Source organism: Echiichthys vipera (assembly GCF_963691815.1).
Source record: "Echiichthys vipera genome assembly, chromosome: 19".
NCBI lineage: Eukaryota > Metazoa > Chordata > Actinopteri > Perciformes > Trachinidae > Echiichthys > Echiichthys vipera.
Window position 1 is genome coordinate 6,921,662 of NC_139844.1, and position 144,179 is coordinate 7,065,840.

The 144,179-nt window shown below is 40.5% G+C and overlaps 5 protein-coding genes across 5 annotated transcripts; 3 read left to right on the forward strand and 2 right to left on the reverse strand.

Annotated features, from left to right (window-relative positions):
• Window positions 1-3,522: 3,522 nt before the first annotated feature.
• cd109 (CD109 molecule) lies at window positions 3,523-29,211 on the reverse strand (the record flags this gene model as incomplete). The annotated part of the gene is made up of 30 exons (XM_083934536.1): window positions 3,523-3,722; window positions 4,985-5,087; window positions 5,165-5,321; window positions 6,564-6,700; window positions 7,792-7,857; window positions 8,152-8,307; window positions 10,645-10,838; window positions 11,222-11,393; window positions 11,478-11,706; window positions 11,785-11,866; window positions 12,566-12,742; window positions 14,320-14,461; window positions 15,740-15,958; window positions 16,660-16,773; window positions 16,965-17,082; window positions 18,942-19,059; window positions 19,145-19,214; window positions 19,840-19,929; window positions 21,267-21,419; window positions 22,798-22,971; window positions 23,343-23,405; window positions 23,502-23,615; window positions 24,438-24,704; window positions 25,096-25,205; window positions 25,413-25,560; window positions 27,032-27,157; window positions 27,927-28,163; window positions 28,371-28,399; window positions 28,486-28,652; window positions 29,138-29,211. 30 exons carry the CDS (start codon window positions 29,209-29,211, stop codon window positions 3,523-3,525), a joined length of 4,206 nt encoding a protein of 1,401 aa, XP_083790662.1.
• A 1,660-nt stretch (window positions 29,212-30,871) lies between these two features.
• On the forward strand, window positions 30,872-35,608 carry naa20 (N-alpha-acetyltransferase 20, NatB catalytic subunit). The gene is made up of 6 exons (XM_083934379.1): window positions 30,872-30,976; window positions 31,512-31,536; window positions 31,674-31,764; window positions 32,810-32,945; window positions 33,855-34,000; window positions 35,299-35,608. The coding sequence occupies exons 1-6, from the start codon at window positions 30,924-30,926 to the stop codon at window positions 35,382-35,384; spliced, it is 537 nt and encodes a 178-aa protein (XP_083790505.1). The 5' UTR covers window positions 30,872-30,923; the 3' UTR covers window positions 35,385-35,608.
• Window positions 35,472-44,933, reverse strand: crnkl1 (crooked neck pre-mRNA splicing factor 1). The gene is made up of 14 exons (XM_083934378.1): window positions 44,801-44,933; window positions 42,276-42,428; window positions 42,088-42,179; window positions 41,825-41,983; window positions 41,344-41,510; window positions 40,708-40,886; window positions 40,432-40,602; window positions 40,104-40,295; window positions 39,321-39,380; window positions 39,086-39,166; window positions 38,478-38,717; window positions 36,612-36,713; window positions 36,272-36,520; window positions 35,472-36,158 (listed from the first exon to the last, which is right to left on the reverse strand). Exons 1-14 carry the CDS (start codon window positions 44,846-44,848, stop codon window positions 35,694-35,696), a joined length of 2,358 nt encoding a protein of 785 aa, XP_083790504.1. The 5' UTR covers window positions 44,849-44,933; the 3' UTR covers window positions 35,472-35,693.
• A 206-nt stretch (window positions 44,934-45,139) lies between these two features.
• On the forward strand, window positions 45,140-81,057 carry cfap61 (cilia and flagella associated protein 61; the record flags this gene model as incomplete). Its single annotated transcript, XM_083934537.1, has 24 exons — window positions 45,140-45,282; window positions 46,008-46,158; window positions 46,353-46,429; window positions 47,237-47,304; window positions 47,397-47,517; window positions 49,429-49,561; window positions 50,977-51,174; window positions 51,779-51,876; window positions 52,715-52,754; window positions 53,074-53,210; window positions 53,947-54,073; window positions 55,497-55,574; window positions 55,937-56,143; window positions 58,898-59,026; window positions 63,550-63,677; window positions 69,149-69,241; window positions 69,356-69,524; window positions 69,748-69,916; window positions 71,913-72,205; window positions 72,860-73,187; window positions 74,208-74,290; window positions 75,343-75,554; window positions 78,450-78,537; window positions 80,914-81,057. The coding sequence occupies 24 exons, from the start codon at window positions 45,140-45,142 to the stop codon at window positions 81,055-81,057; spliced, it is 3,414 nt and encodes a 1,137-aa protein (XP_083790663.1).
• Window positions 81,058-85,539: 4,482 nt separating this feature from the next.
• Window positions 85,540-86,892, forward strand: insm1a (insulinoma-associated 1a; the record flags this gene model as incomplete). Its single annotated transcript, XM_083934387.1, has 1 exon — window positions 85,540-86,892. The coding sequence occupies one exon, from the start codon at window positions 85,540-85,542 to the stop codon at window positions 86,890-86,892; it is 1,353 nt and encodes a 450-aa protein (XP_083790513.1).
• Window positions 86,893-144,179: the final 57,287 nt, after the last annotated feature.

Sequence of the window (144,179 nt, forward strand, 5' to 3'; positions counted from 1 at the left end):
TTTAGACTTTCAAATGTTATCAGACAGAATGGAACAAATTCTGATATTATCTGATATTTTGCCCTGTAGGTCAATGAGAAAAAAGTATTTTCGGGGCCAGAAGGCATCACGTGATTGACATGGAAGTTGCAACCCCACTGCTTGGCAAAGTCCGGCGCACTTCTTGGGGGCGTGGCGCTACCACTTTGTACAACGTGGCTGACAGTCAACAAAAAAACCCATCTGCTGACCTTAAATGAACCTGCTTTCTTCACAAACTGTTCTACCTACACTACTGTACTTAAACACCGGTCTTAGTGGTGGTACTTGGAGAGCGTAACGCGGTGGAAAAAGTTAAAGAACCACTGGACTAGAGGGTCATTTTGAAAGATTGGAAGGTCTAATTACTTAGTCCTTTCTCTCATGCAATCAGTAAGAAATCAGATCACACATTTCTTTTCCTCGTTCTGATTGGGGACTAAAGGTCCTCAGAGGAGGATGTGAGTTTCTTTTACTTCTTGTCAGATTTGTATCCAATAGAAACAACCTCTCTGGGTTGATTGAACCCAGATGCCGGCAGCTGCACGTTCCAGTGACTCATCTCTCTTGAAATATGGTAGCGCTGGCGTTGTGTAATTGTGACATTCTTGCATTGTTTGATGTCCATGAGAATGAGCGGAGCAATCTGTAGTGCATGTCTTGACTGAGTGTACAGTACATGTGGCTGCTGACAGATGATGCACTGAAGGGCCAGTGTTTAGAGTTGAAGTTGGGAGCTCTGCTGAGGAAATATTTTGCCTCTGCCATCGTGTTTATGTTCTGACAGGATCTGATACACTCTCGGGGATGAGCGATGATGAGGGCGCTGGTTCACTCATGGTGGTTTGGATCTGTGTTTCTTACGGTGAAAGGGGGGGTTTCTTTTGTTTTTTTTGCAGCTTGGCGTGTAGGCAGTAATGTTGGTCTGATGATTGGTCCATCACTTTGGTCCAGACAAATACTGGACACATCAAAGTGAAAGTTTTGTTTCGTTCACGTTCCAGAGAGGATGACGTCTACTGACTTTGGTGAACCCCTCACTTTTCTTCCAGCACCATCATTAGCTCCACATTTGTGTTTTTAGTTGCATGTCTCGCTAACTATTTGATGGATTGCCATACAATTTGTGATGTCATACATTTTAATTTATGCAGTTCCTTAGTTTCTCACAAAATACTTGGAAAAATTCCATTCCCATTCAACAAATAAGCCTAATTAGCAATATTAGCATGTAAACACACTTAACTAAACGGTGATCATGGTAAACAACTGCTGTGCCATTGGGACCCAACTACCCGTCCTCCCTACACAGAGATCAGCAGTCTTATACTACAGCACCTCTTTTTGATATGTGGAATAAAAACATTTTGGGCATGTTAGTATGGGGATATTAGCATTCAGCTCAAAAAATTGTTGTGTCTAAGAACAGCCTGACAGAGAAAGACACAAGTCTGTAGACAGTTTTTAATCAGTAAATCATTTAGTCAAATCAAATCTCCAAAAGTTAACCTCCCAATTGTGCAAGTCCGTCACAACAAGTTTCCTGAGCCCAAGATGTTACTTGGTCAATTATTGGTCAATTGTCAATTACTTTGAAAATCCAAATATATTATTTTATTTGGATTATAAAAGAGAGAAAATAGGCTTGAACCCGCCAATGACTTCAATTGCTGTGGTCAAAAATAACTTTTTGCAGCTTTTCAAACCACAAACTGGAGGCACCATAATACAGCAGAACAGAGTGAACTGATGCAACTTGGGCAGGTGGACCCAAATATGAAAAACAACAGGAACTTAAAGAGAACTCTTTAATTATTGTGCAGGTGAGGTAAAACTGATCACAACAAAACGCAACAGAGACTGAACTGAAAACCAACACTTAAATCCAAAGAAAGTGATGTGACGAGGAGATGGAGTGAAGCTGGAGAAGCTCAGGTGAAAGGAATGAGCTGATTAATGAAGAACAGGAAGTGAGCTGGATGAATGGGAAAGACTCAGAGCGGGGAAGTCTAACGAGGCTGACTCAGCTGTGCAAAAGAGCAGAGCAGGGGTAACCCATGTCCATTTGTCACGCTACAGAAAAATGTTTTATTAACTTCTAATCCTCATCACTGGACACAAGAGTCTGAGGGCACTTGAGCCCCACTGTGACCACTTTAAAGGCACACACACCATTTCCAGCTAAATTTAAGCTTAGCTAGTCTACTGTACAGTTTAACGACTTTCACACTCTAAGAGAGAGGCGTCCTGCAGGTCAGCCGTAATGAGGCAAAACGTCTGAGGCCGCAAAGAGCTGGAGGGTAGATCAACACTGGCGGCATCGGTCCCACCTGCTCCTGTAGTCCGCATGCGGGTTAAATATTCTCACTCTTTCTCTCAACTGGAAAGTTCAAGCTGTCCACCATTGCAGGATCTTTGAAGTTATCGTTAAACGTTTTATGCCACCATCACTTTGATTGTTGCAGGGATTTACTGTGCCTCTGCACCACCAGGCAGCATACCTGCTTTAGTGCGCAGGTTTATGAGGTCCTCGAGTCGTGCTCCTGCTTGTGTTTGGTCGTTCATTTGTCTGATTAGAACGACTCTGAGGTGAATTTACACAGAGTAAATCCTTCATTCTGATTGTTTTGTGATGTTTTACACGGTAAGCTAACAGCTGGTTTTCCACGACTCCAGGGGCCACAGATAGACCTACAGTGGGTCACAGAATTCACATGAACTGTGGGTCTCATATTGGATAACAAAGACCTTGTTTTTATTCCAGGAGGTCAGGTTTTGTTTCCATGTGTTGCTGGGTTTGTTTTTTTCATGAGCAGGATATCTGAGAAACCTGAGACCTCAGATCAGAGGAGTAAAGTTGGAGCAGATCGGTAACAACCACCACAGATGATTGTGATAAGGATCCTTGTTCAACAGGAACTCCACTGATCCGATGCAAAACGACCATGAAGTGAAAAAATATCATGACAAATGACTAAAAATAGATGCAAAACAATTACGAAGATGAAAAATGACTAAAACAGATGCAAAACCACCACAAAAAGATGCAAAATAACTAGAAATAGATGCAAAACCACCACAAAAAGATGCAGAATAACTTAATATAGATGCAGAACAATTACAAAGACATACAAAACAACTATAAATGGACATAAAATAATCACATAAACAAAATGACTAAAAGTCGACTCTTTGAATTTGTGTGTCTTGTTCTTACGTAGACAGAGTGGGAGGCCTCTTACAGGTCTGTGCCCAGGGGCCCTTTGGCTCTGAATACGTCCATGGTTCTCTACTTACATTATTCACTTTGCATACGTCTTCATCGGCGTCAAAGAAACAATGATTTTTTAACATTAAACTTCTTTATTCAATTTTTTTAACACCAAGAATATAAAAGCGTCTGTTTACAAATGTTAAGCAGCATTAAAATAATGTTTTGACAGGAGATTATATACAAAATAAAACCTGTCACACAACATAGGCAAAAAGTTTGTTATACTTTGTTTACACGCCGAAGATGACGACGAAGAGGAGGAGGAGAGCAGGTGATAAGCTGGTCATCAGGACGTTTTGGCTGCTGTTTGTCATGTAGCTGGAGTCGTAAGGCCCGACTTGTCTGCACTGACTGCAGTCGACACCGCAGAATGAGCAGCTGGACATGTCGCCCCTCCTCTTGGATTGATAGGCCCAGGCCGTCCTCCGTCCTGAGAGGGATAAGAGGTTCAACATGAGTCCATCTACGTTTGAAGAGTTATTACAACATGTACAAACAGTCCAATATGATTTTTTCTGCAAAAAAAGTATAATTTCCACGTTAAAATCCTTAAAACTGCAGCTCAAAATTCGTTTTTTATTGAGCACAGACAGAAGATAAACGTGGAAACGTGGTTCTTGTGTCAGACGCTGCACATGCATCGTTCTGCAGAGTGAAGCTCAAACATTCGACTGCAGGAACAACGAGAAATACGAGTTTATAAATGCCTGAGGGCTTTACTTTTTTTTTATAATTTGTATTTCTGTTTAGTGAAAAAATAAACTTAGGTCTGAATTTTCCCTTAAAGTAGCAAAAGATTTACTTCGCACGAGTTCACGCGAAAATGCTTAGATGCTAAAATACCATTTGTTTTAACGGAACTGGAGAGTTTTTCTTCATTGAGATATGTGCGTTTGATTATCAGGTGGTTCATCCAATCACGTGCCAGGTATGTTTTGAAAGTGCCTGCTCCATTTCCCGATCAGGTAATACCAAGCCCCGATCACAGCGACTTCCTGGATAATCCAATACAAAAGTGTCAACAACTGCATTTCTCTGAGTGTCCACTAGGGGCAGTCTGCATAATAGAGCCATTTCTCATTGACCCCCATATTAAACAGGCCGTTTCCACAGCATAATCTGTCTAGTCTAGTCTGTATGTTTAGGTCATATCTCCATGACAACACTGAAGGGGGTGATTTTTTTTTGTACCAGGCTAGTTTTTATTTTATTGGAGGTTAAAGTTTATGAATCATTAGGGGCGTGGCCTCTTGAGTGACATTTAGCAGCTAGCCCTCACTTCTCCTCAGAAGTAAATGTCAAACAGATGGACGTAACTCCCCCCCCCCAACGTCACATACATGCCCTTTTTTGGTAAGAGGAAATGAGGCAGAGTCAAAGTCTGACAGGATTTCTGATTCTGAACTCCCGTAGGCAATTACGATTGGATCAAGTTGAGAGAATGTACCTCGACGTAGATGCTACGTTTTTATACAGTCTATGCTTATAACCATCTGACGAGGTTAGAAATAACGAACAACGGAAGCTGCAACATGAAGAATAAAGCTAAAATGCTCAGCTTTGTTTATAATCTTTTAGAATTAAGAGAATTTATTGCACAAACCTGCAAGTAAATAATGTAAACTTGAACGTAATGTCGCGGCTCTGCAGAAAACAAGCTGCACAAACCTGCATAAATAAATGTCTCCTTACCTGGTTCATAATAATCATAGAGGAGTCCGTTTGCCTCCTTGACTTTGCCGACTTTATACTCCATGACCAGAGGGATCAGGAGACACTTCTCCTCCGTCGTCACCTGCAAATACAGTTCATGTTTTCATTCCTGCACCTCAGTGCGTCCGTGGTGTGTTTTTACGTGTCAGCGAAGCTCACAGAGTCCAGGTACAGGATCACTTTCCCCGGCTCCATCTCCACTTTCTTTATGACCTCGTCTGTCAGGGTGGCGTCCGGCGGCAGGCTGAAGCCGCTTAGCAGACCCACCTCCATGATGGCCATGCCCGTGGCATTCAGACCCAGACCCGGGGACAGGCTGCAGGACATCGAGACGACGTTAGAAAACTACTATTCATGAGTTAATTTTATGGATCAGGTACAATGAATTAACAAAAATGTATCTTTAAGAAATCCCCTGAAAAATAGGATAAGATAAAAAGAAATACAAAACTACTAAGTTATAACGATTGAAATATATATGATTTAATAAGTTATATATATATATACACGTACAAACTTTTTGTTTTCGATTTGTATAAAAACTTCATTTCAAGAGTTGTTCATATAGCTGCTAACCATTTAATATACATATATATATATATATATATATATATATATATATATATATATATATATATATATATATATACATATATATATTTAACAGATAGTTGTTTTTTTTATATATTTTATTTACCATTTGTTGACACTTAATTGTCAATCTGTTTAAACATTAAGTATATTTAACTACATTAAAATGTACAGTTATTTATTATATTAACAATTCTTATTATTCATTAAATAAATATACATTGGTAAATACTAAATCAAGATTTATGATTTCCTATGATCAAAGATTTTACTTAAATACATTTGTTTAATATTTTGTTGATGATAAATTGCTCATTAATTTAAAATAAAGTATATTTAATTATATAAAAATGAACAGTTATTATTAAATGAACAGTTATTATTATTACTTATTAATAAAATAAATATGTTATAGTTAATACTACGTTTCGATTTGTTTTCTATGACTATTCTTTGATTTAAAGCTTCACTTAAATACATTTATTTTATTTAATATTTAGTTGATAAAGTGTGGTCTTTACCTAGTCTGTAAAGTGTCCTGAGATAACTTTTGTAATGATTTGGCACTATAAATAAAATTGAATTCAATTGAATTGATAATAAATTGCTCATAAATTAAAAATAAAGTGTATTTAACAATGTTAAAAGTAAATATAAAGTTGTATGTATTATTAGTCATTGTAAATAAATAATGATACAATTAATAGAAGTAATTAATGTAATTACATTTTTTTAAACAAAGCAGCTTCATTTACAATTTTTATATATAAAAAGGTGATTTGAAGTGAATTCTTTCATATCAACATATTGCTTTAATTAACTTTTTCCGTCTATCTTCTGATGATGTTTTATGTCAGTAAACGGACATGTCTAGAGTTTGACACTTATCAAACGTCTGCAGCTTATTGTTGTGTTTCTGCGTCTGTTGCATCATGCTGTCGTTCTGCAAAGAGATCAACCTGCTGACCTGCTGCAGATGTGCAGATGTGCCGAGTTCATTTCTGAGTCAAACAGCTCCACAGACACATGAAACGCTTCATGTTTGCCTGCATCTCGCCGCCTCCTCATCAGACCCTCGTTCCTCATGTTGTAAAACACGTTCAGCTGCAGGAGAAGAATAGGTGGCTTTCAGGCAATTTATTGATTTATTTAAAATAAATTAATTACAGGTGGAGATTGTTTTCAACAAGCAGACTACAAGACTTTGACTCTTTAGATTATCATTTTGTTATCATTACTGATTATCAGAAAATTATTTTCTTGATTAATCGTTTAGTCTGAAAGTGACAGAAAACAGTGTCATCCCAGTTTTTCAAAGGTGATGTCTTTAAATGTCTCGTGTCATCCAAAGCCAAAATATATTCAGTTTAATATGATGTAAAACAGGAAATCCCCACATTTTCAGCATTTTCTGCCATTTTTGCGACAAGAAAACACTTAATATTTATCAAAATAGATTATTTAGATTCATTAGCCATGAAATAATTGGAGCTCTGAAGAAGACATTCAAAATATACAAATAAAGTGTGATAAAGTAAAAACACACTGAGAGGGTCAAAGTCCTGAGGCTTTAACACAGACAACACCAAAAAAAAATCAAGTTCACTGGTCATTTTTTAATGTCCCCAGTTGCCGTAGATACACATTACTAAACCTCTATCCTGACTGCCAGGTGGCCGTGTAGCCCTGCCCAAAAGCATCCCCTGCTTTACGGTCTATTTGAGTCTAAATGGGACCATCACTGACTAAATGAACATCATGCTGAATTGAAGAAGACTTGAAACTAGAGACTGAGACATAAACTCATTAGGAAAATGTTTACTGAGGGAATAAATCAAGTGAGAAGTTCAAGCTCATTTTCTCATTGACTTCTATACAATCACACTTCTTTATGGTGCCAGTGGAGTCTCCCCCTGCTGGACATTAGAGAGAATGCAGCATTAAGTTGAGTCTCCCCCTGCTGGACATTAGAGAGAATGCAGCTTTAAGTGGAGTCTCCCCCCTGCTGGACATTAGAGAGAATGCAGCTTTAAGTGGAGTCTCCCCCTGCTGGACATTAGAGAGAATGCAGCTTTAAGTGGAGTCTCCCCCTGCTGGACATTAGAGAGAATGCAGCTTTAAGTGGAGTCACCCCCTGCTGCACATTAGAGAGAATGCAGCTTGAAGGCATTGGTCACGTCCGTTATTGGTGGTACCTGAAACAGGGCGAGTCCTCGACCTTCTGCAGTCACCAACAGGTTCATGTCCTTTTTTGTTTCAATCTGAAACACATCAAAATATCACAGATTTCACTTAAAGACCCAATAAGTCTCTCTGTGATGTAATCTGTTAAGCCAATAAAATCCTCAAACTTTTTGCTACACATGTTTGGCAACCTCCATTTTAAAAAGTACGTCGTAGTTGTGTAGTCTAAACGTAAACGTAAACTTTAACAGTGCTGTCTGATGACAAGGAAAAGCTGTGAAAATATTCTAAATACAGCGTACACTTAAACAGATTAATTCATTTTGCTGAACGTTCCCGATATGTTCCCAACATGACTTGACTCGGCATACCTTCTGTCTCTGGTGGAGCAGAACGTTGTCGTGGTCGATGTGGAAAGAGGCGACAGTGGTCATCGCGTCAGTGTTCACTCTGATGTCCAGTTCGGAGTCGTGAGACCTGATGAGAGCTGCGAACACGGCAGAGGCCTGCAGAGCCACAATGGTGTCCTGAGGCAGGAAACAATGAGTCAAACATCTGCTCCAGAATATTTTGATGGACTTTGATTTTCCCTGCTGACTTCTTTGTTTGTGTTCATGTGTACATGTGTGCATCTGTTTCTGTAGATAAATAGAGTCATATTCGTCTAACCAAGCTTTGGAAAAAGCTTTATTCAGCCTACTGTATTTGGAACCTCTTGCTCAGTTTTTACATCTTTCTTGTTCCCTTGCAGCATCTGTCACGCATATTTGTCAGTGTGTGTATAAGGGGTTGATTGTCCTTTTAGTCATTACATGCCCAGACAGCCACAGTCTGCTTCTGATGTGAGACAAACCACAGTTTCCCCCACTTTGGTGGAAATTTTAGCTTTTACATGCACTTTAGAACTACAGTATGCGACCTTAGTCTTTTAGTTCCACCATTTGTTTTCATTAAAAGGATGCACATGTGAGCAGCTGTTGGGCTTTAAATGGTAAAGGTAAGGACATATTCTGTGTTTCTTATTGTCCACAAATCCCATAAAAACCAACACTGTGTTCGTCTCAGCAGTCTACTGTATGACTTCCTGTCTCTGGCTCCAAACCCATTGGTTCACACCATAGACTGTATAAAAAATGGTTGTAGAATCACTACTTCCTCATAGTGTGGTCCACAGAGCAGCAGCACGAGAGACTTCTCCCAGCTAAGCCAGCTACTTCCTGTTAGGCGTTTCAGCTAACTTGAATGAGGATTAAATGATGTAACCGGCGCTTCTTGACTCTCAAAATGTTATGGGACCGAATCATAGACTGTATAAAAAATGGACGTAGCCTCTCCTTCGAGGCCCATTCTCTCAACTTGATCCAATCACCCTCTCCTACGGGAGTCTCCATCTTGTCAGACTTTGACTCTGCCTCATTTCCTCTTACCAAAAAAGGGCATGTATGTGACGCTGGGGGGAGGGAGATACGTCCATCTGGCTGACGTATACCTCCGCGGAGAAGTCACTGTCACTCAAGAGGCCACGCCCCGAATTATTCATAAAGTTTAAACTCCAATAAAATAAAAAATTAGCCTTGTACAAAAAAATTCACCCACCTCAGTGTTGTCATGCAGATATGACCTAAACATACAGACTAAAATGTTTTTTTGTACCAGGCCTTAAACAGGTTTAATGATGCTGTGAAAACAGCCTGTTTAACATGGGGGTCAATGAGAAACTGCTCTATTATGAAACCGGCCCCTACTGGACACTCGGAGAGCTGCCATTTTTGTTACTTCCTGATTGGATCAACCAGAAAGTCGCTGTAGTGGAGGCTTGGTTCATACTGATGATGTAAATCTTTAGACACACAAATATACAGTTTCACGTTTAAAAAAAGATGCAGTAATCTCCTGAAACATCTTTTATCAAACAAAGTGCATTTGTTCCGATTCTTTGCGGTGGACATTTGGTGCTCCAGTGCAGTGGGTTAGACTTCTATCATTGAAGAAAATTGATTGGGTGCATATTTTTGTAAATATTTCACATTATATTGAATGCATTACAATAAAATGCAGAACAACTGATCAACAATATAATAAATTACACAATAACTGCATGAAGTGTGCATAAACAAAGTAATTTGGATGAATTTTGAATAGATTATTTCCCGTGAATATTTTCGCAGGTAGAGCTGCAACTAATGATTATTTTCATTTTGGATTACTAATTAATTCTGCTGATTCATTTCTTGATTAATTGATTAGTTCTTCGGTCTGTAAAATGTCAGAAAAGGTTATAAAAAGGTGGATCAAGATGACGTCCTTAAAAGTCTCAAATATATTCAGTTTACTGTCATAGAGGAGGAAAGAAACCAGAGAATATTCACATTTAAGAAGCTGGAATCAAAGAAATTAGACTTTTAATTGAATAAATCAATCAATAAATCATGCAAATAGTTGGCCATTAATTCAATAGTTCACAACAAATAAATGAATCGATGACTCTTTGCAGCTCTGCCTTTCCAGATGAGGATGATTTGAATGCACTTCTCTGTATTATTATTTCTGTTTTAGTTGTAACAATCATACAAACTTAATTGGCTTCTTCTGTTGACAGATTCAGTGTTTTCTTGCTCTTTGTTCTTTCAGCTCTTTCGGTTGGGCTCTGTGAACATTTCTTCTGTTTAAGTTTATAATCCTAAATAATTAAAAACAACAATTAGGCAACTTTAGTTTTCTTCAAAAGACTGATTTAAATGAGATAAAGGTCCACTGTATATTTTATTATAATTATTATTATTGTTATTATTATTATTATTATTATTATTATTATTTATTATAAGTTTTAGAAGCATTCATTGTTGGTTTTGGTCGTCTCACACCTGAGTGCTCCCAAATCCTCCGTTTTCATTGCGCTGTTGGACGAGCCACTTTACAAGGCGGATACCATCCGTGATGAGATCCAGTTTGTGTAGAGTGAGCAGCAGGTAGGACGCCATCTCGATGTCTGCAGAGCGAGGCTGCCACGACGACGACGACGACAGGTCATCTGGGGAGGACCACATCGGCACGCCGTCTACTCCCAGAGGAGAGGCATCGTTAATGATTAAAGCCAAGATCCATGTGCTGTGGCAACGGAGGGAAGCCACACAACATTCATCTACACACACTGCCACGACACAGAGCTGGTTAAAAATCATGAAAATATCCCTTAAATTTAACTTGTTTAGTGGTTGGCTATTTAGCTTAGTAGCAAGAATGACTTGAGTCAGGTCACATGGTACTACTCACTACTGCACATATTTGTTATGCAATTACTTCCCACACACACGCGCACACACACATACTTACTTATGTCCACACACACACACACACACACACACACACACACACACACACACACACACACACACACACACACACACACACACACACACACACACTAAGTCGTCATTGCACCTCTCATCTCAGCTCGTCCAATAAGCTTGCTGAGAGCTACTTCAGCACTGGAGCTGCCAGACAGAGCCAGAGCATAGGTGAGCAGGCTGAGGCTGTAGTTACTGGTGACACCGAGAGCCAGCCGGGTCTCCAGGAACACCAGGGCTGCAGACACCTGGCTGCTGTACTGAGCCTGACAGACAGAGAACAGGGCGGCAGAGTGTCAGAGAGACGCCAGCGTGATGACACGTGAATTTACAAAGTCATTGACTCTTACACTGATGTCGCTGTCTTCCAGCAGGGCGATGAGGACGTAGGCTGTGAGGGCAACAGGGCCATCCAGGCCTCCTTGGAGCTCGCTGTGGATGACACGCCCAAACTCATCTAATCTCCCATCAGGCCCCTGCTGGTCTGCTAACCAGGCCGCCACTCTTTCCAGCACGTGGTTGTCGATACTGATGAACGGCCGCGCTTGCAAGAAACACCTCAGCACGAAGGCAGAGAGCCTGCAAAGAGTTCTTTCATCAGTGTTTTGTGAGGAGTGCAATGTTCCCGTTACATGTACGAACCACTTTAAAACACACCAGGTGCTTCCAGACGAGTCCCGATTTCCGAAGGCACTGAAGGAGCCGTCTCCTCGTTGATAGGACAGCTCTCGCTCGTAGCCTGGTGAGAAGATCAGAGGTTACACAGCGGTCAGGGCATCGTCTGAATGTGCTCAGCTGTTTTTTGTCTTTTACATTGAAGTAAATAACCAAAAAATAACCCAATATATCTCGTAAATCTGATGATTTGACTCTACCTTTTAAAATGAATTCATTCATTTCATACATTTATTCATTTTAAGCTCCTTAGAGAGTTTATGCACGCCACTGCAGCGCTCAGTAAACGTTTCCATGAGTGCAGGAAGGTCTCTGCCACAAACATAGAACAAGATTTAAACAGCAAAACTAAAAACTGTAGTTAGAAACTTGAGCAAACAGAAAAAAACTTTAAGATTCTGAAATAATCAATGAAATTACACTGCTGTGTTCCTCGTGTGTAAATGTACAACGAGCTGCAGGTTTTCTCTGTTTTTACATTTTAGAGAATGTAATACATATTTTACGCATGTCCCGCAGCCACAAACAATCCGCAGATTAACGCGCATCACTATGCAAAAAGGCAAAAATGTTTCTTTTGACATTTTGCTTTTTCTACTTTACTTCAAGTGCAATTTTAAATCCAGGGCTTTAACCTCTAACAATAAGCAACCGATAGCTGATAAATCACATGAACGGAAATCTGTGAATAAGTGCCACTGGTCTTCTCAGAGCTGTTTGGAAGTTATGAACGTGTTAATGTGCCGTGATGTCATCAGGTTACCCTTCATCATGTAGTCCGTGGCTTTGTCCATGGTCTCCTGATCCGCCTGCCCCACGGCGCTCAGATACTGCAGGACGTAGATGTTTGGTGCAAAGTTGATCATGTTCTGTTCCCCGCAGCCGTAAGGCATCTTGATCAGAGAGCCCAGACCGCTGATGGACGGACCGAGGATGTCACCTTCGTCACCGTGGAAACCAGACAAATCAGACACGATAAGAGAGAGGAGTTAATGTTTACTGAGCCGACCTAAACATCACGTCATGCACCAGGGCTTTGAATGAGATGTTTCACCGTCGCAGCAGATTAGTGACACAAATGTTTGGATTCACATGCTCTGGAGGCAGAAATACTGTAATCTCATTGGTTGGGTCAAACCTCGGTGGGCGGAGTCAGTGATACTAGATGAGTAATAAGATGTTTCACCGTCACAGCAGATTAGTGACATAAATATTTGGATTCACATGTTCTGGAGGCAGAAATACTGTTTCTGATGTTTGTCATGATGACCTCAGATTTAGCCTGAGATACTGTTTCATTTGTCAAGATCTCATCAAGATGTTTCTGTTCCCTCAGGAGTTGCATTTGTTTAGCAAATGAACGATCATACACAGGGTTGAGAGGGTTACTTTAAAGATATATTCTGACGAAAATTACAACCAGCCTGTTTTAACTAAGAGCATCATAAATAACATTTATATCACCACAACAACAACAAATATATTTCAGCCTGAACACCTCTAGGAAGTAACTTGAGTTGTTTGACTTAGTATGAATAGAAACTTATTTTTCATTTGAAAACCATAATATAGGCTTTGAATGTCAAAAATGACCTGCCATACTTGCCAACTATTACACCTGAACAATTGATGATTTTCAAACCAAAGCTGGGGGTAAAAAATAGAGTTTCAGAGACTTTGTTTTAATGTCAAATACTTTACATCTTACTATTAATTCTCAGGAGAGAACACAGAATAATTCACCCTCTGGTGTGAACTAACTAAGAACAGTACAATCATGTATTTTTAGCATCTTAGAGAATTTGTGCACGCCACTGCTGCGTTTAGTAAACATTTCCATGAGTCTAGTAATGTCTCTGCAGCAAATATGGTGGAACCTTTAAGCAGCAAAACTAAAAACTGTAGTTATGAACTTGAGCAAACAGAGATAAACTTAAAGCTTCTCAAATGACGCTGCTGTGTTCCGCATGTGTATAAAATTATATATAAATATATATACACCATTTTACCACCTGTCAAGTATCAGCTTACATCAAAACTTACTATATGTAGTGAAGACTTTGAATGAATTTAATAAAAAGGTATTAAGTGTAGTTTTTGGTGAAATGTGGACACTTCACACACATCTTCAGATCTAATCAATCATCACAGTTTCGAGATTAGTGTCAATTCAGTATCTGACCAAATGTCTCCCCTACTGTTCCCATTTTATCCTCTTTTTTAGATTTAATCTAATCAGTTCATCCTTGAGTCCAAGTGGACATTTGTGCCAAATTGAAGAAACCTCCTCAGGGGTTCCAGAGATATGGTGCTCACATGGGCCTGTAGTCTCATGACCCAGTGGAAAAATAAAATGAACATTTAATTATTTGACTCTGTCTTGTGTTTAATACTAATGTGAGTGAGAAATCGACTGTCGTGTTGTTTTACAGGAATCAGACCTCAGGTGACATGAGGCCAAATGTGTTTGTTTCCCAGCAAGTCGTGACTCTGGGTTTTTACGGTGTGTTTACATACCGACAGCAGTCACTGAAGCTCTCTCACTGCCCTCCACAACATCTGGCGGGAAGGTGAACGTGACTTCTCTGGAAAGGCTCGACTGCGATGCAGAAAGCTCCATCAGCACCGAGGTGGAGAACGACTGCTCCAGTCCTTCAGGCTGCAGAATCAACAACCGTGGAAAATGAACATACAAACAAACGCGGTGAGTAATATTTCTGGGAAAAGGCAGAGCTGTAAAAACACAGCATTTGTTTTGCAAATGAAAGATCATACACGGGGTTGAGAGGGTCTGCTACAGTGCTCCCATCTGCTACAGTGGAGCAGCAGATGAGGAAAGTTGGTTTTGGAGCTGCGGCAGGTTGAGAGACGCTTTGATAAACACGATCTGACAGCTTCAACTTTCACCGCTGATGGTGTTGAGCAAGAAGCTCCACTTTTGACTCCTTGCTTCACTGGTTCTTTCAAAGCCTCAGACTGAAGGACTTCTGCTCATATATTAATATGAAAAACTAGTCCAGTGGTTTTTAATCTGGGGCTCAAATACACTTAAAGGATGCTCTAGATCTGGAGACTTACAGTCATTTTTCTGCTGAATTAGTTTAATTGCATAGTTTCACTCAATGCCTGGATGCTCATGATCATGGTTATGTAACTTGATCCCACAGAAACTCAACAATTGAGCCAATATTTCTCTAATATTGCTGTTAGACTTCAGACTGCACAAAATACATAAAAAAAGAAGGACTGCCTTTGATTAAATAAATTCATAGTCGACTATCATTGATATGATTCTGTCGACTAATCGATAAGTTGATCTAAATAAGGACTGGAAAAATAAGCTAATGCGCTAGCCAGATATCAGAGAGAACTGTCAACTAGTTGTTCTCCGTTTACATCTTCATTCAATTGTCCCTAACCAATCACAAGAGACTTTTGGTCCTTACATACAGTTTAGTGCTATGCTAACTTGAAAGGGGGTAAAATAGTTTAATTCTTATACCCTTTCCAAAGTGTTATTGGACCATTTGATTAATCAGATTCTGATAATGAAACAACACATCCACCTACACCCTGTTTTACCCCCGCGAGAGTAGACTCTCTATGGTGGTGACAGAGTCGACTACCAAGACTAACTAGCGTTAGTTCCGCCCCCGGGCTGTTTTTAACAGAGAACCGTAATTTCATTGCAATGATACCAGATGAATCAGACAAATTGTTTGATTCCAGATAAAAATCAAATAAGAAATAACAAATCTGATCTCATGTCAAAGCACCACTTTAACTAAGTTCTTTGAAATAAGTCTTTCAGCATGAAAAATTACCAACTGACTAAAGAAATCTTAGTCGCCTAAGATCAAAACACCTAAATTGCTCTAAATCATTTCTTTAACTCCCCATTACCACATTATCTAAACCTTCTAACTGTTATTGTCACCTTGACGAGCACCATCCTGATGACCGAGTCAGCAGTCACAGGCGACATGGCTTTCACTGAGACGGGCATCTCCCCGAGTACCAGCGGCCTGATGGGAAAGAGGACGGACGCTCCGCTCTGACTTCCCACAGACACCTGACGAACACCAGACATGAGCGGCTCCTCATTGTCCGGGAAGACAAACTCAAAGGTGTCACTCTCTGCGACGATCACCGTGACCTAACAACAAAGAACAGAAGAAGAAGAGATGAATCCGCCCAGATCACGTTAAACACAAGCCTGACGACACAAAGAGTGACAAATGAAACTCCAGGAGGGAAGGAGTCGATGAGCTCCATTTCATGAAGCTTTTATTTGTCCAAAAGGGTTTCCAGATTAAAGAGAACCTGAGCGTCTTTATCGTATCACTTGGATTATATTATATTATATTATATTATATTATACTATAGCAGCCTGACACCTGAAACAACTCCATTAATGCTCCACAGTCACTCCACAAACTAATGTAATCCAACACCTGCACCTTGCTATAAAACTGCCAGAAAATGCTCAAAAAAAACATCATTCACAGTTTCCTAAAGCTGACAGATTGTCAAAAATGTATCTAGATACGTATTAGATCGTCTCATAAGGGAGAGATGCACACCGCTAATAGTTTTCATAATATTTAGAGCCTTTCACCTTAACGTTCTGATGGGAAAAAATGAATTCCTTGAGATGAAGTTTGTGACACCCTTGAACCCAAACTGACTGACAACATCTACCTTTCAAGTGTGCAGGAGGAGGAAGTGGAGAGACAGTAACTGGAGGTCAAAACAAAGACAGGCCGGCTCCTGATCGATCAATTTACAATATCAAACCCTATTTGAAAATCAAGCTTTTTATTCTGGAGACCGTCCTCTGCCATCGAACACACTGACCTCCAGGTCCTGAGGGAGGTAGTTGAACAGAACGACCTCCAGCAGCAGCTCCTCTCCTCGTATGATGGAGGCCGGCAGGTTCAAGGACAGGAAGAAATCCTGGAATACTCTGAGCTGCAGGAAAACCACATGGAAACTTTAGGAGTAAAAAACACTAACAACTACAATACAACATTAATGCTGTTAACAAATATGTCTAAACTGCATGAGATAAGTCAGTTCTACCAAAAAACCTACAACAAATATACATATTATGACAAACAAACAAAGTATTCGTTTTCATGTGAAGTTATGCAAGTAAATACCTCTGCAGGCTTCTGGACGATGCCCAGGCCCAGGTTCTCAGATATGACGAAGGCGGTGGCTACCCAGGTGGTGATGCTGTCTGGTACAGTCAGAGTTATCTCTGCTGTGTCAGAATTACTACGAAAAGAGAAACATGATATAAGATTTAAATAAAAAAAAAACTGTTTACCCTAATGAAGTATCAAGTCAAAAAAGTGCTGCATTTTGTTTTTATCTCCACAACAAGCACAGCTTTGTTTAGCTTTATTTATAGTGTATACGTTTTCAGAGTATTCAATCTTATTACCATTAACATGCATGCAATAAATGTAATTCCCTCATTATTCTGCATAATTTACTTTTTTTTTTTTCTATGGTCGCTAATACTTATTTCATGAGTCTAAAATTTTAATTGCATGCATTATTCTACAACATTTTTCCCCAACTTTCTATTTATCATAGTGAGTTAACTAAGTATTTACAAAACAAAAGTATGTGCAACAATACTAATAATGCAAACAATATTAATAACACATACACTTGAAAATATATAAAAAAAGAAACACTAAAGTAAAAAGAAACAAGAAAAATAGAGGGGGAAAAGATAAGAAAGACACCATATTTTTATTTACTATTTCACTGTAGATGTTTGCTAAACAGGTCTGACAACCCAGTCTCATTTTCCTGTCAGGGGGGATTCAACTTTATACTTTGCTTGTTGAGCTGTAAAAGAATAAAGATTGGCATCATCTGCATACAGACATAGTTCGCAGTCTTGCACTCACCGTGTTATCAAAGCAACATCATTTTTTGATTTTTTGAGTAATTGAGCAATTACTTTTACAGGACTGTCATGAATATAGACAGCTGTGTACATGATTTATTTATGATTAAAAACTAATGAGTCAACAACTTTGCTTAAGTAGCCAAACATCTACAAAAACAAAGCAAGACAGCTGATATTGTTTATTGTCCAACAGCAAGATGTCCAGCTCTGTGTCTGTCCTGCAGCCTTTTATTTCGATCTTGACTAAAAATCAGTCTCAGATTTACTCTTTCTGTTCATCAGGAAACAGTAAATCACAGATCACCCTGCTATAAGCAGCATCAGAATGATTTTAAAGAAACGTATTGCTTTAAAGTAAAAATGTATGGACTTAAAGAAGGTTTAGATTGTTTAATTGATTGTTTATATAGGTTTCTAGGCTCTTCTTCTTTACCCAAATCTATTTTTTGCTACCTAGTGCACCACGGTTACTCTCTGCTATATATACAGATTCTAATAACCAATACAAGGAACATTTTGTCATATACTTTTAAAGCAAAGGGACCAGAGAAGGGATCTTCTCGCTTACTACTTCTCTTCATGGTTTCAAAGCATCACTTCTAATCCATTTGCAAACTCCTTGTTCTTGTTTTTTTTTTTTTTTTTTTTTTATTATTTTCTTTTATGTTTATTCTGAATTTTATTCTTATTTATCATTCATTTTCTCATTCAAATCATTGTTGTATCCTATATATTTATAGTATAAACCAATATTTCTGTAGTTTTCTTTTTCTGGGCTGTCTGGGGATAAGCTGTGGTTAGGAGAGCCTTCAGTGTGTGTGTGTGTGTGTGTGTGTGTGTGTGTGTGTGTGTGTGTGTGTGTGTGTGTGTTTGTGTGTGTGTGTGTGTGTGTGTGTGTGTGTGTGTGTGCGTGCGTGCGTGTGTATGTGCGTGTGTGTGTGTGTGTGTGAGTGTGTGTGGGTGTGTGTGTGTGTGCGTGTGCATGTAGAAGTCCTCTAATGTGTTTCACCGTATTTCTTTTTTTTTTTTAACTTTGTATTGTGTATCATTTTGTGGAAGAACCCCCTCAAAAATGAGATGATTCATCTCAAGGGGCTATCTTGAATAAATCATTTCAAATAAATTCAAATTCAAATCTTTCAACCTCATCTAAAAATAAAAAGAAATTTGGTTTTAGTGATTCTACAGGTGTATGTTTCTGAGGCGTCACCCTGTGTTGGTGTCCATCCATATCCAGGTCTCTGGAAAGTCCGAGCGCTGTCGTAGCTGCTGTTGTTGCTCCTCACTGTGACTGCCTGTCTGGGTTAAGTGATGCATTCCCTCCTCTGCTGTTTAAGAGACGAGTGTCAGCCTCATCAGCATCGCCTAGTCACAATATCCAAAAGTGTGAAAAAACAACAGTGCAAAACTCACCAAACACAGGCTCCAGCCGGTGCTCCATCATGTGTAAACTGGCATCCGTCAGCACCACAAGATCACATGTCTGCACAAAAATACACATTTTACTTCACATATGGCTAGAAATAGAAACACTGAGTAGTTTATTAAAAAGCTGAAGCAGCTTCAACCACCACTGGCTACATCTAAATATATGGACTACTACGAAAGGCGATATAGTTTGTTTCTTCCTGACCTACTGGTGGTTTTCAAGGATTCAGGATCAACGCAGCCCCGTCTTCTAGAAAATTACGTTCCCATACAACAAAATTCGTCATGTTGCTGAAGATTTATCAACTTTTTATACTTTTTAAGAACCTGCAGAAACCCTGTAAACCAACGAAATCAGAAGTCGATTTGTGACGAAGACAATGACAAATGACGTTTTGTTTTGCTTTTCTGGAGGGCAACAACCTATTTTATTGTTCGATTTGGAGGAGTTGCTGGCATCATAGTTACTAAATTGTGCCTACAAAGACATAATACATGTGGTAATAATTTTAATACTAATAATGAAGTAAATAGTTAAAAGTCAAAGCATGGACAGAAGTTTAAAATGCTCTACAGAAACATGATAATGCCCAATTGGACACCGTCCTTCTTGAGTAACCAGGAAGTTAAAACAATACTGATTGAAAAAACAGATCTGATGAGTCTCTGTGGTGTCGAACCTTAAAGACGGAGTATGGATCTCCCATTCTCATCATGTAAGAGTAGGCCTCGTCCGTGGAAACACTGTACTCAGTCATCTCTTTCAGCACCTGTGAAAGCAGCACTGACATATCATCTCAGTGCTGCTACACAAAGAGCAACACAACAGCAAAGACCACTTATTGTTTAAAACCAGTTTGACTAAGCTGGGTTAAAAAGAAAACAGTTCAAGAAGACTCATTTCACAGTGACCTGATACTGGGAGGGGGCGGCAGATTCGGTTTCATAGAAATACCTGCAGGGGATGTTAGGAAAAATAAAGGTGCACATACAGCTGTTGGAAAATTTTAAACCAGAGAACACCCTGGGGAGTTATGGAAACCACAGGATGGACTTAATGACAAAGGAGATTATGTGATAGTAATAATCAGTAAACACGTGACCCAAAGCTTCAAGGTGTCTTTAGCCCAGAGTTGAAACTTGCAACTACTTGCAACATGCAGGTCTGCAACGTTCCGAAACCTGCCCGTTCAGACCAAGGAGAAGAGGCGAGATAGTTTATCGTCTCAATAGCAACGCCTCTCTGTACTTCTGTTCTAACCTCCGACTTTTCCGGCTTGTTTTCGTAGCTGGATATAATTTGTAGCATTATAAAATATAAATGAGGACAGAGATAGTGAGAGACTTGCTACCGCTGCATTTCTAGTTAAGATGAAACAGCCAAATTACCGTTTTATTTCCCTGATTCACTGCTTTGTTCTGGATTATGGCCGGCGCTCCTTATTCATTGTATTGCTTGCTCGACCCTCTCTCTCCATCTCTTTTCCATCTCTCTTTCTCACACGCTTGTTGAGCCTCCGATTGATTGATTGGCTATTGAAACAGTTGGCTTGTGTTATGTTCTCAAATCTGCTGCTGGCCATTTGACAAGTTGAATCGCTGGCGACAACATGCTGGATAGATTTGCTGACCTGAGACGGGTCAGTTCACAGCGCTGAAACTTTCACCTGCTACGTTCTAAAACTGTTTTGTTGCATTGCAAATCTTTGATCTGAACTGGGCTTTTGACTGAAGTCACAGTCAGCTACTTCACTTGTTTGCAGGATTTTTTAAAGAAATAACACACTTTAAGGTCAATTCACAAAGAATGGATTGCCGCCGCTGATAGCACCACATTGAGCTGATGATATTACAGTGCAAACATGCCCATAAAGTTTTGCAGCTGAGTGCAATTTGACCTTTTTTTCCCTCATTTGATTGCAATTATCCATGTGGTAGAGTATACATGTTGCTTGTTGCTTTCTGTTTGTCTTATGTCTCGTAAAAGCCGCACAATTATTTTGTGAATTCGCCCGTCAGTTAACAAGTAATTACTCTGATTAAGAGGGTCGTTTAGACAAAGGTATTGGACAGACTGGGAGAAAAATAGTTTGGCCGCTGCTCTCACCGTCGCCACGGTGATGTCATTGTGCGATCCCATCCACTTTGTCGCCTTATCGACCACCAGGATTCCGACCAGAGAGGCGGGCTCCGCCACTGTGACCCTCAGTGTGACATCGTCGGCGGGCTTCCTCATAGCGTTGCTCCAGCCCAGAGACACCTGCCAATCATCATCACACAGAATCGTACACCACTCAGAAAACATTACAGCAAGCATCCTAGACATCAGGTTACCTCCCAGAAAACAACTTTAAGTCCATACATTTCTATGTGGTCAAATCTGTGGTTAAATTTAAAGACAAATATGTCTAGATGGCCTTAAAGACCACTCAACCACACAAAAGCATGAACATATTCAACAAATACGTGGGAAAAACATGTGGTCCAGTTTGTTTATTTTTTTTCAATTAGCATTTGACCTCAATTCCTGAAAAAGACCTTAAGGCAAGTTTTCTAGCTCACATCCATCCGATTCTGATGCCACAACGTCTTTTACAGTCAATATAATTAATATGCGATAGATGACAGTTTATTTAATCAATCTGAAACTTTTACTGACTTTCTGACAGTCACTGCTCTCAAGTCAAGTCAAGTTACTTTATTAGCAGCCGGATTTTGTTTGCTGAGTTCACATACACACATGTGGGAAAAACACATATCACACGTCATCCAATTTAAGGGAGTGGATTAAGAAGAAATGCCAAATTAAAAAGTTCATAGAGGTCCATAAGTGTCGGGAATCAAATCACGGTAAGATATAAAAACTAATAGTAAAAATAGAATAAATTAAAACCAAATAAATCAGTAAAATCATTTAGGTTGTTAAAACGTAATTGTTTGAAAAAACATAAAATTAAATAAAATACAATAAAAATGTAAAAGACATAAATACAGTACTGAGTATATCAATTAAATCAGCAATACATAATCACCTGTGTAAAATGTCGCTATGACTTATTACTCAGTGTGATGGCTGTCCGGGTAGCAGACTGTTGTAATTGACGAAAAGTCAAACTGAAGGCCCTTCTTGACACAATGTGATCAGATTTAGCCTTCTTGTCACCATGCAAGCCATTGGAAACAATCGTTGTCAGAGTGCAGCGGTGCCATTGTTGCCTGAAATGGCTATTAACCTCTAACTTCCCCTTTTTCAAAAAATTTCACATGCTTCTGATTGACTCACGTATTAGGCAAATCTATAACTACTGTAAAGCTAATGAGCATTAGCTAACTTCTGTTCCGAGTTTTATGACGCTGATCCCAATAAATAGGAAAATGCTTGGAGCTTTTTCTGCCCCAATTTGCTGTGGAAATATGTAAACATGACTTTCTGTTTCCCTTCTAAGCAGATGATACACTATATTATATTTCAAATGAAAATGATCCCATCAAAAATAAGTGTAAATATTAATAGTAAAGTCATCCCTAGCTCATAATGTACATGGTCAGGGTCTGAAATTTACAACCTTACGCAGAATAAAATCTATAAAAATAATATATTTTACAGTTCTTAATTGGGCAAAAAAACAATTAATCACCTGGTTTTGTAAAGTTTGTGTGATGGGTAGCTGCATCACGTCAGTGACAATCTCTCCGTTGGGATGTACACAGTAGACGATGATGCACGCCAGAGGAGCCCAGGTGATTTCTGGGACCAATGTTAGAACGCCAGAGCTTTTCCCAGCGGAAACTACCTGACCTCTGGCCTTCACCTTCAAACACAGAAGACCAACATTTTCTTAATGTATTGTACATTTTATACTTAAAGCTGCACTCTGTATTTTTCAGCCAATAAACGAACAGACTTAATTGATATAGCAATAGTGTCCACAAAGTGCTACATGAGGTGTAAAACAGACGTAAAAACAGTGTGTTTAAATCGCAGTGCAAAATAAAAAATAAAAAAGAAGTGAGAATAAAGTAACAAAGAACTATTTAATCTTGGTATTATTGTGAGTAATTCAAGTTGCACTTATCGTAAGTCACTTTCACTGAATGAAAGCCTGAGACAATTAAATTAAATGTAATTCAATGTAATGCTACATATTGAATAAATTAAGCTTTGAGTGTCTTTTGTACTCACAAGGTAGTGAAACTCAGTCATTCGAAAATTACTCTGAATGTGCAGCAGGATGGGTGAACCAACCTGGAGCAAGAGAAGATTGTGATAAAACATGTTTAATGATTGAAGTAAACATCCTGTTTATAGCTACCAGATACAACCATGGGGTACAGATGTTACCTCATATTCCTCATATTTATGTCCAGAGGGTTTCTCGATCTGCAGGTAGGAGTGACTGGGGGATGTGTAGCTTCTATAGAGTTGTAGACCGTTATGGCTGCCTTCAAAATAAGCCTGAAAACAAAGAAAAAACAGATAAATGTGGCAAAAATGCTTTTTCTCCTGGAGCTGGTGGTGTTTTTTCTCCTGGTAAATAATCTTGTGGAAGATCTTTTTGGTGTATGCAGCTGATTCAAAGATCTCAAAACGCTCCAGAAATCTCCTTCTACACAGATGATATGCAACTTTACATTTCAATGAATCCCATCAAAAAACGAGAACTTTGTTCAAATTCCAGTCTCCTTCTATGCAGATGACCCCAGATGGCCAAAGAAAACAGCCCTTTCTTCATATGCTACATTAAATAGTAAAAGTAATATCTAGGTTGTATTAAATATGGTTAATAGCACAACATATTAATGTACTTTGTTTTATAAAGCCGATCCCAATCAATTGGCTCAGAAATATTCTTATATGCAGATGATACACCACTTTACATTTCAATTATTCCCGTCAAAAAATGAGCACTGTGTTCGAAATTCCACATTAAATATAAATAGCAAAGTAATCCCTAGATTGTCATGTTCATGGTGCACTATGGTAAAAGACATGAATGTACTTTGCATTCATGCATTTTGATAATGTAGTGAAACTACAGTGAACACTACACTGTTGCCAGGGAGTTTCCTGGATTGTATTTTTAGATGTGCAATGATTAAAATATCTGATGTTATGGTAGCTGTTCATCCACTGCATTAAAATCCCAAAATCTTTCATTTTTTCCAGCTGTGAGTTTCTCCTGTTTCAGTCTTTTTCAATTGTCATTTTTACTACTCACCGAGTATGCTGTTGAAGTTAAAGGGACAAATTTTCAAGGTGATAAAAAGATCGTCTTACGTCAATCGTGAGTGTTTCAGTTTCATCCATGACCTGGATGTTGAGGGCTATGACTCCGTCTGTAGGGACAGGAAACTCCATTTCTTCAGGCAGCATCTCCTCTGGACGGGGACGCACCATTCCTGAAGGGTGCGACATGTTCGATTGACGAGGCACCTCTTCTTTCCACGGACTTTGCTTTTCCTTGTGCTGCATCACTGTCACTTTGACAGTTTTCTGTTGATCCTCAAGTGACAGTGGCTTATCGTTGTATGTAGATAGTTTCAGCTGCAAAATCAAGTCAACAATTCACAACATACTTTTTAAATTGAATGCTTTATTTAGAGATATAGAGCAGTGTGTAAATATATTATGTAGGGTACAGAATGTGCAAGAGGCCATTGTCCTAGGGTATCTGCACACTTTTTGTACCTGTCGTGGTAAATGAAAGTGTCACTTATTATAGCATCTTCATCTGAAAATACCAGTTTTGATATATTTATATACATGTAAATGTTCAGAGCTTAGCTAATGTTAATGCACTTAAAATCCCAACACAACTACAGTATAAACAGACATTTTACTAGATAAAAAGAAATGGGAAAAGTATAAAATCAAACACTTAACAATGTTATAAAACATAGATTCAAACTATTAAAAAAAGATTTTCTTTCCTTACCCAGGCAGTAAAGTTTAGAGATGGCTTTAATATCTGTGGATAGCCATCAAATGAAATTTCATATCTGTTCTTTGCCAAAAACACCTTTGCTGTGCTGTTATATGTGAGACCTGAAACATGATAAGCATTAGTAATATAAGATTGATAAACAAACTCCAGGAATGATGCTAAAAACTGCTAACATAACTTATTAGCTTTGTTGCACTGATGTCTTTTATTAATGTATTTTGTTGGAGTTTCAACTTTTAAACAGATTAATAGTTTACACACTGATTTATTAATACAAAGCCTGATATATAAATGTGGCTGATTATTACCTGTGAGGTTTTCAGTAACATGAACCATGATCTTTACACACTCCTCATCCATGTATCCATCATAGTAGATCATCTCGGGAGCTCTTTTGCTCATAGTGTGGTAGTCGTAGTAGGGAATGTCAAACGTGAAGTCTGTGGAGCCGTCGATCTGAATCAGAGCAACAGTGTCATTCTCTATAAGTTAATATTTTGATTGATTGACACAAAAAAGTAAAAAAAATAATGATAAATGTCCATCTGAGTTTACCAGATTTATTGGCCTTTACATAAGGGTAGTGGACAAACGCTCGCCTGCGAATATGCATTCTCATTATGTGCACAGTTACGCAGTCTAGGGCTTTTATTGTGAAAGGTAAGAACAGAAGGTGGGACTGGTGGTGCGCAAGCTCCGACAAATCGACCTCAGTAACGTTTAGGTTATAATAAATATGGTGTAACAGCACAAGACATTAATAGACTTTGTTTTATACAGTTGATCCCAATCAATTGTCTCCGGAAATATCCTTCTACGCAGATGATACTTCCATTGACACTTAAATTAATCCTGTCAAAAAAAAAAAACAGGCACTGTGTTCAACTTCCACATTAAATATTAATTGTAAAGTAATCTCTAGGTTGTAATAAATATAGTGTAAGAACACAAGACATTTATGCATAGTTGTTATTACATAGGAAAGCTGTGCTCAGAGCTTTAAATACAATTACACACCTCTTTGTATTCTTCATAAACGTATTCATCGTGATGATATTCATGGAGGAACGTTATAGTCATGTTTCCCTGAACAGGCTTTCCGTACGAGTACCTGCGAATGAAAACGCAATAATAAATTATCCTTAAAACAAGATGATTAATACACAAACATTCAAATAAAAGTAATTAAAAGGTTCTCACTTTGCTGTGACGAAGCCCCACAGAGTGTCCTCACTATGAATCACATCCGGAGCTTCAATCGCAACTTCAAACTTTGGCAGCACTGCAAACACACACACACACACACACACACACACACACACACACACACACACACACACACACAAACAAACACGATGAATGGGTTTTAGAGCTGGGTGATACCAGTGGTGGCTAAATTTTATAAAAAGATGAGAGAAAAGGTACGTACCGTAATGAAGGACGCTGAAATGCTTCTCACTTGTGACGCTCTGAAACACAGAGGATACACTGTGTTTTCAGAAAACTTTTAATTTACATAACAAACATGATCCTAGCACTGAAAGAAAAACATTACATTTTTTTCCTACCCAATATAGTCTGCCTTTATTTAATCCATCTAATAGTTTTTTTTTCTCGTTCAGTTTTATAATGTCAGAGCAATCTTACAGCATTATGGGCTGTATATTTAATAACTAATTGATTACTTAGGTATTCAACAGATTAATCAATAATGAAAATAATCAGTAGTTGCAGCCCTGTTTGAGCTATAAAAAGACCTGACACCTTATATGTCTGGAATATTTTACATATATTAAAAAAGTGCAAAATTCGTATTATTTCATCTAAATTCAAATTTTCTTGTATTCTATAAAATAATCTGAGATTGGTCCCTACAGTCCTTATAAAAGCCTCGTAAGGATTCACAACACAGGTGTAACAGACTTACATCGACTGCAGCAACGATGGACCATTCGCCCAGAGGCGGGTTTTCAGAGAGCTGAAACTCTTTGGACACGACCCCGAGGACACCGTCCACAGCCAGCCACTGTCTGAGCAGGTTTCCCCTCAGATCCTGGATCAGGTACAAGGATACAGATAAATTAAACATGTGTCCAACAGCTCCAGAGAGAGGTCAGTCAGTTTATAGTTTAAAGAAGTGGCAGAAAGTAGCTGCTTACTGATAGAGGACAGAGCTGCAGTTAAGACACCGACACAAAGACCAAAACATGTTTTCATTATTTCAGCATTTTGAATTGGAGTGCCATGTAGGAAGACGTTCTATCAGTGTTTTTAATATTCCTGCAACACCAGTAAAGGTCAATTGAGCCAACACAACCATAAAGAGACTCAAATGACCACAAAGAGACACAAAACAACTACAAGGAGACTCAAAACATCTTGAAAGAAACACAAAACAACCACAAAGAGACACAAAAACACTACATAGTGACTCAAATGACCACAAAGAGACTCAAAACAACTACAAAGCGACACAAAATAACTACAAAAAGACACAAAACAACTTCAAGGAGACGCAAGACAACTACAAAGAGACAAAACAATGACAAAGAGACACAAAATGACCACAAAGAGACTCAAAGCAACTACAAAGATACACAAAACAACGACAAAGAGACACAAATGACCACAAAGAGACGTAAAGCCACCAGTCAGACTAGTTACTGTAAGTTGGATGAAACATGAAGACAGAGGATTCTTTGATTGATTGATAATGCAGAGTTTTGATTATTGATATGCAGATAAAGAAACCCCATATATGATCTGGATCTATATCTGGACACTTTAATAATAATAACACTAGAGATTGAATTAAGCCTCACTCTGATGAAGATGTCCACTGGGCTCACTAAAGGTTTCCCGTCAGGCTGAATGGACACCACTCTGATCTTCACCATCTGCCCCGGCTGATAGTTCTTTCTGTCTGTCTGGATGAAGACGGAGAGGCGTTTGGGGTGGAAGGGCAGATTTGTTGAGTTGGAGAAAACCTTGAGGCCGCCTGCGTATCCTTCGACCTCCAGACTGTAAGAGTGCAAGTAGCTGGAGTCGCTCACGTCCATCTGCAGGGGTTCAATATGTAGGAGTTAAACAGGTATAATATTCACCAGGTTCACAATCTTAATTAAGCGTGTTAGCATGCAAACAATTGCTAATTAGCAGTAAACACAAAGTACAGTTGAGGCTGATGGGAATGTGAGAGTTCTGGTGGCGGACTGACCAACACAGACACCCTAGTGAGGCTCAGAATAAAGGCATGTCATACTTACAGCTGGAAAAGTCAGCACCTTGGTTGAACCTTCAAAAACATAATTTGAGAGTAAGTTTTTTTAATTACACTGCAACATAATTAATTCTGTTGTTGATGATACACAAAATGTTTACCTCCTGTCACTGTGTCAGAGGTTGAAGCCATGATCTGTTCTCCATGAACGATGTGAGCAGACACGGCAACCGCAGAGCCGGTCAGGATGGTGATGGACAGTGATGTTGGGACTCCGGCGCTGAGGGCTCCAGGGACGAGCAGTAGATAGGAGGGCCGAGGGTCAGGGCTGAGAAACACAAACACACTGAGAAGCCTGAGGGGAACATATCTCTTCTGTCGACACAAACAGTTTTAATTGGGAATACTCTGGAGTAACAAGGTACACCGTGTCTGAAACACATGCTGCTTTTTTAAATGGCATGTGTCATTTCTTTGAGCATCGCAAACTTCCATGTGAGAACAATAGTTTTGCCTGATTAAGTTTAAAAAGGTATATAAGCATGGATGGATTAATATAGGGGCCTACTGGGCACAGGCCCAGGGGCCCTGACTCATAAAATGTTACTGAAAAAAACCTACTAAAGCATCATAAAGAGATGCTAAATGACCACAAGTTACACAAAATGACCACAAAGAGATGCCAAATGACTGAAAATAGACACAAAAGGACCACATAGAGAAACAACACAAGAACATAGAAACATAAAATGCAAAATGGCAACGCAAAACTACCACAAAAAGATGCAAAATGACTAAAAATAGATGCCAAACCTGTGTGTGGTGTTCTGGGCGGCGGTGAGGCCGATGAGGCCGATCAATCCCCACACCTGCAGGAGACGCTCCATTTGCATGAATGAACCTCTCTCTACGGGGCTTCACTCACAGTGCTGAGAACAGGTGTTTTTTAGCGGCGGTCTTCACACCTGCGGACAGTGACCCCACCTCTTCCACCTACTCCTCATAACATATCACCTGAGGAACTGAACCAGTGTCCGTTTACCTGAATCCCCTCGGGGGAGGCTTCATTTAAGAGACTGGGTGTTTCCACTCTGAGGTGATTTACATTGTTCTCATTGTTGTTTTTATTATTAAAGATCTTTAATGTCTCCCTGCAGCCGTAAAGACTGTTATCCCCCCGCCTCCTGAAACCCAAGGGTCCAAAGTGTCTCATTGTCAGTGTGACTGAGACTTCTCAATGAAAAACAAAGAGGAAAGAGTTCCCACAAAAACTGAATCAGAATGGAAACATTTAGATCATGTTCCCCAGAGGATTAATCCCCCATGAGGTTTTGGACGTTTATGTTTTTTAACAAAAAATATCTGAACAACTTTTGGGATCGATTGCCGTGAAATTAGATACGCACATACATTTCCACCTCAGGATGTATTGTAATAACTTTCATGATCTCTTGACTTTGTGTAGCAACATCACCATCGTCTAATGCATTGCATTATGACAAAAAAAAAATGCAAAATAGAAACCCTTTCGTGGACACATAAAGGGTAGATTCTCCCAGAGGTTAGTTAGGAAATGTCTTTTTGTAATTTGGGTGAACTGATCCTTTAATATCTCTCTTTAAATGATTATATTAGTGTTTTCTTCTTTATGTTTTGGGTAATTTTAAACCATAATATTTAATTATTGTCTACCCTTTTCAAAGCATGTCATCATCACGTCTATGTAACAGGTTTACGGTCTGTTTTGACCTCCACTGTGGTGTGAACATGTGCAGTTCATTATTCCAACAGCAGATGGTGATAATAACTGACACTTTGTTATTTTTTAGCAGTGAAGTCAAACTGAAATGAAAATGTAGAATATTTAATAACCACGTGTTTCTGTTGTGTAGCCTGCCTTTATTGGTACAAATGGAATGGACAAAATAAGAGAAACACCTGTCAGTATCATGCAATATAGTTGGAGAATAAGAAAACATTGATAGCAGGATTGCTGTATTAATTTAAATTAAATTAAATTAATTCATTCATTTTAATGAGATAGGCCCACTTAATGAAACGGTCTAATAGTATTTTACAATGTAGTAGACAAAAAAGTGGAATTGGGTAGAAATAATCGCATTATTTTGGCAAAATACTTTATACGCAAAATAATACCTATTTTTGATGTATTTATAAATGAGATGAAAATAAACCAAAAAATATATAAAATGTTGTAAAATTGCAAAAGCCCTACATCTGTATGAGTATCTTTGTACCTCATTTCCTGACTTACCTCTTGTATTTTAGACTGATCTTTATTTGATTGTAATAATACTAAATATAATTAAATCACATAAAATTATTGTATTCAATTTGATTTATTTATTATTATTTAGCTTTGTTTAGTGATGTATTTATTTTCCTTCTCTGTAATTGATGGTAGTTTATATTGTAAATAACTTGTATTCTCAATGTATACCTTTTTGATAAAAGACTTTACAGTGTAGTGTTACCTCCATGTCGACAGGGGGCGCTGTTCTGCTCATTTATGCGTTTTAAAATAAGCCAACGTGCGTTTTCCTCTGTGAGGTGAAAGGACACAGAGCAACAAACCAATATGACAACATTGAGACCGTTTACCTGCGATGATTTATTTAAATTCAACAACATGTGAGTGAAGTCTGGTCTGTTTCACTATCGAAACTGTTTACCTCTCAGTGGTCTGTGTGGAAGCGTCATCTGCGCGTGCTGTTTTTAGACGCACAGCAGCGTGAGCAGGCTGGCAGGAAGGCTGTGCCAAACTCCATTCAAAATAATAGAGGTTTTAGTATTCCTATTGTTATCGGCAATACATATCATTTATAATGTTTGACTTGTATCAAATTATAAAACGTTAATGTCCTCTGGAAAAAACGGCGCCTATTTAATCAGTGAACTAACTTTCTTTTCAGTTAAAAATGTAATATACATGTAACAGCCGCGACGTTAGCCAGTTAATGTCTTGTGAACATCATGGTGTTTGGATGGACATGTTTAGAGATAAACCCTAATGAAATGAACACATTTTTAGTCATGTTTTAGGTTAATGTTAATAAATAAGCGTGTCTGTGTCTTCAATAAAGATGTAACCATTCATTATCCCTTTAAACAGATAAATAAGAGATGAAATATCTCATTAACCTGTTTGTCTGTGTTTGTCCAACAGCAACCTGGACCCATTGACAGAAACTGTATCCTTCATTTCATGATGAATCAGCTGACCACATGGGGTTTGGTTTTGCCACGTAACCTTAATAAATGAAAAAAGACAAACTTGTTATAATATGTAACAGAAGTCTGTAGGTTTCCTTTGACCTTTGACCCCCAGTATGGGATCCCGTTTTACCTCCAGTACCTGGCTCACTGGCCCGAGTACTTCATCGTTGCTGAGGCTCCTGGAGGAGAACTGATGGGCTACAGTAAGTTTTTTTATTGTTTACATTGTCCTTTACAAGAGAATTTCACTTTCCAGCTCATGTTTTTTTTTTTTTTTGGAACATTTCAGCCCTTTCTCATTGAAGACTATCTGACATATCAGAGTAGAAAGAGCCCAGGTGTAAATAATACAACTAATGTCTTCTGATTTCAGTTTATTCTCCATTTATCAGGGTCCTGGTCTAACTGAAGCCGTCGTTACTGTAGTTAGTAACACCTGGGTTTTTTTTTTTACTACTGTAAAAAATCTATTTACAGTGGTTTGAATGGACTTATTGTTCATTATATTTAATTAACTCTCCCTTGATATAAACCGTATTTCCTCAGGTAAATGTACAGGGTTTGTACAGGTGCTGAAATCCTCGGAAAAGCTTGAATTTTAATGGTGTGTTTTCAAGGTTGAATTGAATTGAATTTTGGATAAAGTACAGCATTTCTTTCACAACAAATAGCCATAGAATATAAATTTAATTTTACATAACAATTTTGTGTTGTATAGCACAATACAATCTCTTTTAATGTGATTTTAAAAAAGTAAAATAATAATTTTCAATATGTATGTATTTGTAGAAATATATATAATATATATATATATATATATATATATATATATATATATAATATATATATAATATGATGTGCATGCCAACAAAGCATAATGTATGTTTCCATCGTTATAATTTAATAATTTCAACAATGTAATAATGATATGTTCAACATATTAATGTTCTGAGTGTTTTTTTTAATTTGAAACAACTACAGGAAGTGTTGAGTTTGTATTAACAGCATGAAGCAGTAACTTTAACACATCAAAAGGAGGCTTTGTGCCAAAATATGACAAATTCTACTTAAACAGAGGTAATGAGAAATAAAGAGCCTCCTCTAGTACAGTTAGCGTGGAGGTAAATAAAGGCCCTGGTCAGAGGAAATATGGGCATGTTTCTGTTATTAATGGACTAGAAATATTGGTTTATAATCGTATATAAAGAGTCACACATGTTCACTTACTCGTGGCTGATTTGTTTGCAGTCATGGGCAAGGCGGAGGGATCTGTGGCTCGGGAGGAGTGGCACGGTCACGTCACCGCTCTGTCCGTGGCCCCCGAGTTCAGACGCCTCGGCCTCGCAGCCAAACTCATGGAGATGCTGGAGGAGATCTCAGAGAGGTTTGTACACATCTGCAGTTTTTTATCTTTATTCCTCCTTCTTATCCTTACAATTTCACATTTATATTAGGTTGCTGCGATTTCATTTCAACCATTGATGTTAGTTTATGTCTTTGACTTATGTCTTATATTTCGTCACTGTCTTGTTTTGTACATTCTAAATAAAGTTATTGAAAAGTATCTGCGCTACTGGCGTGAGAGTAATGTTAATTTGAAGGTTTAAATTTGAAGGTAAATACTGTAAAAAAATAAAAAATATTCAAATTAAGATGCATGAGGAGAAAAATGACTGTGTACTTTTTTCTAAATGTATATTATTCAGTACTAGTCCAGGGTCACTACACCTTTTCCATAGTCAAATTCAAGCACTTTCCAAGCATTTCCAGGTGCGTTTTTCAGTCTTTCCCAGCACCTTAAAGCTGTGGTAAACTCCATATTTGTATCCAGAACAACCCTCAGTATTCAGTAAACTTATTATGTCACTTTTTCATCACATTAAATTAGATGTTATTGTCCTATAAACAACCAACATGATGTTTTGAGACGACAAATGAAAAGAAAACTAACTCCACAGAAATATAATCAACTTTTCTGATCACCTGTCCATCAGCAAAAAATGTCACTACATGCTTTCTTTTCACTCAAATATGCCGATCTGCTTCTCTCTGGTTTATGTCACATATACTGTACCATCCCAGATACACTATATGTTTATTTATTTTAAAATTTTCAAACCTTGAAAACACTTTACACTTAAGTTCAATTGTTTTCAAGGATTTCCAGCACCTGTAGGAACCCTGATCTCTGCTGAGTAGTTCAGGTGCTCCGTGAACAGCTGATCACTGCCCTCCTCCTCCTCCTCATCGTCACAGAGGTTGCTGATTTTGTGACCCTTTTAACGTCTTGCAGGAAGGGCGGGTTCTTCGTGGATCTCTTCGTGCGAGTCTCCAACCAGGTGGCAGTGAACATGTACAAACGTCTGGGCTACAGCGTCTACAGGACGGTCATTGAGTATTACTCCGCCAGCAACGGAGAACCTGACGAAGACGCCTACGGTGAGAAGAGCTACAGGGTGGATGTTTCACACCATAAAATGGGCCCCTTTAAGAAAAAAGAGACCGCTCCAGCTAATTTCAGTTCACTGCTTGATTCAGTCAAAACACTGAGCTCAGTTTTATTTCAGTTAAATCCTCTTTGAGTGTCACTGTGGTGCGTTCAGGCACTTGAGTCGTCTGCAAAACAACCTGAAGTACTATTGCATCCCAGACCTGAGCCGCTGAAACTAAGAGGACCAAAAACAAATGAGAAATTATAATAACGGCATCTTTTTGCATTAAAAACATCTGCTGTAAGTCTGCAGATTGTCAGACCATATATGCTTTTATATATGCAAAAAATAAGGAAAATATGAGTGTGGGCAGAAAGAAAAAACGGAGACAGTTTTTAGATTGCGCTCCCTCCGTCATCGTCGTAAAACAAGACAAAACAGTGGACATGTCAGTCTGAGAGCACCTTAAATAAATATCTTCTGCCATCCATGTATGGTGTAAAAAGTCTCCCTTACATTAAACAAGCAAATGTTGCACTTTTCATACCACGGTTCCGCTGCAACCCATCGTCCTGCAGTTTTTATTTCCACCTCCATTGCATTTGGGCAGCAGAAGATATTATGAAATGTCTTAATCTGCATAAATACTAGAAGACGTTAGGGGGCTGGGCAATGAGTCCAATTTTGTTTTCAATTCTGATTTTGTCTTCCAGCCAAACGCACCCTTTCCTTGTAAAGCGCTAGTTACTGACTGAATATGTTAAATATATAGTTTTCAGTAAGTTATTGAAGTGCACTACAACATATTTGAGGCTTTATTAATGCTGAATATTTTAGTTTTCAGTAGCTTTTAGAAGTGCACTAATGTTAATATTTTTTTCTTATTTATATTTTACTTATTTTATTGAATCATGTAATATTTGGCAGTTATTTTTTTTATAAGTTTTTCAGTTGAATTATATTTAAAGTAAACACTGATTTTTATTTTAATAAATGCACAATGTTTCCAAAGTTAGTTATGTTAAATAATCGTGATCTCAATATTGACCAAAAAAATCGTTTAATCTGATTTCTGCCATAATCGAGCAGTTTAGCCAACAGCAGTAGCTTATTTTTTTTAAATTACATGGATTTACTGGCCCTTTTTAATGACTTTAAAATAGCACAGCAACTGGATTATTAATATTGTAAACCCATTTTCCCTGCCGTTTGCCTTTTTGACTCAACAGAAGAGGGCACTGTTCCTCCAGAACAAGCAGAAAGCAGGTTTTTAAACAATTTCTATTTGTTGTTTCCTTGTCACAGACATGAGGAAAGCTCTGTCCAGAGACACGGAGAAGAAGTCCATCATCCCGCTGCCACATCCTGTCAGACCAGAGGACATCGAATAACAGCCGGTGGCTTTCTTTACAGTAATCGCACGTGGGGTCACTGCTCACTTACGGTGTACATAGTTAAACTGATTCTCCAATTCTCAGTGAGAGCCAGACTTACATTTTTATTTGGCAGACGATCCTGTAGATTCTAAATGAACATTTTCTTAACAAATAACACAACAAGCGAGTGTGAACTGGCGTTTGTATAATGCAGAAAACATGACCACACAATAAAGACTGCTCATGAGCTCCTTTGTTGGTTTTGTTAATTAAAAAAAAAAGTAGAAAAAATGAATCCAGGATGAATGACCCTGAACGGGGAAACTACTCTTTATCTTCATCTCCACTCTTATTCTCCTTCTTTTCTTCATCTCCACTCTTACTCTCCTTCTTTTCTTCACCTTCGCTCTTACTCTCCTTATCATCATCATCACTACTGTCACTATCACTGCTGCTGCTACTACTACTACTGCTGCTGCTGCTGTCATCTCGATCATTGTGCGTCTCCTCCTGTTCTGTTTCAGTCACTGTGTTTCTGTCAGAGTCCTTTTCCAGCAGCTGCTCAGGGGGAGCTGCGGGTTCGTCGGAGGGTGGCGATGCCGTCTCTTCGGCCTCGTCAGAAGGTGGCGATGTCATCTCTTCGGGAGACTTTTCCAGACATGTCTCAATGTCTTCCTGCACCTGCTGCCTCTTCCACATCTTTGCCATGGCCAGCAGTTTGAGGTTGGGCTGGTTGGCGGCGTCCTCTGGGAAGATGTAGTCGTAGTACTCCTCCCAACCTGCGTCCGACTGAAAGAACCACGACAAGAGTTAAATAATTTGTTTTTCTCATCAATTCATCTACTTTCGAGTTTGTCACAACGAAACTCTATCCAGTGACCAATAAGTCTACTGGTTCTTACCCCGTCCTCGGCCGTCAGCTTCCTCCTCTTCTTCACTTTCTCCGGCAGCAGCTTCCTCACTCTCTCCATGGTGCTGTCGGACCCAAACTCCTTTTCAAAGTCGCTCCAGGACTCGAGCAGCATCAGCCGCTCCTCCTTCTCCTCACAGTTCCTCATGCCCTTGTTGGCCTCCTCGAAGATCTGCCGGCACTTCTGCAGCCTGTCGGGGTTGTCGATCGACAGCTCGAACTTGGCGTAGCTGATCCAAACCTGCACGAGAGGAAGTCAAGAGTTCACGGTCTCACAGTGTATGCTTGATTAAGAAAGTCAGGATCAGTCTGAATGCCAATCCTTCTCTCACCTTGACGTGCTGTGTGCGCTGCAGCAGCCTTTTGTAAAGGTTCCTGGTGTTTCCAAAGTCCTCTTGCTCAATCTCAAAGTCAATGTACGACTTCCACAGAACCTGAAAGCAAAACAGACACACATACTTTGAAATGATCACCGAAATTAGTTTTTGTGTACAAAACAAACAGCACTCTTTTAACCCATTTAAGCTGGGAAAGCATTATCGCATTTATACCATACAAACCAGGGGCGCTGTTGCTTTATTCTACCATTAAAACCGGGAAAGCAGATACATCATTTTGTAGTTATTTTCCACCTATTTCTGGTCTCTTCAGATTATACACGTGGGACTTTTCCAGAGCTTTGACATCATGGCGGAAGACGACTATAGTGGAAAGAGCTCAGAAGTTGGTGAAGGAGGCGATCTTGATGAAAATAGCATTGATGATTTTATTGCTGATCCAGAGGAATTGTTTTTTTAGACGACAAAGATGATTTTGCAGGCTTTGAAACCAGACAAATTTGTGGCTATCTAGAGGTAACAATAATAATACTGATTGTGATGATGATATAAGAAATGATAGATAAAATGTAGTATTATTATTACAGTAGGCTAATGACAACTATGTCTATTTCTTCCAATGGTGTATCATGTTTACATCTTGCTAATGGGCATGCATTAGTATAATGCATAGGATTTTTATTCAGTCATCACATACAACTGTAAACAGTAGCTTACAGTCCAATGTACAGTAACTTACAATACAGACATATTTAAAAAACTATTGACGGTTTGGACAAATAATCTCAACTTTTCATGAAAGCCACAGGTATAAACTCTTATATACTTTTTGAATTTCAATTCCGTCTGATAAAGAGCCTGAGAAATCAATAATTTAGTAGGCGATGACACTTCTGTTGAATTTTCTAGAAAAACTTCAGGTTTTAGGGAGTTGTTTTAAAATCGCCCATAGGTTTTACAGGTATTTTTACAGGCGTTTTTACAGGCGTTTTTACAGGCGTTTCAGGCCTAAATGGATTAAGCCAAACCACTCGAGCAGTTTTAGGGCGTTGTTTGTCACATTTTTGCTTGCGGCAATATAAAGTCCTGCACCTCTATTATTTTACAAAATAGGGATCAAATGAAAAAAACCTTTTCCAAGTTACAACTAGTCAGGGATTAAGCTCCACATGCTGTTGTACATAACTACTTAAGTTTTTTACAACCCCTCTTTGTCTCTGTTCCGCTTACAGAGTTTGCAAAACCCAGTTGGACTGAGGAACGCAGAATTGAATGTTTTTTTACAGGATCTGGTTCCTCCAAACGCTTTATTTTTGGCCACATTTTAAATGAGAAATGCAGAATGAAGTTATTATTTCAAGCTTAGATTTGGTTACTTTTCCTGACTGAAGCGTCCGTCACGCATGATGCATAGAAGGACTATCAGAAAGTTTACAAATTGACGATAATGTTGAACTGTTTTACAGTTTCTGGTAAACCGATAAATGGAGTCATTTTGGTGATTTACCTAACCTTGACAGGCTGAAAGAAAGGTTCAGACCCACTTAAAGCATTTCAGTCATGAAGGAGAGGAGGGATACTCTACTCTCAAAGACATCTGATAAATGTGTTTGATTAAATGTATAGTTTTGCATGGCGACTAAAACGTGCATCACAAATGTCATCACTCCGCCTGACTCATCTACTCCGCCCTGACGGTAACGTAAATGGAGAAAACGCGGTACTTTTAGATTTCACGCCAAATCTTCTGCTATTCAACACTAAACAACAGTTTATGTTTTACTAAAAAGTTTTCCATCTTCCTTCAACAAAGGAACAGAAATGCAGTAGTGATTTAAAAATAACGAAATGAATGAGTACCTCTGGCATGTCGAGTCGCGGCTGTCCGATGGCGAGTTCGAAGATGGCGCGGGCTCTCTCGACGTCTCCCAGGATGGTCTCCAGCTCTGAGAACTTGATCCAGGTGGTGCAGTTCTCCGGACTGAACTCCAGGTATTTCTCGTACAGCTTCCTGCAGCGGTCGAACTCACGCAGCTGCAGCTCCAGCTCGATGTAGCCCTTCAGCAGCTTGTTCTTCGGGCATTTACCGATCGCTGTACCCTGAGGATGAGAAACAACAAGATCACAGGTGCAGGTCGGACTGAGTTCACCCACAGCAAGGGTTCGCAAAGTGTCTATCTTTTAGTGTTAAAAAGTAACACGTTTACTTAAATTAGACAAAGCAGATTCTTTATTTAAGCTTTTAAAATTTGGCATGGAGGTCAGGTTTGTGTGAATGCATGTGGTTGCAGCTTTCTTAAATTTGCCCTTGTTTACAACTGAAATAACATTTATGTTATTAAAGAAAGAGTATAGTACAGAAAAAAGAATTCCAGGTACTGGCACCGGCTCAAATATAAACATTAACCCTGTTGTAAATCTAAATGACATGACTATATTCTGAAAGCGTCAGTGGTGGTGAATCTTACCATGACTTTTCTGGCGCCCTGCAGGTTCTTCTGCCGGATCTCAAACTGAGCGTAGAGCAGCCAGATCTTAGCAAACGTGAACTGAGAAAAAAAGATGATCAACAATCTGGTGACAACAGCACCGACACTTATCCAGACTAATCATACCAGCATTCTGCTTTAGTACAGTGACCCTACTGTTGTCTTTATAAGAAGTGAAACAACAGAGAATCATTTTAATAAAAATCTGTATTACCTTTCTATGTGGGATGAGGTCCAGACAGGCCTGGTACACCTGCCTCGTCCTCTCAGGATCCTGACAACAAAAGAATAAAAACTCAACAATATTAGTAATCAGCACAGCTAATTGTTTGTTTTTCATTGAGGTGACATTTTAATTAATTAGAAATTAAAGTGTAATTCCGGCGTAAAATCATCCTATGGTCTTTTTCGGCACTTGCATACATCAAATAAGCCATGGAGACAGTTTTTTTTCAACAACTATTAAAGAGTCGCTAACAGCCAGTCGTGGCTAACACTGATTAGCTTGGGGGGCAGTACTGTGAAAGCATTAAAACGTCCTTTTTAACCTTTTTTAACCACCAATACACTAAGTTGATTACAAAAGGAAGGAGCCCACTGGTGCTTTGTTTTCTGTGTAAGGACTCTTCTCATGCTACTGCAGAGGTCTGGTGTTATTTTGAGCAGTACTGGTGGTTAAAAAAGCAGTTTTAATTTCTTCACCGTACTGCCCCGAGCTAATCAGTGTTAGCCACGTCTGGCTGCTAGCGACTGTTAGCAACTCTACCGGATTTCTCTGTTAATAGATGTTACACGAGAAAAACTGTCTCGATGGCTTATTTGATGTATGTAAGTGCCGAAAAAGACCATGGGATGATTTTGTGTCGGAATTACACTTTTTAAGGGAACAGGTCAGTTAGTGAGGAAACTTCCTAATTCCGGTTTCATTTGAATTGTATAATATATATGATTCCTTTCTCTGTGGTCTCTTGAAGTGAGAAGAAGCGACTAAACGGACCTTGACCTCCAGCTCTTCGTACAGAGCGTAGTTGATCCACAGGTAGATGTATCGTTTCCAGTGTCTCTTCTCCTGGATGGGGGGCATGTTGGCGATGGCTCTCTCGTAAACCTCTCTCACCGTGTCGGGGTCGGCGTCGTTCTCCACCAGGCGGAGGTAATCAAACCACGCGTCGTAGTTGTGCGGGTTCGCCTGATGGTAACAGAAACACTCATTTACCTTTTTATCTGTTTTTTTAAACTTAATGGGAAAATAAGAAAAGGACTTACGGACTAAATAACAGAACCAGTGTATTCATGTTAAAACCTGATTTTTCCACGGTACATACCTTGACTTCCTCCTCATACTGGAACCGTCGCTTGTTGACGATGACGTCCTCGATTCCCCTCCGGTCTCCGAACTTCTTCTCAAACATCGTGTAGAACTTGAAGAGCTCCTGTGCCTGGTGTTTAGGGATTCTGTCCAAAGCGTACTTATAGATCACACGAACACGTTCAAACTGTAAAGGAAAGGGACATTTCACACATCAACGATTTTAATAATGACTGAGGACCTGATTTGAATTCATTAAGTCCGTTACAGGTTACTTTTGTTCTGCACAAACCTCTTTCTGCGTCTCCTCGAACTTGGCGAAGGCCACAAAGAGGTTTTCGTCCACATGTTCCTCTCCAAAGAACTCCACGGACCTCTCGTACACCTTCCTGCTGTGAGCAATGTAGCCGTGCCTCTCTTCAAAACGACCATACTTGATCCAGTTCTTCACTTCAGGGTGAACCATGACGAGTTCAGTGGAGTTAAAGACTTTCTTCACGACAAATAAACATCTTTCTGCAGTTGTTCTTTCAAGCAAAAACGTCAAACACTCACTGGTTTCAGTTTCTCTGATTTTTTTCATCATTTTAAATTAAATGTCTTTGCTTTTTGAAGATGTCACCTTGGGTCATGGGAAACAGTGATGGCCAGTTTTCCCTGATACAACATATTGTTTTAGACCAAGCAATTAACCAAATAACTGAGAAAACAACTTGTTTTTAATATAAATTGACATTTCAATTGTTAGTTGCAGCCCTAATGATGATTAACTTGAACATTATTTATGCTTCTAGCACACACATTCTTTAAGGGAAAACAATAATGTGCCTGCTTGCATATTCCTTCAGTTTGAATTCGTCACGTCACACCACCACCACCTCCTCTCAGTGGATAAACACAACACATGAAGACAACAACAAAAGGATATATCGCTCATAAATGGTACGGGCTTTATCCACTTCTTTGTAGCGCAGCTCAAAGTTGATGTAGGAGTGCCAGGCCTGCTCATCAGGCTCCCACTCCATCCAACGCTCAAACGCCTGCCTGCAGCCGGCGACGTTCCCCAGCATCTCCTCCATGTAAGTGTACTTGTACCTTCGACGGGACAAAAAGTCAAACGTAAATACAACAGGAAGAAGATACTTGGATAGCCTTGTGTAAAAAAAAAAAAAAAAAGACATACACACCAGAGCTTCTCCATTGACACTTTACAATTCAAACATACATTCTTAATAGATCCATGTGATTCTTTTCCTGCATTTTCTAATGTAAGCAACCAATCACCTGTTTCCTAGCAACGCAACACAATACAGTACAGTTACAATATAGTTTAAGAGTCTGTTCCTCCAACTTTTTCTGTCCATAAATGTGAAATGAAGCGCACACACTATTAGCTACACACTTCGTACCAGAACTGGTTGACTCGTGGGAGGATGGTGATGGCTCTGTCCCAGATGTTGCGGGCGTGGTTCACCTGCCGGCTCTTCATCTCCATCTCGGCATACTTCAGCCACAGAGTAATGTTGCGGTGGTCGACGTCCAGCGCTCGCTCGTAAATGGAACGAGCCCTGAAACCAGAGGAAGCAGCGATGAGGGCAAACTGTACAGCAGAGACACGTGTGGGACTCAAAAATGGCAGAAAAATAATAATTCATGGCTACAGGCACAATACCTCTGGATCTCTTTCAGGCTTTCCTCCCATTGTGCGTATTTGATCCAGTTACTGATGACAGTTCGATTCTTTCTGATGTTGTCCTCAAACCCCTGAAAGAAAAAAGGCGGACAAGAAGCAAACATTTAGAATGCACATTTAAATTGGAACATGACATCTGTGGTGAAAATAAGAAGGTGAGCACTTACCTTCCTCTTCCTGAGTTTGTAATCGTTCAGCTCCTCCTCATCTGTGATCTTCTGTTTCGGTGGCGGCGGCAGAAGTTCGAGCTCCCTCTCTTTGGCTTCCCTCAGCAGCTGCTCAGCGGTGATCTGAACCTCTGCGGGAGCTTTATTCTTCACCTGAAATAAAAAGGGAAACTCCAGTCGTGAGCACATCATCTTGTTGTTCTCCAAGTCTTAATGCTGACTATCCTTGCCGTGTTTGTTTTTGTTTAGCTCATTACATAATGATCTCCCTAAATTGTAATTTGGGTTCAACACAAAACAGGAATTTAAAGTATTTTTTTTGCGTAAAGTGGGAATATTTTTTCAAATGTGTAAATTGTAAGTGTTTGTTGCCATCTGCTTTAGTTAACACACATCAAGTCGGGGTGTAAATCACAAGTTTTGTTACGAAACAATATTATAACCAATTGGACAGCGGTACAATATTTGATGATATCATGAAGTCTGTCACAATACGATATCGAATGGACACCTCAACAGCAACTGTACATCCGGGAGCTTGAAGCAGGGGGGTGAGCAGCTTTAAATACCTGGGCATCTACATCAGTGAGGACCTCACATGAACATTAAACAACACACAGCTGGTTAGGAGGGCCCAACAGCAGCTGTATTTTCTGAGGAGGCTGAGGAAGTTTGGCATGTCACCTAGGACCCACAGCAACTTCTACAGCTGCATTGTGGAAAGCATCCTGACCAGCTGCATCACTGTGTGGAACTTCTGCCCGGCCGGGGGGCACAGAAGTGTTAAATGCAGGACCACTAGAGTAAAGACTTCCCTTTCCCACTTCCATCAGACTCCTAAACAGCCGATAGGAGTATCATCACCATAGCCTACATTCCATCCTGTAAATGCACAGTTTGCACATGCACAATTGCACTGTTTACATTTACACAGTGTTTTAATTGTTGTTTTATTTAATTTTTAAATAAGCTACCTTTTTAAAAAATTTGCTTTGAAAATAAACACTTTGAATCTTGATTGAATCCAGGGGCCGTACTGAGCTCTTCTTTAAAGACAAAAGAAACTTCTAATTAATAAAAAGAATAAATATGAAGGCACATCCTGAAAATGACGATATGTATCAATGTTTTCACTTTGCATCGATGATGATGGATCGATGATCATCTATATATTGACCCAGATCGATGTATACACGATACACCCCTAATGTCAAGATGCTGAATAAACAGCATGATTAACATGGTTGTGTTTTTGACTAGTCACAATAAAATGGCTAAAAATGTGCAGTCAGATTTTTGATTTCAACTCACAAAAGTGTCGCATTTATATTTTTGTTTTGTAAAGTATGCAGACAACTCAGCTTACCAGCGTTGAAATATTGTAAATATGTTCATGGATTTTTCTCCTCCTTTAACTTTATGTATTTGGTTTACCAATATTATCATAGTTGGAACTGTTTCCTAATTTCTTCCTTGCGATTTATTTTACTGACACTGGGTTTGTAAGTGCATTTCCGAAATAAATGTCTTAAGACAATATGGACTGAGGCTGATATGGACCTGAGGTGATCTTTACTTAATGAAACTATAAATCAACCCTTAACACATAGTGTGTGTTGTATTACTACCGGCGGCCTGTCTGTTCAGTTCTCCTGTGCATTAGTGTTTAATAGTTATTAACTGACAGTTAACAAATAAAAAACAGGAAAGCCAAACAGTGCAGCATGTTGGAGAAATATAACAGCTGAAACAACCCTGTGTTAGTTAGACAGCAGGGTTCCTGCACCTTTTCCAAAGTCAAATTCAACCATTTCAAAGAGAATTTGTATGTGTTCCTAGCAACTTATAGCTGTGGTAAATGCATATTTGTATACAGCACATTCAGTAAACGTACTATTGCAATTGTTCACCACATTGTATTAGATGTTATTGTCCTCTAAACAACCAACATAATGTTTGGAGACAGCTTACTACAGAAGGACGACAAATGAAAGGAAAACTACCTCAACTTGGATCGACAGAAATATAATCACCGACTTTATTAGTCTTCTGTCAATCATCCAAATAAAAAGTAGTTTTTATGCAAAAGTCAGAAAATGTTTTCTGTCTCTCATTTATGTATATCTTCTTTTCTCTGTTTTGTATCATATATGCCATCCCGTATAAAACTAAAGTTCAGGACGTTTCAAGCACTTTATTCAAACTTTGAAAGCCCCACGCTAAAATCCAAGTGTTTGCAAGGATTTCAAACACCCGTACTAACCCTGAGACACTAAAGTCAACTTAACTTTAGCTGGTGTTAGCTCGTGCGGTTTCCTTGGGGCTAACGTTACCACTCTAAACACGAATTACATATAATTTCTTAATCGAGATGGCAGATATATAACATCCGATCACAAGTGAATGCAAACCCGAGCACTAACTTATGAGGCGCTTTGCGCAGTTCAACTTTAGCGCTAACTATCAATTAGCATTAGCTTAGCTGGAGCCAGGAGCTCATGGCTGTTGTAGTTCTGTTCTCTCACCTTCGCCACCTTCGGTATCCGCTGTTTACCCGCTGCGGTGGAAGCCATGCTTGCTGGCAGGTATAATAACCCCAAACAACAACGCTAACGAACTTACTTAAAACGTTTCGATAACAACAAAACTATGAACAGGTGACGGAACGTTTTGGTCACATCAGGCGCGAGCCGCCATGACACTTTCCCAGGGTGCCCCGCGAGTTCCCATTAACCCCTTCGGTGCAGCGTTCTGTTGCTATGGTTACAAAGTTTGTGTCGAACAGACAATCAAGCTAGCTGGTTACCGTTAACTTATTTTTAATTGGATTCTGTGTTGCTCTATTTAAACCAGTCCAAGTGAAGATGAGGACCATAACTTCAGCCGGTGGTCGAGAGGAAACTGTAACCGTGAGAAGAAGCGAATCAGCGGATGCTCAGGGGATAGACAGCCTCATCGGCCCCGCAGCTCTGGAGGTTTTTGGAAGGATCAATGTAATTCATCTCCTGTAAGACCAAAAATTTATTTTCCAGTGTCTAAAGTTCACACAGTCATGAAGAAGAGAGATGTCAGTATAGTAAATTTGGTGCTTAACTAATTTGTAGTTGTAGAAAAGCGTCACATGAGTATCAGTACATGTGTAGTCACAGTGAAACATGCTTTAGGAGTTGCTAACTTGTAGATTCCCCCTCTTTCCCAAATACACAAAGCTACAGTTACACCTTCTCAAATACTTAATCACAGGTGCATAAATCCTATTCTCTGAGTCACACATGATGAAAGTCATGTGCTGATATTTTTGCATCAGTAAATATGGTGCAAAATACAATTACATACCTGTATCAAATAATGTGAAGTTATGGACAAAAGGTGCACATCTGCGCACCTGTAGAATATTTTCTCACATATATAGTTTTTTTTCTTGGATATATTTCTGGTACAAATGCAAGTCAATAAGTACATCTGCATGAATCTGCCGCTACCAGTCACAAATGCTGTTTTTGTGTCACAAAGACAAAAATGACTTTTGCACCAAATATCTCCCTACTGTGGAATTTTAGATGTTTTCGCCCCACATTGAAATCCTGCCTTGCATGTTATCACATTACCGATTACATATTTGTAGTATTCTTTTCTCTTTTTTGCAAAAATAGTCACTGAGTAAATGTTGCAGTTTTATCTCCCCACAATTCTCTGGTTCTTGTTTCCTCTCTCCTCTCCTGGACCTTCCAGAGAGAAAGCCAATCTGGCCGTGACTCTGGCCAATGAAAAAGATGACATCCTGGCGCACGCTTGCTTCTTCGATCACCCCATTGGAGACTTGGTGGATCAGGCTCACTGGGAACCATTCCTGCAGAAACACTTCAGCGGTGGAAAATGCACAGTGAGTGTGATTGATGAATTCTTAATTATTTTCAAGAGAAATACTGTTTATGTGTGCTTATAGTTATTATTTATAATCTGGCTACATGCTCATACTTTTCACTAGTTGAAGTTTTGGAGTAAAGCTTCTCCTTACATCAGGTGAAATGAAAGTGAACTGACACCTGGACTTGTTAAATCTTGTTCCCTCTGCAGCCTTTGAACACACTCTTCCTCCACCTCTTCGTGGCAGAGCCAGATTTCGCCACAGCAGGTGTAAAGGAAATAATGAGGTATAAAAATAAGGCTATATGCCCTTTTTAAAAGGAGAGTAAACATGTCAGAGTTCTGTGCTATTATTACCTGGAGTATGTACTTTCCAAACATAATTGTGTCCGTTCTAGTGTCATTCCATAAGAAATTATTTGAGAGATTATATTAAGCCATATATGTCAATATATTTGACATTTTGCTGGACAGAAAAGTTAGGAATATGATACTGTCAGGGTACATCTCCCAAATGTCATACATAGTAGGGGTCCCATATTGTCAAAAGTGAGATTACCATGATTTATTCATTATAAAGCAGGAGGATGTGCTATATAAATACTGTGAAAGTATCAAAATGTTCAATCTACAGAGAAATGCATACAGCCTGTATTCAGAATCTGTCTTTAAACCAGCCGGCAGGACATCCTGTGCAGTGGTGATGTCCCAACTATACTATATATAGGTAGAAAATGCAGCTACAGTCATTCCCTGGCTGCAGTGCGGTACAAAACACACTGAGCACACTGGGCTTTTTTCAGGAGGGGGTCTCAAAGAGACCGGCGCATAATGGAGCATTTCAGACAAGGGGTGAATACAGGTGTATTCAGAAAGACAGCATGAGAAAAATAACGTGTTTCTTAACTTTAAAGCATGTAAACCTGTTCTAGTAGAAGCCAAAAACACAAGAATGAGCCTGAAAAAATATGCAGATTAACGGGACCTTTTAAAAAGAGCAGTTAAGCTAAGGTGCTTTGTTTAGAAGCAACATACTGTAGATTCAAAGACAATGCCAAATTATAATTTCCTTGCTCCTCTGCTTCTCTTGACAGGGCTGTCTTTAACGCCATCACAGAGCTTGAATACATCTGCCTGGTCAGCCCGAACGTTGGTGACTTAGGTGAAGAGCGGTTACAAATTCATTGCTGAGTTTATTAATTATTCAGAAATGAACTTTGAAGAGACAGAGCCTCGTGTTTACTGTTTTCCCAGAGCCAGCGCTGGATGAAATGTTTGAGCCACTGCTGCACCTGACTGCTCCCGGGCCTCAGTGCTTAGCATTCATCTGCCACAGACAAGAGCACCGTCCAAAGCTTCATATCCGCCCAGCCAGGTGACTTCAGCAGATTCCTCCCCACTAACTAGCGTCTGCTCAGAAAACAGTGGAACTTATGTATAACTCAAGTACATATAGTGGATATTCATAGAGTGCGTTGAAAAGGGTGTGAAGATCAAAGTGGACATGCATGTGAACTTTGACCTCAAAACCAAACATATACTTCAACAATTAAGTATTGCCCACATTTCATTAGAAGCACTCAGCTGCAGCAGTCTGATCGACTTTTTACGGAGGCCTGTAAAGACTACTTTAAGTATTTGAGTCTATTAAAGATAGATGCATGGACACATTTTTCCTAAATCCTTCTGAGACATCCTCTAACTCATGATAGTCCTTTAACTCATGATATATTCTTGAGATCATGGTAGTCCTCCATAATTGTCTAAATGTAGCTGTTGAAATTCAGGTCTGACTCCATGACAACACCAAGATTTCTGGCTTTGACTGTGGTTTTTAACTTAAAGTGAAATTCTGGTGTAAAATCATCCCAGGCTCTTTTGAGGCAAATACACTCATCAAATAAGCCATTGAGACCTCTTTTTTGGTGTATGAACTACTAACGGAGAAATCCAGGACAGGCGCTAACAGTCACTAACCGCCAAATGCGGCTAACGCGGTTTAGCTTGGGGCAGCAAGTCGAAGGCATTAAAACGTCTTTTTTAACCACTCATACTGCTCCAAATAACACCAAACCTCTGCAGTAGCATGAGAAGAGTCCCTAAACATTAACCGAAGCAGCAACAACGTAGTTCATGAACCCGGAGTTTATTAAAAGAGTGTTTTGAAAGACTTACCTACTGAACTCCGGTGCCAGCTCCTCCTAAACATTCTTCTTCGGTGCTGATGGGCTCACAGTACCCACAGGCACACCAAAAAATGCCCGCCACCGAGACTGCTCGACCTCCTCTGCTGGCTGTTCTCCCATCCTCCGACCCCTTTCATCCTTTCCCTGCAGCTCTTCCTCTGTGTATTCTGCCTCAAATAGGCATGGGCACCCTTCGAAACCGTAGAAGTCATCTTTCTGATTGAAATCTGTTGACCCATTTTGGTTCCTATTTGTGAGTGTTCAATCTTGGCCGTCTAGTAATGCATGGACCAAATGTGAGCTAGAGCTACCTGTAGCCTGTAGCCCTTCCTGCTACACCCCCCCCCCCTCCCTCACCCCCTGAGATCTGCATAATGTTTCGGTGCTGCAGAGAAAGCTGTGTGGGACTTTTCCAAACCTTTTACCATCTATTATTAACTTATATTTCACCAAACTGCCACAAACCACAATGTTTACATGTTTCACTGGAATAAAGCATCAATGGGCTCCTTCTTTTTGTATTGACTTTGGTAATTGAATTGAATGGACTTTACTATGAGAGGAGCTGATACCGAGGCCAGTAGGTAAGTCTTTCAAAACACTCTTTTTTTGGTTAAAAAAGCTGTTTTAATGCATTCAAGCCGCCCCGAGCTTATCAGTGTTAGCCACATTTGGTTGTTAGCAGTTGTTAGCGTCTGTCATTGATTTCTTCTTTAGAAGTTCATACATGAAGAAAATTGTCTCGATGGCTTATTTAATGAGGGTATTTGCCTAAAAAGAGCCTGGGATGATTTTACATCGGAATTTGACTTGAAATGGAATTGAACTTAATTGAAACTGATCGCTGACTTTTAATGGTTCCTCTTTAGATCCAATAAATCGGTAACCTCAGTTTTAATCCTTGATTTGTTAAATGTATAATATTGGTATTTAATTACAGTTACTTATTTTGTTGTTGTACATAATCTGAGCCAGTGGAAGTTAAACAGAAGAGGTCCCAGAATGGAGTCTTGTGGAATTCCTGTGATTCCACATCATTTTTGTATAGTTGTCAGATGTGTAATTTACTTGTAAGCTACTACTCTTTCTGTACATTTCAGGGTTGAAGATCACGATGACATAATGCGCATATTTGCGGAGCAGACAAAATGTCTGTCAGTCTCCGACCAACCGTACTTCCTGGCAGAGCTCATCTACAAGCAGGACGAGAAAAATCGCACCGCTGTTTGTGAGGTATGTTCCAACTTTTAGCCCCATTCTCACTCAAACACACAGAGTTCACGTTTCTTTAAATGCCATGTTAATTTTTGATCTCAGTTTTGAAAGGTCATCCCCAGAAGCTATTAAATGGAGAAAGTAGCCCGTCACTCCTGGTTGTCTGATCATATGTGAGCTATGTGATTTGTTTCCAGTCAATTCTGAGTCCTAATGTAAGCTCACTGTTGATGCCCTCACTGATTGACAGAAACTCTGTCCACTGGGACATGGGACAACAGCTCTTCTGTCCCCTCCCCCCATGTCGGGTCGACATGTGTTCATGGCAACATATGGCAGATACAAGCTGATACTTGGCCAAAACATGCTCTCACTGAACATATTGTGTCCAGACATCTGAAGCATCTTGGGCTTTTTGTCTGCATGTGTTCAATATTCAGAAAACAAACAGTCAAACATTGCTCCAGAGGGTTGGGTTGGAGAACGATCTTAATTTAATATTTCTTTTGATGTTTTCTTTTCCTGGTAGATCATCATGATTTCAGTCCAAACTCAAACCAGCATGAGAGTTATTAGCTATTCGTAATTTCAGGTCATGAAAAAAGATAATATGATAAAAGAAACTGTGAAAGTGAAAAGACTAGTGTAACTAATTTCACTAACAGATATCACCATGAAAGTTCCCCGGTTGATTACTGACATGGAGACACATATTCTTTTGTATTGTAATGTAAGTTTTCTGAAATGTTATATTTAAATATGTCAATGAGGTAATGAAATATGGGATCATGTTCGTACATTTCCAGAAGAGAAATGTGAGAATAGGATGAAGCCAGGTTCAATATTCTTGTTTCATTCTGTTGACATGTAATACAATACTGGAAACAGCCTTAAAACATTAATTTTCTGCATGTTTTTCTGAATAAATGTTGTATTAATGAGGCTGTGAATGTAAAACCCTTCAGAATATAGAGAGGAATGAAAGTGTTAAGTTTGGTGTCTGTAAGTTCTGCAGATTTAAAAACATTTAAAAATGATTTATTGATAAATTCACTTATTTTGAGACACTACAGGTGAATAGAGACAAAATATGAACGAACAGATAAAACCATGAAACTTCCCCAGTTCATCACTGACATCGACATGATTATTTTTTATTTTGCAAATTTTCTGATATGTTTCATTTAAAGAAATCTACAGATACAAACAGCTCTGTTAAATGTTTTCCTTCCACCGGTCTGAAAAAGGCGTGTTACGGAAGCAAATTCCTAAATCTCAATATTGACCAGTGCATTAAAAAATTAGGTTTTTGCCTGCAGTGTCTCCTCCCATGACAACAAAGCAAATTCTTCCTGCTGAGAAAAGGAGCCACCTGACGGCAAGTGTTTAAAAAGAAAATGCTCATTAACTCTTTCTGCATGTTTTCTCCTCAGAGTGACGGAGTGGCCGTCGGCTTCATCAGCGTCTCCTCTGATGTTGATGTGAAACTGCTGCACGACAGCTTTCAGTTGAGTGAGTTCGACAGTTTGTACAAACGGGACGAAGCTGCCGCTCAGTCCGACTCAAGAGAAGATGAAGAAGAGCCGAGGGAAACCCAAACCTCAGATTCACAGCCGGGAAAAACTGTCACTGTGTGTAAACTTATTCATTAGATACATAAAGAAATGATGAAACTTACTTAGTGAAGACAGTATTATGATTTGAAAAGCTGTCTAGTAGGGGTGTAAATCACAAATTTCATCATGATATGATTCCGAAATGTATCGATTCTTTGGACCATGGTATTTGCTGACATCTCAAAGTGTGCCACAATTTCGATTCAATTCAGGGGCCTGCGAAGATGTTATTTGTTATTATTTTTATTTGTTAATCAGTCACATTTAAATCAACTCACTAACCAAACTAAAATACGATTAAACTACTTTATTACTGAGCTCTTTTTGGCATTGAAATTGACACATTTCTCAAACGTTTTCATCAGTTAATAGAAAAAAGAAACCCTGGATGACCCTTTAATTATTGCCATGGGAATTACAAAATAAAGGCATATCTTAAAGATGACATGCATCAATGTTGATATTGGATCGTTGATCATTGAATTGATATATCGATCCAGATCCATGCACCCCTACTTGTCTGTCAGTGCAGCGGTCATAAAGTGGATACTGTAGTTTTCAGTCATTATCTTCTATTTTGTGGTTTGTTTGTTTGTTGTTATTGTCACTTTCACCTCAGCAGGAGGAGACACAGTCGACAGGACCAGGACAGTTTACAGAGAAATCCAACGCTTTCTGCATTCACTTCTTCGCTATTGACAAGAATTATGAAATGAGGTACAGTCAGGATGAAGTCTGGGTGAGGGTATTAATGAGGATATATATATATATATATATATATATATATATATATATATATATATATATATATATATATATATATATGAATGTACATATATATATATATATAGACACACATATTTGTGGTGGCAGTTTTGTATCTATTTTATAGTCATTTTGCATCTTTTAGTGGGAAAGAGATAGTTCTTTCCCTTGTTTAAAGATTTGAGTTAAAAGTGAACGAAGATAATTAGTGTTATCTGCTGCAGGCGTTTATTTTTAGTAAAGTTACATGTACTTATCAAAGGACGACTTCAGCCAAAATAGAAATAAATTCAGAATTAAGTTTCTGTAATTCTGAGATATCCAAATTTAGAGACCATAAAAAATGTAGCTAAATATATACAGTATATACCTATATTTTTAAAGTATTCCATAATTTTAAGTTGCATATTTTCCCACTTTCATACATTTTTGTGGCGGTGCAGTGGCAGCAGCGATGGCAGCCGTCCAGAGTTACATCAGTCATATGCTGTGTTAAAGCAGGGAGAGTGACTGTTAGTTGGCCCCTGCTGAGCGCCTCTCATTGCTGCCTTACCTCCCAGCTGTTAGTGAATATGGAGTGGAGTCGCTTCCTGCTGAGAGTGAGCATGTTATTAATGAGAGCTGCGCTTAAAGTGACAGCGTGACAGAGCTGAAGGCGAGAAGTTGAGCTGGAAGCAGCGGGCAGATTGGTTGGCCAGTTGTTCCGCCACAGTGATCAGTAGCTTGGCTTCAGTTCTGAAGTCTGGCACTCGCACATATTTTCACTTAACTTCCCCTTCTTCTCTTCCAGATCGGTGGACTTTATTCCATATGTATTCACACTTTTCCCTGTGAGTATTGTCTTTGCATGTTAACTTCTAGGAAAATAGTCTGTTTACGAGATCGGTGACAGTAAATAAGTCAAAGATCATCACTGGGTCTGGGCAAGAGATAAAATAAATACTAATATGGAAAACAATCTAACTAATCTGGATTCCTTCACACATCAGGAGGGTTTTAAAGTGATCAACATTGATTTCCAGGAAAGTTTATAAAGTTTGAGATTAAGAGAATTCTTTAGAAAATCAATCTTTTTTTTAAGTAATGAATTGAACGTGTTTGCTCAGTCAGTGTGTGACAGTATCAGTTGTCCTTGTGTCCGTCTATCAGGACCTGGACTTCTGCATCATCACCGTACCGACGCTGTCCCCTGAGTTCCTGTTGCTGCAGAGTTTCCTCAGAGTGCCGCCTCGCGCCACAAGCTCACTGCCCCGGGAGCTCTATGTCCTCCACCGCACCGGGCTCAGGTGGGTCATCCTGAAAAACAAGTCTGCTCTTTTGGCTTCTTTCAGGCAGCAGCAGCACCTCACTGTCGGACCCCTGGTATGCCAGCCAGGATAGCAAGTTCAGGACTCAGATTTGAAAAGGACATATACAAACCTACATTCAAGTTTTTTAACCTTTAAGCAGACAACCAGTTAGGATTCTTTTTCTTTTGCTGTGAGACAATAGAAGTGCTCAAGGAAATGGATGACGCATTCAGTAACAGGCACATTTAAAGCTTAAACAATACATCACAAAGAGGAGTGGTATAACATGTGTGAGACACAAAGAAACGGGCTCAAGCTGTAGTCCAGGAAATCCATGATATGGAAAAATTGACATACCTGCTGAGACTCAAAGAGACCATATTTGGAAAGAACTGGGAAAATGGAACATTTACATGAGAAACAATGGAACAGTGGACTGAACAGAAGTATCTCCAGACAGTATGTTAGTGTTATTATTGTTGCTCTAACTTTTACCTCGTTTGTTGTATTGTTTTTTGCCTATATGTGAAAAAACTCAATAAAAATCTAAGTTATAAAAAACAATTCATCACAGAATCTGGCTGCTGAGGTACACGCCACTTGAAGATACATTTGTGAAATGTAACCTCCAGTGAAGGACTCAGCTCACCTGGTGTGTGTAACTGTGTTCCTGTATCTAGTGGAAGGAGAGTTAAACACAGTGTTGTGGTCATGCTGGTGGTTGTTCTTGCAGGAGTGTGGAGGTGAGGCCGGCTGTGGCTGCAGACCGGCCGGCTGTCTCTGACCTGGTGAAGGGTCTGAGACTCAGCGAGTCCCTGCTGCAGGACCTGGACTGCTTCTACGAGACTCGCAGCGACACTGTGAGTCAACACACACTAAAATGAATGTGTGAATGTTTGTGTTTCCTTCAGACTGCAGTTATGATGCTGATGCAACCCTGAAGAGATCACTTATTCATTAATCATGTATCAGACATTAAGAAACAATCCCTTCGTCTTTACTGCTTTCCCCTTCACTTTTACAGTTTCAGTTTTATTTACTTACTTTAGTTTTCTAAACTGCTTGGCAACTCAAATAAAGCATTTTGCAGCTCGAGAGGAAGCCTGCAGACACTGCTCAGGGCTGAAAAACACTGCTACCTGTTTACCAAAACATACTTATATTTTGATTCTCCTCAAAAGACACTAAAGTTGAGCATCATTCAAACACGATGGAGCACTTTTAAGTAAAGATGTAAATACTGTTCAACATCAGATGTCTTTTGAGTGTGCTAGTGCATTAATCAAACTATTTCCTCCTGTCTTCTCTTTGAATATACCTATGTATTTACTTTTTTATAGAGATGCACCGATCTGATACCCGGATCGGACATCTGCTCCGATAATGACTAATTGGATCCAGCATTCCCATCCTTTCCGTTCATTTTTCTTTTTTATTAATATCATACACAGTAATTCAGTTACAGCGATCTATTCACTTCAATTGTATGTTTGCAACAGCGGTTAGTGTTTTTTGTTACATATCTGTTTGCAGCACTTTACATGGAAGTGTTATTTATTTTTGCACACTTTATTTGTTAATAAATAATATTAAGCACATTTATAACTGTGTTCATTTGTTACCTTTTGCTTAACAAGGCTAAATGTTTATGTCAGCCCTGATGCCTTACTCACATGGACAGGTTTACGCTTCATTCATTCAACAGTAGGATCAGATCGGGATCAGGTATCGGCCGATACGCTCAGCCCAGGTATCCATATCTGATTGGATCGGGACAAAACTGGACCGGTGCATCTTTATTTTTTAAAAGTTTTTACTTGTTGCATGTGTATTCTTCATTGACTTCATTTACTCTGAAGCTTATTTAGCTACTACTGCTAAAGCATGAAAATATGTATTCAATATTAAACCAACTGGCCTGTAATTTGGTCAGTGTTTGGAAATCATTTTAATGAGCATAAACAGTAAATAGAGAAAATATGCAGGGTGACACGCTGATTGTTTTGGATGATCCAGTGTGACTGGAGCTGCTGATGATTGTCTTGGAATAAGGAGGAATATCTCACGTGCGCCAGGGAACAGATTGGTGAGAATTCAGTTGAACGGGTTTGCCTCTCTGACTGACACCCCAGCTGTCACTGCCGCAGCTCCAAAACTGATAATTACTTCTGCAGCCACTTCATGTGTATTCATGCTGCTGGACTGATACAAGAAGGTGCATAATTCAGTTCAACACACACACACATGTTCATTTACATACATTGTGTTTTGTTTCTCACACAGGATGGCTTGGCGCTGCAGGCCTTTGTGGCCCAGGCACACGCTCAGATTGTGGGGGTACTGATCATCAGGGACGAGCAGGTATATTGAACGTTTAGACTGAAGTATAAAAGACATAGAAAATAGAAGTAGACTCTTGTGGATCACTCTGAAGACATATTCCTTTATTTCAGACATATTCAACAGTGTTTTTTTCGTGTGTTCCCTTTTCCTGTACTTTCAGTTGAGACAATTTGTTCAAAACACTTGTTCAGGTTGAAAATGTGAAGAAGAAACTTTTTTTCCTTCTACAATCATTGGCATCTTTTTTTTCTTTTTGTTAATATAACAAAAACAGGGGAACTGTATTACAAAAAAGAAAATGAAAAAAGAAATATATGAAATATTTGTCCTGCAGTTTATTTCCAGAAAACTGACTTGATTATGTCATCTGTCTTTGTTAGGACGTGGAGTTCATTCGTGCTCACTACAACATCGAGAACTTCATCTACTTCAGCCACCACGGCTACGAGGAGCACGCTCAGATACGCCACTTTGTCCTCAAACCCTCCTTCCAGCACTTCGCCAAACACTTGTTCAAGGAGGTCCTTCGACTGGCTCACAAGTCCTGCCTGTTCCACAGAATCTACCCCTCAAACAGCAGCCATGAGGTGGGTGTACAGGGACCCTCAGGCCCTTACTGGCCCCTCATCACTGGGGCCCCTTCCAGCCACTGTGCATGTCTGCTCAGATAAACGCTCATCTCACACACTGCAAGAAATATCCTCCACTGCGTTCAAACCCAAATCCAGTGATGGTTTCATTTCACAGATAACATGAATATAAAATCAGCAGGTGACTCCGATTTAATAGACTTTCATTCTATTTGATAATTTTTTTAAATTTATTTTAATTTCAGATAATTTTTTTGACATACATGAATTAAATAATGTTCAAGATCAATGTCCATTGTACATTTATGCTGGACAGAATCAGTATGTAGCTCTGAATAGTAGCTAGATGTTTAAAATAGGGATTTTTTAACACACAATGTGATTTTAGAGAGTAAAAAATTACATTTTGAGCTGAAATCAAAATAGACCTTTTCTATATGCATGGTGCACCAATTCAGCACCAATATGTCCTCTGCACATGGTCCTGTTTTAGTCAGATGCATTTGTAGAATTTTAAAATGTTTCAACATTTTAACCACTGTGAGAACTGGAGAAGACCACGTTGGCACTGAGGACAGCTTCAGCCAGTTCCTTCAGGGTTGAGGCTGGGGTCATGAGTCCAAACTAAGCCCCCACCACAGCGATTTCCTGATTGATCCAATCAGGAAGTGCCAAAAACTGCAGTTCTCTGAGTGTCTACTAGGGGCAGTTTGCATAATAGATGACCCCCATGTTAAACAGGCTGTTTTCACAGCATCATTAAAGCTGTTTAAGGCCTGGTACAAAAAAACATTCTAGTCCATATGTTTAGGGCACATCTCCATGACAACACTGAGGGGGGTGAATTGTTTTGTACTAGGCTAGTTTTTATTTTATTGGAGGTTAAAGTTAATGAATAATTAGGGGCGCGGCCCTCACTACTGGGAGGTAAACGTCAGCCAGATGGACGTATCTCCCTCCCCCCAACGTCACATACATGCCCTTTTTTAGTAAGAGGAAATGAGGCGGAGTCAAAGTCTGACAAGATGGCGACTTCTGTAGGCGAGGACAATTTCATCAAGTTGAGAGAACGGGCCTCGACGGCGTGGCTACGTCAATTTTTTATACAGTCTATGGTTTGATCACAAAAAGATAAACAGCGGCTCAGTTGACCGCAGTTGCTTACTTCCGATGTTGTCTCTTTTATTTATTTGTTTGTTGTCTCTTTACTTTCTTTTTACCTTTTATCATCTGTTAATCCCAATTTTATTAATTATTTGTCATTTGTACTCTTAGTTAAAAGTGTCTTATCGTTTATCTTGCTTTGTCGACGTGTATATATTTATGTGTGTATGCATTTATGTGTGCTTTTGCTTTTGCTGTCAAGACACTTTTGTTTTTAAAGGTGCCATATAAATAAAGTTCTTATTATTATTATATAGGTAATTACATATCTCTATAACGATATACATCATGATTTAGAGTTTTTCTGGTGGTTCACTAAATAATTAGTCCGTATGAAATAACCACACGGTAAAGCCTATTTTTGTGTACTCCTGTGTGAAATAAGTTTGACTGATGAAAAGTACTTTATAGCTTGTATAGAACTTTAGTGAACCCTGCTAGTATCAGAATGTTGTAATCATAATATAGATTATAATAAGAGTATTATATGATTGTATGCAAGATTCAGATCAGAGTCACTCAGGTTTTCTAGATTGTTTGTTTGTTTGTTTATTGTCAGTTGCACTGATAAAAAAAACACAAACAGACTTAAATTTGTCAGAAAATCATGATGTTAATTATTTTGAGTTGTGATTTTGCGCTACAGTTGTTAATAAAGTGAGAAAATACACAATAATTTTAATTTTTGTTTCACACAGGACTACGCAACCATGTGGTTATTTTATGTAGACCATTTATTTATTTATTACCAGAAACATGCTATTTCATGATAAATATATAAAGTTATTGAGATACAGTATGAAATGATCTGTATTGGGATAGAAGATTTTGTCCATATCATCCACAGTCCTATTTGAAATAATTTCCCATCATTTTTTTTAATTCAACAAGCAGGTTGTTGTATTTAAGCAGTAGAAAGTTTATTTATCACAAGTATTATAGTTTTCCATGATATTCAACGATGTTCTTACATATTTTGCTCATCTTGCAGATCTTCTACAGATTGGCCATTCTTTAGTTGAGTTTATCTAAATTAACTAACATCATGTTATTTAGAAGTGAGTTTGTGAGGTAATACACCAGAATTTGATTGGGATGTAGGCAACAAATCCCGATTTTCATCTCACATATTACAAACCGTTTTCTGTGAGACAGAAGTCAAACGTTTAGAGCGGATCATTTCTTGCAGAGTGCGTCCCTCAGCAGGCTGCTGTCCCCGGGGTCGAGGCAGCAGGTGCTGACAGTGCTGCCAGCTCCACCACTCCACACCATAATGAGACATTTCCTCGACATGTAGAGGCCTCCACTTCCTCTGCTAATTACTTTCCACAAACAAGCATCAGATAGGGAGATGATGATGTGCAAATGAAATAATGGCAGAAGAATGATCTGTGTTCAGTGGGGTGAAGCACTGCGTGATGTTTTCCAGTCAGCAGCTCTTATCAGCAACCCTTGCATCATCTAACCCCTTCACCTGAGCTCATTATCACTTTACCTCCCAAGCCCCCCACACACTGATGCTGTTTAACCTCCGAGGGGATTGTCTGAGCTTGCTGACATTGGGCCTTCTTCTTCTTCTGCACCCAGAATTCCTGCGTCCACCATCTGGGTTTAGTCCTCGACTGCGCGGTTCCCGTCCGCCCGCGACGCCAGATCATCTACCCGCTGGAGGAGCTTGGCATCAACGCCCCTTCCAGGCAGATCACGGAGGAGCAGGTGGGCACTGCAGCAGCTGGCTGACAGGGAAGCATCCTGCCAGGGAATGTAGATAAGCTGAGGACTGCTGACAACAACTCAGCAGCGTGGTAACGTGACAACTAGATGGCGCTGTTTCAAAAGGGAATAGATACACACAGCGTGCTGGAGGAGAAACTCCAGTACAGAAGGGGAATAGGCCTACAGTATGATGGAATGAACGTTTAGATGTTATTTTCTATTACATTTTATCATACAGGGTATCCTCAAATAGTTGTTTTGGGTGTTTCCACACACATTTAAAGTCTGAGTTAAACAGCAAACAAATATTAAGTGTAAAAAATTTTGAAGTACAAATATACAGTGTAAAGAACATTTGGTGAGTTCCTCTGTCCTGTTGGAAGACCTCAAGTTAATACAATAGAGCAGTGGTTCTCAAACTTTGTACATGATGTACCACCTCAGAAAATATCACGCTCTCTCAAGTCCCACCACTAAGACCCATGTTCAAATACAGCAGCATAGGCCGACACTATTCAGCTACATACAGGCAGGTTTATTCCTAATCAGAAGATTATTTATTGTTTTCTTCAGCCATGACTTCAGTTTCAGAAGGACTGCTCTAAATATTCTCCTCCTGTTCTGCACTTCTCTACCTAATAGTTCCCATTTGCAGCCACGATTGCAGTGTTTTTAAACCAATCATTTTACCTCTGCTTACTTTCTTCATCACAGTTTAGCTTGTGACTCATGAACATGGTTCGGTAGCAGGCTGATATTGAAACAAAAATACTACAAAAAATGGTAAACTTATTTAAGATTACATTTCATGGATTTTCTTTCGAAATGTTGTAGTAATTTCATAGTATTACATTTATTAAGTAGTTTATGTACCACAGTTTGAGGAGCAGTGCAATAGATTGTACAGCATTGCATACAAGTTATGTAAAGGGATAGGTTGGATTTTTAAAGAGTGGTTGTATAAGGTTACCTATCCACGGTCGGTGTGTTACCTGCAGTAGATGACAGTTAGCACGCCACCAGTTTGGAGTACTGACACAGAAGCTGGTGTGGATGAGGCAGAATATTTTCTCAGCTTTACGGTACTCTCGTGCAGCTCTCTTCCATTTTCTACAGAAGTTTCCCCTCTCTCTCTTTCATCCGTTCAGGCATAATACAGTGCATGGCAGAGTTTAGAAAAATTTAGTGACAAAGGAAACATCTGAAAGCAAGGTAAAGTGTTAAAATGTCATAATATTCTAAATATAGCGTTCACTTAAACTGATAGTGTTTGTTTTTAGGTGTGTGGATTTTAAGGTGATTAAAATACATTTCACTGCAGCGTCTGTGCCAGTACTTCTGTCTGCTTCTGTGCTAACTGTCATCTACTGCAGGTAACACACTGACTATGGATGAGTAATCTCATACAGCCACACTTTAAAAAGGCCCAGCTATCACTTTAATACAGAGAAACTCCAGATCTTCCTCCTTTACAGACACAGAAATATGAAAATGTAAAAAAAAATGTACATTTAAAAATGCAGTATTTTGCAAAATCTGTAGCTTTAAACCACTGATATTTAACATACTATGATTTTGCAAATTCACTTTGAAATGAAATGAGATAGTTGTAGTTGTGTAAGATGTCAATATCTTTCAACCAAAGTACTTGAACTAGTTTGGATCATGCCCCAGCCTTTAAGGACATGTTGTTTTTAGTTCCTCAGCATATCTCTCCGCCACGGATATTTGTTTATTTTCTTCTAACTTAAGCGGTTAGTGTCACTTTGAGAATAACTTTTCTGTCTTTTTTGATAAACGCCATAATAAGCCGGTAAAAGAATGAAAGCGACAGGTGAATAATGATAATCCCGGCTCATAAGTCCTGTGTTCTGGTCTTAAATCTCCAGAGCCTGGCTGATCTTAATGTGGCTGTGATTTATTTTAATGTCCTGTACTTCAAATATTAACCACATGTCCAGCAGCAGCTCTCTTTAGAGCCGAGGCGTCGCCGTGTACACTCACATGTTCATTTCACTCCATCAAACCCAGCCCGCTCCCCCCCCTCCTTCGCCTCGGTAACACAGCAGTCATGATCTCCAGGCTACCACACAGATAAGAGCTTCGCCTCCGAGCTGCGTCTCTGCCTCATGATGTCGGCCTCGGGATGATTAATCAAATTTAAAGCACCTGTTCCCTCTCTGTCAATACAGGATCGTGTTACACAGCGCCGCGGCCCTTGTGTTTAGGGAAGGTGAGGAATCTCCAGTGAGATAAGAGCTGCTGCACCTGCTCCACCGCACATGCACATGAGACGGGAGCTTTTGTTCATCTGATTAGCTCATCTGGTTAATTCCTCCAGTATTCAGATGGATGCATGTAGGCAAATAACATAAAGGGGTTTTTACATATAAAGTGATGCTCATTCTCACTAAATGTCAAAATACAGCACATCTACATGACAGACAGCTGAAAAATCAGTGTCCATCTCATATGTTTTCTATTTTAATGGATGACTTTTATAGGAGATAATAACCAGCAACATGTTCCTATTAAGACATCTGGTCTCTGACTGCTGTTACCCATTCATCAAGGGCCTTTCACATTGCATACTCTTTGCCCAGGTTAACCTGTGCCCAGGGCTATAGACCCACAGTGTTTACAATAACTTCAGGGTAGAAATTATCCCCCACAGTTGCTGCATTCATACAAAATTGACACGACTCTTAACGAGAGCTGTTGAATGTTTACACATATACCATGTTTTATTATTTAGCTTCATCTTGTCGCAGAAAAAGCAGAATTTTAAATCCTGTGACTGGATGTTTCCTACTAAAATGCTTCAGGCAGCCTTAAAGTAAAACTTTTGATCAATAATCCTACACCTTCTGACATAGTCGTTCTTCTTTTTGTCTATCTAGTTTATCTTTTGTGATGAATCAACCAGGAGAGTTTCCTGAAATATATCCAGCGTCAAAACTCTAATGAAGCTCCCTGTTCCCATTAGGACAGGATATCATCCCAAAAATTCAATCAAAAGAATTCAAAATAAAACTAATTGGATAATTAGGTTCTGAGCTATAGGTAGGCACTAACGTATTAGCTTCCTTTTGTTTTATTGCTACAGATAAAAGTGTTTGTCAAATGACCTATTAGTCTGCTGCACACACACATTTATCATATAAAATGAAATAACCACAGGCTCCTTTATCTTCCTGCTAATCAAACCCCACACAACTCTCAGTGTGAGACAGATGTCAGGCCCACATGCCCCTCGTGGAAATTATTTGAATTTTACACAAAGGTTAATTTCACCCTCAGGTTTTCCCCCTTTTTTTCTCGCTCCATGCTGTTTTCATCCAACAAGGTGCATTGTGGGGGAAATCTGCCTAATTACAGATGATGAAGGAGCCATTAGCTGCCTCCGCGCACAGACACACTCGGCGGCAGTGGAGGAATTGGTAAATTACAACGTGATGTTGTACTAATTAACTACTAATTCCTGTAGGACTTTTTTGTAATATGTGTAAAAGTGTTCCTTAACCGTCAGGTCACATGTTTCCATCTCATTAATCTGCACTCACTGCACGTCTCATATTTTCAAACTGTTTTTTGATAAAAGTGACACTTGCTTTTAAAATAAATAACTGAAATACGTGAAGAAACTTTTAACAAGTTTCAAGTCAATTCAATTTTACTTATAGTGCCAAATCATAAACGTTATCTCAAGACCCTTTACTTAAAGAGTAAGTCCAGACCACACTCTATTTATGACTGAACAATTGCGCTTTGCAATATATCTTTATACAGTATACTACTACATCCAGCAATCTTGCACACAGTGGCAACAAAACCTTCCTTTTAACAGGCAGGATCAGATTTACCTAAACAAGGCTGTTGGCGTACCGGAGGCAGTTTCTTTCAGAGTTTCTGCTACAAAAAACTACAATTCCTGGTTGAAAACCTTTTTATGTAAACTGTAAAACCCCCAGTGTGTGTCTCCCGGGGACATTTGCTGCACATCCTCACTCATCTCTCTCCCTCTCTCTTCAGTGTAAATGTAATAAAGACGATATTAATAAAGCAAAACAAACACGTTGGTGGTATATTAATGCCAAATTCAATGTAGAACATAAAAAAGACTGAAAGTTTTGAGTGGCAGCGGAATTCTCACAAGATCGGGTGAATCCATCTTTTCAGGCTGCAAGCAGAGATGTAGAAGCAAGGCGGTGCGACTCATCGACAGATTTCAGAAGTGTAAGATTTGGCACAAACCTTTTTAAACGTCATTAAGATTGTAACGTTTTATGCCGTTTTAGTGCTGAACTGTCTCTTCAGCAGGCAGATTAAATGCTGAGATAAAAAGCTGCTTCCCACTTTATCCTCTCTTATTAAAATGGATCAAATTGGACTTTGCTGCTTTTAGTGTGTGTTATAATTAAGGGTACATGCTTTTTATTTCATTTTCAGTAAATTGCACCTGTCTTTTTCACTCAGGTAAAAACCAGTGAATGTGAGTGACGTGTCTTCTCTTTTTCTCTCAGCCACCGTTTGCTCTCAGCCTCATCAGCAGAAAGTTAACCCTGGAGCCAAAGGTCACCATTAACGCCAGGATCGTGGTGGTGGGGGCGTCGGACACAGGTTTATCTTTCCTCGAGGTGCTCTGTTTCTGGTGAGTCTGCCTCAGAACAAGTGTCATTTTTCGAACAAATGTGTAGTAGACTGTATACACACTGGCCTATTCTATTATTATATTATATTAAATTATAATTATTAGCACCGGTGACAAATAACGCCAGAGTTCTTCCTCTGTAACCACGACGGGACTAACCTTTTAAGGGGCCCTGGTAGGAAAATCAGCTGCCAGGCCCCGATTAACCCCTATTGTTTACTTCCTTTTCTTCTCTCATGCACTGACTAACTGCAGATCAGAGTGATTTCTGTCACCGACACATCTGTGATTCATTCAACATACTGAATCAGCTGAAAAACATCAGATGACGGCTGACTTGTGCCAACAGCGTGGCACTCACCGCTCACACATGGGCGATCAATGTTCACCATCGGCCTGACTTCACCTGACTGAGAGCCTGGTGTCTCCCTGCCTTAAGTGATGCATTTTCTGCATTTTATCAACATGGCTGAAATATTCAGAGTAATTGGGAAAGAACAAGTATTAAAACTTAAGTTTATTTGTGTACTGCTGCAGTAGTTCTTAAAAAGTTTTCCGTCCACACGTATGTGGCTCACCAGCTAAAACGCTGTAGTACACATGCCAGGCCGGGATGTGGCGCTGTAACTGCCACAGAAATACACCAACAACAGAGAAGAAGAAACGGGGAGCCGCTGTTATGTAGACTCAGAATACAAACACCAGAGACTTTCTTCCCAAATCTGCCGACTTCCCAAATCCTCCTCCATCCTAGAGAGAAATGTGTCACTGTTTCTGGTGTTAGTGGAGACTTTTGTGGTGTTTTGGACTCTTATGCACCAAACACTCTGCAGTTAGTGTCCTCAACGAGCAGAGGGTGCTGCTGGGAGCCCTTCACCACCCCAAGGCACTCACAGGCGGGCACTGTCTCGCTACTTTTTGCGACCTTCTTGGCAACTTTATTTATAAACAGCTACTAGCGACCAATTTAGCAACTTATTCAGACCATCAGGGAAAAGGGAGAAATATTTGGTCGGCACAATTCATTCCCATGCATGTCGCTCAGAGTACAGTTCAGTCTTTGGGTCTGTGTCTCTCTTCTCTCATGCAGCAGCAATGTTGTTGTTATGTGACGCGGCGTGGGTTAGATGTCCGAGGTGGGGCAATGACTGCATCGTTTAACAAAGTATGCAGTTTCGCTGTCCAGACGACAACGCCACATGGGCATTCTCAGATCTTCCCACTCTGGGACCTGGTTTAAAAAAAACTTGGCCAAACCGATACTAAAGTTGTGCGGTTACAGGAAAACGCGTCCTCATGGGGATGGGCCCTGGGTCTGTCAGTTAGGGCGCACTCACAGTGTCCTTCCGTACCGCGACCCGGGCTTTAGGGTACTTGTCCCCCCCTCCCTCTCCCCCCGCGCCCCAGCCCCGTTTGTACTCACACTGCCAGGGCCGGCCAATGCTTCTTGCTGTCCATACGCCATCACGCTGTAACACGTCACACGCATTGATCGCGTGTGTGTGGCTTTGTTTACAAATCTTTCCACAGATCTCGGAGTTTTTGTGCGTCTTGTCGACTGTTTTTGAATATTTTCATCCGACCAAATCTGCAGTAAACACTCCACCTCCGCATCACACCAACGTGAACCTTTCACCGCCATTGTTGTTGTTGTTAAATGTCCGCGCATGGTCCGTCCTTCTATTTACATGTCCGAACAGGCGGACACAACGCTACTGCCGTAGGGCTCCTGCCGTAGGGCTCCTGCTTGTGCTCGCACACGTGCGCACGCTCGTGCTCGTACATGTGCAAACGGCTCCGCTAAAGCCCACCTCTTTCAAGCGGGCCGTTGACGGCCCGCTGGCCGCAGTTGTGCGCGGAGCGGGTGCACTCACACTGCTTAAAGGTACTAGGCTTTAGCTGAAAAACCGGTTTTGGCCCCGGCCAGAAGGACAGTGTGAGTACGCCCTTAGTGTCAGTTTGTCCAGCAGGTAACTGAAAGACAACACTGTCCTGTGAGTGCCAGTAAACACAGACGAGTAGTAAAGTACACAGAGACTGTGCAGCAGGAATAATATTCATCTGGCAGCTGTTGTGATGAAAAGACTTCACATGATCGTGTTTATCACAGATTCTGATGTGCATCCTTAGAAAAAAAAACCTGAACCCGAGAAGAGCCATCCCTCACTGAAGCCTCTTTCATTTTTTTCAGCGTCTTTTATTCCAGGAATCCAATCTCTGGAAATGTCACTTGACTCCGGGTCGGACGTCTTACATGTTTGCCTTCGTCCTCGCTTTGTGAGATTAACTGCTCCGGCAGATAATAAGAAGCGCAGGGCTGCTGATTCAGAACCAGGCGATAGCTGCCAGGCAACCGGGGTCATTGTTTTGTGCGAGCGAGAGATCTCGTAGCTCTCAGAGCTGGCGAGGTTGGCACGCCGTTGATGCCGGGGCGGGCGCACGCAGCTGTCTGAGGCCTGGCATTCAGCAGGGCCAGCGCTGGCCCCCATTAATTAGCCACTCCACTGTTTCCCCCCGTCAGGGATCTGCTGCAGCGATCTGTGTTTGCTGTCACTAATGAGTTGACTAATGAGGCAGTTAGTGTCCTCTGAACTAATGGTGAGGCGGCGTCGCATTGAGAGGGTGAGTGATGGGTCAGTTTCGACCTGCTGGGGCCCCCCTTATCAGCCCTGCCCAAACGTCCAGCCCCCCCTACCCCCGCCCACCCCCCACCCCGACACAGCTTTCCATGTGCTCATTGAATGCAGCCCAGCAGCTCCAGGCCCCCCCTCACTTCATTACTGGCTGGGACGGGGTCAGACAGATAAAGAGCTCTGCGGCGGCTCGGCCCTCTGCTCACCGTGGTCAGGCTGCAGGGTTACCGCAGCCGTCTGTCACCGACTGATAACAGAGTAAATCCAGGGCTTCTGATTCACTCACATCCAGACACCAATAATGGGCCTTAATGCCTCGCTGCTGCAGCATAAATCCACCTTCTGGCACAGATTAACAAGGAAAGTTTGACTGCTCTCATTGTCTGATCTCTGATTATTATTATTATTGTTATTTGCATGTTCATGTCAAAATCAAAGGACAAACCACTGATGACACAAAGCTCTGAAATGATAGTCACGGTTTCTTCACTTGATCCATCTGAATGTTAATTTTCAGACATTTTGCTGCCCTCTACAGGTGCGCAGTATAATGTAATTAAAACTTCATCAACCATTTTTAATCATTTAAGTTATTTATCTAGTAAAAATGCCAAAAAAACAATAGTCACAGCTCTTTTGATTTTATACTGTTGGTCTGACAAAACGAATAGTTGGAGGTCGTCTGCTTACAGGCTCTGGCTTCGAGAAATTTGGAGTTTTCACAGTTTTTCTGATATTTATAGAATAAATGATTAATAAAAAAAATCAACAGGTAAATTGATCATGGAAAATATTGTTTAAGATGTTGATGTTTGTTTCACATTGTGCTAGAGAGAAGGTGTGGGGAAATATGGATACAATCTTTTATTAGGACATATGCTAAATCCACATACATCATGGAATCCATTTTCTGGGAATTTTATTTCCAGGACTGTCCATTTTTGACTAATCGACTCTCCCCTTCCTCTCTCAGTCAGCGTTATTACACAAATACTGTCGCCTGCTTTGTGTGCTGGCCGTCCACACCGTCTATCTATTTCCTTTTCTCACTTTAATCCTTCCCCGAAACAATGCTTTTCTTTTTTATTTGGAGCATTTAGTCCAGAAACGATACTTCTTAGGATTTTTCGCTTCCATAACATTCCCAGCTCCACGGTCTCTCTGCGGTCTTCCTGCCTGTCAACAGGTTGACAGCACTTTGTATACTGCTCATGTTATAATAGTACTGATTCTGAGTACAACCAGGCTGTATAATAGGCCAGCAGTTTATTTGACACTGCCCTATTTAGCTCCGAATGGTTGACATAAAACCAAAACTGCAGTTCCCCGAATGGCCACTTGAGTCTGGCCCCAAAAGAGCCACTCCCCATAGACTTCCATGTTTAAACGTTAGACTTTACAGCAATCTTCCTGTACGCCAGCACGGCAATGCCGGTATACTGAGAAATACAGAGCGCTTTCCCTGACATTGATAGGCTTAATCAGCATTCTGTGAACTTGTTTGGATTGAATGTAACGTGTTCATTTATCTGTAAAAGTCTGGCACTCAAGCTTTAAATACCCGACAAAATCAAGATACTTTCTAACAGTGAAAAAAATCCAATATTGCCATGAAACAGTTCCTCTCAATGATGAGCAGAATTCTAATACAACCAGAGTTTAACAAATATCAAATATCTCTCATCACACAGTGTATATCCCCAGTCATACTGCTTCTGAGTAATGTAACAGAACAGCCAGTTTACCAGCATTTTTGTGTCTGGTGTTATAGATCTGTGCCGGTGGGCATTCATTTAGCAGGAAGCAGAGATAAGAACAGAGCAGGAGGTGATTGGAGGCGTCCGTGTGATAAGGCCCAACACTGCGAGGTACACACTCCGCTATTCACTGGATGAAGGAGCGGGAGCTGTTGTTATCTGCTCTGTAATGTCCTGTAGGACACCACAAAAGGAGTCATTTGCATCACAACAGATGAGGTATGCTGTGGTGGTGACAGTAAACACACAAGAGGGAGGAGGGCAGTTCAGGACTTTTCAGGATGCTCAGGAACCACAAATGCATCAGTAGGCTGGAGAACTTCAAACTTCTGAGATCATCTCTGTGTAAAATTTTAAAATGCGTGTCTTAAAACACAGGTCAACTGTGTTTGAGTTTTACTGAAGCAACATTTTTAATACTGAATTAACAACTGAGGGGAGGATGAACTGATAAGTGTAACTCAATGTCTGAGCTCCTTTATTTTCAATACTAATAGTATTAGCAGCAGCAGCTAGTATTAAAAGTGTGGCATGGTCAAACATCACCGCCAACCTGCAGTTACCACGACATTACGCGGCCGGGCTGTATGTTTGAACGCAAATGTCCTATTCAGTCAGAGCGGGCGTCAAACAGAGTTTACCCTCGCTGCTCCCAAGTCCAAAGACCGTTTAACCTCTGAGTGAGCCCATGCGTGACTGGAGCTGCTCATTCTCTCTTGTGTGCGTTGTGTGTCGATCATGCTGCAGCCTCCGTGGAAAGAAAATAAACCTACAGCAATGAAGAAGGAGGGTGATTTACACTAAGACCCCAACAAATATGTCTAACTGGAAAGATGAAGGTTCATATGAAAAACAGCCAAACAGCCTCTGTGTTCAGACTTTCTTGTTAAATAACGCAATGTTTTTCTATTTTTTGACTGACTTTAATCATCTTTCTAAGTGGATTAAAGTGGATGAAGTCCGGTTTTTGCAGACACACAGTCCTTCCCCAGAATACATTCCTCTCAAGCCGTGTCCCATGTATTCACTCTGCTGTGTGGAAAAAAACTCACGCTGTTCAGTGTTGGTCGTTCTCTCGTAGCCCTCACCTGAGGTTCAACAACCTGACCCTCGTCTCAACGCACGGTTTCGCCAGCGACTGCAGCCACAAGGACGTCGGATTTCTGTCCACAAGGTCAGTGGGAAAACAACATAACATGCACAAAACAGGCAACTTGTGTAGTTAATTTACGTGTAATCAAGTGCCATGAATTCTTCAGAGTTTAAGAGGTTTCTTCCCTTCCTGCAGTCACGCGTACAGCAGCAGAGACTTGGCTCAGCTCCCTTTACACTCATGCATCAGTGTGGTGACGGGGAAGATGGTGGGCATCAACAGGAAGACCAAACACATCCGTTTGTCCGGTGGTGTGAAGGTGCCCTACGATCACCTGGTCCTGTGTACGGGTCTGCAGTACCAGGTGAGACGATGAGACACTTTTCATCCTCTGATCTGAATTTTACAGTCCACTGCAGGACTGTCACTATGAGCTCGGTGAGGATTTCTGCTCTAGCTGTGTGCACATTTTCACCAGTTGTTAAAGGTGCTCCACTTCTCTACTATGATTGTCTTTGTTAAGGCTCTGAGCTGATATTATAATTATATAATTAACATGATTCTATGTCTGTCATGTGACGCTGCAGGTGCCCTGTCCTACGGGCATGGATCAGAGCGAGCCCGTCACAAACAACCAGCTGCAGGCTCAGTCCAGACACACCGGGCCCGTCCCATCCAACCTCTTCACCCTCAACGACCTCCATGACTCCATGGCTGCTCGCCGCTGGCTGTGTGCCAACTTTGTGGAGCTGGAGGGTAAGTGAACACACACACACACACACTCACAGAACCTAAAATTAATCTGTGGCAGTATGTCATTACTCAGCCAGTCAGCGCTGAAGAGCCCCGGTATAATTAGCAGCTAATTAGCTGCAGAGAAATCTTTCATCTCTGTGAATCAGGTCGGCCTCTTCCATCCAATTTCCATTATCATATCACTTTCTGAGAGCCAGGCTTTTCAGAGCAGGAAAAACACAGTGTCATTAAGCAAAATGAATGTGCTCTCTGAAGGAATTGTGCAGTGATCTAGAGTGAGGCTTTTACATATACTAATTAGATGATCCCAGTCATAAAAGAGAACCATTAATAAATGCAAATTGCCACGACAGACTCCAGCAGATACCAAGTTTATTTCCGTATTCTAATCATAAGAGAAAGAAACAGAGTGAATGTAAATTTTAGCATTAGACTAAAGCAGATGTAGCTGTTCTGTTTTTTCTTAATGACAACAAATTCAGTGAAAATCCCAACTCTGCGTTCCAATACGCACACTATCATACTATTTTATATCCTTAAATGTGCATTTGGCAACATTTGTTTGATCCTATTTACTGAAACTGACGCTATGCTCCAATAGAATAACATAAATCATCTGGTTTTAGAAAAAAAGGACCCCTAAAGTCACAAAAATTGTAATATTCGTCTTGTTTGACGGATACATCACCGAAATATGTCAGTTTATGTGACCAGGGGGATGAAGACTAGCCCCGCAGACGGGGCTGGTGGCGAGATTAGCATGGCGACCATTACTAACTAAAGGTTAGAGAAGTTAAGGTTTTCACAAAAGGAATCTTTGACAGCATTCCACCAAACCTGGGACCCACTGCTGACTCTTATTAGTAATAATACTCCTGATGATGCTGAGGACAAAGCCCCCCCCCCCCCCCCCCCTTTACCTATCAACTTGTGTTATATGTTCTTCTGTTGCTGTGCGGACATTGTGTCTGACGTGTTGTTGGGAGGGATGGCGGGATTCATGTTGGGGTTTTTTTTTTCAACCTCAGATGCCTTCGACACTATATCCAGATTTAACCACATCAGGGTGCAAGGAGTCAGATGACAAAGCTGACTAAAATAAAATGTTCATTAAAGTAATTTAGCATGGCTGATTAGTCAGTCAGGATGCAAGACTCTTTGACCAAGTGGGATGACACATCACTTGGTAACATATGGCCAGATAAGATTTTTTGAAAAAGGAAAAAACAAGAGCAGTTTGTATCGACATCACAACAGTCGCCCTAAGGACCCTGATAGAGAGTTTAAGCCTTTATAAGTTTAGCACTTATATGTAGACATAAAAACATGTTTCCTTGTGGAGTTCTAGTGGCAGTAGAAGCTGTACACACGCATAGAAATATGGATTTATTGTGAGAAGCATTGTGTTCAGGAGCAGCAGAGCTCGTCTGGTTCAGCACCACGGACAGAGACACTGAACAGAAACTCTAATACTCCAACTGCAGATCGTCCCCTGAAGTAAAAGCACCAACACAATGATTATGTATACAAGATAATCAAGATAAAACGATGCCGAGTTGTCTCTTCTGGTGAAAACTGGTGAAACTGACAACTCGTAGACATCTGAAACAAAATAAAGAAACAAATAAAAACTACACACTGCGTTTTTAGAAGAGCCCACAAGCCAAAAAGATCAAGGTTGCTTTCAGTTCCTGAAGGAGAAAATTGTCTTGGATTGAAGACAATTGCTGCATAAAAATAGAGGTGCTGCCAAAGACACTTAATAAATAAAAAGGCTCACAAAAAAACAAAAAAAGTAGTTAAAAATACAAGAATGCCAAAAACATCCCCAATAAACACTGAGTTTATTGGAATTTGTCTTTGACTTGATTGACTTGTTTGATTAGACGAGTCTGTGGGTGGAAATTTAGATTCTTTAGATTCTTTAACTTCTTCTGTTGATGTTGAAAGACTATGAAAACATACTGCTAACTGTTTCTTCCCTGCGTCTCTCCAGATAATGCCGTCGTCTACGGAAACAGCATCGACGCCTTCACCACCGTGGAGACTTTGCTCAGCCTCGGCATCCAGGGACATCGTATCCATCTAGTCCTCCCACCTCTAAACCCCGGCGTCTCCTGCTTCAGCGACCCTGCTGTGGAGAAGGCTGTGGCGAGGGCTGTGGAAGAGGCTGAGGTCCAGGTCCACCATGACTGCCTGCTGGCCCAGATGAACAACGGAGAGCACCGTGATCCCCTCTCATCTGTGTCATTCACCACCGATGCAGAGCCCCTCCATCTGCAGTGCGGAGTAAGTCAAAGTTTCACATTTCACTGCTTGTTATTCAGTCCATTATTATGTTTTACCAAACAATGGTGGGTTACGGGCCAGAGTGTGTGCTGCTGGAGCTGAAAAGCTCAGAAACAAGGCTGAATTCAGCAGCTCCAGGCTGTCGGTTAGATGTTCATTTCCCTTCTGGAAAGCCCAAAATGAGTTTGGTGTATTTCCCATTTTCATTGTTTCACACAGTGGAGGATTCTGCGGTCCGGTTGTGGTTTTGTTTGTTTTTTTCATTTTAGGCTAAAAAAATATATGCCTTGTTGTGCTGAACCGTATGTGCTGTATGCCACGCAGCTTCCACAACATTCAGAAATGTGGCTTTGCAGATGTTTTTTTGAGGAAGGAAATATATTGATGATACATTTGTTCGGCCACAAGGACACACAAAGTGTTTTTGTGAGAAACATTGAACTGTTGTTTACAAACAGGAAACACCACAAGGTACTCTAACTCTTCAACTCTTTAACTGCTATTGATTTACAACAGTAGTCCACAGACTACTCCACTTCCTCTCACTGTATAAAAGTGAAGACAAAATGACCTGCATACGGGTGCCGCCATTTTGTAATTTTGCAACCAGGGTCTGCAAAGTAATAATAATGATTTCTTCGTTTCCTCTTTCAGGTGTTTATTAATGTATTCAACAAAGGAGTCGACTATGACGCCTTCAAGAGCATCAACAACTCATTCCTGGTCTTTGACAGCAGACTAGTCATAAACGCCACTTTCTACACCAGCGATCCGGCCATTTCTGGTGCCGGACCTCTCACCAAATTCTCTCGAAGCTACTACACGGACGAGTTGTCGCACGCCCACTTCAACTCCAAGGAAGTGGGCCAGGACCTGGCGGCCGCATTGCTGCACCTCTTCGACCCGACTCTGCAGCCTGCGGTTGAGCCTCCACCTGAAATGGATCGCCTCGTACCACTGTACAAACAGCCCAAGATTCAAGGTCGGATTTCAAGTCTGGAAAATCGGTTTTAGTTTAAATTAGTTTTAAGGCTTGAAGAGTTCTGCAGTTAAATCTTTGACCACTGTATTTGACTTCTGTCCTACGGGGAATACATCCAAAGTCTTTTTGAGTTTTAGATCAAAGAACAAGATATTTTCAAACATACTTGTGGCCCTGCTGTGGATGACAAAGTCATGTAGGATCTCCTAAAAAAGCTCAGGGCTGTGTGCTGCTCTTTAACGGAGCTGAGGTCCAGTCCAAATGTACCATGAACCGGTCCACTTAAAAAGTTGTGTGTAATAATATCATAAATATTTGTAGATATTGAGCAGGTGTTTCATAAACACAAAATTCCATCACATTAATCAGCAGATGTCAGGTTTCCACGTGTTCAGGGTCTGTCGGTTTACCTCCATACTCTGTGTCCTCCCTCCTGCCTGGCCGTGTTTTCGTCTGCTTTTATCTGGGAGAATTTGCACTGCCAATATTTTTTCATTATGCTTTTGTGGAACATTTTCCAATCTTTCACCCACTGCCGAGGTTATTGTGGAGGGCACTCAAACCATAGCAGGGCGTAACAATGCTGCATTGTGCTACCGCGTATTCACGGAGTAACCAAGGCCACTCCGCAGGTTACATAAACACAACAGCCACTCCGCTTCGCTCTTCTCACTGAGATGAAATACACGTGAACTTTTCAGGGAGAGCAGAGATGCCATATCGTCGCCTGCCATCTGAGTTCATTGCCTCCGCTCTGTTTTCCTCCGTGGGTGGATGTTAAACAGTGAACTATGCGTGTTGTGATGAATCTGCTGTCGCCTCCGTTCAGGTGCCTGTGCCTGTTACAGCACAAAAACGCATCTCATTTGAATATCTTTCTTCTGATGAAAACGAGGTGGCATTTACAAATGTAAAAACACTAACACCATTTTATTCGCTCATGGATGGATTCCTGTCTTCTGTTACAACCTGAATTACATGAACTATGTCCTTAACACTTCATCATGTGTTTGCTCTCAGGTGGGAAGCTGCCTGGAGGATATAACTACCTGCATGTTACCAAAGTGTGCGCCACCAACCTGACAGGTCCTCCTGTTAAACAAGTAAGGTTTTACTTTTCAAACTAATCTGTCAGTGTTAACTTTTCTACAGTTTACACAGTTTGACTTTCATCCCAATATATCATGATTAATCGCGTTTTTCTGCTTATTCAGTAAATAAATATTAAAAATAATCAAAGTGTAAAGCCTATTTTGGTATACGCCAGTAAATGTCTCAACATTAGATTTGAACAATTCTTCTTTAAGAAATTGCTGCAAGTTTAAGTAGTCTAATTGCTCATGTTCAAACACTACAGCCGTACGATCTGTGTCAGCGTGAGAGGAAATACATCTCCACACCAGCAGGCGGCGTTAGTCTCTATTCGTCATTCAAAAAGGGAAGCAGGAAAAGCGACAGGACAGATTCAAGACGCTAATTAGTGCGTCAACAACACAACTCAATGTTGAAAGAACAAATTATACTTATGCTGCACGAGTGAACAACGCAAACAGTTATGAACCTTTTCTGCTACAGAGCTCAACGGATAAAAGAATGGTGTGTCACGGCCTTTAGAGGAGAATTTGCAGAATTGTGGGTTAATCCACCACTGAAAATAGTCCCCAACAAACGCACTATTTTCTAGAGATGTTCTGATACCACTTCTTCCTTCACAATAAAGACTCTGACACTTGTGTATCGACCAATTCGAAGTACTTAACCGATACAAGTGTGCAAAATATATATATATATATATGTTGTATCGCTGTGTCTGATACATAGACTCGCTTACTCAGCGATACTAATATTTTCTCCAGGTTGTTTGATAAAAACTACAGTGACCACCTGTTTTTAGGAAATGACTCTCTTCAACATGAACCTTTAAATTTGTGACACATTTTTAAAGATGCGTCTTCAGTGAGAACCAAAGGACTTGAGGACATAAATTAACAGTTGTTGTTTTTTGGCTTTTTATGTAACTTGAGGACAAAAAGGAAACAGAGTATTGCAGCTTTATCCTGTAATCCTTCTTGAATTGGGTGTAGGCACCGACCTCGGCGGTTAATACCGGTCAAAACTAGTTCCCTCACTAACTTGTGCGTTCATCCATGTAAAGTTACAGGACAGCGGCATCGCGACTGGACGGGTGGAGACTGGGAACTACTTCTGTTTACACCTCGACGCCTACGAGCTGGTGGAGACGCTCACCTGTTTGTCCCTGAAGCCCCTCCACGTCTCCAATTACCTGAGTCTTTACGGGAAGCACCAGCAGCTGCTGGGCCAGCTGTCCAGCCGCTACCACCAGGGCCTGATCCACGACCTGTACAGGTGGGAGACAGGAGCACAGTTGGTATCCATTTACCAAAATCTACATTTATTCTTCAGTTTTTCTAGGATATAAAGTGCGCAACAAAAAGAATCCACCTGTTAAATCTTTAAAAACAAAATCTGGTTTGTTAAAAACTGGGTCTTTTTTTCATAGTTGGTCATAGTTTCCATCAGTTATAATAACACTGTACTCATTTCTACAGTTATCTAATAAGACCTGGAGTCCCTTCCACAAACAGAGACTTGTCAGTTGTGTGACGCCGTGTTCACACCAAACACAAAGCAAATTTTCACCTTTTTAAATCGTGTGTGGGTTCCTGGTTCGAATCCCGGCTGGGGCCCTTCTGTGTGGAGTTTGCATGTTCTCCCCGTGTATGTGTGGGTTTCCTCCCACAGTCGAAAGACATACAGGTGTAAGGTTAATTGATGACTAATGAGTTTGACTGGTTGATATCTTGTGCATACTTCAGTTGCAGTACATGCGTGACACAGCACATTGTAGATACGTTTCATTCTGACATCAACAGCTTTGTACCTGGTGTGAAAGTCCCAGATACGATGGAAAACCAAACGCCCCCATGTTTGGGGGAATTTGCGTCCTGATAGCTGCCTTAACAACAGCTGTATGAATCCCAAAATAAGCTGATTTTGCTGGACTTTATTGAATAAACTGATCAAAAAGAAGATGCTGCTGGAGTGAAGGTAGATGAGCAGTTTGAGCCTGATACTTGGTCAGCCGTGTTTTGTTTTTTAGTTTGAAATGAATCTGAATTTACGCAGAATTCATGGGGACATTACTGCAAAGAACTTCGGGAACACAGGTTTTAAACTAACCGGCAGTTTATACAGATGGTATAAAACAAATCAAAGTGTAAGTGGACGTATTAATCCCACATTGCACAGGAAGGTCTGTCAACTGTGATGGATGGTTACAACAGACAAATACATTGATGTTTGTTTACAACCTGTTACCAAAAGGAATGATGGAAAAAGCTATGAAAATAATGTCTTTTATTAGCTTCAATAAACAATTTATAGTACAAAGGACCTGCAGGAACGACCAGTATGTTCTGTTGTCAACACAATAACAAACAGCTTCACCTGATTGATATTCTCTGCTCTGTAATTGTGCTGTTCACTGTGTTTCTGTTGTTTGGTCCAGCACCTGTAGTAGTAGTTCAGTGTTATCTCATTTTACCAACATGTAACAGGTGGCAGGTGTTTTAAAATCAACTGTTTTCATAACCAACCTCTGCATGAAAATGCAGTCTGAGTCTGAGAGAGGAAGTGATTTCAGGAAGCTGCAGGTAGTGAAACTTCCCGTCATTCATGCGCTGACTGATGACCTCACACGTCAAAATAACACGCAAGCGTTCTGAACAGACACAGAGAGATTTGGGCCTACACTGTCTTTGGTCCTCATGCTGTCTGTGTGTCTGCTGGTGTGACTTTGCAGTGTGTGTGTGTGTGTGTGTTTGTGTGTTTGTCAAACAGTGGGTGACCTGCTTCTGAGGGTTTCAACACAAATGACCCCCAGATATGGACGTCTATTGTCCCCCGCCTCCTAATCTGTTTATGCAGCTCCACCAATCTGTCTTTGTGGCCGGCCCCGGGGACGAGACAAAGCCGGAGCCTCCCCGCTGCAGAGAGCGATTCCTCGTCACGCCGCTCACTCAGCTGACTCGTAAAGTCATTGTGTGGGCTGACGGAGCGTCGTGAGCCGTTAAAATCATTGATTGACCGTGTGGCTGCTGGGGGTCATTCAGCCACTACAGTGTGTGTGTGTGTGTGTGTGTGTGTGTGTGTGTTTGTGTGTGTGTGTGTGTGTGTGTGTGTGTGTGTGTGTGTGTGTGTGTGTGTGTGTGTGTGTGTGTGTGTGTGTGTGTGTGTGTGTGTCTGTGTCTGTGTCTGTGTGTGTGTGTGTGTGTGTGTGTGTGTGTGTGTGTGTGTGCGTGCGTGCTTACGTGTGTGTGGTTCCCTAAAGGGTTCGATGTTATTTAAAGGGTCAGTTCAACCAAATTACAGAGTTTCTCACCTCTTGTCAAGCAATGCAGATAGTCCGCGGTGGAAGAAGTACATTTACGTGTAAAAATACTTCAAGTAAAAATCCTACATTCAAAGGTAAATGTAAGTTTCAAATACAAAACACAAATTATCCTTGACTGACATGTTTTTATATAATACTCATAGAAGCGCTGCAACTAACAATTATTATTGCTGATTATTCTAACTGTTGTTTTCCCGTTTATCGATTAGGTATTTTCTCTATAAAAAGTTAAAAAATGTGGATCCGTGTTTCTGAAATGTCTCAAAGATGATCAGTTTACTGTCATAGTGGAGGAAAGAAACCAGAGAATTTTCACATTTAAGAAGCTTTTTTTTTTTTAAAGATAGCCGGTGATTAGTAGTTAAACACTAATCAATTAGTGGTCGCAGCTACATATATATCCAGTGACCCCCTCCTCAGGTCCAGAGGCTCTCCAGATTAATCTGAGGGGACAACTTCATTATGACAGTTTTATTATAATGAACTAACTACAGCATTGTACTGTATGATGATAAAGTTAATTCATTACTATAGTTATATTATAATGAACTAACTACAGCATTGTACTGTATAATGATATAGTTCCTATAGTTATATTATAATGAACTAACTACAGCATTGTACTGTATAATGATATAGTTCCTATAGTTATATTATAATGAACTAACTACAGCATTATACTGTATAATGATATAGATCCTAGAGTTATATTATAATGAACTAACTACAGCATTATACTGTATAATGATATAGTTCATTCATTACTATAGTTATATTATAATGAACTGCCTACAGCATTGTACTGTATGCAGTCACAGTTCTAATCAGTGCTGCGTGTGTTTGTGCAGTTTCTTCAGACAGAGCTCCTGTTTGGCCGTTTGTCACGACAGATTCTCCCACTTTGAGCAGGAACTTCAGCACCTCTTCTCAAACACCGTGAGTGCTTTGCTTTCTTTCTTCTCTCTTTCTTTCTTTCTTTCTTTCTTTAGTCTTTCTTTCTTTATTTATTTATTTCAGTCTCTCTTTCTTTCTTTCTTTCAGTCTTTCTTTCTTCATTTCAGTCTTTCTTTCTTTCTTCTGTCTTTCTTTCTTTTTCTTTCTTCGTGTCTTTCTTTTAGTCTCTCTTTCTTTCTTTCAGTCTCTCTTTCTTTCTTTAGTCTTTCTTTCTTTCTTTCTTTCTTCTGTCTTTCTTTCTTTCTTTCAGTCTCTCTTTCTTTCTTTCAGTCTCTCTTTCTTTCTTTAGTCTTTCTTTCTTGCTTCTGTCTTTCTTTCTTTTTCTTTCTTCAAGTCTTTCTTTATTTAGTCTTTCTTTCTTTCTTTCAGTCTCTTTCTTTCTTTCTTTAGTCTTTCTTTCTTGCTTCTGTCTTTCTTTCTTTTTCTTTCTTCAAGTCTTTCTTTATTTAGTCTTTCTTTCTTTCTTTCAGTCTCTTTCTTTCTTTCTTTAGTCTTTCTTTCTTTCTTTAGTCTCTCTTTCTTTCTTTCAGTCTCTCTTTCTTTCTTTAGTCTTTCTTTCTTTCTTCTGTCTTTCTTTCTTTTTCTTTCTTCAAGTCTTTCTTTATTTATTTCAGTCTCTCTTTGTTTTTCCTTTCTTTCTTCTATCTTTCTTCTGTCTTTCTTTCTTTCTTTCTTTCTTCTGTCTTTCTTTCTTTCTTTCAGTCTCTCTTTCTTTCTTTAGTCTTTCTTTCTTTCTTCTGTCTTTCTTTCTTTTTCTTTCTTCAAGTCTTTCTTTATTTATTTCAGTCTCTCTTTGTTTTTCCTTTCTTTCTTCTATCTTTCTTCTGTCTTTCTTTCTTTCTTTCTTTCTTTCTTTCTTCTGTCTTTCTTTCTTTCTTTAGTCTTTCTTTCTTTCTTTCAGTCTCTCTTTCTTCATTTCAGTCTTTCTTTCTTTCTTCTGTCTTTCTTTCTTTTTCTTTCTTCGTGTCTTTCTTTTAGTCTATCTTTCTTTCTTTCAGTCTCTCTTTCTTTCTTTAGTCTTTCTTTCTTTCTTTCTTCTGTCTTTCTTTCTTTCAGTCTCTCTTTCTTTCTTTCAGTCTTTCTTTCTTTCTTCTGTCTTTCTTTCTTTTTCTTTCTTCAAGTCTTTCTTTATTTAATTCAGTCTCTCTTTGTTTTTCTTTTCTTTCTTCTATCTTTCTTCTGTCTTTCTTTCTTTGTTTCAGTCTCTCTTTCTTTCTTTATTCTTTCTTTCTTTCTTCTGTCTTTCTTTCTTTCTTTCTTTCAGTCTCTCTTTCTTTCTTTCAGTCTTTCTTTCTTTCTTCTGTCTTTCTTTCTTTTTCTTTCTTCAAGTCTTTCTTTATTTATTTCAGTCTCTCTTTGTTTTTCCTTTCTTTCTTCTATCTTTCTTCTGTCTTTCTTTCTTTCTTTCTTCTGTCTTTCTTTCTTTCTTTAGTCTTTCTTTCTTTCAGTCTCTCTTTGTCTTTTTTCTTTCAGTCTTTATTTTCTCTTTCTTTCAGTCTCTCTTTCTTGCTTTCTTTCAGTCTCTTTTTTCTTTATTTCTTTCTTTCTTTCAGTCTCTCTTTCTTTCTTTTTCATTTCTTTCTTCTGTCTTTCAGTCTTTCTTTCTTTGTATTTCTTTAAGTTTGTCTTTCTTTCTTTCAGTTTTTCTTTTTTCAGTCTCTTTTTTCAGGTTTCAAAAAAGAAAGTAAGAGTCCTTTCTTTTTTCTTTCTTTCTTTTTCTTTTTTAAATCTTTCTTTCAGTTTCTCTATCTTTCTTTCTTTCAGTTTCTCTTTGTCTTTCTTTCTTTCTTACTTCTGTCTTTCTTTCTTCCAGTGTTTCTTTTTTCAGTCTCTCTTTCTTACTTCTGTCTTTCTTCCAGTGTTTCTTTTTTCAGTCTCTCTTTCTTACTTCTGTCTTTCTTTCAGTCTTTCTTTTTTTCATTTCTTTAAGTCTTTCTTTATTTCAGTCTTTCTTTGTCTGTCTTTCTTTTAGTCTTTCTTTTTTCTGTCTTTCAGTCTCTCTTTCTTTCTTTTTTCATTTCTTTCTTTCAGTCTCTCTTTCTTTCTTTTTTCCTTTCTTTCTTCTGTCTTCTGTCTGTCTTTCTTTCAGTATTTCTTTCAGTCTCTCTTTTTTCCTTTCTTTCTTTTGTCTTCTGTCTGTCTTTCTTTCCGTCTTTCTTTCTTTCAGTCTCTCTTTCTTTTTTCTGTCTTTCGGTCCTTCTGTCTTTCGGTCCTTCTGTCTTTCGGTCCTTCGGTCCTCCTGTTCTATCTGAATGTAAAACAAATGAAACAAACAGTTGTGAAGAAACCCCATGAACCCTGTCAGTGTGAAACCAGGACGTGTCCTCACTGTCACATCTTGGTTCCGTGTCCCAGCAGGACGAGGAGTCCAGGCAGCAGCTGATGGACCGGGACGTCCTCCCTCCGGGCAGATTCAAAGACTCTCTGAGGAGCTGCGCCGTCAAATACCTCACCTACAACCGAAACCTGCTGCCCATGTTCGCCTGCCCCGGACAGCTGTGACATCATCAGTGACATCCCCAAGTTAACAAAGCCTTTTCTAACCTGTTAAATGTGATGAAGCGCTGTCATTGAAGAGCACTGTGTGTGTGTGTGTGTTAGTGTGTTTGTCTACCAAACATGTTGAAATGTGTTTCACTCATAAATTTTTCGCAAAGCCAATTATTTTATTTAACGCTTTCAATCCTGCTTTGTTGCGTTTCTTTTCATGTTTCCATTTGCCGTCGATCAGCAGAATAAAACCTGGAAGTGAGTCAGCATTTTTGACACTTCCTGTTCCCTCATCCCAAAATCGAGAACAGGTTTTTGGTTTGATGCTTTCTATATATACAATAATGGTGCGTTCCACTTACCTCAGAAGTCAGAATGACATCACACCGGAGTTCACCGTTCATTATATTGAAGGATGTATTTTATGCTCACAACCTGTCCACAGATAGAAAATGGACAGTATGCGTGAGACACAAATAAGACGCAAAACAGTGTATTCTTACAGCTTTTAAGTGTAAGTCTGGCGAAAATGGACCCATGGTCTTTTTCAGCATGAAAATCCACCAAATAAGCGATGGAGACAGTTATTTTTTGGTTGATCAACCATGTTTAGAGAATGCCCAGAGAGATGCTAACAGCCCCGAAGCGCTAACACTGATTAGCTCAGGGCGGTGCGCGTAACACATCCAAAAAAGCATTTTTTAACCATTAATGTTGCTCAAAATAACCCCAAACCTCTGGGGTCAATTTTCACCAGGATTACACTTTAAACAGATGGTTGCTAACAAGCGGCGAAATGAGACGACAACACTGCAACACGCAAAATCAGTTAGAGGCTAGCGGTGGTGCAGCTGTTACCTTTTGACGTTGCATTTACGCTTCAAAACTCATAAAAGCAGAGTTAATGTGTGCAGATTATGTTGCTGAAGAAAACGTGTACGTTTGCCACAGAGATGATTTTCTGCAGAAACTCAGGGCAATGCTAACTTCTGGGTCGTCATATAACGCATTCTATAGCATAAGACAGTCTGGTCATCTCTTAAAATCATTTCTCTGTAGCTCAAAAAACCTTTTACGGGACGACTTCAGTGGTTTTCCACTTCAGAGTTTGGGGACTTCTACTGAAATGTGTAAGTAGTTTGAATGAATGAATGAAGGTATTTTGGTTATACATTATAAAGAACAAAACCGTGACAATTTGTGTGAATATGCATCAGAAAAAAACATTATCATTCGTGTTTACACCGATCCATTTCACCCAATATTATCCACACAATCAATAACCAAACAAGGAAGAGGCTCAATCCAGAACACTTTACAGAATATTACCAATACGCCTTTAGTGTCTCTCCAGAGACAGCTGCTGTTTGAAGTCTGATAAATGACCTCACATGATGTCACTCGAGTCTGAAGACTACAAGTTTGATAAGTAAAGAAATCTGGAGGTGTGGAGTTAGAAAGAAGGGAGCTCTCTGCATGATACGTAAGCTGCTTACTGTTATTGAGAAAAGTCCCTTAATTTGATGAAATTCGCATTGAATTCAAGGGACTTTGAAATAACAGACTAGGATGTTAATTTGATGGTGTATGAGTTCAGCAAGCAAAAATAAAATTAGGATTGTCTAACGTTATGTGCCCTCAGACAAACTTCAGTAACTTCAGTCACTGAAAGCTTCTGATATGTTTTGATTTGTGTCATTTGATGACATGAAGAGACTTCTCCTGGACGTAAACATTAAATGAATTGTCTTTTTAGCTCCATAATGTAATGCTTATCTTTATATAGGAACTCCACCTTAAATATGATGCACAGTAAATCATTAAGAATAAGAATATCTGACTTGTGTGCTCCGTATTTCCACAGACGTCTCCTTCACAATGTGCCAACTGTAACTGCGAGTATGACTCTGCAGCAGCGTGACCAATCGCACGGGCCTATAGCGGCTGGAGATGAAAGCTTTTGTTGGGGGGGAGGGTGAGGGTGAGGAGAGGGGAGGCAGGCAGGGTGTCACTCTACAGCTGTATGCTAATGAGGCCGAGCTGAAGCCTGTCGAGGAAAATAACCGCACACACCACAACATATGTCGGCACCTCCAAACAACCTGCAGGCTCCGAAAACACACTGGTAGAAAGTCACATATTTAAAATGCTTTAATGACATCATGCAAATCCCCAGATTAGCCTGAATTCTTCATGTATAGGGATGTTTTCAGCATCAGATAACATATAAAGATATGCAATAATGTTGATACTTTCCAATGATGTGCTGCATAAAGTGACTTTAATGGTAACTTTACTGCACTTTATGAAGCTCTAATATTTAATAGGCTTGCTATGATGTTCTTCACATGAGCGGAGAACTTGTAATATTTGATTATACTTAAAAACAGTGCTGCTTTTAAGAGTGCATTGGTAATAAAGTTACAGTTTGTAGTGTTTTTATGGTGTTTAATGATGTTTTTAATCTCCTGTGTTTATTTATGACATAATACTCTACAAAGGGAGTTTTCAGTTGTTAGTCACATTATGTTACTTTATAGTGTATTTTATATGTGGTTTCAAAAACAGTTATCAGGTATTGAGCATTGGCCAAAGTCCTCTATCCTGATATAATGAGATTCCCTCAGGTATTTCAGAGAACATTTTCTGAGATTAAGCAAAAGTCCTCAATGAACAATAACTCCTTTATGTTTTTGAGACCTAAAAGGTGTGTTTTCTTAAAACAGCTGAAACAATTTGTCAACGAATAAAGAATTGAATTGTATGTAAATTTGAATTTTAATCTTTAAAAACAACTGCACTGGAATCAAGAAAGGAGACATGTTGTCCAGGACCATTCTTGAAACAAGTTGCTTTACATTGAAAACAAACTTTTAAAACTTTTTTAGGAAAATGAGTCAAAATTGAGCCGTTTTTATTTCGGACAAACCAATTTTAAAAGCACAAACTATGAAGGGAAATAAGTTATAATGAAATAATAGGTGGTGATCGGTCGTGTCTCTGCTCTAAGTTTGGACCCAATAACAACACCAACTGAAACCTGCTACTTCAACATCAACACACACAAATCTTATCTTTGCTTCACTTTACAACATTGTGACTTCCCATCATCCCTCACGGTGGATGACAGACTCATATCCGGCTGACCTGGTCAGATCTGACCTGCAGGAATTGGGTTTGCTGTGTTCTAACTCGCAGATAATCTCGGTTTGTCCCATTTGGTGACACAGAAAGAGCGCACTGATTACGCACAGCACGCGCCAGCGGTATCTGAGGGCCAGATTGCTTTTTTGGGGCCCCCACTTCTTCTTCTCCTCCTTTTTCCCCCCCTCAACTGTGCAATTTCCTTTTCAATCACGGCGGGTCTACAGCTTGCACAAGCGCAGCCATTGTGATGCAAAGCAGGAAACCCTCCTCACGCTATTAATTATGTATGCGTAAAATGACGGATTCATATGTCCGGAGTTAACTGTCACGCCAGCGCACATGCTGCAGGGCCACACTGCTACGAAATGTTTGTTTGTGATCGTAGTTGGAAGAATTTATTATTATTAACCCGATCGTTCAGTGAGTAAAAGCGCGTTTTCAAATATGCTTTTGCTTTATTCAGTCAGTACCTTGAATTCTTGAGATCCTGAAAACAGTTCATTATTATGTATTATTTCTTTATTATAAGTTACGTTTGGCGCTGCAGTTGCTTCTAAAACACGAGCTCATTTTCACTTTTATTTCATTTCTAAAATGACTCTTAAATGCCTTCAGTTGTGCTGCGGGTTCTCTCTCCCTGGGGCTGAACTTCCAGCTTCTAATTCTACATTTTCCACTTTTCCTTGTTATTTTCTTCCTTCGCTTCTTCTTGACATCGTTATGTGGACGGATGTCTCCTTCTTTGGACAAATCAGAATCCCCCCACCACCCAAAGAAGACACATAAAGCCGAGGCACGTGTAGATTTCTATACAAACTCATCAGACCGTAAAAGCAGGAGGCTCCTGGCGTGTGCCCGGGTCGAGAGGAGTGTGTGTGTGTGTGTGTGTGTGTGTGTGTGTGTGTGTGTGTGTGTGTGTGTGTGTGTGTGTGTGTGTGTGTGTGTGTGGTGTGTGTGTGTGTGTGTGTGTGTGTGTGTAGGGGGGGGGCTGAAATACAATAAAACCCTCAGGTACATCTGCTTTGCAATCTGCAAATCCTCCCTCCACCACCCCCCTCCATCAGCCTCTCCACCCACTCCCCAAATCCACAGGGGACCTCGGCTCCTTCTGATTGGTCGGAGATGAGTCAACCAGGGGGACGGGAACAATGTCATCATGTCGCCTTAAAAAGAGTGCAGCTATGTTGTGGTGAAAGAGCACTTCGAGAGGAGAACAGAGGATCAATAGCAGCAGGAAGCAACAACAAAAAGACGCATCAGATGTTTGTGTCCGCGAGCGGTTGAAAGTGGATTTCTTCTCCCGCAGCAGCGTCCGAAAGTGCCTTCAGCTCTCCGTCCAGCGCGAACATGCCGAGAGGATTTTTGGTGAAAAGGAACAAGAAAACCAACCCGGTCTCTTACCGGGTCCGCTCCGATGAGCAGGAAGCGGAGCCGAAAGCAGCTGATGCTCCGCCGCTGCCGCCCTCATCCTGCGCTCCTCTCGCCTGCTTCCCTGTGCGCGCACAGACGCCGACGCCCACCTGCGGGGCGGCGGCCACGGCTCCGGAGCAGGTCGCCAGACCGGTGCAATTCGGGAACCCAGAGACGGTGTACCAGGCGCTCTACAGCCCCACCCGCCCCGTCAGCCAGGACCACGACCGCTCCTACTTCGAGAAACGCTTCAACCTAGGATCCCCGGTTTCCGCGGAGGCTTTCCCCACACCAGCAGCGCTCCCCGCGTTAGACCACCTCTACGCCCCAGTGGACCTGAAAATCGGCTCCAGCAACAGCAACCGCGGCCGCACCGACACCGGCGCCTCATCCACAGCATCGCTCCCCACAGCCGCGACCAAACGGCCGTCCGGCGACACCGAGCGCAAAGGCAAGCCGCCCTCCAAGAAAACCAAAGCCATCCGGAAACTGCACTTTGAGGATGATGTCACCACATCTCCGGTTCTCGGACTCAAGATTAAAGAGGCTCCGGTGGACCTGAAGCCTCTCCGAACGCAGCTGCCCGGTGGTGACAATATCCCGATGGGAGAGTTCGTGTGCCAGCTGTGCCGGGAGGCGTACGCGGACCCGTTCTCTCTGGCGCAGCACAAGTGCTCCAGGATAGTCCGGGTTGAGTACAGGTGTCCTGAGTGTGACAAGGTGTTCAGCTGCCCGGCTAACCTCGCCTCGCACCGGCGGTGGCACAAACCGAAGCCGCAGAGCGGAGCTCCCGGTGTGCAGCATTTGGAGAACGACAAGGCTACCGCGTCCGGTAAGACAGCGGCGGATGAAGCGAAGGATTCTAGTGACAGGGACACACCCAGCCCCGGGCCGTCCGAGTCCGGCTCAGAGGAAGGGCTGTATGATTGCAATCACTGTGGGAAAAAGTTTAAGCGCCAGGCGTACCTGCGGAAGCACCTGGCGTCTCAGCACGGCTCCCCGAAGCCTGCGGAGGACGAGGACGCGCCGGTCTGCGAGCAGAGCGCGACCCCGCTGAACCTGAGCTCCTCCACCTGCCACCTGTGTCCGGTCTGCGGGGAGAACTTTTCCAACAGAGGCAGCCAGGAGCGGCACATCCGCCTGCTGCACTCCTCACAGGTGTACCCGTGCAAATACTGCTCCGCCGTCTTCTACAGCTCCCCGGGTCTCACCAGACACATCAACAAATGTCACCCGTCCGAGAACCGGCAGGTGATCCTGCTGCAGATGCCGCTCCGCCCCGCCTGCTGATCCGGGACTTTTAGGCTGCTTTCACACTGACACAAAACGAGAGCACACGTCCAGCTTTGTTTCTGACACGATGTCAAAGTTACACCGCGAAAATATCCTACATTTCTCACTTTTTTTTTAATCAAAACATGGCACTTTGGTGAGAAGCTTGACTTCACTGAACCTGAGGAGGTTTCTTTCTTCTCTTGTTTTCAAGCATTTGGTTCCAATCAATCACATTTTATAATTCTAATTTTAAGATTTCCACTCTAAATTTCAGTTTTACTCTTATTATGGAATCCAACAAAATGCACATAAGGATGAAGAAGAACAACTGCTGAAGAAGAAATCAAAGTGATGTTTTTTTGCAGTGTAACTCTCATGCACCAGTGTGTGGAGGTCAGAGGTCAGCCGCTCACCTGCAGCAGCTGGCAGGGATTCAGTGCCTTGCTCAAGGACACTTCAGCAGGTTCTGGGTGTGTGTTTGAACCCTGGCCTTATAATCCCCCTCCCCCTTGCCCCCCCAAATCCTTCTCTGACGTCATACTTTTCAAACACTTAAAGTTAGACTGTTCATTTATTTTTCTAGCATCTCTGCACAAGTGCTATTAGCTTCTAGACCTAAGAGAGGGGACGACCTACATGTAGCCGGCCGGAGGAGGCCTCATCTCATCACTCTGATTAGCTTTAACTTGTAGCTTGTGGATCTGTGGATCAGTAGCTGTTGCCTGGAAACAAAAAGAAACACTAGTGTAGCCGGTAAATGCCTTTGGATTAGAAACTCCTGCTGTAAAACTGCCTTAAACTCATCTGATTGTCTTTTCATCACTTATTTATCACTGGCTGGGTCTCATCATCATTATTATTATTATTATTATTATTATTGTTATTATTATTCACAAAGCCTTCTGTATTACCATGGTACAGTATATCTCTTTTTTGTTCTATTTATTTATGTATTTATTAAATTATTTGTGTAAATTATTGCTCTGCGTGCTCTGTGATCTGTCGCTGTGTTTTTATCACCATGTAGCCAAATTTATTTTTATTTCTTTAACTTATATGAGGAGGAGAGCGGTGTGTTCATGTGACATTATTATAGCAATCAATGTGTTTTATTAATAAATAATAATAAGAATCAAATGCAATCATTGATTTTTTTTATTTATTTCTTTGTATTTTTTAATTTATTTTTTTTTGTAGCTCTTTTACTGCTTTGGATGTTTTTGCAGTATTCTTTGCTAAATGTCCAAAAATTAATAAAAACCAAACTGAGAAATGGTTTTGCCTCGTGTGTCTTCTGGAGGGTTTTTAACGCAAACAAACATATTTTCAGAGGTCGTCTGACAACTGGATTTAAAGAACATTTTAAGAACATAATATATTTGATCTCCATACACCATGAAACAAAACTCCTGAACGTTATCTTTAGATGCATTTTCTGGGTTAAAAACTGTCAGCATGTTCAGATACTTAGTCTGAAAATATCAGAATTAGTAGAAACTTTTGTGTTGCAACTGGAGAAATGTAAAGTATTTTACTTCAGTATTTACATTCATTTCAGAGGGAAATATACTTTTAGACCACAAGATTGATGGTTATAACTTGAGTTTACTCAAAGATAATCAACAATTTACATATGAAACGTTTCACTTGAATGCATCATTAATATTTGCACTCACATTATCATTTAGTACATTTTACTCAAGTTTACAGGACTTTAACTTGCAACAGAGTGTCTTTACAGTGTTGGTGGTGTTGCATATCACTTCCTCCACCTCTGCATGTTGGATGCTAAAGACCTCAGGGTCATTAAATTAAATTCCCAGAGATTTCATGTGGACGCGACAGAGTTTGAACACATGATGTTAAACGCTTTCTTCTCTTATATCGGTGGAAATTTTTTTTATTTGTTGTCTAAAACAAGTTAAAATAAGTACAATATGACATTTGACATGATATACATACAGATATATACATATGTACATATATCTCAAACTCTATAGCTGCTGTTGCTGTAGATTTCAAAGATGGAGAATAAAACGCGTTGTTCATGATTAAGGTAGAAACTAAGAACCAGGGTTCATACAGGTGCTGGAAATCCTTGAAAACACTTGAATTTTAGTGTGAAGTGTTTTCAAGGTTTGAAAGGTGCTTGAATTTGAAATAAAGTGCTTGAAACTGCTTGAAATGTTATGTTATGTTATGTTATTTTATGTTATAAACCATAGCGAAAAAGAAGATCTGCATATTTGAGAGACTAACGGTTAACACATCTATTAAATGACCAATTGTTGCAGCTCTAAAGGCAAATCTGTTAGACATGAAACATTGCTTTCATTTCATTTGTCGACCCTCTAGAAAGCTGTGGGGAAACAGGGTTCTGGTTGTCAACATCTAATTTAATGTGATGAACAAGTGCAATCATCAGTCTGCTGAATATACTGAATGGGCTGCACACAAATATGGAGTTTACCACAGCTGTACGGTGCTGGGAAAACATGAAAATGCACCTTGAAATGCTTGGAAAGTGCTTGAATTTGACTTTGGAAAAGACGTAGGAACCCTGAAGAACGTTGATTTATATAATGAAAAAAGAATCTGAACTTTATGATATTAATAAACTTTTCTGCTGCAGAATGTAAATTCCCCACACAAACAAAACAATACCACACGTTTAAGATAATAATGGTAATCACAAGACAGCTTTAAGATCACACAATCTCCCGTCTGTTGAATAACTGTATTAACCTGGGGAATTATATTAAGAGTTAAGTATAAATAATAATATAATGTAGTCTTTAATGAACACCTTTTTTGGTGACCCACGTTCTTTTTTTAAATGACAAAACATTGAAACATAAGTCACAATAAATCCTTTAAAAAAAAGTTCCTGCCGTTGAGTTAACAGGCTCACCTCATCAGTAAAACCAAATAGGTTCGTTCTCCCTTTTTATTCCTCTCATCGTTGGAAAACACATCAAGAATGAGACAATAATCATTTTTTATCATGGATTGTGTTAAAAATAAACCACTCACAATAAGTTCATCGTGGTGAATTTCCATTTTCAGGATAATGGGGAATATCCTCAGGAGTTACTCTTTTCCTTTAACCATACTTTAATATGGTCACAGCCAAAAAGTCACTGTTGTCATGGAATTTATTTTACTTGACGGAAAACCATCTTCTCATGGGTTGTAGCCGATTAAAAGAAGGAGAAAGTAGCTATTTCACACTGAAACGTAGTCTGTGACAAGTAAAAGTCTGTTACTTGAGTCAAAAGGCATTCTGGGAAACTGAGACAAGATGAGGGACGTGTTTTTATACAGCAGAGTAAATCCAATCCCCGTGACGGCGTGTCTGCCTCTCAGCTCCTCGGCTGACCCCAGGGTCGTGGCCTGGGGCAGCCTGTACCGATCACCAGTAATGTATCGTCCAAACCTAATACATTGTTGGGATCACCCAAGAGTCTTTCAACAAACATAGTTCGTCTTTCACCACCAGGCGTACGTCTTGGATTCCTTTGCTGTGCTACGTGTAACAGAAGAGCTGCCATCTCGCTGATTTGTAACAGTAAATAATGACAGAGCAGAGAGCTTATAGTTCGTCCAAAAGTTTGGAGCTATTATTTAGGATTTTGGTAACTTAGGACATTTCTGTTCCTATCTGGAGTCAAAGAACACTGGCTTTACTTTCACGTGCTGAGTTTTTATGCTATGGATTTGTCTGTTAACTTACTGTGACTTTATTGCCATCTGCTTAGCTTTTTTTGTACTTTGATTTTGGTATTTTCTACCTTATTTACTGGTTTTACAGCATTGTAACAGGAACATTGCACCCTTTATGTGGTTTCAATAAAGATATTCTGAAAACAGCAACACTTGAATAATAATATGATGACAGATTATTATGGGACCTTATTTGACACAAAGCAAAACTCCAAAGTCAATAATGAACTTTAAACTTCACAGACTTCCTCTTTTTTAATCACTTGTTGATTTATATTGAAAACAGCTTCTGAGGTTGTTAAATGTGCCAATTAATAATTCCATTCCATCATTTTGTCCTAAATAAATAAACAAGCTTTTAATGGATTTCCTTTCACAAAGAGGCTTTTTTTACGTTTGTTGACTCAGTCAACTTTCCAATGCTTACAACTCTCACGCCCCTCCCCCTCTACCACCGAGCTCCTCTGCTCCCTCCCATCGAGTGCTCATCAATGCGTGTGCACCAGGTTCCTGTGAACACGCCCCTCTCTTCTCTCTTGATAAACAGCATGGAGTATAGGCTACATGGAGGTAGGCTGGCTAACTTACTAGCAAGTGCTAACATCATTAGCGTGAAGTGCTGAGTGGGCAGGATGATATGGGTGCGGTGGATTTTTGCGAAACAAATAACAGGCTCTATGTGCACGTAGAGGCGCAATTTTTTTCTAAAACCTGAAAATTTATGTTGTTCCATCAGAGAATAGCGTCAGCTTCAGTGAATATGCTCAAAAAAATGTTGCCGACTGCGACTTTAAATGTATATTTTCTTCAGAGCACTTAAAGACTAATTTCTCGTCTGTGTCATCTTTGAAAGTGAGCCTGAATGTTTATCATCTTGGAAACAGCGGCTGACAAAATAATTTCACCTCACAATGTGTCGAAAGGCTGTTCTAGAGCTTTCACTCGGCCTTCTTCAGTATCTGCAACATTCAGTCTCACTTCATGAAGTGGTACAAGCATATCAGTGGATTACGGTGTTTCTGTGAACAAAAGGGAGGGATTAACAAAAGATCCCTCATGTTTTTAACTGTGAGTTGATTGGTTGATTAATTGATCAAAAAAATAAAAAATTGTACTCTTTTTTTGGACAGATATTGATTTTTGTCTCACCTCTACCTGTACATCACACCATCACACACACTTTCTCCCTGGCTCTAGCTTTTACCACAAACACACACACACACACACACACACACACACACGCACGCACACACACACACACACACACACACACACACACACACACACACACAGAGGCAGGCCATCAGTCTGTGTCACCCTCCTTGTGTGGTTCTGACAGGTGTAAGCCAGCTGGGGAGCAGATTGCAGATAAGAGCCACAGATAAAACACACACATACACACACACACACACACACACACTCACTCACTCTCTCACCCTCTCTCTCTCTCTCTCTCTCTCTCTCCTTCTCTCTCTCTCTCTCTCTCTCTCTCTCTCTCTCTCTCTCTCTCTCTCTCTCTCTCTCTCTCTCCCTCTGTCCATAATGGAGCACAGCAGCGTTTCCACAGAAGTAAAGAGTCTGAGAGCAGAAAGCAGCAGCTGTCAGAGCTGCAGGACTTGAACTGAACATCTCAACATGTTTCACAGCCGACAGTAAATATTTAAATATTTATTAAGTAATGCACTCTTCTATCTTCCTTGTTTTTGTTTAGATATCATGAAATGTTTAGTGCAGACATTCATTCATTTTTCCCAGAAACAGAACCACAATAACTTCATGATGATTCACTGAGGTTTCCTCTAGCTCCACCATGTTTCTTAGTGCAAACTAGATATCCGTCATCACCAAAAGAACGACTAATATTAACGCTTGTTGTTAGGCAGCGACCTCTAGTGGCCGTAGTAGTTATTGCGGGAGCAGACGGGGAAGTAAGTTTGAACAGGCCCCCAGGAAGTGCGCCAGGCTCTGAAGCTAATTTGACATAGTGGCCAAATGGTGGAATGACAACTACCAAAAATACTTTTTCCCGTCGACTTACGTGGAGAAAGAGACATCTGTAATGCAGTGGGGACTTTTTATTTGAAGCGTTACAACCTACAACCCCCCCGCGCGAAATGACTCGTGTTAGTATCAGAATTTGATCCATGTGGTCCGAATTAATAATAATTGAATTCACATTCAAGTTAGGTAGCTATTCATGCTCAGGCTGTCCGCATTCAAAGTTTGTATGATATTGTATGACAAATGAATGCACTGCAAGTTGTGTGTATTCCATGTATTTGTTTAGAGTGTATTCAAGTATTGAAAATTAGGCACTTTAGTATACGATCGCTGTTTCCGGGATTAAATATATTTTTGTTATATATTTCTTAACACGATATCATACGAGCTTTTGTGCGTAACTTTTGTTCTTTGATGAGGATACGTTGTCATGCTGCATTGAGCAGCTGTCTCCGCTCTTTCCAGTACATCCACGAGAGGAAAAGAGCGACAAGACCGGCGGACTTGGCTAACAGTGATTAGCTCGGGGCAGTACGGTGAAGGCTTTAAAACGGCTTTTTTAACCACTAATACTGCTCAAAATAACACCAAACCTCTGCAGTAGCATAAGTATCCCTACCCCCCCACCCACACACACACAACCTTTTCAATGCCTTCACTGTAATGCCCTGAGCTAATCACTGTTAGCCACGTCCGACTGTTAGCGACTCTATCGGATTTCTCCGTTAATAGTTGTTGCACTAAAAAAACTGTCTCGATGGCTTATCTGATGTATATAAGTGCCGAAAAAGACCATTGGATGATTTTGAGCCAGAATTACACTTTAAAGTCAAAGCCTCACATACTTCTTGCATCTTGAAAGCTGTTGCAAACTGAATCTGTATGTTTGTTAATTGTTCACAGGAGCACTGCTTTATCATGTGCCGCTCTAACAGCCTCCACTCTTTTGGTTCTGGGGTCCGTTTCACAAAGCAGGTTTATTGAAAACTCTGAGTCTGTTAACCCTGAAATGAGGGAAACTCTGAGTTTTCCGTTTCACAAAGGGAGGTAACTCAAACCAGAGAGAGAGGGGTAACTCTAGCCTGTTTCACAAAGAGAGGTAACTTAACCTCTCGGTCAGTTACCATGGTAACATGCTCTCTGAAACTAACCTGGTCGGGACCAGGTTTTTCTCAGAAAACCTTGAGTTTCTCTCTGTCTCCGCCCTCTTTCAGCCACACACGGCGTTTGATTTCCTCATTCATTCAGTCAGCGGGCGAGTTTTGGTGTAGTATAGTTCTGTCTATTTTTTCAGAAAATCACTGCAAACATCAGACATTAGAAGTTATATTAGGTGGCGACTAATTCACTACCATGGCGTGTCCTTTTGATAACGTAATGTTCTTGCATTTCCAGGCAATTCTCTTTTTGAGCGGCACCGTTTCATATCACAGCAGATATTGTGTGTTGCGCTGCGTTTTTTTTTGCAAATGGGAGTTTTTTTAATCAACATATAAAACAGCCACTTACGGTAATATTTACTTTACAATGTAAAACATGCTCAAAATGAGGCGTCACCCAGAGATTGTCCCGATGTTTTACCTGTTTGAACAATGTTTTTATGTTTTCATCTTCATCGCCAAGTGCGCTTCTCCCCCGTGTGAATGCACCTAAATTAAATAAATTAATAGGCTCCCACTCAAGCAGTTTCCCCCTATGATATTACTGTGATTGCAACAGGACTACATTTAAACTTACGCACTGACCCGAGCCGCAATGTTCTCCCGCACCGTCTCCCTCTCTTTTGCTGCTGCAGCGGTGTAAACCTGCTCAAACTCCGTATGAGCGCATTCATATTTCCATTTCCAGTGGTAGTGTAGCCCTTCGCTTCCCCGTTGCCATGGTGACTCGTAGAATCAGGGCTCCATTGATGCTGTCTTTTTTTACTTGTGGTGCACGCGCTTAACTCCAGGTCAAACTACTCTGAGTTGATCAACCTAACGCAAATCTGCTGTTCTGGAACCGAAAACTCAGAGTTTCCTATCTCAGAGTAGATCAACTCAGAGTTCAGGGTTAAACTCAGAGTCTTTTGAACCTGCTTTGTGAAACGGACCCCAGGTCTTTCCACTAGATGTTGAACCTTCTGCAGGGATTAACTCCCATTCAGACACATTAGTGAGGTCCAACACTGATGCGGCACCTACCTGATGTGGTTCACCCCCAAAGGTGTTGGATGGTTGAGTTCGGGCGTCTTGTTGTTTTGGATGTCACTGACACGTTTGGTTCAGCATGTTGCCCTTTCATGGAGGAGCTTGTGAAAGGAAACTCAGAAGAATGTCGTTAACTCGAATTACACTTGGTTAAAAAGGAGAATAAAAAAATATTTATGCAAACCTGTTGTTGATGATTCCTCTCACATCAGTCAGGGTTAATGTCGTAGGTGGTTTTGCTTCTTTCTGCTGCTGCTGTTGTGTTTTCTTCACTTGTTATCAGACATGAAAGCAACACGATGTGATTCAATTTGCCTGGTTTAATCAGACATCCCTGCTCTGTAATGCTGTTAGTGCAGGACAGGGAGTAATGTTACTGTGTGTGTGTGTGTGTGTGTGTGTGTGTGTGTGTGTGTGTGTGTGTGTGTGTGTGTGTGTGTGTGTGTGTGTGTGTGTGTGTGTGTGTGTGTGTGTGTGTGTGTGTGTGTGTGTGTGTGTGTGTGTGTGTGCAGATAAATGACTGTGTTTTTGTTCACCTGCAGTGTTTGGACGTACATACAAAAGATAAAACAGAATCTTTTATTTACTTTAAAGCTTCTATTTTTGTATTTTATTGTTAATCCGATGAATTCACTTTTTTATTGTTAATCCGATGAATTCGCTGTTTTATTGTTAATCTGATGAATTCGCTGTAGCCCCACATGCAGAAAATTCACCCTGCCTCAATCGTTCAATCTAGGGACGTTGGGATTAACTGATTTTGCCATAACTGTGGTTACAACACGTCGCTGTTTCATAACCGTAACAATTTCAGAAGCTACGATATCTCTGGGAGTCTTGATGCCACTGACCTGAAGCGTTGAGAAGAATTGCTGTAAAAATGTCAGAGGGGACATTAAAGTTAGAACCTGTAAGATTTTCATGTATTTAATTGTCTGTTCAGTTCCTCTCTATGACAGAGTTAGTTACAACAACGGTGATTAATCATGTGACCCACTAATTAAAGCACTTGTCTCTTAGCTGAGTCTTTACATCAGTGTGTCTGTGGAGACATTCCCCCTCTAAATGGAAACACGCCGCCATGTTAGTGACGCTGTCTTCAGCTGGAGCTCGTCACTGCAGGTTATGCTGCATTCACTTGTAATCTGAAATCTGGAACTTCCAACTTCTGAGTCAGGCTTGTAGTAAGGGCAGAAGTGTAATAGGTACATATGTGTGTGAGTGTGTGTGTGTGTGTGTGTGTGTGTGTGTGTGTGTGTGTGTGTGTGTGTGTGTGTGTGTGTGTGTGTGTGTGTGTATGGATTTAAGAGGGGAACATATAGGGGCCGGAACGGAAGTAGAGAGGTGAATGTGTTTCAATAAAGTTTACAAAAGACAAAAAAAAAACACATCGCAGTGAATGTAAAGTGCACGTGACTGCAGTTACATTTTACCGCCAAAGAGGCCGCTGGAACTAACGCATCTTAAATCTGACGGATTATGACTTTAAACCTAATATCTGCCAAAAAAACACCTTAAATCGTCAGCGTGGAGCAAAGCAAAAAAAACAAGACAGGACAAATGGCTCAAGCGGAAATCTGGCCAATCAGAAATGGCAATACTCGTCAATATCTGGCCAATATGAACTGTTTTTGGAATTATTGTGAAGATAATATTTTGTTAAAGGCTGATAATTTGAACATAAAGACACATTTATTTATGTTAAATATTGTTACCCGACTTCACGGATGTCTCAATTCTTCTTCCCTAGAGTGTCAGTTTTAGTTTGGAGAATATAAAAGCATATGTGTAATATTTACAGAGCACAGCAGCTCCTTCCTCTCTCACATCACCTTACTTTTCACCTCCTCCTCTGCTCTGCCCTCCATCACTTCTCCGCTGCTGCACGCGCCTCCTCTTATCTCCAACACACTCAAACAGAAGAGACAAAAAAAGGCAGAGGCAGACAGAGTAAACACCGGCCTCGCCGGCTCGCCGCCTCCATGCGTAGGACGATGGCAAGTCAAACAAACCTCGGGGGCATTTTCCAGGCCGGCAGGTGTTGGTGTCAGAGGCAGGCGAGCGTGGCGTCGAAAGTCAACAAGTGGAAACAAGCGAACACAAACACGGGGACAATGTCTTTTTAAGTGCAGATTAAGATTCAGCCGCAGCTTCTTGATGAGTGTTTGGGACTTTTTGTTCACTCGACACGTGAAGTCACGCTACAGTCAAAGTGTTTCTGCACTGCACACCGCACGAGTTTCACCTTGAAAAGGCCTGAATGTGTTTTATGAAGAGCAGAAATAGAAATAAGAAAGGGAAAAAGGGAAAGGAGATTATTTTCAAAAGATTCTCTGCACTATTACTCTTTTCACAGTAAAATCCTTACAGCAGAAACATCTCCAGTTTGTTTTAACGCACACTCGGTACCTTCATAACTGATGCTTGGGTCTTTTGTTTGAGCCGTTTCCTCTCAATATTACTGAATATGATTTTAACCAAATATTTGTCCTCCACAGATTCTGAAGTGCCGTTATTTTTATATGCAGAATATGAGAGTATATTGGTGTCGCCGTCTTCGCCAAACACGTCCTCGTTGTCACACTGATCGTAGAGGTTGAACTTTAAAGCAAAGAATCTGTGTGTGTTTGTCCTCCACAAACAGTATCACCACATCAATTCATTCGATCTACTTCACATTCTTCAGCTGTATTTCTGAAGGCCCCGTTGATGTGCTTTGCAGTGAGTTTGGTGCAGTTTTGTGCACAAAGTGGAACTTTTGAATCCCTGAAGTCTCGAAAAGAAACGATTTTCGGTCATTTTAAATTGTGTCCAAATCAGTTTTTTTTTATTTTACATCTCCTGAATTCTGAGAAAACAAGCAGCAGTTATCATACTCATGAACACAATCATTAGTAAGGGGGTTGGCAAAGTTATCAGAAACTGACGGCCTGTCAAAAGGTAAATCTCAACATAATTCACCTCCAGTGAGCAGTCATCACCAAATGTGGTGCAGAACATCTCTGGACCGAGCTGGAAAAAGTGGCTTGTCCAGATTTCTCATGTTTCATACAGTTTTTCTACAGCTGGACCTCAAAGTTTGCTCAAATGCTGTGGGCGGGGCTTATTTTACAAAACCGGCCATATCTCCTGAACAATTTGTGTTGTTGACACCACATTTGGTGGACATGTGTAGATATGACGTCTGAGTAGACACGATGAATTTGGTGACATTTGGCCAATAGGTGGCGCTGTAGCAGCATCATCTTACTGTAACTGAAGGAATCTGTCAGTGTATATCTGACTATCCTTCACATGTCTCAAGATCATCCAATTGACATCACACTTGGCAGGTGTGTTGCCGAGGATCCCAAGAGAGTGCAGCGTTGAGTGTGAAGTCGATCAGATTGAGCGGTTTTCAACAGCGCTGCAAGCATTACTTCGAGCCACACTCGAACACCACACTCGTATTCCACCACAAGTGAACAATGCTACAGTATGAAAAAAAAGATTTAATAAGAAGTTAGAGGAAACTCGTGAAATTCATACGAAGGTATTCAGCAGATTTCAAGCAGCTGTTATGTGATGCTTGGTAATTTCATTGAAAGAGTAGAAATATACTCTGTGTTCTTGTTGCACTTGAACCATTTCCCCCTCCTAACAGCACCCTTTCTGTCTAAGTTCAATAATTTATCAATAAACTAAAATAAAATGCAGCCTCTCAGTGTCTAAAGCTTCCCAGAGCAGGGTGCAGCTGGCTGTGATACACATCTCCCCTCTGATAAGCAGGGCTCAAGTAAAACCTTAATCGCCTTGTTGACTTGAAAGGATCTCAGAGTGGAAAAGCTAATTAACTCAACACAGACACAGAGGAGTTTCTGGAGGACAGTTGTTATAATCTATATTTTACTTGGTTTATAGTGTCAAAAATGTTGCAAGAAATACATTTTATGGTTTCCTTCTTCAGACAAACCAAACATGGAAAGATTTATTTATTCTGATGCCTTTCTTTGGTCAGATCTGACACATGGTAAATCTCTCCACATGCATCAGACATTTCTAAAGGACATTCAAACTTCTCAGTGCATCAGCGTTTAATCGTCTTAACACAATATATCTGATTCAACAACAACTAAACAAGACGAGAACCAGGCAAAATTCACTCCCAGCTTTCAGTACTTGAAAGTTTTTAAAGGGGAACTGTTTTGCTTTTCCTTATTTTCTGTCACATGTATAAATGGTACAGTTTCGGACGTTTATATAAAACGCGCCCAAAGCTTCAGATATTGAGGTAAACGTATGTAAAGGTCTGTCCTGAAGCTCTGATTTTCTCTTCTACTTTCGGCTCGAGGTGACGTCAAACGGAACCAGATTTCTTTACACGGTCGTCTGCTACATGTAGCTACATGCTAACGTCAGGGAAAGCTCTAATCTTGGTCACAGATGTTAATTGTGCCCCAGTTTTGGGTCACATAGAGAGCCCCAAAAATATACTAAATAAAAATCTGAAAAAATATGTTTGGTAGTGAACAGCCGGACATTATTTTTGGATCCAGTTTGAATTGAGCCATGAATTAATTACACACTTGATGTTCGTCAATTTAAAAGAGCATTGTGCAAGTGAAGAAAGACACAGTTTGTCATAAAACTGTAGAAATATAAGGCTGTTAAAATAAGTGATTTAAAAGACAGGTCATTTTGAATTCAGATAACTAAGTTTTGTAATGTTAAACACGGCTGTTAGATGTGTAAATATATGCAAGTAAAAAGAAATATAAATACACTATGCACTTTTAACCGTTTCATCCATTTACATAACGTTCCCATTTAGGAGCCTAAAATGTGCTCTTTTCTTCTATGCTTTAGTTACTGTAATAAAGTCACTTATTATTATTATTACTTGGACTGTGTTGGCCGGTTTAATACTGGAGATCTTGGTGGGAATTGAGGGACGGCTTTTTTTGCATCTGCTGCGGTTGAAAGCGAACGTCTGTCCTGTAATTCCTAAATATCCTACAAAACATCAGTGTGTTCTGTAAGCTTTTGTTCAGAGGGCTGAGGTAATGGGTGGGGCAGGAGGAGGGGGAGCGTGGAGGGGGTGGGGGTGGGGGTGGGGGGGCAGCTGATTTGAGGGCCCTGGCAAACACAAAGGGGCCAGGACCTCCTCCACACATGCCCCACACAATGCCCCGGCCCTAATGCTTGTAAATCTATTCACACATCCAGAGGCCAAAGATAATAACAAGCTGTTCAGAATGAATTTCTAATGAAGCAAACTGAAGCCCGTCTCCCTCCGTCTCTATTGGAAACCTGCAGAAATTTCTGCGTCACAGTCAGTCGTGAAACAAAACGCTTGTTTGGCAGCGACGCAGAGACGTGTACGTACAGGACCAATAGCGTTGGATTAACAACAGATGGACGACCCACCTATAAAGGAATCTGAGAAATGAAAAGATTTGATTTCATTTAAACGGCTGCACAAAGAGACTTTTTTTGGATTGCAGGGGTTAAAGCTCTCCGTGCAGGTTTTAAATATTCATTTCAAATCTTAAAGTTGTAGATTTTAATCCAAGTTGATGTTGGACACGTCTGTAGTTTACAGCAGCAAGTGTGTGCTTTAATACTGCAGCAAACACTTGTTGAGCAGCTAACTTTTACTGCTCCAGTGCAGAAGTCCGTCAGCGACACGTTCACTGAATTTTCCTGTGGCTTTTTAATTTTTTATTATATAAAGGTTATCTTTTCGCCAGTTTTCAATGTGAAGCAGCAGTAGAAATTGTTAGATTAGCATTAGCAGCAACTTAATCCAGATCTAATACAGGTGTAAATATTTAAAGTTGTCTTCAGGTGACCAGCCGCTCACAAAGAGAGTATTTTTACATATTTTAAAATTGAATTTCTTTTATTAAAAGTGACACCTTGAAATGCACTGTCTGGCTTTCAAGTTGGTCCTAGACAACAAAAATATTATAAATACTACTAGACAAAACAACCGTAATTAAATCATTAAAATCATTAAAGTTATAATAGTAAAAGAGATGTTATCATGGTCTACTGTTCTTATAATAAGAAAACTATTTGAACAAGTGGCAATATGATATATTGGTACATTATTACAATCACAGGAAACTTCAAACATAAGGAATTTTAAGTTTCAGTTAATCCTTAATCCGCCACCAATTAAACGGCCAGTTAATGTAATGACTTCATTATAAATGTTAGTTCTCACTGTGAGTGGCGGGGTCCTCCGTTCCCTCTCTGCCACCTTTGCTCAGGAGATTCATAGGAACCAAAGCAGCATGTAGTCCAGACTTGTGTGTTTGCTGACCCTGTTGGGGGTTCTGGTCCAGGTTCTTTGGCCGTGAAGGTGTTTGAGTGTCAGAGCAGCTGAAGAAGGTCATCAGAGGTCGCAGCAGCTTGTGTCGCCGGCACTGCAGGAAGCCGAATTATGTAAATTAATGATAATATTGTGGCTTTTATTGTGGCTTTAATCGCAACACAAGTGTTTTATGTTGCAGCTTAATGTTATAACATTACTTTGTGTGTGTGTGTGTGTGTGTGTGTGTGTGTATATATGTGTGTGTATGTGAGTGTGTGTGTGTTCAAACCCCCTCCACTTGTCTCATTCAGTCTTAACCTCCTGATGACTGCAGCTAATGAAAAGCCTGCAGAGAGGATGAGAGTGTGTGTGTGTGTGTGTGTGCGTGTGTGTGTCGGGGGGGTTCACTGTCTATTCTTGTCACTGTTTGGGGGCGGGGCAGGGGACCGGTTGCCAGGGCCGACGGTGGCTCCCGGGGCCCCTTGCCTGACAGCGGCAGGCTGTCGGGTCGAGCAGGACGTCTGGTGAGCAGGCGCGGCCCTCCTCGGTGAGGAGCTGGCACGCGCTGACACAGCAGCAGCAGCAGCTCCGTCCTGGGCGTGACGAATCAGTGAAAGAAATGTCCACAAGGCTGCGCAGAGCAACACCTGAGCCACCGAGCCAAGGGAGGGGACCAGACACCAACACAGACAAAAGCAGAAGGAAGAAACTTGTCCCAGATATTCGCTTTAAATCATCCATTTTAAGAATAATGTAGATTTATCACAATTTGGGTCTTATTCACATGTTGACAAGTCGACAGATGCTCTAAAAATATCTGAAATAATGTCTCCTTGTACAGGAAACACAACTGCATGAAGAACAGTCGGTCTGTAAACCGTGACAGATGTTTAAAGAACAGACTTTTTCTCTTTCCAATAAGTGTGAAACTTGGACATTTCTTTGCAAACTGTCTGATGTTTTTAATACTTGTGTTTCTTGAACCCCGAACTGTTTTCCATTGTCTTTGGCACATCGCCGATGGTCCTTGTTGTTTAGCAATGATTCTCATCATCTAGGTGGTGGGTCACGTAAGCCAGAAGTCCTTCTTCCGAGCCACTTTGTCCAACTCTGGTGGTTCCGTTCCCAGGACAGATGGGATTTGTAATCCCTCCTAACGTCTCCAAAAGCTCCACAGTAAGGTGTTCCAGGAGGCGCCCGGGTCAGTTATCTGACTCACCTTTAGTGGTTCCTTTCAACACCAGTTAAGCCGATTACATACACAGTCAATTCAAAGGTGCTAATTTGCAGTGGTGCAAATGCACGAAAACTAACTTAAATATTTCAACTCGAGTGATCAAACAACAGTAAATTTACTTGGCCAGTGTGAACACAAGGTAAGGGTGAGCCCAGCCACCCTGCCGCCCTGCCACTATGAAAGAGTTGTTGTCCACAGATTAATTGTGCCAAAATAGGTTGGATACGGGTGCCGCCATGTTATAATTTTGCAACCAGAGTGTGCGCGTAGTGATCGAGAGCAGATGACCAACTAGAGTCGATCACAGCTGTCAAACCTGACGATCAAATAACTAATTTTTGTAAAGAAAAACAAACACTTGAACAAACACCAGTGTGATAAAAAAAACTACCTACTTCGACAGAAACCATCTTTGGGGAAAAATGATATGAGGTTTGAGTTTTCAGTTTGGCCCATGTCCCATCCACTAACATGGAGGGGGCCAGACCTGTGACCTATATTGCAGCCAACCACCAGGGGGCGATCCGAACGTTTTGGCTTCACTTTTTTAAATTAAAAACCATAGACTGTACAAAAAATGGTCAGCCTTTTCATTGAGGTCCATTCTCTCAACTTGATCCAGTCGTACTCATCTACGGGAGTCACCACCTTGTCAGACAGCTGCTAGCTGTCACTCACTAGGCCCTACCCTAATTATATATAAACTTTAACCTCCAATGAAATAAAAACTAGCCTGGTACAAAGAAATTCACCCCCTCAGTGTTGTCATGGAAATATGACCTAAACATACAGACTAGAATGTGTTTTTGTAACAGGCCTTAAACAGGTTTAATAATGCTGTGAAAACGGCCTGTTTAACATGGGGGTCAATGAGAAACTGCTCTATTATGCAGACTGCCCCTAGTGGACACTCAGAGAACTGCCGTTTTTGGAAATCCAGGAAGTTGCTGTGGTGGGGGCTTGTTAAAAACCTGTTAGCCGTGTAAACACGAGTTTGTTTTTAAATCTCCTTTCCAACTCCACTATTATCACAAATCCCACGACACACAACAAAAACACAACTATGAGTTCATTGAGTTTTTGGGTTGTCTCACAGACATTGCTGCACCAATCGGCATTCTGCTTATGTCACTTCAGTGTTCCTATTGGTGCAAATGGTCTGCAGCTCTCGGGGGAGTCTGAAAACGTGAGTGACATGTTCAAAGTTCAGCTCAGATATTATTTTACTGAATAAATACCGTATGTTTTAAACACAGTTTCTCTGCAGCGTTAGGGTGAATTTGAGGGTCATTAGCAGTTCAGCTGCTATAGCAACCAAAGCCTCATCACAAAATCACAACAATTTTACAATTTACACTATCAAAACATTGTCTGACAATTATATAAAAAGGCCTAAAATGGACTTTTTGAGAAAATTGACGCCCACTCAGAACAAAATGATTGCTGGCATTAAACTGAAACACATCATGGGTTTGTTTTTTACGTTATGAGTCATCCTAACAGCTCCTCTGGATAAAAATAAGCTCGATTTTCAGTATCTGTGTTTAACCACAGATCAACTTCAATTAGCAAAAATATGTTTCCCCAAATTCCTGTAACTGCAGTAATTGATTTAAAGTGGACCTTGATCTCCATGGGAACGGAGCTCATCACAGAAATGATGAGCAGCCGGTGAGTTCAGTGGACTCAGGAGGAGACGAGTATCGATCCAAGACATCTGCTGGGATTGTCGTGATTCAGGGAGCAGCTGAAGGGACGACCTTGTGAGGGTTTGTTTATGTTTTTAACAGACATACCTGAGGCTCCCACACCTCCGCCCCCGCTGAAGTGTCCTTGAGCAAGACGCTGAACCTCCCCGGTCTGTCGGTGACCCAGACATGATTTTCTTGATTTTAGGCTCTTTTCACACCAGACTCGTTTGGAGCAATTGTTTCAAAGACCAGGGGCCTCATGTATCAATGTTGCGTACGCACAAAAACGTGGCGTACGCCATTTTCCACGCCAACGTTCGGATGTATCAAAAGTGAAATGACCGTGGAAATGTGCGGTGCGCCACGCAAACTTCATGGCTGTCGTACGCACGTTTCTACAGCTATTGTTTCGTTGGCGACACTTAGAGGTGATGCTGGGAAACTGTTAGTTATGTGAAAACAATTCATCCTCAGTGTAATGTGCGCATCAGCGACACATTAATGGACAATTAACACACACGTGTTTGCAATCGTAAGGATATAAAATAAGGAGAAGGATATAAAAGCATGCGCAATTTAATAAAAAATGGAATTAACAATGGCAGCCTTGGCCTTGTTAGAAGACATCGCAAATGGTTATGTCAGCCGTGAGAGGGTGTTTAGAGAGCGGGAAGATCTGTTTGCAAATGACGACAACTGGCTCATGAGTCGTTTCGGGTTGCCGAGGCCAGTGTTACTGGAGCTGTGCGCGGAGCCGCGGCCAGACTTAGAACGACACACGCCGAGGAGCCAGGGGTTGTCCGTTCCCACACAGGTGCTGACCACTCTGGGATTTCTGGCAACGCATGACTCGTTCAATCTAAACAATAGCATGGTTGGTAACAGGTTGGAGGCTGGCACGGTGCGCGATGGGTGGCTTCTCGGTGAGTAAATCATTTATCCGTTTAATGCGCCCCGAATTTAAACCAGCACAATGCCCGTTTGGACACGCGCATTCAAATATGTGTATTTGTTTTTTTTCCCTGGTGAAAAAAGAATGTCTCCTTGTGTTCATTATTCGTCTCAATAAACGCGTGCGTAAAGTTGGAACCTCTGCAGTCATTAATATAAGTGTGATCAGTCTTGTCAATCCTTGTAATGCAGTTATTTTGTCCTGTTTGTTTTCCCACGAACAGTAGTGTGATTTATATATATAGTTACCCCCTGAGGACGTGGCCCTTGACCCCTCTCACTAACCCCGGCACCGACCAAGAGGGGAGATACAACGACCGCCATTCCCGAACTCGGGCAGTGGTGGAGAGGGCAATTGACCTATTGAAGGGGCGCTGGCGCTGTCTACACAGGTCGGGCGGGGTGCTGCTGTACACACCTGAGAAGGTGTGCCGCATCGTGCTGGCCTATGGTGTCCTGCACAACTTGGCACACCGCCATGGCATACCACTGCCAGAGCACCCCCCCCCCCCCCACCGGAGGAACCGGATGCCGGACCCGTCAACCTCGACCCACCCCGCAAAGCGATACGGGCCCGGCAGCGTCTGATTTCAATGATGTAAAGAGGCAAGGACACGATTTACTTTGTACGTGCATTTATTGCATGATAAATATCTCCCAGTGCATTGACAATTTGATCTAGAAGATCACTGACGCCACGGATTGCTCTCACTATTTCCTCCTGTGATTCCAGCACAGCTTGTGAAAGGACACGGCCAGTCGGGCGGACGTCAGCTGGCGTGGAGTCGCCGGGGCGCGTGGTGCTGGAGGAGCCGGTGGAGACGCCAGGGCGCACGGTGCAGAGGGAGGAGCCCTCTCCTGTCTCATCGTCTATTGAGAAATAATAATAAAAAAAATGAAGTAATTAAACATGAGTCAATGTGTTTATATCCTGGCAACTTAACGCACGAGCATGTGTAATGTGAGCAGCCTAGTATAATGACATTTCTGAGTTTAACACATTTACCTTGAGGATGATCTGTGTCGCCTTCATGGCCCCCCACAACTCCGCTTAGAGCTGTTCCCTCCACAATAGCCGCCACTCTCTGATCAAAAGGGGGTCAGTTCCTCCCCTCCTGTCACCCCGCCCGTTGCGGTGATACTTCGGCGGTGGGCCGAAATCCTCCGCTTCACGTCGGACCATTTTTTTTTTTATTTCAGTGGTTGTGCGCTGCTCCGACCCAACAGCGTTCACTGCCTCACACACACACTCCCCAGAAATGTCTTTTTCTTTGTGTTTATCCCAGAAAAGAGGCTACCAAATAAAACCGCTCTTCGGTCTCCACTTCATTTAATAAAACTTCGAGCTCAGACTCGTTGAAGTTGCGCTTCTTACCTTTACTCATCGTTTAAATCTGATAGTGCAGAGAGGGAATCCCCGGTGCAGGCCCTATTTACATTGATTTGCATATTTAAATGGGGGCGTGGACAGGGAGGAGTTTAGCACTTCTGCATGTGCGCTCAATTCCACGTTGATTGGGATGTACAAAGGAAAAGTGCTTGGATCCATGCGTACGCACACATTGATACATCTGAATTTTTTTGTGCTTACGCCAGTTTCTGGATTCTAGCGTACGCCATGTTTTAGTAAGAAAGCCACGCAATTCTTAGTACATGAGGCCCCAGGAGTGTTTTCACCCCAAAGATGGATTTGTTTGGGCATTTGATAGCACAGCAGTGACACTCGGATGTGGGACAAAACAAGCGTGCTGAGGTCATCAAGAAAGGGAGCTCTTGGCTTGCTTCCAATTGATCCCTGGAGCAGTTAATTTGACGTGCCATCTTAAAACAGAAAGAAGAAGACACGGTGCGTGAGAGGGCACTTTCACAATGTTTGGATAGAAGACCAAGAAGCTGGAGAAAATGAGTCGTGTGTTTACCTGGAGCAGCACAACGTAAAATGCCTTTTTTGAAGGCGAATTCTTCCAGGAAGATTTATGGACAACTTTGGACTGCTGTTGAATGTGTGTGAACACAAAAACAAACCAAGGGAAAACCGCAACAACTGCATCATTTCAATCCCCTAAACAGGAATAAGCGCAGGGACACACCAAGCCAACTTCAAAGAACTAGTGTTGATGAAGGCCGACTGTTGCGTTGCCACATGTCACCTGAGACTCATCCAAAAGGTTTAATTTGAAGACACCACAAAGACTACAGACAACAGCCAACTAGCACATACAACCTCTTTCCAGATAGATGATAGTTAATACCTGCTAGCTGTGTTGACGTCATCACTGCTACGACTGTGCAGGCGTCAACACTCAACGCCATCCAACAGCTTCAACAGACAGTAACGGAGTGAAGCGACACTTTTTACTGTGAGAAAATGACAAAAAACTCCACAATCCAACATGTTCCAGCAGGAATGTGATCTGAAATGACAACAATAGATGATTTCACATGCAGCTAGCTACATTATAACGTCAGGGGGGAGCGTACCCGGGTCCTATGTTCCCCGCTTTGAATGTGACCATGGAACATATGACCCTTTTTAAAAAAAAAAAAAAAAGGTCCGATGTCCTCCGCTTTTCTTCTTCAAAAAGTTCTCCATGACATCACTATGACTCTGCTTTGTTTGTGACCAGGAGGTCCAATGTTCCTTGTGTTTCACAGAAGGGGTCCTATGTTCCCCGTACTGTTAACTTTTCCCCAATCAGTGCACTACCCCCTAACCCTGACCCTTACCTTGACCTCTAACCCTAAGAAAATGCTGAATTAAATCTGAAAATATGTAGTTTGATTCAGCCTTTATTTGTCATGATGGCTTCATTGCCGCCGCCCTCTTCCCTCTTGGTTTGTTACATGTTTTTCCCTTTGTGTGTGTGAGCTGGGGGTGTGGTAGCACCAGGTGTTTCTCATCTAAACTAATCATCGGCTCCAGTATAAGAAGACCATCCTGAGACTCATTCGTCGCCAGATCGTTTCATCAGTCAGAGCAGAAGTGAGCTGCGCACTGGATTCCTTGTTGTTTCAAGTTTCCGCCGTGTTCCTTGGAATTGTTTGTAAGTTGCTGCTGTGTTTTTCCTGCTGCAGTCATCTGTTCCTGCCTGCTCGCCTTCTCCTCAGCTCTCCTGCTTGTGCTTTGCCTGTGGCCATTGTTCCCCTCGTGAACTGTTTGTTACCCGAAGGACGCCATTAACACGTGGTTGGAACTCCTCTTGTAAATTCTACGGACCTCATCAGTACTGGGCACGCTCAGGAGAGTTCACCGTCACTCACAACCCCCACTCCTTTTCCCCTGGTGCTTAATGCACTTTGTAAATAATGTGTTGCGTTGTGTCTTTGTATCTGGGTCCTAGTTTCCCAGTGTCCGTTTATAACATTATTTGTGATTTTGTATGGTAAAAATGTAGCTTTAACTTTACTTGAGCCATTCTACTATTTAAGATACATGAAGCTTCATGCTAACATCAGGGAAAGCTTTAATCTTGGTTCATGTTTTAATTTCTCCACATTTTCAGATCTGATTCCTGCTGGAAAATGTTTGATTGTGTCCGTTTTTGGTTTAGAAGCCTTAAGTTTGTGATTTTTTTAAAAATGTATTGATGATTTCTTGCTGTAAAATAAGTGAAAAAGGTGGAGCGATACTGCCTAGTCGGTCTAAAATGACTGTGCACTATGCTTGTGTTAACGTCAACACATCTAGTGGGTATTAACTAGCATCTACCTTTTTTACAGGACGGACACATGTTTTTGCCTGTATGTTGTGCGTGCAGACAAACCAACATACTAATATGACAGTATAGACAGCCCTAAAAGGTATTATTGCAGCCAGATTGTCCTGAACAATGACAGCCATCAGTAATTGAAACATTACGGCACCCCAGTGTTGTAGCTGGAGGGCCTGAGCTCTTTGGAGACAGTGCGTGTGTGTGTGTGTGTGTGTGTGTGTGTGCGCGTGGTTGGGGAGTTGAAGAAGGCGCGGTTGCAGGCCTGAATCAATAAGGGTCAGGGAAAAAAGGGTCGTCTGAAGTCTCCATAAAGTGACAGGATTCAAAAGGTTTGGACGTTGGCAGCTGAGGTCGGATTAACCCCCTCCAGACCCTCAGTAGGACAACTTGTTTCATTGCCTAATGGAGCTGCAGGCGAGGGGATTACTGCGATGGCAGACCATGACGAGAAGTCTCTCACCTCAAAGATGATGTAAGGACACCAAATCTTCTGGCCTTTTGACAGGTCATTATCTCACACCAGTGTTGCTGTTTTTTTGGTGCTGCAGGGAGCTTCTGTTCTCTGAATCACCATGCACCGCTTTAACCGCAACCATGAAAAGAGAAAAAAGAAGTTATCCCTGATGACAAGATTCCACCAAGGGGCATGTTTGAATTGTTGTCGAAGCGGGTCAAGCACACTCGAAGGAAATGGTGTCCGCTCTGAGAAGCAGACACGTCCTTGAATTTCAAGAATCGAGACATTCCTGTGATGGGTAAAGCACCGGGTGACTTACACTCCACCGCCTCTCCAGCGGCGGTTGATTAATTAGCCCCCGTCGACGACGCTGACCTTCCTGTAACACGCTCGAGGGGCCCGCGGTCACGCCGACCCTCCCTCAGAGAGATAATTGGCCTGTAAATATAAAGGCATTCACAGGGGGCTCAGTGTGGGGCAGCTATAGAGGCAAACACCTCCTCCTGCCTCAGTCAATACGTGTGAATGTCAGTGGCACACAGAAATATATACGTTAGGATAAAATTAAGAGTCATTACAGTTAATATGACAGAGCTTGAGTCAGAACATGTTTTGGCATAAAGACCAGAAATATCCAGTTAAAAATACTCCCTTAACACATCTAAAGATTCAGGATTCAAGAGGGTTTATTGCAACAAAGTAAATAGAAAAATTTGCAAAACAGTAGCGTTGGACAGTTAGACAACTGATAAGATAAGCTGACTTATTATTGATGCGTTGTAACATATGGGAATTGGAGATTTTAGCAATTAAAAAGGTAAAACAAATGTTTTATTTCACCAGGAAACTATGTAAAGGATGAACTATTTCAGGTTCCAGGAATCCGGAAGTTTTCTGTCACTACGCTTCTCTTAGTTAGGACTCCTTCAGTGGGCCGAGCCTTTGCCATCGCCGTCCCTACCCTCTGGAACTCCCTGCCCCTCGCCATCCGGAAATCAGAAACACTCCTATCATTCAAGAGTCAGCTTAAATCCCATCTCGTCAGGATCACCTACAACCACTAAAATCCACCATCTTCCACCCTCTGTTTTTCTATCAATGTGATGTTCTTTTGTTCCAGTGTTGTTTAACGTGCTTCCTGTTTGATTGTCTATTATTTATTTATTTTATTTTTTATTTTTTATGTGTAAAGCATCTTTGAGTACTGAGAAAAGCGTCATATAAAATCAATCTATTAATATTATTACATTAAAAATGGAAATGAAGAAGACTTTACAGTATATTTTGGAGATGTTAAAGCATGTCCTTTTATTGTGAAGGACTGAAGTATGGTCCAGGATGTTTAGACAGCATTGAACAGCAGCTCGTCAAAATTAACATCCTTACACATAAAAAAGCACCAATGGGCTCCTTCCTTTAGGATTGCATTTGGTAATTGACTTGAATGGACTTAACTATGAGAGGAGCTGGTACAGGGGCCAGTAGGTAAGTCTTTAAAACACTCTTAATAAACTCTGGGTTCACTAACTACGTTGTTGGTGCTTTGTTTTCTGTGTAGGGACTCTTCTCATGCTACTGCAGAGGTTTGGTGTTATTTTGAGCAGCATTAGTGGTTAAAAAAGATGTTTGAATGCCTTCACCGTACTGCCCCCGAGCTAATCAGTGTTAGCCACGTCCGGCTGTTAGCCACTCTCCCAGATTTCTCTGTTAATAGTTGTTACACTAAAAAATGTCTCAATGGCTTATTTGATGTATGTAAGTGCAGGAAAAGACCATGGGATGATTTTGCGCCAGAAATTACACTTTAAGCGGCTTGAATCGGGTCGGCTTTATGCAGATTTCCCAGTGTTTTTTTTATCAATTTTATCAAGTCTGTGTAATGTCATGATTTATATAGGGTGTACCGCTGTGGTTGACCGCCATCCTCTGGATAAAAAGGTGGACATTCTGGCTCGGAGCCTTAAACTGCTGCTGTGGTTCGTGCTGGGGTCGGGCTTGGACAGAAACTATGCAGGTTCATGTTTACAAAAAGTAGCAGAGGCTGCTGACTCGTCCAGTATCTGTGCAGCTGATTATCACCGTCTTTCATGCCTGGAAGCTCATTAACAATCAGCGGGTTTCCGTGTGAGAAGCCTCGTAATGATCAGACTACAGTAACCATGATGATAGAGAGAGGTGCAGATGACAACTTGTGTGTGAAAGGAAGAACATTATCAAAGGAATAACCGCAAAAGCTTTGTGATTAGGAGTCCTCTTCAGCACTTGCAATTGTTCACAGATCGAGGTGGTTTTCAAGGAAAGGCTGCTTCACACTTCTTTCACCGTCTCTCAGACGTAGAAGAGAAAAAAACGGAGGTGCTGAAAGTCAGAAGCATCCGTCTGGTCCCAGATGGCTCGCCGCTGAGATACGCCGTGATCTAATTTCCATCTCCATTAAACCAAATAAGTGAGCAGATTAAATTTTCATCTGCATCTAGGGTTTAGGAAATTAAGACGCTGCTGTAACAGAGATGAGGCTTAATTGCAGCTAAATGTAATTGTTTCTTGTGTATGATATTCAGTCATGGTGAATATTTGGAGCTTTTTTTATCGTCGTCTACAAAGTGCTTCATTAAACATTCTGGAGGACTTCAGAACTAAATATGAAACATGTAAACGAGACAATTAGATTCGATTTTTAGGTTTTTAGTAATGTTTAGCTCCTCAGATATAATGTAAATAAAAATATATGTCTACTTTTTATAGTTATAGGTCATTTTTATCTGCTCATATATTCTAGGGTACTTTCCTTTATAACAATAGAATCAACAATAGCAAAAAGTGCAATATTCACATTGTTCTGCATACACAGTACTAAAGTAACTATCCTAAAAATATATGTTTTCCACCACTTGTGTGAAGAATTTCTAAATTCCTGGTTGAAAGACAAATATGTGCAGTTCTTGTAAACATAAATATGGATGTGGTCCTTTCTTAATTTTTGTCTTCTGCTGTTTTCACGTGACATCGGTAGAAATCCGAAATGATAACACGAGGGTGACCTCTGATGTCGTGTTATAATTAGCTGGTTTAAGTACATTGCAACGGTTCGTTTACAAGTCAAATCCATTCAAAATCACAGCTTTTAAAAAAAAATGTTTGGCTACAACAACTGAAGTTGAGTGAGTGAGATGCAATGTCATGGTGACATTATGACCTGACATGATTACCAGTTACATATGTTATTGATGCAAAACTGAACCGTGAAAAAACAAACCGTTCACTAAACAAACTGCCATGCGAGCGGCTCTTTGGTCCCATGAGGAAACAAAAGTTGTAATGTTGTGTGCATGCAGAATCCTCTTTCTCTTTCTGACACAATGTTTGAGCCGCACAAATCATTCTGGAGACTGGACCAGCTGCTCCCGACCGGCGGTCTGAGGCTCAGATTAATCTCTGACATGTCAGAAGTTTTGGTTTTATGTCGTGAGGCTTTGACACAGTTGAAGCTACGAGTCGATTCCCCTCATGGCCACTGTCTTTTTTCTCACTACACCTGCACAAAGTGGCAAACAGAGCGACTGAGGGCGTCACAGAGACATGCCAGAGAGGGATAGGTAGTGAAATAAAGCGTCTAGAAGCCGGCATTAAGGTCTCCCGTCTGTTAGAGCTTTAGAGTAATGTGTCATGTTATGGTGTCAGAGGTGATTAGTACTGTGAACAAACCTCTACCTGCCTCGCAGCTTTAAAGCTCATGTATGCTCTACGTTAGATACGGATACGGCTGGAGCCTTCAGTGCGTACTCTGCATGCATTTTGTCCATATTTCTGTCCATGTCCTGCAATCTTACGGATACGTACCGATACGGACAAAACGTTGCAGTACCACTGGAAATCCTTGGGGGCAGTGTCGGGCATTGTACACAAAAAGTGCTGTGAATAACAGCAGCGAGCAAGTCATCGAAAGCCCTGATGAACATCCTGAAATACTGAAAGTGAGGTTTGTCGTCAGTTTCTCACATGTGTAAGACCGATGACTGGAATTCGTCCACACTCTGGGATGTATTTAGTGTCTCACTGATCACTGCCGTCTATAACGCTGCCCGCCATTTTGCCTCCTTCTCAACAGATGCTGGATCGTTATTTCTATCATCGTCGCCATGTTTGTTGTTGATATATATTTTTTTCAAACTTTATTGGAGTAACTTTTGAATCTGAGTGACGCCCTCTAGAGGATGTTTTGCTCAGCGTCCATTCTAATGTAAAGGACGCATCAAAGCATGAGGGCAGTGACCATTGGAACGTTGATAACGTAGAGCTCTTTTTCTGCACAAAATTGGAGCAGAAATTAGCCTATAAACTCTGCTTTATTCACAATTGTTAATATCCAGAACGGTCCACAGGAGCCGACACATCCACAGGTTGTGGTTTGATAATCTCAGATGATTTACTCGTACAATAGAGGTGGAATTAAACAACAGTTGTACAGTGTTTGAACAGCTTTAGAGGCATGAATGCAGTGTGGAGATCAGTGGAGGTGAAAATGTAACGTTTGAGGAAGCCCCGTTATTTTTTTCGGTCACGTTTAAATGGGCAGAGTTAAGTCAGGGACGACGTTCAGTCGCTCTAGTTTTTGCGTTGTGTAGCTCACAGTTGGTACTACTTGTCTTGTCGGCTATTTTGGAGCCCGTCATTGTTTGCCATGTCCCTGCCAGCAGAATTGGTTATAATTACAGGTATGATTGGATATCTATCTGTGTCTCTACAGATGAACTTTAGTCTGTGTGACCATCTCCCTCCTGCTGAGCTCCTATCAGCCTCCACCCTGTCTGGGCATGCCAACACCCGGGCCTCTAGTTAACTGTTCTGGTGGGAACGGCAGCAGGAGTGGTGCGTGCCACGGCGGCAGCTGGTAGGCTCAGAGGTGGCTGCGGAGCACAACTCCCCGCTGTATTAACTAAACCACATAACAGCACACGGCGGCGCCTCCGAGTTCTGAGAAAGCTCTTTGTGTGATCATTAGAGAGCAGAGAGAGAGAGAGAAAGGCATCATCTCCCCGAGGTCTTCGCACAATACAACGACCTCCACCGGGTCTGTGGAAGGAGTGTCTGCTCCAGCGGGCAGCTAATGAAGGCTGTGACGACCTGTGGTGGATCGGTAATTGAACCACAGGGACATTCTCTCACTCTACATCAGCATTCTGCCTCTTGAAGTTTCAGGAAGCATCACACCACCGTTGCTGCTGCTGCTGCCGGGTGTTTAATGTTCACAGACTTAGACTTAGTCCACACGAACATGGGTATTTTTGAAACTGAACTTTTATGGCCCTTGGTCAAAAGTTCCCATCCACACCACCGATGTGATAAAAAATATCTCTGTCCACATGAAACCGCAAAATCTGCCTCAAACAATGTCATGCACATGCCAAAAACAAAAATGGCGAACCAAGGCCTTCATTTGGACTGACAGAGAAGTTGAGTTACTTCTCACTGTCACTCATGAATTAAAAATCAGCAAAATATGTATGAAACACACAGTGGTGATATGTTGCTAAAGAGCACCAGTATTTTGGCTCAGCCCTCCATAACAGCAACTCCGTCAGCTGGTCATGTCTAGAGTGCTCCACAAATCTCCATGGATACAACTGACTGTTAACCTTCACACAGTGTGACGCAGGGCCGGAGTGGGACCTCTTTTCAGGCCGGGAGTTTCAGGCCCAAGACCTGCCCACTTTTTTCATGGTTGAATTTGAATTAACAGTTCAGCTCTTACTATCATGTAGTTTTTATTCATAACATGTTTGAAATGTATAGAAGTAAAATATTATGTCAACAATTTAACAAAAAACAATATGCTGGCTTAAAATTGAAATAAAACATTTGAAATAAAAAGTTGATGATGCATATTGCACAGTTGTTTTGGTTTATACTTGGTCTCACCATCTCCTCTCTCAGCATCTGACTCATCTGTATTGCAATGCAATAAAAAGGCAGAAGGGCATAGACACTGCGATGTCATGACCCCATTAATGCGGCACAATGAACTCTGTTTAGTCTAGCATACCTCTGAATTTAGAGCCTAATGTTAACTTCATTATGAATATTTGAATATCATATAGAATCTATCGTCACTTCTGCTGTGTGTTATCTAATCTTACATGTGTGTTATCTAATCTTACATGAAATAACTCCATATTGTTTACTCTGTTCTCCTCTCTACCTGCCCATTGTGCAGTTATGGCCTCCTCATCATCCTTCTCAGAAGATAGTAATTTTACTGGATTTAAATCAATATTTGCACAATATTTTAACATGAAGTGATTTGCCATAGATTGGGTGATACAAATGGTTTAATATTTCAATTAATTTGCTGTTGTACTTGCGAACAGGTTGACAATAGTGTAAAGGCTGATATTAGCATAATAATGACACTGCTACTGATCAGGACTGCTGCTTTTACTGGGTGATCGCCACTGAAGTTCAAGTAGAATTAAGTTACATAGAGATAATCTACAAGTGAATTTTCATATTTGTACAAGGGCTTTTACACATAACTTTAGTAAAATAAAGTGAAGTTGATGAGAGAAGCAGTCTGTAAGTGACTTTAACAGCTGACTTTGCTACAAGCTGATTGCCTTTATGGCAGCTTTTCCATTGGGCTGCTAAACTGCACTATAACAGGATTTTGAGATGTAAAAAGGAGGTCTTGGTTTTTCACTGAAATCCACACGCAGTGGACACAGGGATATTCTATAGCTGACGGAGAGTGAGGACTGTGAGTTTGAGGGAAGTGACGGTGTATTTCCAGATTTGTGATCCCACGTTTTTAAGGAGAAAATGATGTTGAGACATGAATGAATAGGTGTGAACAAACGTAAAATCTCTTTATGGACTTTTTCATGTGACTTTTGTAACAGGTGCAACTTGATATGTACTAAGTACAAGTCAAATTCCTGTTTTCTAAAAATACTTGCAGACTTTGTCACAGTAACAAGAGTAAAACTACGTTGATGTCGTTACTTCCACCACTGCTACTGAACGTTGTGTCGGTGATCCGGTCCCAGTGCCATCACTTCTTCTTTGCACCGTTTGAGACCGAAACAGACAAGCTGGGAGACGTCTACCATGTCTGTCCCACAGATGGCTCGACCTCGCTCTCCCTCTGTCCGCTGGCTGGACCGCCGCTCCGCTGGACGCCATGTTGGTGCCAAGTTACACACCCCCCCTAAAAAAAAATGCTCCTGGCACCCGAGGCACAGCTCTTCCCTCGCTCGTCTCATCTGCCTGCTTCTGTAAATAAATAACAACAACAAAACAGCAACAAGAGGGTGACACCCGGCAGAGCCCGGTCGACCACATGGGACCTGCTGTGTTGTCGGTGTTTGGCGAGGTGCAGCGGTCACAGATGGCTGCAAAACCCTCCCCTGGTGCCGCCCCACATTTTTCCGGGCTGCTTTGGTTTTAGGTCGATAGCTACAAAAAAAATAAAACGCCTTTTTTCCTGCAAATTTTTTGATTGTTGACACCGGCTCAGATGGGTAAAACACAATCGCAAATAATTAACCAAAAGGGGGCTGAATTAAAGGGGGACTTAATGTGAGACGGGCGGCGGATGACTCACTTTGCATTAGGCTTTGAAGGCGATTCCCTCACGGCCGGCGTCGGCATTAAAAGCCTCTGCGTCTTGGCACGTTGCTCAATAGAAAAGCAGGCGGTTGATTTGTGCTGCATTAGCGCTGAGCCTTTGTTCTCCCGAAGGGCTGTCAAATGGAGAGACGGCTCCCTGAGACATTTTATATAGATACATTCCCCTCAAAGGCAGCTGAGCACCGGCAGGATGAAGCAGCTCAAGAGTATTAAACCTCATCCATTTGCAAACACGGAGGAATATGACTGACAGACAACTCGAGAGGTCGTGTGAGAGGATTTAAAGTTCAGTTGCATTCCTGTTCTTCTTCCTTTGTTTGTGTATTTCTCCTCCTCTCCGGCTTTTTTCCTGCACTCTCTGATTAAGTGCTTTCATGTGTGTCGATACAGCAGGCGAGGAAATTAATTCTTTATTACACTTTCACAGAAGTGCGCTGGAGAGCACTAAAACATTTCAACGGATCTTGAGTTTCAGTCCTGCAAATGATTCGTAGAGGAAGAAGAAGAAGAAGAAAATAAAGCGCTCTTAAAGGAGCTGCATTCAATCTCAAAGTATATTTCAAACAGCGTTTGAAGCCAAATCCAGCTTTTTGTGTGCCGTTTATCACTCATTCACTGATGTTTCACTTGATATTTAGAGATAAAGGTGAGGTGGAGAGTTTATTTGTTGCAGTGCTATTGATTGACTTCCTAAAACAGAAGAAAAACTGCTCAACTAAAACGACAAACATACTTCTTTACTGTACATTTTCTGAAGGAGCACCGATCTCCTAACCTGACTCTGGCCAGAAGAATTTGGTTCTGCCAGGCTGGGCCATATCCAAAATCCTTGCATGTGATCTGATAAACCACTTGTCCATCATCTTTATTGACGTGCTACTTCAACCGCTCACATCGAAACCAACCCGTGACGCTGATGAGAGCGACGCAGGGAAAAGCCAAACCTGGTCGGGAGAAGGGCGAAAACATGGTTTCCACCAACAACAGCCTTCAGAGCAGTTCTTTGGTGTTCTTTTAAAGAAGAAATATTCTCTAGATTGAACAACACAGATGAAATAGCAGCATCTAATGCATTACATTATAAGAAGCTTCTTCAGTGGAACATGAAGCCAGAAAAAGTTCAACTGTCGTGTCTAAAAATCCCCTGATGATCGGCACTACTTCCTCACACATCCGTAACCAGAAAATTGCCTTACCCCGGTTAGGGTAATAATAAGATTAATATTAAGTTCCCCTTCTATACATGAGTGGGGGTTGAATGGGAAAATGACGGGAGTAACTTGACCTCCGGTACAGTAGGTGACGCTCCACCAACACTGATTTGTTCCCCCAAAAACACAAGCAGGGGGAAATGGCCGACTTTTGAACAGAATTACGACATAAACAGGTCTTCTTGGTAGTCCTCCTTGGGTCTATTGTTGTTGGGTTTTTTTTGCTTCCTGTTCTATTCTATTCCCGTATCAAAAGCCACTGCTGCGGAGTGAGGAACATGCGCAGACGAGAAACCCAACAGCCCTTGTCCACATCAGCCTAAACTATCATGGCTCCACCACCAGGTGTAGGTTTAGGAGCTGTTGTGCTTCTTAAAAATGATCAGAAATACCTTGAGACTCATTTTAATGGGATGAAGGTGTTTTCTACAGATGATTGCAATACATCGGCACCGTCTGCACTTTGTAAACAGCTGCATCATCTTTGCTTCAGAAACTTCTGTTTGTGATCTGTATCATGATTACCATCATTATTATTATTATTGTTATGACATATTTCAAAATAACATGGGTTCACAGATAATGTTGAAAAGAAACCACACAAGACAAGTATAGATGTACAGTATAAACTAAATATTTACTGCAAAAATATAATAATAATAAAAAAATAATCAGTAAATTATTAAGCTATCAATGAGATATCTGCTAAACAGGCGCACAGCTGACACGTGTAAGAATACAGACTAAAATCAGATATAATTTATAAAAAACTGAATCAGAAAAGCACGTCAGATAGTGTTTTTTAATGAAAATAAAAAGTTGCTTTATTCATGCAGAATGTTCTTCTGAGCAATCACAGAGTGTTAAGTCCATTACTGCCTCCTACCCATGGATGTAATCTCCTCCACCAAATGCATTACCTCTAATGTATTGTGGGTGATATCCACCTCTGGAGTGACTGTCGTTGTTCACTCAATCACTCAACCTTCATTTTTTCAGACTATTGGAACGACTCTGGCGGCAGGGATCAGGCCAAGTGCTGAGCGGAAGTGAACGAGGGCATGTTGAATGAAATGCAGCATAAGTCATATGTTCAAAGCCTGGCGCACTTCCTGTGGGCGTGGTCTATTGCACAGATAGCAACCCGGGCAGTGCAGAGCGGCAGCAATTAGCTTCACCAGTTGGAGCACTATTGCTGTTGTTAGCTCGTGGCTAACAGTGCTGGCATGTGCCATTACGTCTCAGCCAGCTCCATGTTTGTTTGTCTTATTTCATTGTTATTTATTTAATATGGAACTATCTGGAGATCAGTAAAGAAAAAAAGCGCTGAAGTAGTTGATTGAGCAGAAAATCTTGGGTTTTTTGGACAGCAAATAATGTTTTTTTGTGCTTCCAGATTCTCAAATTTGCTGTTTTTATCTGTTAAGTTTCATCATTGATTTAATATTTTATACTTTTTTAGAATAAGTAATTGTAATTAATCAATAAGAAATAATAATTCAAACAAAACTAAATAATCCATGAAATAATCTTTTGTCTCGTCCTAAGTGAAAGCTGGATGCCAAACTTTTGAATGGATGCAATGGTAAAGTGCAGCATATTAAAACATTACTCATTTACAGTCAAATAATTTTAAATCTGTTACTATAGTGCTACTAGTAGCATTCATTCATTCATTCATTCACTCTGTTGCTTTTACATCATTGCCTCATAAAAACGTCACTGTGTTGTTCTGTTGACTGTTAGCAGAATAATCCTGCTTCTTTGGTCCCAGCTTTCTGGGCCCCTCCCGGTCCCGGTGGTCCCGCAGGAGATCGGGTCAGTCGGGCCCTGTGGACGGGTTACCTGGCAGCCGCTGCAGCGAGGAGGCTGGAGGTCCCTGAACGCAGCAGCACTCAGCACTCCTCCCACTGATCCTCCTCGCTGCCTCGGCTCCATCTGTGGCCTCAGTCTCAGGAAGATTATGTTACATCGACAGTCTGTCTGAGCTCACACACACTTTAAACTGAATATATACTGAAATACACACTGAACCAGTTTATCACATAAAAATCATCCAATACAAAACAAAAACATATAATAAAAAACAGCATCTGTGTTTCTGTTTCAGGTAAATGATGAAAGTTTAGAGTGTATAAGGGCTGAGAACATTATGATGGACGTATGTGACCATTTGTTACACATATTAGATGCAAAAATTTAACCGTTTTCACCACTTGAGAATTGATAAAATTGCTAAAAAAAACAAAAGAAACCCACATTAATACTTTTTTGACATTGCCGATTTCGATTGGATGGCACAATTCTTGTATCATCTAGTTTCATTGGATCCCAATATAATCATCAAATCGAGCGCACCACTTACCTGACTCTCGCCAGATGAATTTGGTTCCCCCTCGTTTCACTCGTCCATGTGGGATCGCTCCATTAGAAAGTGATTTCAGGAGGCTGGGCCTTACCAAAAATCCTTGATGATTGGATAAACCACTTGTCCGTCATCTTTATTGACATGCTACTTCAACCACTCACATCGAAAGCAACCTGTGACACTGATGAGAGTGAAGCAGGGAAAAGCCAAACTGAACAGCTGACATGGTTCCCACCAACAAAAGCCTTCAGAGCCGTTCTCTGGTGTTCTTTAAAAAAAAAAAAAAAATGCTAGATTGGACAACACGGATGAAATAGCAGCATCCATGTTGACACCTGCTTCCTCGATGCGAGCCGCCATTGTTGTCTGAATCACAACAGTTGCTTCTCCGCTACGTCACATCTATAAAACCCTGCCCGGCGTTCCTGATTGGCTCGACCACCTGAAATCACTTTCCTATGGAGCGCTCCCAGATGGTTGAGTGGAGCTAGGCAGAGTCAAGGCAGAATGAAAGTCATCTGGCTATAGTCAGGTTAGCGCACCACAGCCTCTTAAAGACTGTAATGTCCACACTCCTGCGGGTATCTAACTGGGTTGGACACCAGAGAATGAAGGAGCGATGTCTTCAGGAATTTGTTTTAATTGTTCTTTAATTTCACCAAATATCGTCCATGTTTCATGCTGTCAAGAGATGCTGAAGGAATATCCGGGAAGACGCCGACAGGAAACAGCTGATCAGTTGTGATCAAATGTGTTTCCGTATTCGATTTACTCCCATTCAGCATCAACTCTTTTTCCACAAAGGCAAAAACCACAGGCATTTGTGTTGGCAGTACTGAAAGCTTTGCGGTGGGTTCAGGTGAAACTTTTTTTGTCTGCCTTCGTCCACTGTAGTTCTTTGCTGTCTGTTGGTGTGTCTGGTCCTGACAGAGCATCTGTATGTCTTGTTTGGAGTGAGAACGTGACACTTTAGTTGAAAAAATTCTTGTGCTGAATGACATAGTGACCAAAAGTGACGCCATCTGACCCAAAAATACTTTTTTCATTGACTAACATGGGACAAGAGACATCTGTAAATGTGTGGATACATGTTTTTAAGCATTACAACCCTCCTAAAAAATGACGAAGGAAGTAGATTTACTCAAGTAGACCTAATTCAAGGTACCTCGGGATGGATATCCCATATCGAGCTAATCATGGAGCTAACGAAGCTTAACGTTAGCACTGTTAGCACTGCCTGTTCTCTGCCCACTCTCTTTCCCTTCATAATATGAAGATCAATGTTAGAATTTAACCCATTCTGTCTGATAACGTTTGCAAAGTCTAGAAGATTAAATCATTTAATCCCCTTTTAAAGTGTAATTCCGGTGCAAAATCATCCCATGTTTTTTTTTCGGCACTTAAATACATCGAAAAAGCCATCAAGACAGTTTTTTAAGTGTATAAACTATTAACAGAGAAATCCGGGAGAGTGGTTAACAGTCGGACTTGACTAATACACGCTCAAGGCAGTACGGTGAAGACATTAAAACGTCTTTTTTAACCACTAATACTGCTCAAAGTAACAGCAAACCTCTGCAGTAGCATGAGAAGAGTCCCTACACATAAAATGAAGCACCAATGGGCTCCTTCCTTTGGGATTGACTTTGGTCCGACTTGAATGGACTTTACTATGAGAGGAGCTGGTACAGGGGCCAGTAGGTAAGTCTTTCAAAACACTCTTTTAATAAACTTCTCCAGCTATATTGTTGGTTGTGCCAGATCAGTTAATAGTTGTCACACAAAAAAACTTGTCTTGATGGCTTATTTGATGTATGTAAGTGCAGAAGAATGATGATTTTAACCCGGAATTGCACTTTAAGTTAGCAGAGTGCTAAACCCAAGTCTCTAGAGCAGTGCGGAAGTTAAGAAAATCTTCCGAGTAAATATGGTAAATGAACTTATTCGGCTTCACGCACGACTGAGCAGCTTTCATAGGAATGAACAGGGCGCCACCATACATACATACATACATACATACATACATAAATACATCCATGACTGAAGACAGGTATATTCGCTGTGTTGTTGTGGTCATCCAGCAGCAGATAGAGACTTATCCTAAGCCTCCGGACACGGTGGCTGTTTACCTTCCTTCCTCGAACCACGTAATCAAATAAAAACAGCACTCTTGGCCTCTTTTCATCCACCTCCTCCTTGAGTCTCTTTCTGTACGACTGAATGAGTGAGTGGGTGTGTGTGCGTGCGTGTGTGCGTGCGTGTGTGTGTTTGTGTGTGTTGCAGTGGGGGGGTTAAAAGGGGGGGGGGGGTGCACTGAAAGAAAATGGACTTCTGTGTGCTAGCTAGCAGCAACAGCTTTTTGTTTAATCCTAGCCCCAAGCCGTTCTGTGCACTGAAGCAAGCTATTACATGGCAACAATTAAGAGGCTGGAGCGCAGCACCTGGTCCTCCCCATTCGCCGGCCTTCAGTGGCAGCTGACTATACAGTTCCCCCCGCCAGGTGGTTCCACTTCAATCACATTAGCTAGTCACTGTAGGGTTAATAAAGGCCCCTTCCCTCTCTCCACCCTATCTGCTTCTTTTCTGCAGCGAATCTCAAAACTGGAGCTTTTTGAAACTCGTTAAAATTAAGATCCCTCCTCCACCGGCGCTGGATAATTAAAGCAGAAGCAGGACGAGCTCCTTGGAATCCAGGGCTAATGTTTCAGGGAGGAGGGGGCGTCAAGGAGGAGGTGGTGGGGGTCCCTATCCGCTTAGTAGTCCATTTGTACAAAGAGCAGAGGATCATAATAGACCTTTTCATGGATAGACAAAACAGACGGAGGCCAATTGAAATGAGACAGGCACAGAGACTGTACATATCTGCCCGGATACTGGCGATGTGGAGGGATTTAACAAAACCAAGTGGGGAGCCAGAAGCAGCAGCAGCAGCAGCAGCAGCAGCAGCAGAGGAGACAAACAAAAGCATTATCACCCTAAGACCAGCTTGAAAACCCAAATGTGTAAATAAAGGAGTGTGTCGGGCTCACGGTCGATACTCATTTGTAAGAAAGCAGATGACATTTAATGCAGCTGCTTTCAGAGAGATGTTAATAATGCGTTTCTCAACTTACCTCCTGTTGCTTTGTTGTCGATTTTCTTATATATTTTTTTCTAGGTGAACAAAATGTTGTCCTTTTAACCTTTATTCTAAGGAAGATGTCTTTTGTTTGAGCACAACAAACAAATCGATTTTCACTTTTGAAAACCTTGTTTTAGCAACAAATATTTTCTGAACACTAATAAAGTTTTTTAAGGCGTCAAAGGAAACTTGTATTTAGGAGATTGTTTTTTTTCTTTAACACCCAGTTTTCCCTTGTGCAGTTTTGTGCGGTACATTAAGAGTACATTATGTGCGTGCATGTTTCTGTTGTTATTCTCGCATAAAACACACTGCAGACTGTATATAAAGATGGAGGTCTTGACGTCTTCCTGAAAGTAAAACATTAATTAATTAAATTGAATTAATTAAAGGTAGTTTTTATCACGCTGTCGAGTGAATGGTCACTTTGACAAGCGACTGGTTAACGTATTCTCATCAACAGGTTCGCATAATATTGTACGTAAACAGCGAACGGAAGTGGACCGCAAGACAGGTGTCGGTTAGGCTTTAGGCACCGGTTTTAGCCTATAAAAGGTGAAGGATAGGGTTAGGCATCGGCGTCGCACCCGTGGGGGATGGGGGTGTTTTGACACACACCAGACACACACACATTTTCCAAGGGTAAACCCGTGTGCCCAACCCTCCCAGTGCACCAGCATACAAAAATGAAGCGCCCCTCAGCCCCTTTACGCTGCATGAAAAGGCATTGGTCAAATTGAACGGTTATTCACCCAATCACAGACAGTTGTCCGCGACCCGGCCGCCAGCCCGGGAAATTTAAAGTTACAGAGACAGACTTTCGTTACATGCCAGTCAATGGGGACAATAGTGATCGGAGGCTCACTTTTTGGGCGATCTACCCACCGTAGATCGCCCAAAGAGTGAGCTTCCGATCAGGGCAACTATATGTTTTCGAGAGAGTTTTCAATCCAGAGTTTTTTTCAGGAACGTTGTAGCGTACAGTAAATCCACCGTGATAACTCTGTGATACTGATTATATATTGCATTTTGTGATTAAAAACGTGTAAATAATGATACCCGACCTCCTTTGTGAGGCTTTGGACTTCAGTCAGTCCCTCGACTAATCACATGCCTCGATTTATTTTTCTTCCTTTTTTTTGACGGTAGCATCCAGTCAGGAGTAACCATAGATCAACTTGAGGCAAGATAGTTTTCTGCCAGTATTGAAAGGAAAGGAATAGCCAAGCTCATGTTCCACCACTGGAACACCCCCACATTTTAAATTACTGCTCCACCCCAGGGGTTAGGCATCAAAACCAAATAGTAATGCACTGTAATCTGTGTGTAATCAACATGTTTACTACTGTAGAGACAACGTCCAGAGCAAAGAAGAAAATCAGGTGACGTAGAATCGGAGCGCCAAAATCCAGGTAGGGAGGAGGGTCAGGGTGGTGGATGGGTCCCAGAACACAGGACTTTCACCTGGAGGACCGGTGTTCATTTCCCGGAAGAACTATGACAAACCACCACCTTTATATGATCTGAACCAAGTCCTTTAGTGACTAACCCTGATTATCTGCATCATTTTATACAAAGTTACTGACATTTTACAAACAATCTTTGACTGCGTTTTGAGGAGCAAAAACATTTGCATCACAACGTGATTGTAAGATGTGATAGAAAACATGATAGTCAGTTGGAATAATAATGTTTTTATTATCTGTTATTCCATTTTGCTAGACTTAATTTTTTTTTTATTCTGACATTATCCACAGTGTAAAGGACAAGAGTTTTTTTGAAGTATAGGAAATTATTAATAAAATTATATCTGGTCTAGATCTATATGACTCTTTTGTTTGCTCCTTTTTCATCAGCAGGATAAAAACCCTCTTTACAAACCCTGATACGACGCACGAGTCCTTTTCTCTGGACTGTATTTCATGTCTGCCTTCCTCAGAAGCATCTCGAAACACATCAAAGCCTCGAGGCCGAGCTGGAGATGGAGAGAGGAGGAGGGACCGCAGGATGCCCACACTTTAATCTTCTTTATCCGCTGATGTGAGGACAGACCGTCGCAAATTCCATTTATAAGAGAAAATACTGATGCAAAAAGGCTGAGCGTGTCTTTATACCAGAGTGAACAAATTGGGATGCAAATGCACCGCCTTTGAACTGTGTAAAGTGGCATAATGGGATGATCCATAAATTATTAATCAGTGTTGGTTTAGAGCTGAACCCCGAGGACGGCTGACATCACCGCTGCACAAGAATAACACCTAAGAGATGAGCTTTTTTTTCTCTTGTGTTGAGCCGGGAAACACAACGTTGCTTACAACTGACTGTACAAATGTGCAGGTTTATGTATTTTGTCTGCCGCTAATCTCAAGCATTACTGATCTTTTTTGTGCACATTTATGACAGGACTTCACAGTTTTTGAAAAACATACTGTAGTGTCTGTTTTATAAATGGACTGTATATAAGAAATGGACGTGGCTACTGTGACTCCCCCCACTGATTTGTGGACTACTTTTGAAGCCTTTTGGCCGTCACCGTCTTTTTTTTTTTTTTTTTAATTGGACGTAACCACATTGAACCGAACGCTGAAGAAGACATTTTTCTGAGACCCAAATGTTCCATTGAAGTGTGATGAAGTGAAAACACACTGAGAGGGTCAAAGTCCTGAGACTTTAACACAGACAACACCAAAAAAACAGGTTCACTCGACCTTTTTTAATGTCCACAGTTGCCGTGGATACACATTACTAAACCTCTATCCTGATTGACAGGTGGGCCTGTAGCCCCGCCCTAAAGATCCCCTGCTTTATGGTCTGTTTGAGTCTAAATGGGACCATCATTGACTAAATGAACATCATGCTTTATTGAAGAAGACTTGAAACTAAAGATTGAGACATAAACTCACTAGGAAAATGTTTACTGAGGGAATAAATCAAATAGGGTCATTTTCTCATTGACTTATACAAGTATACAATCTGACCCAGAAGGAACGTCCAGTATTTTTTACGGTCTTAGGTTGAAACATAAGCTCGGGGAAGCCCGTCTGCTCGTCTATCTCTCTGGTGAACTGCAGGTCCACCACCTTCTCAAGTGAGATGTAGGCTCATTTTGTCATTGACTTCTATACATTCTGAATAAATCTACATTTTGAAAAGTGGAATTTACTCTGTGATCTATTTTTTCAGATTTTGTCTCTTACTTTATTAATTTTCTTCAACTGAGTTTTCTCAGTAAAATATAGAATATTTAAGGGAAAAATGTAAAATATGTAGATATGATAACTTAATAATATTATTATAATAATATAATACTAATGTTTTTAAATTACTGTCTCTACAGTGTTCACTTTGTTCTCTCTGAAGGAAATAACAGTTCATCTCACTCGTCTTCAGAGTCAAATGAAGATGAGACGCTTCATTAAAATTGACTTTTCAGCTCGTTTGGCACACTGAGGGCAAAGAAACGTCTCCAGGTCCCGCTAATCTCCTTCTACCTGCCTTTGGACCCTGGGGGGGCCTCGCTCTCATTGTTTGGAAAGCTGGATTAGAGACGCCTTGAGTGACTCGGCATTATTGTGTTGCGTTGTGGAACTTCCCAATGCCACCATTTCCACAGGGATCCACGCCACATGCTGTCCAGGCTAGCGCGCTAGATAGCAGGCAGGAGAAGCCAGTGTCGAGGCTGATAGGCTGGCAGGTTGCTGGGCCTCCGGGCCAGAGCACACTGTAAGAAATGACCCTCTGAATCTCTTTTATCTTTTGACCAGAGATGACTGACATTGAAATGTAAATGGATTTCAGTACAAATACATTCAGAGAGGATGATTCTCTGTGTCTAGTAATGTATTATTATCTATTTGTTCCCAGACCCTCATCCTGATGCAACCCTCAGATTTGTTTTGTTCACTGGCATTTCTGAGGTTTGCATCTGAGTCGTGATTGTGGTCCAATTTAGGATGCTAAAATAATTTTTTAAAGGGTCTTAAAACAATTATCAGGTGTCCATATGAATAATAAAACAGGCTTTTGCTTGCTTTTATTATTCATGTTCTTACTGAACCTTAAAAGATCCCTTCATAATTTATGTGGTTCAGTCTAAACTGTCACCTTTTGTCGTCTAAACTTAACCGTCCCCTTTTATTGTCGAAACTTAACCGTCACCTTTTGTCGGCTAAACTTAACCGTCCCCTTTTATTGTCGAAACTTAACCGTCCCCTTTTATTGTCGAAACTTAACCGTCACCTTTTGTCGGCTAAACTTAACCGTCACCTTTTTTGTTTAAACTTAACCATCGCCTTTTGTCGTCTAAACTTAACCGTCACCTTTTGTCGACTAAACTTAACCATCGCCTTTTGTCGTCTAAACTTAACCGTCACCTTTTGTCGACTAAACTTAACCGTCGCCTTTTGATGTCTAAACTTAACCGTCACCTTTTGCCGTCTAAACTTAACAGTCACCTTTTATTGTCGAAAATCAACCGTTACCTTTCGTTGACTAAACTTAACCATCGCCTTTTGTTGACTAAACTTAACCATCCCCTTTTATTGTCGAAACTTAACCGTCACCTTTTGTCGGCTAAACTTAACCGTCGCCTTTGGTCGTCTTCACTTAACCGTCACCTTTTGTCGTCTAAACGTAACCTTCTCCTTTTGTCGTCCTAACTTAACTGTCGCCTTTTGTTGTCTAAACTTAACCATCACCTTTTGTTGTCTAAACTTAACCGTCACCTTTTGTCATCTAAACTTAACCGTCACCTGTTGTTTGAGAGAGAATTTTCTGGTGATGTAGCCTGGAGCATCGTGGCTGTTGCCGTGGTTACCTGCCGCTTCATGTTGCATTAACCACCAAACTAGAAACCGAATTCTTGAAAACATCTTATTTAACATCTTGTTTTGTGAAGATGACAAAGTAGCTTTCTCCTCGTTACACGGAAATACATTTTGACCAAAACAAACAAAAACATCTTGCTGTCGCATCAACTAAGCTTCTGTTCTGTGTGACTGAAGACTTTATTTGAGCTCATTTGCCCGGACTGATATTTTTTGCAGTGTGTGTGTGGTGGCCAGACTCGGAGCAGCTGGTCAGTTAGCAGGCCACATCAGCGTCAGGCCGCCTCACTGATAATGGGATTAGCCTAAGCCAGGCAGCAGGGAAAGCAGAGAGGGGAGGAGGGGAGACCGGGGATGAGTGTGCAGAGGGAGGGAGGTAGTTAAGGAGAGGGGACAATCACCACCGTACATCCAGCGCTAAACCCCCAAAACCCATAACTGCACGCTGCAGGGCCTGGATACTGCAGGTATGTCAGTCATGTTTCTGCACATCAGAGCTCAGAGGATTGGTAGAGAATCGGTCACGCTGACATCTGCACCATATTTCTGTCACTCTTCAAGTTTGGGCTTCGAACTGTCACAATAAACCGACAAAAAAACGTTATGTTCACAATTTTATCTTGCTTTCATCACACTCCTTGTTTTACACTTCAGTGCATTGTATTAAATGTTAAATAAATTGTTGCTGAAAGATTTTAAGCATGTTCGATGTGTTTCTATTCTACTCTATTCGTTCCTGCTGCAACGGTGGAGCAACAGCGGCCAGAGCATTCGAGTCTCAACCTAAAACTTTAAGTGCAAAGACAAAAAGTGGAGGACGTGGAGCTTTATTACTTTCACCTCCGTCCATGTCGCCAGTGCGCAGAGCTCCCAGCCAAACAGTTGGAAAAATGTCTGCTTCATCTGGCTGGAACGGAAGATCTGTTTAAAAAATCTGTTCTGTGCTGCATCGAAAATCCTGCAGGCTCCGCTGTTTCATTTGCCCTCGCCATAGTGTGACTGACTCCCAGCAGCTGTTGCAAACGACCAACAGCTAAAAGTTTTTGGGTGAACTCGAGCTTGTGAAATTTGATTCTGCATTACTGTACCCGTATCAATCCACAGCCCATATGCAGATGCAACAATACCGCTTTTGAGCGTAAATGCCTTCACCGCTTGGGCCCATTTGAAAACGAGTGTTCACAAGTTTAATCAGGAGAGAATTCCCTTATTTGAATGATTGATTTTTGATTCTTTGATTGTCGAAGCTTGCCGCTCGATTTCGCACCAAAAGAAATCAAATCCCTCACAAACGAAACGTCAGACTTTTAAGCACTAGCGAGAGGAAGATGGTATCTAATGGTAAAGAATATCAAAAATAACTTTATATGGGCTCGTCAAACAAACATACAGAAATGTGCATGAACTGTACACATGGTCAGGTTGTTGAACCACAACTATGACACTTTACGCCACATGGGGGCGCTGTCTGCACAACGACCGGATTTGTTATTTGACCCAATTGAAACTGTGTTCAAATCTTGTCATATTTGTGTACTTATGTATGATATATACTCTCCTGGTGGTAAAAAATCAAATTGGCTAATATGATTTTCATATTTTCTACGTAAAGAAATAAAATTGTCATTTGCTGCATGTCATTTTTTTATCTCTCTTCCTGCTTCCTGTCGCATTCATGGAGCCTTCATGTCCTATGGGAAATATGGTAATTACCAAAAGCCGACGTGAACATTGCACATGAATACCCCCTCACGTGGTAATTTCCAAGATGAGATAACCTTTGACCTTTTTAACATGGTGTATGTATGTATGCAGGCCTAGGCTACTTAATTACAACATTTTTTTTTTGAGCTGGGAGGGATGATTCTGTGTTTCAGATAAGGCTAGACCAAGCTTATGTAGCTAAAACAGACAAATCAGCTATCTCTTTGTCCTTTAAAAAATCTACTATTCATGATCTAATAAAATTCAGCCTATTATTTACCGTTTGTGGTGTGATAAAACCTCTTCTTGCTGTAGCAGGCGCATTAGGCAGTCTACAGTGGTTTCCCCCACGTAACAGGTCAGGATCCGTGAGTCCGCCATGTTTCATTTCACTATGACAAAAAAAGCACTTGAACACAACGCACTGGTGATTTCCGGTTCACAGATGGAAAGGACCATCTTTTCCATAGCACGCGAAGGCAGCATCACTGTTGGGGATGGATATTTTTTGCAGTGCACGCTCTCCGCCCCTCTGCTCACCTGCGGTGGAGGCGGTTGAACCACACTGGGCTCTAATAGGCTCACAGCGGCTCTATTATCGTAGCCAATCTCACTTGCTCGCAGCCTCATCTTGTGCTGCTTTAATGGCTCAAGTCTTTGCAGAGGGGAGCGCTAATAGTGGCATCAATATGAACAGCAATTTTGGTGTGATGAGAAAGCCCCTAAAGTCGACATATTACTTCCTCTAAACCACCAGCAGCAGCACTACCACATAATTTCACCCTAAAAGCCCCCGGCACTCCTGCTGTGGGCTGGAGAGGATTGTAGGGGGATTGATCTGTGAGAGTAGATGGATGTGTGAAAGCCTACAGAGCCGCCTATTGATTTCAGACAGCGTGGAGGATGAATCCATGATAACAAAAGGTCACCGCTCCTTAATCCCGGTCTTTAATCAGAACAGAGATCCGCCCAGCAGCCTCTGGTCCTCTTCAAACCAAACTGAAGCCTGAAATTTCAAAATAAGGGCTGTTTCAGAGGTGAGACAGTGACAGATCCACAAAGGTTTGTCTTGAGGGGAGTGAGGAGAAATAGCTGCACTCTCCAAAAGACAAAATATCAATAAAACGCTAAACACGGAAAACCATGTGGAATTAAACACTTTTAAAAAAGTGTCTAAAAGCTGTTTTTGTGTTGAAGATGTCCTCGTCCCCAAAATACCTTCGCTTTCCAAAAATGTCCTCACTTAAAAACGTCTCTTTTATTTTCTCACTTCACAAAACGTGTCTTCACTTAACAAAAATCTGTTTCCCACTTTACAAAAATGTCCTCACTGCTTTAAAACGTCTTCGCTCTTCAAAAATGTCCTCACTTACCTTAATGTCTTCACTATCCAAAAATGTCCCTACTTCACACAAAGTGCTGAAATCTTCTGTGTTCTTCCCAATGAACCCTTCATTTCAACGCCCTTCAATGTCCTTACTTTTGAAATTGTCCTCTCTTTACAAGAACTGTCTGCGTTTTCCAAACAAAAGTCCAAAGTCTAAACTGCTGCACTTAAAATGTCCCACTCTCCAAAATCATCCAAACGTTCCCCAAAATGTCTTCATTTCAACGCCTTTCAATTTGAGATTATCCCAATTTTACGGAAAAGTATTTTTCACTTTTTACATTTTTTTTTAATTTATCAGTTGTTCATATGAATTTAAAATGTAAAATTATAACCTTTTTTAAATTTCCAAAAATTCCAATTTTTTACTTTCCAAAAATATCCTCACCATCCAAAAATGGGTTAATTTCTACAAATGTAATAATTTCCCCCAATATGTCCTTTTAAAAAGCTCATCATCATTTTCCAATTATCAAAAAGGGAATTTTATATTTATATTTTATAAAATGGTTTTCTTTCCAGCAATCTCTTCATTTCAACGCCCTTTAATGTCCCTCAACAAAAATGTCTCATTTTTACAAATATGATCATTTCCCCCAAATATGTCTGTTTAAAAAGCTCATCACTTTATAATATTTAAAATGTGTTCTTTTAAGTATTGTACCTTTCCAAACTCCAAAACTAATCACCACCCATTCTGCTCAAATCTCCTCACCGTCCAAAAATGTGTCCCCTCATCATCACGTCCAAAAATGTGTCCCCTCATCATCACGTCCAAAAATGTGTCCACTCATCATCACCGTCCAAAAATGTGTCCACTCATCACCGTCCAAAAACTTGTCCACTCATCATCACTGTCCAAAAATGCGTCCCCTCATCATCACTGTCTAAAAATGTGTCCCATCATCATCACATCTAAAAATGTGTCCCCTCATCATCACCGTCCAAAAATGTGTCCCCTCATCATCACTGTCCAAAAATGTGTCCCCTAATCATCACTGTCCAAAAATGTGTCCCCTCATCATCACCTTCCAAAAATGTGTCCCCTCATCATCACCGTCCAAAAATGTGTCCCCTCATCATCGCCGTCCAAAAATGTATCCCCTCATCATCACCATCCAAAAATGTGTCCCCTCATCATCACCGTCCAAAAATGTGTCCCCTCATCACCGCCGTCCAAAAATGTGTCCCCTCATCATCACCGTCCAAAAATGTGTCCCCTCATCATCACCTTCCAAAAATGTGTCCCCTAATCATCACTGACCAAAAATGTGTCCCCTCATCATCACCTTCCAAAAATGTGTCCCCTCATCATCACCTTCCAAAAATGTGTCCCCTCATCATCACCGTCCAAAAATGTGTCCCCTCATCATCACTGTCCAAAAATGTGTCCCCTCATCATCACTGTCCAAAAATGTGTTCCCTCATCATCACTGTCCAAAAATGTGTCCCCTCATCATCACCGTCCAAAAATGTGTCCCCTCATCATCACTGTCCAAAAATGTGTTCCCTCATCATCACGTCCAAAAATGTGTCACCTCATCATTACCGTCCAAAAATGTGTCCCCTTATCATCACCGTCCAAAAATGTGTCATCTCATCATCACCGTCCAAAAATGTGCCCCTCATCATCCATCCCCTTCCAAAAATGTGCCCCTCATCATCCATCCCCTTCCAAAAATGTGTCCCCTCATCATCACCGCCCAAAAATGTGTGCCCTCATCATCACTGTCCAAAATGTGTCCCCTCATCATCACTGTCCAAAAATGTGTCCCCTCATCATCACTGTCCAAAAATGTGTCCCCTCATCATCACTGTCCAAAAATGTGTCCCCTCATCATCACTGTCCAAAAATGTGTCCCCTCATCATCACTGTCCAAAAATGTGTCCCCTCATCATCACTGTCCAAAAATGTGTTCCCTCATCATCACTGTCCAAAAATGTGTCCCCTCATCATCACCGTCCAAAAATGTGTCCCCTCATCATCACTGTCCAAAAATGTGTTCCCTCATCATCACGTCCAAAAATGTGTCACCTCATCATTACCGTCCAAAAATGTGTCCCCTTATCATCACCGTCCAAAAATGTGTCATCTCATCATCACCGTCCAAAAATGTGCCCCTCATCATCCATCCCCTTCCAAAAATGTGCCCCTCATCATCCATCCCCTTCCAAAAATGTGTCCCCTCATCATCACCGCCCAAAAATGTGTGCCCTCATCATCACTGTCCAAAATGTGTCCCCTCATCATCACTGTCCAAAAATGTGTCCCCTCATCATCACTGTCCAAAAATGTGTCCCCTCATCATCACTGTCCAAAAATGTGTCCCCTCATCATCACTGTCCAAAAAGACAAGTTCAAATTCTTCAAAATTGTCATGAAAATACTTTCTAACACTGACTCTTTCACTCACTTTTCCTTCTCCCTTTTAAAAATGTCTTCAGTTTCCAAAAAAGTTTCACTCTATAAAACTGTCGAAGAAGGGTTTTCACTTTTCCATGTTTGTTCCCCTTTTCTTCTCCTTTGGAAAAGTTCACATTTTCCAAAAATATCCTCATGCACACACATATACATGCAACAATTCATACACACACTGCTGCACGCTACTCCTAAAGACATCACACACACACACACACACACACACACTTTTCCCAAGAGGCACCTGACATGTGCAGCTGCCTCTGACATGTTCATACATGTCATTCCAACATGCTGCTGAGTGGCATCTCAGGCAAAACATCCAAACACACGCACACACTCTCACACACACACACACACACACACACACACACACACACACACACACACACACACACACACACACACACACACACACACACACACACACACACACACACACACACACACACACACACACCTCATTGACCTTCAACAGGACCAACTGAAATCTTCTGTTTTGTCGTCTGCTGTTTTCTCTCTCTTCAGACCTTTTTATGTAAGAAGTGTTTTACAGTAATCATGTGACCTTGAACTGAATTGTTTCTTTTAATTTGATCATTTAGATTTTTTAATTTCACACCATCATAAAACCTTAACGAGTGTGGACGATCCGTGCCAGTACGAGTCGAATTAGCGAGAAGCAGAAGGGGGACAAATACTGGACCAAGGAACCGACAAGCTTGTTGAATTAACTCCAAGCTAATTAAGGACTGTGTGTATGTGTGTGTGTGTGTGTGTGCGTGCGTGCGTGCGTGCGTGCGTGCGTGCGTGCGTGCGTGCGTGCATGCGTGCGTGCGTGCGTGTGTGTGTGTGTGAGTGTGTGCGCGTGTGTGTGAGTGTGTATGCGTGTGGGTGCGTGTGTGTGTGTGTGTGTGTGTGTGATGGGCATGTTTTTGGTGGGTTGGTTCTGTTTTGGAGAGGAAGCAGTGGCCTTTAGTTCTCACACGTGCTCAGATTCTTTATTTTGGATCACAGAGATGCAAAACAGCTAGAAAAATAATCACAAAATGACCACAAGGAAGTGCTAAACGCCAGAAAAAGATGAATGAATTTATTTCAGAACACTTAATACAAAACTTTACAAGATTAAATCAGTTCACAAATAAGAAAAAAAAACATATATACAATTAACTCTGCTTTCACTTATTTAATCCTGCCCCTTGTTCACAATTCAGTAATTCATACAATAATGTATCTACTAAATGTACAATTTGTAAACTATACAATAATACATCTTATAGCTATTTATGAATAACAAATACTATATCAAAAATATAATATATATAAAGAAATATAATAATACACTTTATTTGTACAGCACGTTTCATACATGAAATGCAGCCCAAAGTGCTTCACATTAAAAAGACACAGAATAAACATAAAAACAGTAATATAATATGTGCCAAATTATGACTATAGGATAAAAGATAAAACCAGAGTTTAACACGCTAAATATAAAATACATAAAATACATCTTCACATGAATAAGACCCACTCGATAATACAAATAAAAGAGAGTAAGGATTGAAAATAGATTATAGAATTAAAGTTCAGCTCTGTACTATGAAAATTTACAAAAAGCAGTTAAAATTGGGTAAAAATGACCAGGGTTAGTTAAAGCTAAAGTAAAGAGAAAAGTTAGAGAGAGAGAGGGTAGATAAGGGAAGTTTGTTCCAAAGCTTTGGGGCAGAATTAACAAACTCTGCATCCCTGATTTTCTTCCGTCTGTTTTTAGAAACCTGGCAGTTTTCTCCAGGGGGAGGAGGGAACTTCGTCCTAGCCCATTAAGTGCTTTGTACGTGAGGAGAAGGAACTTCTTAAAGTGCATATGATATAATGTATAGGCCGACGTATAAACAAGATGAGGAAATGAACGAGGAACACTGAAGGAACGTGGCATGAAGACATAACTCCCATGATCCCACGCTGCTTCACCAAACTGCATCTTTTGTTATTGTTTTGCTTTAGAGAACCCGAGAGGAAGAAAATTAAAGTTCCATTTAAAAATCAACAACACTCAAGGTCCACTTACGTGCTTTTTCCAGCACTTTAACCAGCGTAACAGATCACAGCTCGTTATGCAGATGATGGTGTAATGAACAGTGTCGTCCTTCCATTAGCGGGCTGGGCCGAAGGAGTTGCAGCAGGGGCTGCTGGGAGTTTGACAGCTCTGGAGCGGTGGTCACGGCTGAGGCAGCAGGGGCTGCTGGTGCCTGTGAACGATGCCTGAGCCGCCAGCAGCGCTCCTCCTCCTCTGGATCGGACACAACCACACACACACACACACACACACACACACACACACACACACACACACACACACACACACACACACACACACACACACACACACACACACACACACACACACACACACACACACACACACACACGCTTTTGTCTGGCGTGTCTACATACATCTGTCATGCATGGCAGCGTTGGCTCTGACAGGCTGCTATTGTTGCCCCCCACACAATCCTGTATCCCCCCTTCAGCAGGAGACGCAGCCACAGTTTGGGTAATTTCTGGTCCTAATTAGTTCACACACACGCACACACACACACACACACACACTCCAAAAATACTGATTAAATGCCCAAATCCTGTTAAGGGAAGCTTCACTAAAACAATGCAATGTGTATTCTCTAAAGCTCTGTTGTTCGTTTACATACTGACGCAGAATGTGGGTTTGTCTCTTCATTCTGTATATAACAGTGCAGTTATGACGACGACACACACACTTAACGTCTCATGTTTATGTTTTTATTGTCACAAGAGGAAAACAAAGCAGCACTTTGAAGGAATTTTTTCTTCTAAAGGAATAATGGTGAAATACAGATGCTTCCTGCAGGAGACGGGAGGATTTATCTCAATTGGGAAATAAAATAAATGTGACTAGTGTGAAATAGTGACATGGTTAAATAAAAACACCATTCATGTGTTCATATTATGGAAGCTCTGAGAGGCAAGTGAGAAAAGATCAACTCTGGTAATCAATTTTTTAAGTCTTCTCTGAATAGTTCTCTCTCTTGTGACTTAAACGGGAATTTAAGTATTTTCAACCTGAAAGTGACAACAACTTTTTAAAAGACTGGTCCAGTATTGAGTGGAGCGCTTCAGCCTGGCCACTGTGAACTGTGGTGTAATGGCATCCAACAGGGCACCAGAAAGTTTTTTATAGCCTTTTTTACTTTTGTATGTTCAGCCTCTGCCTCTGCATTTTTCAGGCGCTCCGCTCTGCCCGACACTCCCCTGAAAACTTTTTCTGGGACCATAAAGAGCCTCAGGAGCCTGGATATATTACTGAACATGCCTACGGGGCCCAGGCCCAGGGGCCCAGAGGGTCAGGGGTCCTTCGTCATAAAATGTGGAAAACACCAACAATCACAGATGCTAAATGACCACGGACACACACAAAACAACTACAAATGACCAAACAATGACTACAGAGATGCAATATGAGAAAGAAGAGATGCTCAATGATTGACACGGATCAATAAAAAACATCAACCAAAAGCCCACAAAACAACTAAAAACTGATGCAAAACATCACAAAAAGATAAAAAAATGATGCATAACATCACAAAAAGATGATGAAGTGACTAAAAACAGATGCAAAACACCAAAAAAATGACCACAAGGAGGTGCAAAATCACTAAACGTAGACTTTGAGTTTGGGTGGGCGGGGGGCCTCTTACGTGTCTGTGCCCAGGGGCCCATTGTCTCATATCCGTCCATGCTCAGTTTTTTTTAGCTATTCTTTTGTGGGTTTCCTGGAGAATTGTTGACCCCTGAAACACTGTTTTTCTGAGTGTAACTTTATATTTTCTACTCTTATACGAAGAAGAAGGCTGTAAACATGCATGTAAACGTTGCAGGTTTGAGACTTTGCAGGATCTGAACTGAGCTCCTGTCCCTGTTGCTCTAAGCTGCAGGCTGTTGTCATGGACGCTGTAACCAGATAGTAATCAGGGCTTCGCAGGGGGAATACGCGCAAGCACCTCTACTCGAAATAATCGCCGGGGCGCAGCCTTGCTGGCTCCCAGGAGCCCCAACACATCGCCAAAGCCCTGATTTAATCTGCTCATTATTACACTGGAAAAATACAGAGAAAATACATCCGCAGGTGTGGGAGGAGGTTTTTCTGTGTGGAAGTGACTTTCTTCCCTCTGGAAAATACACGCTTCACCTGTTTCATTTAAAAATCAACAACTGAAATCATTAAAGATTCAAGTTAAAGGTGTTTGGATCACTCGTCTTTGTCTTTATACTGAAGCAGGGGAATCTTTTTTTTTGTGGCATTTCTCTAAACCTGGCAACGGTGCTGAACAAAATGCCTCTGGACCAACAACCAATCAGAGCACCGAAAGAACGTTGACACGTGCAAGTTGAGGCGGTGCTCGGTCAATTTTACAGCAAAGTCTCAAATTTACAGCTAAACCGTAACGTAATTGTGTTTCTGAAAACATCTGAGGCGAGAAATAGACAACTCAGTTGAAAATTGTGATTCATACTTTGATGTTTGACAGTTTGATCTGAGTTTCGCAGACTGGTGAGTTGCGCTGGACGGAGAACATCACTTACAACATCTAAAACCGTCTGGTTATTTAGAATGACGTAAAACCAGGAAAAGACGTATGTTGTAATATGATAACCAAAATTTAAGTAGTCTCATATCTATGTGGTGTAATAATATTAAACTAATAATGTGTGACTACAAATGACCGAAAATCATCCACATAAGAAAAATGCTCAAAATAAATGCAAAACACCACAAAAACATGATGAAACTACTAAAAACGGATGCATACCTCCATGGAAAGATGCGGAAATGACTAAAAAAAGATGCAAAAACCTCACAAAAACACGAAGAAACGACTCAAAACAGATGGAAAACATCACAGAAGAGATGAGGAAATGACTAAAAACAGGTGCAAAACACCAGAAAAACATGACGGAATGACTAAAAGTAGAGTCATATCTAATAATGTGTGACTACAAAGAGACAAAATGACTGAAAAAAAGAGGCTAAACGTACGCGGCTCACAGTCACGAAGAGACAGACACATAAAAAATACTCAAAATAGATTTGAAAAAAACAACTATGAAGAGCCCCAAAAAGAGACCCAGAAATACTACAAAGACAAAAACAATTTTAAATAGATGCAAAACAATCACAAAAAGATGCAAAATGACTAAAATTACATGCAAAATGACCCCAAATACCACTAAAATGACTACAAACAACCCCCTGTGACTACAAAGAGACACAAAACGACTACATCAAAAAAGTAAAACTACTACAATTATCCCCAAAGCAATTTCAGTGAAAAACAACAGGACTTGGTATTTTGTTTTTGTTTCCTAGACAAAATATCAAGTCCAGTTGCTTTTTGACTGAAATTGCTTTGGGGATAACGATGACCTGGACAAATGAGAACATTCACAGGCTTATAACAATTAAATGCAAAACAGCTACAAAGGGACTCTGTGGTGGAACCTCCAGGTTAGAGGTTCAGCGTGTTTGAGATGTAAAACATTCAGATTAGAGCGACTCTGACCTTTAACCCCCTGATAAAGTGTTAACCATATCTCCGACAACACTGACCACCACAGACGGAACAGAACCGTTGGAGTCAATGGAGGAGGTGAAATGTGCAGTGATGTGGACCAACAGCTCCATCTAGAGTTAAACACTTCACTAGTTTATTTCATTTCTTATTTTAAATTTTATTTTTCATTCATGCTTCATTCAGACAATCATCAGCAATTCATTGATACTGAACATGTTTACTGAACTATTTATTTCATTTATTCTCTATATTAATGGTATTGATGCTGAAAATGATGTTTATTGAAATTCGGATTATTATTTTATTCTTTAATTGAATTGTCAACTGTTGACTGATACTAAAAATGATATATATTTAGATTTTTAATTTATTTTTATTTAATTTGTTTAAATGGTCAACACTGACTGATACCTAACATGATATCTATAATATATATTTAACTATTTATTCTATTTTTATTTATAATTTATTTAAATGGTCAGCATTTGACTAATACGCACATGATGTTTATTTAGTTATTTATTTTATTTTCATTTATCATTTATTTAAATGTCAAGAATTAACTGATGAACATGATGCTTATTAAGATATTGATTTCAATTATTTTTTAGATATTCTATATTTAAATGGTCAACAATTGACTGACACTGAACATGATGCTTATATATATATTTATTCTATTTTTATTTAATTTATTTAAATGTCAACAATTGACTGATACTGAACATGATTATTTAACGATTTATTTCATATATTCATTATTTAAATGGTATTGATACGGAACATGAGCTTATGTATTCATTTATTTTTTATTCTGTTCATTTCTAGAACCGGTTGACAGTGCAGTTGTTTAAATAATGTATAATAACGTTAAATATTATTTTAAAAAGGTAATTATTTAGTAAAAGCAACCTGAGCACCTTTGCAACACATAAAATATAAAGGTATATGAAATATATAAAGTATAAATAAATCAGCAAATGAAGGAGTAACAATACTGTGCTATATACATAATGTATAGTCATAATACAGCTAAAAGAAATGTAAAAAATGTTTCTGATTATGTTGAATATTTATTTCACACATAACTTAGTGCTTAAACATCCACTTCAGTTCCTTTACTGTGGAACAAAAACAACAGCAGATGGCAGTAAGAGACCAGAAACACAAAAACCTCTGCAGGAAGTCTCTACTGACTCTGCGTGTGCGTGTGTGTGTGTGTGTGTGTGTGTGTGTGTGTGTGAATGTTTAACTCAAGTGTGTGTGCTCACAGACTTTAGTTCCTCAGGAGCCTCACACTCGTGCAGAATGGTGAGTTTTCATTTTGTTACTTTTCTACTTTTATCACAAACTGACTCCAAAGCAGACGGACAGATAAACACACACTTTGTTTTTGTGACAGTCACACACGCTAGAAAACTAAAAAAAAGAAAACACACAAAAAGTTCTCTCTGAATGATCGTTCTCACACTTTGAGAGGTGAAGAAGAAGAAGAATCCACGTGTTCGAGAGGGAATAAGAACTAAATGTGATTTATTGTGCATGTTTCTGAGTTTTTTAATGAAAGCCCTGCACTGCTGCACAATAACAACCATAAAACATTTCAACCTTGTTCACCTACAGTTTACTGCAGGACATGAGTAATATAGTAATTCAGCTGAGGTGGAGCTTGCAGCCTCTCTACAGTCTTCTTTCACATTTCTCTGTGGCTGTTATGACTACAAATCCATTTTTAAAGTGAATTTATATGTTTTGTATTTTATTTCCATTAGGGCCTGATCTGTATGGGACCTGTACTGATTTCAGAGGGGAAGAATTCACCGATTATATACTAATATGGTACATTTTGGTGCTTTTCTATGTGGATTTTGACTAAAATAATGACTGCTAAAGAAAAAACTTCATTAAAGATGTTCGTCACATGTTAACATGTTTTGAGCTGTAAACTCAATGATATGACTGTATTGAAATGAAACACATCAATGCTGCTGTTAATGTTGACATTTCTTAACAAATAGATTTTTTTTTAAATGGCATTTTATGGGTTAGAAATAACTCTAAACATCTACTGTTTTAAATCTGCGTTAACCTTAAAAGGCCAATGCTTACACTTAAAAGAATACTTATCATTATTATACATTAAACATAGTGTTTTATACTGTCAAACAGGTCGAGAAATGAAAACGGAGAAAATAAATAAATAAAATAAATACCTCATCAAACATCTTGTTCAGTATCAGTCAGTAATATCAGTCACATTTGGAGGAATTCAATGAAAATAAATAGCTAAAGAAACACGTTCAGTATGAATCAATTCTACATTATTTAAATAAAGAATAATTAAAAATAAAATAAATATCTAAATAAACATCATGTTCAGTATGAATTAATTGTAGATGATTTAAATAAAGAATAATTAAAAATAAAATAAATATCTAAATTAACATCATGTTCAGTATGAATTAATTGTAGATGATTTAAATAAAGAATAATTAAAAATAAAATAAATATCTAAATAAATAGCATGTTCAGTATGAATTAATTGTAGATGATTTAAATAAAGAATAAATAGAAGATATCTAAATAAACATCATGTTCAGTGTGTCAGTGATATCAGTCACATTTAAATAAACAAATATAAAATAAATAGCTCTATGAGAACTGTCTAACTGATATACATACACTCCCCGGCCACTTTATTAGGTGCACCTGGTGCTTGATAAAGTGTCAGTGTGGTCTTCTGCTGCTGTTCCCTCTCTGCTAGAAAGTAGGTGTTGTTGTGTGTTCACAGATGCTCTCCTGCATTCCTCTGTTGGAACCAGTGGGTATTTAAGCTACTGTTGTCTTTCTATCAGCTCCAACCAGTCTGGCCATTCTCCTCCGACCTCTGGCTAAAACGATCCATGTGTGCCCACAGAACTGCCGCTCACTGGATCTTTTCTCTTTGTGGGACCGTTCTCTGTAAACCCTAGAGATGGTTGTGCGTGAAAATCCCAGCAGATCAGCAGTTTCTGAAATACTCAGAGCAGCCCGTCTGGCACCAACAACCATGCCACTTTTAAAGTCACGTAAATCACCTTTATTCCCCTTTCTGATGCTGCTTTGAACTGCAGCACACCGTCTTCACCATGTCTACATGCCTGAATGCATGTGGTTGCTGCCATGTGATTGGCTGATTAGAAATGTGCGTTAACGAGCAGTTGGACAGGTGTACCTTATAAAGTGGCCGGTAAGGGTATATTGGTCTGACTTTAATCTCAAAGAAAAAACTGATTTTAAAACAGAATTAAACAGGACTTTTAAAAAATGATCAGCTCTTTAACTGGATCAGTGTCCTTGAGGAACTCAAAGGTCACGCTGCTGTTTGGTTAAACACAGTGACACACACACGCACACACACACACACACACACACACACACACACACACACACACACACACACCCTAAAGTATTTGATAAAGAAAGAATATGGATTAACAGATATCACCATGAAACTTCCCAAGTTCATTACTGACATTAAGACTGTTGGTTTTATATCACAAGTTTTCTGAAATGTTGTATTTAAATATGCAAATGAGGCATTATCTTATTAAATATGAGCTAATTTTCATACATTTCCAGAACCTAAATTTTACATTTGACATTTGACATTTTAGAGTCAAAGGTTCTCACAGATATTTTTTTTATCACTCCATAAATCAGCATTAAAACATAAATTTCTCTGCATGTTTTTGTGAATAAATATAAATAATATAAATTAACGAGGCTGTGAATGTAAAAACCTTCAGAATAAAGAGAAGAATGAAAGTGTTAAGTTTGGTGTCTGTAAGTTCTGCTGAAGTGCAGATTTAAAAACATTTAAACTGATTTATTGATAAATTCACTCATTTTGAGACACTACAGGTGAATAGAGACAAAATATGAACCAACAGATAAAACCATGAAACTTCCCCAGTTCATCACTGACATTAACATGATTATTTTAGATATGACAAGTTTGCTGAAATCTTTTAAAAATCAATATGCAAATGAGGCATTCCCTAACATTTGGTGAAGTAACAGAAAAAGGACACAAACACACAAAGTCAAATAAATGTTTTCTTAACAATCTGAAAGAAGTGAGTTAAGGAAGAGAAAATAGCAATCAAAAAAAAATGGACCAAGATGAGGTGTAATGATAAGAGGGTGTCCTCTTAAGCAAAAGTAAAAAAATGAATTAATTAAATGGTTTCTGTACGATTTTACTGTCCATAAACAAACTAATCATGGCCCCCGCTGTCTCTCCCCCGCCCAGGTGCATGCTGGTTCCTGCATGTGTTACCCAGCTCCCAAACAAAACAAAATACTTACTGTGCAAAAAACAAATCTGCTAAACCATAAATTATAATGACACTTAACAAATAATTGAGGAGAGTAAAAACCTAATCTTAATAAAACAAACATCCAGAATAATGTAATAAAATACCACATATTACAACAACCTAAATAAATATCTTCAACAAAAAGTATTTAAATATTATCAGCATAGTCTAATTAAAAGTAAAAGAAAAAATAGTGCAATGAATTCCTATTGTTTCTGATGTTTCTTTAAGGTTGAGCTCATTTGAACTCCTTCCTTTTCTGTGGGGCAGTTTAACCTGCAGCCATGCATCCTATGGTATAAGATATATATTATAGATAGATATTTATATTATCTTTTCTCTCAATCATGAACGACTTACATCTGAAATACTTTTATATGCTTCGCCTTAATGTCGCATAAGCT

Bases quoted from the DNA above. Each gene is read 5' to 3' on its own strand.
- naa20 (XM_083934379.1), top strand. From the start codon at position 30,924: ATGACAACATTGAGACCGTTTACCTGCGATGATTTATTTAAATTCAAC. The intron at 31,765-32,809 runs GTAAGTTTTTTT...ATTTGTTTGCAG, and splicing joins AGGAGAACTGATGGGCTACA to TCATGGGCAAGGCGGAGGGA. The intron at 32,946-33,854 runs GTTTGTACACAT...AACGTCTTGCAG, and splicing joins CTGGAGGAGATCTCAGAGAG to GAAGGGCGGGTTCTTCGTGG.
- crnkl1 (XM_083934378.1), bottom strand. From the start codon at position 44,848: ATGGCTTCCACCGCAGCGGGTAAACAGCGGATACCGAAGGTGGCGAAG. The intron at 41,511-41,824 runs GTACGAAGTGTG...GTCCCGTCGAAG, and splicing joins CCACGAGTCAACCAGTTCTG to GTACAAGTACACTTACATGG. The intron at 40,296-40,431 runs GTATGTACCGTG...TGTTACCATCAG, and splicing joins AGTATGAGGAGGAAGTCAAG to GCGAACCCGCACAACTACGA.